The 144179-nt window shown below is 42.8% G+C and overlaps 1 protein-coding gene across 2 annotated transcripts; it reads left to right on the top strand.

Annotated features, from left to right (window-relative positions):
* Positions 1-51493: 51493 nt before the first annotated feature.
* Positions 51494-132929, top strand: LGI1 (leucine rich glioma inactivated 1). Of its 2 annotated transcripts, XM_077455185.1 has the most exons (8): positions 51494-52013; positions 52623-52694; positions 99191-99262; positions 104503-104574; positions 116391-116462; positions 122423-122592; positions 130825-130989; positions 131704-132929. In XM_077455185.1, exons 1-8 carry the CDS (start codon positions 51814-51816, stop codon positions 132525-132527), a joined length of 1647 nt encoding a protein of 548 aa, XP_077311311.1. In that variant the 5' UTR covers positions 51494-51813; the 3' UTR covers positions 132528-132929. The 2 variants fall into 2 exon arrangements, with proteins under 2 accessions (XP_077311311.1, XP_077311313.1); XM_077455187.1 differs by lacking the exon at positions 99191-99262.
* The last annotated feature ends 11250 nt before the right edge of the window (positions 132930-144179 follow it).

Genomic DNA, 144179 nt, shown 5'->3' with positions numbered 1-144179 from the left:
TGCTATCTTATAATAGATTCTTCATTGAGGTTTTTAGGAAGAAAGTATACATTTTAAACGTATTTTACAAAATCACTTTAAAGTGTATCTAAAGCCAGGATCCTTTGTGATGAAGCCCATCGGGTGAAACATGTCAGAGAGGAGTGGTCCTGTGGGCAGGACCTTTTTCTACAGCTGATTTTACCTGTGAAGACCTCATCTTTCTGTGACTTGACCTTTGCATAATACTCAGCATCTGTTTCCAACCTATGAAGGAAACTGTCACATACCTAGTAGGAGACTGAATTGACAAGGTTGGCCTCTCTTGTATTTTCAGCCCAGGCCCCACTGAAGCTGGAGTGCCCTTAGAATAAGGGAGGACAGAGGGATTATATCCCAACAAGGTGGAAAAAAATTGGGATACTTACTACACAACCTCAAGGCCAGGTCCGGTATCCTCCAAGGAAGACGGGGTAAGAGGCATGATGTCTCCCCTGGGGTTGAGATGAGAGAACCCTCCAAGGATGGAGAACAGCACCCGGAGCCCAACACAATGGCTTTTACAGCCACAATTACTGTAGGCTCAATGTACATGGGACATTGTTCAACCTCTCCTGAACGATTTAACTTGACAGCTAGAAATCGGCGTCTAAAAACGGCCGGTCAGCCGCGTTGACATGCCCCCTTTAGCCACATTTGCATCTAGAAACGTTTATAAACAATACGGCAAACAGCACAGAGACAAGCCTCAAACCTTCTGGCACAAAGTCATTTGGTGTGATGAGACCAAAATTTAGCTTTTTGGCCACAACCATAAATGCTACATTTGGAGAGAAGTCACAAAGGCCTATGATGAAAGGTACACCATTCCTACTGTGAAACACGGAGGTGGATTGCTGATGTTTTGGGGATATGTGAGCTAAAAGGCACAGGAAATTTGGTCAAAATTGATGGCAAGATGAATACAGTATGTTATCAGAAAATACTGGAGGAACATTTAAAATTCATCAGCTAGAAAGCATGGGACGTACTTGGATATTCCAACATGATAATCATCCAAAACACAAGTCCCGCTCGACCTGTCATTGGCTAAAGAAGAATAACGTGAAGGTTCTAGAGTGGCCATCTCAGTCTCCTGACCTCAATATCATTGAGCCACTCTGGGGAGATCTCAAAACGTGCAGTTCATGCAAGACAGACCAAGACTTTACAGGAACTGGAGGTTTTTTGCTAAGAGGAATGGGCAGCTTTACCATCTGAAAAGATAAATAGCCTCATCCACAAATACCACAAAAGACATCAAGCTGTCATTAATGTGAAAGGGGGCAATCAGGGTAATTTGGGTAGTTTCTGTTGTCATTAAGATTTAAAAAGTGTAAATACAGTTGATTGATAATAAATGGCTTCAACCAAACACTGACCACGAGTAAAAGAAACGTTTTTGTGTCATTCATATTCTCATAAAAATGGCCAAAAAATCATAAATTCTGCCAGGGTGTGTAAACTTACGAGCACAACTGTAGAACAACTGCGTAATAAGCTTCATGTTCACCTCCTTTTTTATGCTGCTGTTAATACTTCCATTTTTCTTGTTCTCTCTTTTTTTTTTTTTCTGCTCCCATAGCTATCAGAATACCTCTTATGTAGGCCTTATAAGCCTCCCACAACGTAGCTTCTGGTATTTCTCTGGTATCATTTATTCTGAAGTATTGTTCTAGTTTTTTTTTTTCTATCCTGTCCTCAGCTTCTTTATCCTGGATTAGTTCTTCATTTAATCTCCATATATTTGACCTACTTTGGACCCCGGATTTCTTCCTTTTCATAGTCACTGGGACATGGTCTGAAAATGTTGTTACTTCAATGTTTGTACTTATCACTGACTCCAATATCCTATGTTCGGTCATTAAATAGTCAATACTTGAGTACGCCCTGTGTACAGGGGAGTGGATTATATAATCTTGTATTTTAGAGTGTTGTATTCTCCATACATCTATGATTTGATTCTGATCTAACTTATTTTTTTTCATCTTCAGTTGTACATTTCCAGTCCCCTGTACTCGGGACATAGTCTATTTTAGGTTCCATACAGAAGTTAAAGTCTTCTGCCATGCCTACTGCTCCCTTCTTAAACTCCATTAGTTTCTCCAAAACTACTTTTAGATATTTTATTGGGTTTTTGTTGGGTCAATAGATATTTGCCAGAGTACAATCCATATCACATAATCTTCCCCTCAGGAACAGATAGCGACCCTTGGGGTCTACAATTCTTTCCTTCAGGGAAAACTTCACTCCTCAGGCAAACCCAATGGCTACTTACTCCCTTTCCTGCTTTTTGGGAACTCTTTTGAATTTAGTTTTATATTTGTTTCATGGGAGATATGTGTCTCTTGCAAGAAGACTACCTCTGCAGCATATCGTTTAATCTCCCTTAGTATATTATGTCTCTTTATAGGTATTTTATAGGCACATTATGCCTTAATAAATTTAATGATGTAATCTTTGCTCCTTGTACTTCCTTCTCCTGTTTCCGCCCTCTTAGTTCAGCCCTGCTATTGGGAGGGGGTGACTATACACGATTACAAGGGGTATTTGCCTTAATGGGTGCATTGTGAGCAAAGAGGAGTCACCAGGTTCACGGTAGCTCTTTGTTAATTTGTAAGAGGCATTCTTCCTTGTTCTCCAGCATTTGTTTTTTCCTGTGCTTCCAACCAACCTGGGATCTCTAGAGCTGGCATGTCCATTTTTTTGCAAAATCATTCTGTTTCTTCTGGGAACCTTAATGTTGCTGAGTGACCCTCCTTTCTCCCTATCAAACATGATGGAAAGCTCCAGGAGTACTGGATCTTTTGAGTTTTCATTTGTTCCAATAATGGTTTAAGCACTCTTATCCTTGCCAAAGTTTCTGATGACAGGTCTGGAAATATCTGTAATGCAGTTTATTCATATTTTACAGGGTGTTTGGCTTTTAGACATTCCCATATCTGTTTGTCTTCGTAATTGTGAAATATCGCAATCACATCTCTCTGAATTTCTCTAGCCATATCTATGGGTTTTCTGATCCTATGTATTCTTTCAAACTTAATTTTTTTATGTTGTTGATCTTCCCAGCAATGGGCATAATACTTTATCCATTTTATCTTGTAGGTCCTCGTCTTGTGTTTCTGGTAGGCTCTGAATAGGGATGAGCCGAACACCCCCCGGTTCGGTTCGCACCAGAACTTTCGAACGGACCCCAAATTCGTACGAACGTTAGAACCCCATTGAAGTCTATGGGACTCGAACGTTCGAAATTAAAAGTGTTAATTTTAACGGCTAATATGCAAGATACTGTCCTAAAAAGGGTTTGGGGACCTGACTCCTGCCCCAGGGGACATGGGTCAATGCAAAAAAAACTTTTAAAAACGGCCGTTTTGGCGGGAGCACTGATTTTAATGACGATTAAAATGAAAAAAAAAAAAAGTGAAATATTCCTTCAAATATGGTGCCTGGTGGGTGTCTGTAGTATGCCTGTGAAGTGCCACATGTTTCCCGTGTTTAGAACAGTCCCTGCACAAAATGACATTTAACGGAAATAACGTCATTTAAAGCTGCTTGCGGTTTTAATGTTATATCTGGTTCCTGCAATATGGTTGAAAATCATTGAGAAAAATGGCATGGGTAGCCCTCCTTGCCCATTACCAGCCCCTTTGGGTCTTGTACGCATATTAAGGGGAATCCCGTACCCATATTAAAAAAAGGAAATACGTGTGGCCCCCAGGCCCTATATACTCAGAACAGCAGTATACAGGCGGTGCAAACAAGACAGGGACTGTGTAGGTTTGTTGTGTTAAGTTGAATCGGTTTGTAATTTTCAACTGGTAAATTTTTAAAGTGTAGCTCCAGTCAAAAAAACTATTTTTAAGCTTTTTGGAAAACATAGGGAAGGGTTATCACCCCTGTATAATTTGTTTTGCCGTCCGTCTTTTTCAGAGCACGCAGACAGCACGCACAATCTCCTACCTCTGACTGTAAGCTCTATTTAAAACGAGCAAGATAGTTAGCTATATAGGTGGATATAGCGGTGTATACTGCGTTCAGAGCACGCAGACAACATGCACAATCTCCTAACACTGACTGAAAGCTCTATTTAAAACGAGCAAGATATTTAGCTATATAGGTGGATATAGCGGTGTATACTGCGTTCAGAGCACGCAGACAGCACGCACAATCTCCTAACACTGACTGAAAGCTCTATTTAAAATGAGCAAGATATTTAGCTATATAGGTGGATATAGCGGTGTATACTGCGTTCAGAGCACGCAGACCGCACGCACAATCTCCTAACACTGACTGATAGCTCTATTATAAAAGATAGATATATCGCTAGATATATAGGTGAATATAGCGGTGTATACTGCGGTCAGGGCATGCAAACAACAACCACTACAGAAGAGCAAGAACGAAAAATCGGCCGATAACGATCGGTGTATACTGTGTTGAAGGTACACAGAACACCCATTAACTGCTACAGATGCCAACACACTACACAAGGCCGCCGCGCTGGCGGCCTTATATAGTGTGGGGCGTGTACTACACAGCCTGAGCTATGATTGGCCACAGGCATCCTGCCTGTGGCCAATCATGGCTCTCCTCGCTGCCTGCGCTGTGATTGGCCAAGCATGCGGGGTCACAGTGCATGCTTGGCCAATCATGAGCCAGCAATGCACTGCGCCATCGCAGTGCATTGTGGGCCATGAGCGCCACACGAATTTGGTGCGAACGGCCCATAACGTTCGGAATTCGCCGAACGGGCGAACAGCTGATGTTCGAGTCGAACGTATGTTCGACTCGAACACGAAGCTCATCCCTAGCTCTGAACTCTTAAGTTTTTCCTTCTGTTGCGGTTTTCCTGGGCCTCAACTTTATACAGCATGTTCCTCTTTTCCATTTGTACCCTCTTCAGCTGTTCCTTAAGTTCTTTTATTTCTACTGCTTGTCTATCCAGTTTTTCTTTGGTCTCTTCAACCCGTTTTAATATTTGGCTCAGATCTCCATGTAAGGTTGCCATTTCTACTTTTAAGGATTGCTCCAGTCTTGAAAAAATATCTGCCATTTTGCTTTTAGTTGGAAGTTGGCTTTTTATTCTTTGTTGTTCTTCTTCGTGCTCTTCCTCTTGCTCTTCATTTACATACATTGACCTATTTTCTCTTGCAGATTGTCTGTTTTGCGCATTTTTAATAGTTCCATCTGTTTGTTTACTCTTTGCCCCCAATTGTTTTCCAGGACCATCCTTGCCCCCTTCTTGTGTCATGTATTTCTTGATTGTACCTGGGCAAACCAGCTACTCTAGCTGGTTTGCCTCCCATTTTGTTTTACGTTGCTGACGCTATGTATATACTGTCCTCAATATTGTGTTTTACCGCTCCCCAGTCCTCTGCTAGTTTCTATAGCGTGATGTTGATTTACCAGGGATGTTCTGTTTATTTTTCCAATAGGGGATTTCTCGATCACCAAACTATAGCTGTTATATATAGTACCATTTTTCAATTGCTTTCAGTTGGTAGCCAGGCAGAATCCAGGATCAGGTCAGTAACGAGCTGGGTCATCAACGGAAATCAGATACAGGATATACTAAGGTTGCAGGGAAAGCTGAAGAGTAGTCAGCACTGACAGTGTGCAAGAGCATCTCTTAAATAGCCCATCTAGTGCCAAAAACTGTGAGCATGCTGCCGCGTGAGTGCATAAGTGTTCCTACATACACAAGCATTTGCTCATTCATATTAGTGATGCACCTATACTAATTTCTATGAGATCCTATACCCATGTGCATAGCTATGCGCCAATTGCTGTGCTCAAATTCCAAACAGAAATGCTTTAAGGGTTGGAGTGCTGCACCTTTCTTTGACACTACATTATTTTTTTGTTAGAGTGAGAAAGCATTAGAACCCTTCTCAGGTTTTTATTACTGCCTGTGTCCCTACTAGGGAAATAGACCCTGCTGTTTATCCTGGGAATCGGAGCTGCTGGGACTGAAAGTGAGCAGAAACATAACATTTTGAGATATCACGTGAACAGGAAAATAGAGAGGAAGTCTTATGGACAAACTTGTTTTATTGACAAATGTCTAGGAGAGGATTTCCCTTACATTGGAGGGAGCTCCTTTCATGTCCTATTGTGTTTAAAGGCAAATGATTAAAAATCTCCCCAATGATACACAAACAGCCCAAAAAAAAAACATACAAGGCATGATAATATTGCCGCACCAATGGTTTACAGAGTTTTTAATTAGTTGATAATACGGTGAAGTTAAAACAGATAAGAAATTTCAGGGATTCTTGCTTTCCCCCTCCATCAGGGCTAAAAGAAAAATAAGAGAACACAGTGTTTGAATAATGGAATCAATAATGTCTGATGTCACTATTGAATAAAAAAAAAAAAACAAGTCAATCACATTCCTCCTACCATAAAATGTACATGTACTAGATCAGTACTTTCTTTATTAATAAAGAGCACTATGGGTAACAGGCATTTAACACCTGACCAGGGTCCTAACCCTTTATAACTCTATCCAAAAAAAAAACAAAAAAAAAAAAAACAGGTTATAATAGCTGGAGTAAATGGTATAATGAAGCACCCTGTGAGCTGTCCATGGTGCTTATGGCATGGGATAGGTTTTATCTTTTCTACCATTAGATAACTTTTTTACACTGGGTGCCCTAACCCCAGCCAGGCAAACACACTGGGAGTGTAGGATCTCTTTTCCTCATACCCTAACTGGGGAGAGACTTTACTCCCTGCATTGTGTGTGTGTTTACCCAGAACAATGATGGGCGGCTATTTAATAATGTACGTTTGTTTTTGTATTTAATTAACTTTTTTATTTTTTTATTTATTATAGTACAGGAACAATCAGGCAAGTGAACTGTTTATAGAAGAAAATAAAAGCCAAGGTGATCCTAACACTTCAAATTAGTTTATTCACCTTGTAAAGAATAATGTCTTGAAATCAGAGAAGATCGTTGTCATAATTTAAAATAAACCTGTGGATGTCAGAGTGATGCTAGGGGTACATAACATGCACATAGTAGTACCTTTTATTTCTCCTTCAGTCTCCTAATCTGCCATTGCATGCCCAATCAGCAGTGAACATCACTATACCAAGGGCTGGGATGGTGTTACTAGCCATATGCAGATAGTTTTAAAAATCATCTCTGGAAGATGGAGAAGTGGATGCAGGAGAACTAAAGAAGCTATTTTGTACGTTAATGTTCCAGCTATACAAATTAATCAAGTTTATTCTTTTACCCTGTAACTAGTTTAAAGGATAAGTTCACCTTTTGGAGGATGTTACACCTGTATTAAATTTAGTTGTTGGATCCACTGTAGTGAGTGGAGTGGCAATTATTTTGGTGTGATCGGGGTTTCCTAAGCTGAGAGTTTGATTTCGTGTCCCTAGTACAAGCTTCCAAAGCATAGGGAGTGAGATTCAAATGATCAAATCCCTGGGAAGGTGTATCCAGAAGCTGGCTGAGTAGTTGATAAATGTTCAGGTGGCCTGAACAAATTGTTCATTCCTCCTCAGGAAGGTTCCAAGTCTTAGGGGGGCTGTTGCCCCTAGGGACAGCCAAAGTGAGTTAAGGATTACAGCCTGAGCCTCAGCAAAAGCTGGACTGAGAGCCTGGGGAAAAATTACCTACAGATTATATTTGTTGGAGGGCACTATCCTGAAGCCCTGGTCTGGAGAAGGAATCTTTTATATCCCTCACTGAGGATCTACTGTCCCTGTGGATGCAGGGTTGCAGCAGCTCGTGGGACATTGTGAGTAAAGACCCTACTGTGGGACTTCACTCTATGGGATCTGGTCTAGCGAAGGATTGTCCCCCTTACTGGGAAGTGGAAGGTGTGAAGCTGTCCTGGAACTTGTGAATACAGACCCTGAAAACAGTGATCCTGAGTGATTGTGTTTTTGGATGTAAGTGCCAGAGATATCTATGGACTGAGACGGCTCTCATAGGTTTTCAGAGTACTAATCATTCCCCTGTGTACTCAGCAGAATCTGTGTATGAGAGAAATGTACCCTCCTGTTAATGTGCAAGCATTCTGGAATATCCAATGTCCTAACCCCTCTCCCATTTAACCTCTTGCTCGACATATAGACAAACGACAGCCGGTGGGAACCCCTCTCGTTCTGGGACGATGTCCTATGAAGTTGCCTAGTCTCACCACGATCTCGGGCGTGCTGTGTCATTGGGACATGGCAGGACCCCAATCACGGTAAAGAGCCAATGACGTGGCTCATGTGTCCAATCACACCTGATCACATGTAAAACAAGCGGCATCTCCTCACAGGGGAGATCTGTACTGATCATCAGGGCACCGATGATCAGTGCAGCCCCAACAGTGCCCAGCAGTGACACCAATCTGTGCTCATCAGTGATACCATTCTGTGCTAATGAGTGGTGCCCATCAGTGCCGCCTATCTATGCCACTTATCAGTGCCCATTTGTGTCACCTATTAATGCCGCCTATCAGTGCTCATCAGTGCCGTCTATAAGTGTCCATCAGTGCTGCATATTAGTGCCTCCTCATCAGTGCAGCCTCATAAGCACACATCAGTGAAGGAGAAAAACAAACGACCTTTTTTTTTTTTTTTTTGGTCTTTGGCAAAAAATCAAAAAACCCAGCGGTGATTAAATACCACCAAAAGAAAGCTCTATTTGTGGGAAAAAAATGATAACAAATTTATGCATGACCGTGCAATTTGTCATTCAAATTGTGACAGTGCTAAAAACTGAAAATTGGAAAGGGGTAAAAGTGCCCCGTAGGCAAGTGGTTAAAGTTGTTTAAGCAATAAATAATACAATATCATTGTCATTCCTCCAGATGAAGCCACAAGGTAGGTGGCATAATTAGTAGAGGTGGAGCCAGGCGGTGAAACCCAGTTTGTTACAAGTGAGACCTTCATGGAATTTTGTACTAATGCTTTTATCTTTTTAATAAATGTGAGTGTATTTTAAGCTGGGGTGGTGAGGTTCTGTCATTTTAATACCTTGGATACTGCACTGTTGGAGGCAATTTTGCTTTTTCATGTTACTTTGGAACTGCTCGAAACTAATGTGGAGCCAATCCTGAAGTAGCCACATTGGGAGTATACTGCACCTGGTGCAGAGCGTATTACCTTTACCAGGCTTGCCAGGAACCATAGAGGTTTAGTGTGGATCCAACTTTAAAGGAGAATTTCACTCTGTGCAAGGCCTATTTGACCACCTGCAGGGTCTAACAAGGAGGTGAGCGTGAAATTGATTTACGTTTTCTACACATAGGAAGATTTGTCACCTTGATGTCACTTGGAGACTTTTTATTCAAATCTATGCAGTTTATAAACTAATATTGTTGTATTTCACGTATTGATTCATCAGCAGCGCTGTCACATTTTTATTCTTTAATAAATAATACAAGACATCCCCTAGACTGATTTATTGGAGTCGGTGTGCGTGGCATGGGCATAGCATAAGGGGTTGCAGGGGTCACTAGCGTAACCCTGCCTCTAGCTCCAAGGGGCCCCTGCAGACTCCCTGTTATATTATCATATCCTCCACAAAGTCCAGCTTTGATATACCCTAGGGCCCCACAGCCACACTCCAGTACTGGGCTTCTTTTTTGCCTTCCACAGTCCACACCCTCTGTCCTCATTGGCTGAGGAGAAGCTGTGAGCCATTTCCTGAATGGAGAGGAGTATGGGGTGAGAACAGCCCAGGATGGGGAAGTGTCTGTGCTGTGTGCTGGCAACATGGAATGGTAACCAAGCTCAACGAGACAAAAGGAGGAGAGTGCCGCCCTGTAGCCATGATAGGACCGATGTCACTGGTGAGGTAAGACACCGCTCAGTGTTCTTCTAGTCTCTAGCTGGGATTCTCTGTACACCCCACCTGGGGATGTCTGCTTACCCCACTTCCCTGACAACTGGGGAAAAGACATGCACCTCTGGAAGGTGACCCTCCCCCAACACCTGCCAACACTGAATTTCTGAGAGAAACCTTCAGAAATTGCTAAAACAAATCCCTTAACACCTCCTGAGGGGCTGCAGGCTCCAGATTTCGATTCCTCCCCCACAGCCCACTGACCACCCCCTCTGCCCTGGATGCTATGCCCTGCTGCTGAGCTTATTTCCCATTACAGCACTCTATACTGCTCCTCCTCCGCAGGGCTGAAATCACATTCCTTTACAACACAGCCAGTCAGCCATGATCTGCATAGGTTGTATCTGCCTACTGCAACTACACTGCCGTTCCAACCAGAGAATTTCACAGGTCAGAAGGGCAACATAAAAGCCAGATACACCCTGTGAAGGTTGATAGACTGTGTGTAAAGGAATGTGATTTCAGCCAGGTGTATTGTGGGGGGGGGGGGGGAGCAATTTACAGTGCTGGAATGGGAAAGGAGCTCTGCCAATTAACCTGCCAGGGGTCCCTGTCCTCTGATTCTTCAGCAGTGATCCCTGTCCTCTGATTCTCCAGCGGTGATCCCTGTCCTCTGATTCTCCAGCGGTGATCCCTGTCCTCTGATTCTCCAGCGGTGATCCCTGTCCTCTGATTCTCCAGCGGTGATCCCTGTCCTCTGATTCTCTAGGGGTGATCCCTGTCCTCTAATGTAGGGAGGAACTCTGGGAACTCTAAACTCTTAAGCCACTTTGAGCATCTTGGCGTGAGGTGGGTGTATCTGCACATGCAATGGGAGTGGTGGGGGGGGGGGGGGGGGGCAGGTCAACTTTTGCATCGGGGGCCCACAAGCTTCAAGTTATGCCTCTGGTGCATGGACTTCTGCTTGTGGGGACAAGATGCCTCTGAACTAATTAGGAAGAACCAGCTTTTACCAGCAGCCCCTAAAGGGGCAACGCTACACGTGGGACATGCTCCACACACACACACACACAGCCATGTCATTTATTTACAGCAATCTGTGAATGACTGAACTACAAGTTCCGTCCGCCAACATGGCAGATGGCACGTAGTTCTTAATAAACTGCAAGGGTGCTGGTGAGCGCTCTCATAGTTCATTAACACTTCCTCCAGCTTTGTAATTGTCTGCCCATATGGAGGTACGGTACGGGCAGGCAGGCTACAGGCAGTACAAAGAACAAACAAGGCCTAAGGCTGTATCTCTTTGTCGAGGATTTATTCTCAATATCCTTTAACAGAATTTTGGTTAGGAGGTTTTTATCTTGTCAAGCCAATAGGCAGGGTCTGCAGGATCCTTACATTGCACCTGCCATCTACCATTGCACCTGCCAGCCGTGGGTGCAATGCTCTGCAGGCTTATCAGAAAAAATAATAAATGTAAATTTTTTTCCTGCAAAAATATGTGCATTTATTATTTTTTACCTATAGGTAAACTTAGACTATTGATACCTGAAACATTTTCCAATATAGATAGATATACTTTATTGTCATTGTATACATACAACAAAATGTATCTGGATACTCTTTACAGAAAAAATAACACTTCTCAACAAAACCACACATGCATGCTCCTAGCACATGCCCATATATCTATTTAAATATAACAAAATATAAAATGTTATTTAACCACTTCAGCCCGGAAGGTTTTACCCCATTAATGACCAGAGCAGTTTTTGTGTCGCTTTAACTGACAATTGCGCGGTCGTGCGACGTTGTACTCAAACAAAGTGACGTCCTTTTTTCCCCACAAATAGAGCTTTCTTTTGGTTGTATTTTATCACCTCTGCGGTTTTTATTTTTTCCACTATAAACAAAAAGAGAGCGACAATTTTGAAAAAATAAACAATATTTTTTACTTTTTACTATAGTAAATACCCCACATTTATTTTTTTTAAAACAAATTTCTTCTTCAGTTTAGGCCAATGTGTATTCTTCTGCAAAAAAATTGCAATGAGCATTTATTGATTGGTTTGCGCAAAAATGATAGCGTCTACAAAATAGGGAATAGATTTATGGCATTTTATTATTATTATTTTTTTTTACTAGTAATGGCGGTGATCAGTGATTTTTAGCAGGACTACAACATTTTGGTAGACAGATCGGACACTTTTAACACTTTTTTGGGACCACGGATATTTATACATCGATCAGAGCTAAAAAAATAGCCACTGATTACTGTATAAATGTCACGGGCATTGAAGGGGTTAACACTAGGGGGCGATCAAGGGGTTAAATGTGTTCCCTAGGTATGTTTCTAACTGTGGGGGTGGGCTTACTGGGACATGTCAGAGATCACTGTTCCCGACCACTGGGAACAGTGGATCCCTGTCATGTCACCTGTCAGAACAAGGAAATGCCTTGTTTACATAGGCATCTCCCCGCTCTGCTGTGTACAAGGCAATCGCGGGCCGCCAGAGGACAACGAGTCCTCCCGACTCGCGGGCACTCTCTCGAAGCAGGAGCGAGCGTGTGCCGCCCGCAACTGAGCCTGCGCAAACCACCTTACACCTATGGCAATTCGTGCAGAAGAGCCATTGTGCTGCCATCAAATGAGAGCAACCAGTCCTAAAGTGGTTAAAAAACTAAAATGCCACATAAAATTCCTAAAACACTGTACCTGATGGGGTTATGGACAATACAGCCCTAGGGGGAAAAAAATAACTATAAGCGATTAGTGTGCATTTTAAGTGCCCTATATCTTTTCCCTGATGGCAATGGGACAAATACACTGTAACCTAGTTGGGTTGGATCAATACTAATAGCTTTTGCACGTCTTTTTATTCGGCTGGCATATGCTGTGTCCAAATTCAGTAGCTCTGTTCCTATGATCCGCCTTGCTGTTTTTACCACATGAGACAGGCACTTCTTATCCTCTGCCCTGCAGCTGGCATACCACACTACAGCACAGTGGAGAAAAATCCTCTCAATGGTACAATGATAGAAATTGACCAGAAGCCCTGAGGGCAATCCAGCCTGCTTCAGTCTCCGAAGGAAAAAACAATCTATGCTGCGCTTTTTTCACTAGGAAAAAAGTATTTTGAGACCATGACAACTCCCTTGTAATATGCACTCCCAAAAATTCTATAGTGTCCACCCTTTTCACCTCCTCACCACCTATATATACACCGAGCAATGATTGATCTCCTATAATCCACCATTATTTCTTTAGTTTTGGCAGTATTGAGTATTAAATCATTTTCTCTACACCATTCAACCAAATATTGAATTTCTCTCATTATCTCGTATACTAGCTATGTGAAGTGGTGTGGTGGTGACACACCAAAAGTGACACTAAAGTGGTGTCACCTGCAAACTTCACTATGGTGTTAGACGCATGTATAGTAATACAGTCGTGCGTAAACAATGTAAACAGGGCTGGACTTAACACATCCCTGTGGTATCCCTGTATTCAATATAATAGTGTTAGATACCTGATCTCCTATTCTCACGATTTGTGGTCTGTTTGTTAGGAAATCCATAAGCCATGAGTGCACCAGTGGACATAGGTCCAAATATCATCACTTGGGGCTTGATATTCCACTTTCAGCATGGTTTGTCATATACCATAACCTGATCATATAAGCTCACATCAGGTTATAGAAACTTTCAAAGAAATTAATATGATATAAACTTATTTTATTCCAATTATGATGTACTAGATTTTTTTCTTGTTTTTAATATGAGATAAACCAGATTTATTTGAGCTTTTTTAATTTTAGCTTAACATTTTATGAAATGACTCTGAATCTGGTAGTGTTTTTTTTACAGTGGTGTATTATCTTTAACTGACAAATTGCATCTCCTTTTTTTTATTTTTATTTTTATATAATAGTGAATTTAGACCTAATTCGTTCTAGTATTTGAGCCCTGTGTCCTCTTACTGATGAATCCTATCCTTGTGCTTGACTTTGGTGCATCTCTCATTGCTGTCGTTTTTATCCTTGCTTTACTACTTAATGTCACTTACCTGGAATAAACATTTGCATATCAGGCATTTGAACATCTTATAAGCACATGATTGTTGCAGGTCAATGACTTAACATAATACAAAGGAAGATTAAGGCCTCATGCACACTGCTGCTCTTAAAGGGGTTGTAAACCTTTGTGTTTAAGTTACCTGAGCCCTGTAATTCTGTTGGCAGTGACACGCTCTCTCCACGAGGTCCCGGCTCTTGATTAGATAGATTGATAGCAGCGCAGCCATTGGCTCCCGCTGCTGTCAATCAATTTCAATGACGTGGGCGCTGGGGGGACAGGGCCAAGTCCAGCATTCAGTGGCTATGGACGCAACTGCTGGACTCGGGAGCACTGCGTTAAAATTATGGCCAATTGAATAAATAAACGCCCAAACGCTGCTAAACTGGTTTGAAAAAAAAAAAGGCAGCTTAGGTTGAGTTTTTAAAGCCAATTTTCACCTGTCAGGAAAAACTGTGTTTTCCATAAACCAGTGTGCATGAGGTCTAAGCCCTTGTACACACGGTCGGAGAATCTGTCGGAATGAGTCTTATCGGACTGTGTCGTCAGATAATCCGACTGTGTGTGGTATGCATCGGACTGATTCCGTCCGAATCTCCGTCCGACCCAATTTTCCAACATGTTGGAAATATTTCCCGACCAACTGGGCCGAACGGACCTAATCCGATCATGTGTAGAGCATTTTGATCGGACCAAGTGCCACGCATGCTCAGATCAAATTCCTACATCAAAGCTATTGGCTACTAGCTTGAATGTAGTCCCATCGTAACGAAATTACGTCATCACGTTCTGAAAGATCGGATTTTTCGCCAACTTGGCCCGACCGTGTGTATGCAACAGTTTCCGACACAATCCGTCGGACTAAATCCGACGGGCAAAATCTGACGGATTTGGTTGCCAAAATCTCCGACCGTGTGTACGTGGGCTAAGAATGATCACCCCGACACTTCCTCTTTTAAAAAACAAGTCAGGACACAATGCCGAATGGCAGGCAAACATAGAAGCACATAAATTGTAAATGTTATCAGTTATACTATTCCATGTTGTACATATGTGGCAATGCTGGGGTTAGGCACATTGGGGCCTCCATTGTTCCATAGTAAGGGATATTTTAGCTGAACCCTGCATGTTTCAGGGATGAACAACACTCTGTCAGGGCTATAATATAAAAGTGTGCTAAACTGCAAATTACTTTTGCAATGTTCACATAATTAACAGAAAGGAAAACATTGTCAGAGGATCTATAAAGTGAAACTGATCTCTGCATAATTGCATATTACGAGAAGGGCTTTTTTGGGTTCCATTTCTGTCTGCTTTTAACACAGATCAATGGTGCACCTAATGCTGTTAGATAAATACGCCTAGCATAATAAATAGTTAAAGTAGACGTCCACCCTAAAACTAAAATCCCTATATCTACAGACATCAACAATCTAACACTAACCTGTGACTAAGCCCTGTAAAGACAAAATCAGTATAGATACTTTTTCTGCAGGCGATCCGACCCGATCCCACGCTGAGCTGTCAGCCACAGATTCTCTGTGGAGACGGGTGCAGAAGACACGTCTGACAACGGAAGCCCCGTAGTAACTCTATGTTTGAGGTTACTTCCCATTCATTTCACAGGTGTTGTTGGCTGCGTCCTCTGCAAAGCTTCCACTGCTGGAGATGGGGTCGGATCAGCTTCAGAAAAGGTATGTATACTCATTTTTTTCTTTACAGGGCTAGATGGGTTAGTGTTAGAATGTGCATGTCTGTAGATGCAGGGATTTTAGTTTTAGTTTTAGGGTGGACTTCCCCTTTAAAGGAAAAGTGTGGGAATAGAAAAATAGTAAATTGATGGCACTATATAAGTAACTGAAATAAATAATAAATATATATATATGTATCATATTGGCACTATAGACACAGATTCCTGAGGAGCTATCATGTATTAAAATGCTTTCAGGAAAGCACATACATGTAACAAGGCTGAATACATACCTTTTCTGCTGCCTGCACCACTCAATGATGCTCCACTGCAGAGAACTGGTTCCCCAATGTCCACGGAGAAACCAGAACTTCCAGAAGTGTTGATGACCTTGGTCTTCTGTAACCCTCACTGGCTCTTCTTCTTGACCACTTGTCACTACTGTGTCCTACAATGATGTGGGCACTGTCAAGTAGTGTTGGAGCTTTGAGTTTGTTCCCACTATTCTGCCATAACAAGGAGGTTTTGGGAGGTGCAGCAGCAATTTGATGCCACCTTCTCTTTAAAGTAACCCTGCTAATAAGCCACCATTAATTTTAAAAGCTAAGAGTTCAGCTTTTGTAAAACAAAATAATAATAATTATTAATAAATGCATATGATTTTGCATGTAAACAAATGTGCATTTATAATTTTTTTTACCATGAAGTCTGTAAAGCTTTGCACCCGCACTCCTGACATCTGTCTATCTGTCTGCCCATACCTTCATATTTAGCTGAGGAAGTGTCAATGAACTACAAGTTCATTGAGAATTACAAGCTGTCTGCCACAGTGGTAGGTGGGACTTGTAGCTTATTCATTCACAGACCACTGCTGATGAATGACGCGGCTGTGTGGAAGGAGCCCCGCACATCTGTGTTTTTAAATTGTGCCAGTGAGGAGAGGATCCCCTGCCCAATGGCTTGAGGCCGCAGCATTATTAATATGTTATACCATGATTACAGGTGTGACATGTTACTAAAGGTAAACTTATCCTTTTTTTTATTTTTGTCCCTTGCAGATGTTTTGAGTATTGTTTGAAAAGTGAAATTTCACTATATTCGCTAAGCTCTGGAGAAAATTCCCTTGGTTAGTGCAACTTCCTCTGAAAAGTGAGCAGTCTATTTGTCTTTAGTATATCAGCCCCAATGACAGCCCCATCACCAATCTTGTCTCCAAATATCACCCAAACCGTCCCCTCCGTTCTTCTCAAGACCTCCTACTCTCAAGCTCTCTCGTCTCCTCCTCCCACACTCGTCTCCAGGATTTCTCCAGAGCCTCTCCAATCCTCTGGAACTCGCTACCTCCACCGGTCCGGCTATCCCCTACTCTTGCTACCTTCAGACGATCCCTGAAAACTCATCTATTCAGGGAAGCCTATCACGTCTCAAACTAATCTCCTACCACTTCCATAAACTCATTCCCAACAGTTATAACCTTCTGTACCACCTGCCCCACCCTTTTAGATTGTAAGCTCTTCTGAGCAGGGTCCTCTTAATCCTCTTGTATTTAATTGTATTGTAACTGTATTGTCTCCCTTTTATATTGTAAAGCGCTGCTTAAATTGCTGGCGCTATATAAATCCTGAATAATAATAATAATAATAACATGCATCTATAGACGCATAACGGTTGATTTACTTCGGACAAATAGACTGTTTACTTTGCAAGGGAAGTTGCACTTTGCAAGGGAATTTGCCCCAACACTTAGTGAATGAGGTGAAACGCTGCTAACTTCCACCATCCAATCATGTGCAAGCAAAATGTTTTTTTTTTTTTTTTTTCCTTGTACGTCATTATTCTTTGCATAGTAAAACTTCCCAACACATTCACTAAGCACTGGGACAACTTCCCTGGCAAAGTCAACAGCCTACTTGCCTTTAGTAAATCAATCACCATAATATTTACCCAAATACATACTGTACATATACAAATAACTTTCAAAGTGTGTCTTTCACTAGTAGACAATATCCTGATCCTTTTTCCACTTAATATTTATTTGTCCTGATGATTCTGTTTTGAGATGTTAATTTTTATTTTATTTATTTTTTGCTGATTTTGTACATCTGAAAGCCATTGGGCACGTTTTGGTGACTATGCAGTGTCAGCAGCTATGGAAATGTAAAATCAATTTAATTTCAGTGTGGTGGATATTCTTAATTACCATTTTCAACATACACTGGTCAATAAGAAGGGCTAGTTACAAAATCTCAACAATAAACCATTTTATATTGACATGTCAGCCTAAAGTGGGCTCATACTTGAGATGCTTATGTTGGTTGTGCATTTTCCTATTTTTTTAAGTTACTGCAAATGCAGTTTGAGGCGCTGACACAGCTCAGTCTGTCTTCTAGGTAGTGGAAGTGGTTGTAAAGGTTGTTGTTTGTTATTGTAATAAACAAAAAAAAACAAAAAAATGTTATACTTGTCTGCTTTATATAATGGTTTTGCACAGAGCAGCCCAGATCTTCCTCTTCTCGGGTCTCCCACAGGCGCTTCTGGCCCCTCCTCTCTGCGAGAGTTCCCACAGCAAACTGCTTGCTCAGGGGGCATTAAGGCGTGCTCGCTCCCGGGCCTTCTCTGTATCTCCACACTGATTAACAGCAGCAGGAGCCAATGGCTGCACACAAAGATTTTTACCTTTGTGCATAAAATTCATGAAGCCTTTAGAACCACTTTAAAGAAGAAAAGGTACATTTTATGCTCTGATAGGCATCAGTGCCTTAGCAAATATTTTTTTGTCGGTACTTAAGTATTATGTTTGTCATACTGTAACTCTGGTCTGCCTTTAGTTCACCTGTCATGTGCAGATCCTGTGTGCCATTTGCCCTGAACCCTGAATGTTTTTCAGTTTGAGCTTCAGCTGCCTTGACCTCCTCAAAGACCATATTATCATTAAAGAAACCTTCAAAAAGCAGCCAGTTCCTTTAATATAGGACACTATAGCACAGGGGTGAACAGAGGTCTCCAAACTGGGGCCTGGGGTCAGATGCGGCCTGCTTTTATCCAGCCCTTGGGGCACAGTTTCATCCACTGATACCAACAATGGGGCATAATTCACCCACACTGACAGCAATGAAGGGACATAATTCCTCCCAATGACACGATTTATGGGGCACAATTCCTCTCGGTGACTACAACGATGGACCACAATTCCAACCACTGACACCAATGATGGGGCCGAAACACTGAAACAAAAGATGCGGCATTATTTTTCCCACTGAACTTTTCTACTCTTATGGCCACAGTCCAGCCCCCCTAAAACCTGAAAGACAGTAAACTTTGCTTACAAAGTTTGGAGACCCCTTCTCTAACAGAAGCAGTGCTCATTTGTGTCACATCATATCATATTATAAATGTTTGTGCCTGAGGAGCAGAATCAGAATGTAAAGATCCAATGATAACCAGTTTCAAGCCTGGTGCTTCCACCTGCTTTCAAGGTATATCCAACTCTCGTCCCTTGTCCTATTCATGCTTAGTACCAAAATGTTGTGTTTTTTCCCTCAAAGTCACATTTTCTGTACTGTTTCCATGAGCACAAATCTCTCTTGCTTTATTAATAAAAGAAGCACACTAATAATTTCACCTTTGATTCCATTAAGAGTTTTGCAAGACAGACACTGCTGGTTACTTATCAGGAATGGAGTTCAGAAACATTGAGTGAGGCTTATGGCTATGGCTGAAATGTGATTAAAATCAGACTCTTATTTCCAGCACTGATTAAAATTGCAGCACTCTTAATGGTTGATGCAAAGCTTTCATCTAGCCCAACAAAGTAATATAACTAATGCTCTATTCAGCTCAACGAATATTTGGCATCTTGCTTGAAATCTGGTATGTATGACGATATATAGTAACTGTAGCCAAATAAATATTTCACAGTAGGCATGAGCTTGGCCATGTTAACATCTTATTTCAAATCACAGTGAAGGAGCCCATCAGAAAGCTGTCACCTGTACTGGGCAGATCATCTGCCACTGGGGCACCCCCCTCCCCCCCCCCCACAGCTGCACATATACAAGGGGCATGTATACTGGTGGTTGTGGGGAAAGAAATGCCTTTGCTGCAGATAAATAACAGGTTCCTGGTGGGTTTACATACATGGGCCTGAACACTCCTGAGCTCATCCCTGTTTCACAAACTGCCTTTCCATGGATATTTCAAATGTGGTGTTTTAAGTAGCTGTGAACCCTATCTTAGAGAGACAAAACATGGGGGGGGGGGGGAATTAGGACTCTTGCCCAGCCAAACGGGGCTCTTCTTTGTAGTAGAGCTGTGTAAATCGCTAAGCAGGATAAACACAAACACAACTACTTTGGTAAGTTTAACAACCCCTTTATACTGTATGTATTTCATCCATATAATTTGGTGTTTGCCTGGAGTTCACCTTTGAGTATCATAATTTACATGTTATGCTAGATGTAGATTGCAGCTCAAGATCCCTGCATTGGGTTTCACATGGCAGTTTAGTCAGACATATACCTTGTAACATGCTTTATATCGTGTTCAGCCAAGCAGCCAAGAGCATGTGTACACAGCAGGGCGACTGCTCCTAGGGATTGATTTAACAATATACATGCAGAGCTGCAAATAGGGAAATATTAGATGCTATAGCTGGCTTGTTTTTAAAAGTGCCACCCCTGGGGCTCCCGTCTTGATCCTGGCTTTACTACTTTACTGGCCTGGTAAAAAAAAGGGCAAGCAGCAAATTCTGAAAAGTGTTTCCCACTCTCCCTTTTATATAATTAAAAAATAACTAAATCAAGTCCATATATCACATGTGAATATAAACTGTGATGCTTGCTCCCGTGATGCTAGTATGTGAATTAAATCACTCACCAGTCCTAAATGCCCTCTTTCTTGTAAAATAAGGTCAACATGTCCATTAGGATATACCTGTAGATCCTTGATTGTTGAGGTAAATTGTGGAGGATCTTAAAGAAGTTTTATGGTGGCGTAAAGGAGATCATTGGGATATAAACACCAGACTAAAAAAATACACCAGAAAAAGCTGTGAAGGAGTAAAACAAGGAGGTGTTTCGTAGAGCGCATGTTGACCTTCTTTTAAAAAAAAAAAAAAAAAAGAGGGGGCCAGAGGGGCCAGGATTGCGGGCGAGGGACCAGAGAGGAGAGGGTTTCTTTTCAATTCAATTGCACAGAGCAGGTAAGTATAGGCATGTTTGTTGTTTAAAAAAATAAAAATAAAATACTTTTACAATTGCTTCAAGGTTAAGATTCTACCCTTTGCTAGATCGATAAGTGCTTTTTGAGTTCCTCTGCATTAGGCATCCATTTTTTTGAAATTGGAAAGCTGCCACCTGGTCTTCTGTTCACACATTCTCTATGTTATTTTAGGTAGATGTTCAGGCCTCATCTGATGTCAGCTTGAGAATGTGAGGTCCCTCAGGTGTCTCTTATGCAGGCAGTGACCTAAATGGCGTTTATGTTGCATCAAGCGGGTTTTCTACCAAAATTGTGCTGCCCCTCAAAGCGTAGCTGTGGGTTTTTTTTTTCTGCCTCTAAACACCCCTGCCTTTAAACTCCTCTAAACACCTACAGTATGTATGCATGGACACTTGGGCTAACATGAAGGGGTGTTTAGAGACACAAAAAAAGCCCCCCTAACAGCCACATTAAAAACGCTCAGCGTGCATGGGGCCTACAGGAGTTTGTGATAACAATGATACTGTTTCAATATTTTTGACTCATTCTACAAGAAAGCAGCATATGATCAGAGTCAGAAAGACCCAAGCAGATATGTTTTCTTTTCTTACAATGACTTACAGGGTAGGAAACTATTGAGAAATTTGTTCCAAAGTGTCAAGGTCATTGTGTGGTAAAGAAATAAGAAACCTGGCCACTGCAGGGATGGTTATGGGAATAGCAATGACCACCCTGAGTGAGTGGCCCTCTAAAATCCCCAGCTGCTTAGACATCTGTTACTGTGGTCTTGAACTTGGTCATTTTTAAAAATACAAGTTCTAAAGTTTCTGGCGCCTGAAGGGATTTCCTCCTAACACCTCACATATGTATCTACTATTTACATTTATATGTGGATCTCACCACAGCCCCCAACCTGCCTTCCCAGAAGGTCTATGTTCCCAGTAGTAATCCTTCCATCCGATTAATTCTAGCAGATTATTATCATTATATACAGTATTGCTTTATATTCTGTAGCACTTTACAGTAAACACACTTGGTTAAATATACAGAATATACGGTAACAAAAAATACAATGTAAAATGAAAAAGAGTGACCTTGTCATCCATTAAAAAAAGAAATGGAGGTAAAAGTTTAGAAAAATAAACTATTTTAAAAGCTTATTTGCAGTGTTTGTTTTTTTTCTGTCCTTTAAATGTATTATTTTTGTTCACTTGCAACATGCCTCTTTGCGTGTTACAGCCCTCTTCCCTTCTGGGAGTGTCTAATTACTCTGTGCTGACCCAGCTCCCCTGTTCCCACCTTATCAACTTCTGCTGGGGGAGGTTCGAAGGGGAATACTATAGAGTGTCACTTGGGATTTTGGATGACACAATGAGGGTATTTACAGATAAATTACATGCATAAAATACACTAAATACACATTTAAGTTTATTAGAATTTTTTTCTCTGGAAAGAAAATCCATCACACCCCTGCTAACAGAACAGAGCTCTACATAGGCAGAGCTCTGTTCTGTGTCTCTCCTCGCCGATCAGCAGGTGCCAGCAGACATCCATTGGCCGACACCCGCTGATCGGCTTGCGTTTTGTCCAATCACAACACCGCCGCGGCACTTCCTTGCCCGGATGTGCCAAATCACATACTAGGCGATCACTAATAGTGATATATTGGAGAAAGTATCACAACTTTTGATTTTACCAGAAAAACTCAGAATCTGAATATACCCTCAGGGTGTCTAAAATTTATTATAGGTACTCTTATATAAACATCCAATATACCTATGTGGATGCCTGTTCATCCAAGACTGCTGGGTCATATCACAGATGTCATGTGAAAATTAGCCATTCATTCAACTTTTAAACAGTTGTTTTAAGCTTGTTAGACATTGTCAGTGCAAGACACAGATATTACGGCCATTAAAAAATTTAACAACCTCACTATCCCGGACAGGTGGACCAGAAGAAACCAAAAAGCCTGCCACTAAAAAACTATGAATCGCTGCATTGCTTTCATATAATATAAATTAGTTATGGGTTTCTTCTCAAATTAGAAAAAACAAAGGAGTTTACTCCTTTATATAATATAGAAGCAAAATCTTACTATATTCAAGCTGTATCTGTACTAAAGGCAGGAGATCAGAATGCAAGGTTAGCCTCAGAAACATAAAAACATAAAAAGCACCCAGGTTTTGCTTTGTTTTTTAAAGATGGTCTACAATCATAAGGACCAAACTCCTTGTTTTAGTTTTGAATCGTTGTAATGATACATAGTAAAACATAGTATACCCTCAGGAATTTTCCTGTTACACCAGGAGGGCATATGATTTCAATGTACAAATACCGTACTGGTGACCCCACAATAGGGGGAAAAAAACTCTTCCGTGAAAGGGAATTTAAAAAGACACATGGCCATTCACTAAAAAGAAGCAGTTTAACCTTAAACTGCGTAGAGGGTTCTTTACTGCAAGAGCAGTAAGGATGTGGAATTCTCTTCCAGAGGCGGTGGTTTCAACAGGGAGCATCGATAGTTTAAAAAAACTATTAAATAAGCACATGAACGACAACAGCATACAGGGATATACAATGTAATAATAACATAAAAGCACACACACAGGTTGGACTTGATTGACTTGTCTTTTTTCAACCTCACCAATTATGTAATATAAGAAAGACAAAGTATAATATAGTATATTAATATAATAAAGTATAGCGACCTAACAAAATTAATCAAAATGCAAGCATACGCCTGTTTTATTGCCATAACCAACACTAAACCTTTCCTTTTGTTATATATACTGTATATCTAGTTAATTATATAAATGGGAATGTGTAATCCCTGCCTTTACTGAGTATGTAGACCCTAACAAACTGTTACTTGCTCCCTTTTGGCCTGTTAAATATACCCTATAAGCATTTTGTTATACATGTTATCCAGTAGGTATATCAAAATACCCATCGTCTCCTGCCAGGGATCTTAGGGTCTGATATCATTCTGTACACTTTGCCTATGCTGGCTGGTATCAACATTGTTCACTGCTATTACAAAAGGTCTACACAACCTCTTCTTCTATGCTATGAAGAATAAAAGAGACAGAGGTGCTCTGTAGTCTTATTATTAAAATACTGCCACTATATACCTTTTTTTGCTGACTTGTATACCACGATCACATGAGAAACTGTACAGTATGTCCAGTGCTGAGTTTTCAGGTAGGAGGAGATTTCCACTACAGCCTGTATAAAGCCCACATGTGTGATGTCAATATCATGTGACCTGAACAGTTCAACTGAAACAGGAAATGTTCTCTCCAGCAATAGAGACTAAACTGAGCATATGCAGAATGGTTACCCTCACTGTATTATATGGCCTTACCAAGATAGATGGGGCAGGAGGGAAGGATCTGTCCATATAGTGTCAAAGAGCCTTTTTAGCCCTTGTACACACGGTCGGAGATTCCGACGGAATGTGTCCTATCGGACCATTTTGTCAGATATTCCGACTGTGTGTGGTCTCCATCGGACTGTTTCCGTCGGAGTATCCGACGGACCAAGTTTTCTAACTTGCCGGTAAAAATTTCCGCCAAAATGCTCCGATCGGACATATTCCGATCATGTGTAGCCTACTCCGACGGACAAGGTGCCACGCATGCTCACAATCAAATTCGGACACGGAAGCGCTCGCTCAGGTAAAACTACTGCTCGTAATCGATATAGCACATTCGTCACGCTGCAATGTTAAAAATTCTTACATGAAGCGCATTCTCTTGTTTTTTACAATGCTGCAAGAATGAACTTCTTTTGATGCTCATAGTCACACACACTTCTCCCGAATGTATTTCTTGAGTCTTTTTTATTAATTTCAGCAATACAATATTTTAAATCGTCACATCTACACAATTTTTTTTTTTGGGGGGAATTTTTTCATCAACATCTCCTTTTTGATTGCCAGTTTGCTCATCTTTGCATTTTTTGGGGTGTGTTTTGTGTATCAACTTACCACAACACCATTATTATCTTTTTTGTATTTTATTTTTATTTTTTAATCTACAGGAGGTTGTTTAGTGTTGGTGCCCCTTGTTATTAATTTCACTTTGTATTTTTGGAATGTACCTGCCTGCTCACAAATAAACTGTCCTTTTTGAAGTCAAACAAAATTGGTGGCCTGAGGAGTACATGTCTAAGGGAGAGAAGTCTGGTCCTGAAGTCCAAGAAACCAGGAACAGCAGCAGATGACATCTATGTTCCCAGGCTGTGGTACTACAAGAGGCTGCATCTTCTGTCAGACCAGACTGAATCCAGGTTCTCACACTCTGGTCTTCCTTCCACGCTTCCTTCCAGGCTGTGGCTGTGGTGCTGGAGGTGTGGCAGAAGGAGGAGGAGGAGAGGCATGGGCCAAATCACACAAGTGTGTTGCTTGTGTCATTTGGCCCAACAGACCCTTGTTGAGGGTGTGGAGAATTAGCTCCTTGCACAAGATCTTTTGCCCCTCCTCCATTTGCTCGAGTTTGCACGCAGCCAAGGCAGCAAAGGCATCTTGTTAGGTGGGGGTGGCTTTGAGGGCCGCAGAAGCCTCCCCGATGAGCCTCAGAGCCGACTCCTCCACATTCCCCTCCTTTCTCGCCCTTTTGTGTGGAAGGCGGAGGGGAGCGACCTTGGATTCTGTCAGGCTCCTCCACCCGCCCACCGCCTGGCTGCCGCTTACCCCTGCCTCCTCCTGGCTGCCAATTTCCACAACCACCTCCTGGCTGCTGCATTCCACACCCTCCTCCTGGCTGATGTCTTCCTGTGTATGAAAAAGGGACATAGTTTTAGTTTTTGGTTCATCAAACAGACACACACAATTTTCACATCAAGACTGTTGCAAATTGTTAACCAATAGAAAAGACTATCATTCTGAGCCCAGCATTTTTCATTCTTGGCCCAAAGGTTTTGGCCACTACTGTGTATTGATATGTGAAACACTTTCTAAAATCAGCAATTAGTGAGCAAAAATCAAGTTAACATCATTCATTTTTACTCCCAAAATATGTACAACAATACTATACCTGGCTCAAGCTGGGCTGCTCCAGTTCTTTCTGAGTGGAAGGCCCAGGTTGGGCGTCAGAAGACTCAGTGGGTGTGGATTGTAGCATAGAAGGACGGGTGGAAGGAAGGGTAGAGAGTGATTCCCTCACATCAGCCTGGTCTGACAGAAAATGCATCCTGTCATAATACTACAGCCTGGGGACATAAACGTCATCTGCTGCAGCTCCAGATTGCATGGACTGCAGCACCTTCTTCCTCTCCTTCAGATATGTACTCCTGAGGCCACCAATTTTCACTTTTAAATAGTTGACGTCTGCCCTGGGGACCACTGGCTTCACAAACTCAACCAGTTTCTCCAGCACTGCATGCCTCTTTAGTTTGTTTTTGTAATGAGGGTGGGTGCGTCGATTGCCACAGGCAGGGCAGCTCCCTGTATTGATCGATGAACAGAGGGAGGAAACTATGGTCATTGAAACCGTCCATAATCTCTGCAAGACAAACCCTAATGTCAGGCTAAACTCCACTAATTTAGGCCTCAATCTAGAAGCAGTATAGGCTAGTGATGTACCAAGTTCAAAATGTTACCTTTGTTTGCACGATCGTCGCGTCAGCTTCTCCCTCTGTTCACAGATCGTACGTACGACACACGTGTGTTGCGTTTTATATACAGTGTGCATGCGTGAAACTCCGCCCGCCCCTGACATTCTTTCTAGACTTTTCCCTGCCCCTTCTCTTTTGGCGCAGTGGGAAGAGTACATGGCGGAGAGAACGCAGGTGCGCAATCAGAGTTCCACTAACCAGGAGGAGGGTGAGGAAAGCCCGGAGCCTGAAACGTCCCGATCCAGGAAGAGAAGATTTAAGGCCTCAAATATGTCTTTTGGAGAGATGTTGGAGATGGTGGACATATTGAAGAGGACCGACTATGATGGGAAGTATGGACCTTACCCAAACCCAAATATCAGAAAGGCCAAGATCATGACTAAAGTTGTGAAGAGTCTTCAGAAGAATTTTGGGGTACAACGATCCAAGGATCAACTGAGAAAACGCTGGTCAGACCTGAAACTGAGGAAGCACGATCAGTACAGAAGGATCAAGCATGTTCTTCAAAAAAGTAAGTAGTTGTCGTGTGTTCATATGATTATTCTTACTTGCATACTGCTCCATGTGCTTTGATTTCATGTGGTACAGTTTAAAATGGCCACTTTCAAGTTCATGGGTTCAATCGTTCATAAGAAACATCGTTCTGCAGGTAAGTATTCCAGCTTAACAAAGTGTCCACAATAATGTTCTCACCTTTGAACTCGGCCAAAAAACACAATTGTACCACACTTCCAAGCAATCTTTCATATTCCTATTTCTGCCCTCTGTGTGCTAAGTATTCCTTTTTAAGTCTGAGGACACCAGGGACCCCACACCTCCCAAAGAAGGTGAAATTCCAACACCAGAAGCAGAGGAGCAGGAGGAGGAGGAAGGAGAGATCAGTGAAGTTGGACAAATTGTCACCACAACAGGTGAGTGTCGGAGACCACAGCTTCCGGTAAGCTAATCAATGTATGTCGTCATATTTATAATACATGGTGTGTTTTTTTGCTTTTTTTGTAGGTGATGTGGAAGAAGAATCACATTTTACCAGTGAAAGTGCCCAGATCCTGATTGGGGAGATAATGGGGTGCAATCGGGATTTAGAAGATATACAGAAAAACATCAATGAAGTTCAAAATAAAATGAAGAACCTCATTGATGTTTTGGGGAGAGTCTGAAACACCCCAAACTAGCTAGGGTTTTAGTTTTGTGTTTTTACTAAACAACTTTTGTATTTTACAAAAAGCCAAATTTGGAAGATGCACACAGTGTGTCAACATGCCCTATCTCCCATCAAATGTCCGATGTGCCATAATGTCACAGTCACAATAAAAATCGCTGATCGCCGCCATTACTAGTAAAAAAAATAATAATAAAAATGCCATAAAACTATCCCCTATTTTGTAAATGCTATAAATTTTGCACAAACCAATCAATAATCGCTTATTGAATTTTTTTTTACCAAAAATATGTAGAAGAATACGCATCGGCCTAAACTGAGGAAAAAATGTTTTTTTATATATTTTTGGGGGATATTTATTATAGCAAAAAGTAAAAAATAATGTTTTTTTTCAAAATTGTCGCACTTTTTTGTTTATAGCGCAAAAAATAAAAACCGCAGAGGTGATCAAATACCACCAAAAGAACGCTCTATTTGTGGGAGCCACTTCGCAGGACCGCGCAATTGTCAGTTAAAGCGACACAGTGCCGAATCCCAAAAAGTGGTCTGGGCATTGGCCTGCAAAATGGTCCGGTCTGAAAGTGGTTAAAGAGATATTAAAATGGGACTTTTGCTTTAAAGTGACCCTAAAGGTAATCATTTACAAAAAAAAAAACATGTTATACAGTACTTACCTGCTCTGTGCACAGAGCAGCCCCAATCCTCTCTTTATGGGTCCCTCACCGGCGGCTCTGTCTCCTCCCCCTGCCAAATGCCCCCAATAGCAAACCTCTTGCTGTGGGGGCACTAGAGCCGGCTCGCTCCTGAGCCGCATTATTGTGAATGGACATTGTCCATTCACACACAGAACACAGCTCAGCCCCACCTCCACCGCTCCTTCCTTAATGGCTCACTGGCTATGATTGACAGCAACGGGAGCCAATGGGGAAAGAAAGACCCCAGGAGACCCGCTGCTCTCATCGCTGGGTTGAGATGGGGCTCAGGTAAGTGTAAGGGGAGGATGGGGGGATCTGCACACAGCAGGTTTTTTACCTTTCTGCATAGAAAGCAGAAAGGTAAAAAACCTTATGCCATCAGAACCACTTTAAGTGATAAGGCAATCCTGCTTTGACACAAGCTGCCATTGCTGACCTCTGCATAAATGCTTACCTGACTAAAAATTGCCACGCTTATCCAGTGGCTTTAATGTTTTCTGATTGAGCCCTGGTTCACACTGACTGCAGAAATAAACGCGTGCGAGTTCAGCTGAACTCACACAATTTCATTCCCACGTCAGTCCCGATTTCGGAGGTGATTTCAGCAACATCTGTGCGGGCTTCTGCACCAATGTCAATGTAAATCGCACCCCGAAATCGCCAAAAGTTGTAAAGAAACGACGTTTGGTGCATGTCAAATTGCCTGCCAAATCGGCGCCAATTGCCAGCAATTGTACCGTCCTAATCGATTAGGACGGTGCAATTGGCGCTGATTTGGCATGCGATTTGACATGCCAAATCGCACCAATGTGAACCTGGGCTCAATGACCATAAGCAACTATGACAATCAGGAGTCATGGTGTCACTGGTGTCATACTTGTTCTACGTTTGAGATTCAGAAGGCATGGACTAGCCAGGCAGCTAGCATTTTGAGAAAAAAAAACTGGTAGCCCATATTTCCCTCCATATAGGTATTAGGCTTGCTCAGTAAAATAGTTTAGCATGCAGTGATGATATACAAAGTGTATAGCAACTAAAAAGATCAGTTGCTTCCTAAATGACACCACCCTTTCCAGGATATCTCTGATCTCTGCACTGCCTTACTGACTAAACCAGTGATTCTCAACCAGGGTTCCCCCAAAGGTTGCTAGGGGTTCCTTCAGCATTGGGCAATTTCTACCTCTCAGATAAGTTCCCACTGACTCCATTGATATTTTTAGCTATCTGTAAGGAAGTAATTCTTCCCAATGACCACAAGTGTAAGGACCATTCTTCCCACTGACCATCATACTATTATGAGTTGTAGATTTCTAATTTTTATAAGGGGTTCCCTGAGACCGGAGAACTATTTCAAGGCTTCCTCTGTGTTGAAAAGATTGAGAAAGGCTGGACTAAACCCTAGAAATACAATGTTCTCGATCTGTGATTCACTTAGCTGTGTGTTCCTATAAAGGAGAATAATATAAATGTAAACCAGGAAAGCTGAAAATGAATTACAGCTAAATTCTGATGAGTGATTTACTAAAAGCATTTACTAGTATACAGTCAATAATGGTATTCCCTTGTCTCCAGGTACTAGCGTGCATAGTGATGACAGTCCAGTTACATATAGATTATGGCTCTGGCTGTAATATCCATAATGAATGCATTGGGGACTGGGGAGCTTTGAATTGCTTTCTATTTTTAAAGCCGAACATCAGACAGTTATAAGAACATTTTTTTTCACATTTACACCAGTTATGGATTCATAAAACATATGACATATGTTTTAAAGTAGGACCAAAAAATGTCATATCTAAACACATAAACCTAAATGTTATATATTTCAGCTTGCAAGCCCTAAATGTGGCAGCAGCATTGGTTTTTGCTTTTATTTTTTCAAGAACATTTTCAGCAAGGACAGAAAATATCTCAAATTGCCAGAAATGTCCTTTTTATCTTTTGTGAGCTGAAAAGAAAGCGAAATCTGGTTAGGACCTCAGTACATGCAGAGGTTCCTGAGTGTGGCACTGTGGCTTACACACACATTTGTAAATGTGTTCAAACAAAAACCCTCTGTTTTTAACATAAACTGTTATGCACACGACCGTTTTTTCCGATGGAGTTCCACTGGACTCCGTGCCTACACGCGATCACACCAAAGTCCGGCCGTCAAGAACGCGGTGACGTACAACACATACGACGGGACTAGAAAAAGGAAGGTCAATAGCCAGTAGCCAATAGCTTCCGTCTCGTACTTGCTTCAGAGCATGCATGGTTTTTGGCCTGTCAGAACAGCATACAGACAAACGGTTTTCCCGATAGGAATTGATTCCTTCGGAAATATTTAAAAGATGTTCTATTTCTAGGTCCATCAGAATTTTCAAAAAAAAAAAAAGTCCAATGAGGCATACACATGATCAGAATATACGATGAAAAGATTCCGTCTGACTTTTTCTGCCAGAAAGTCCGACCATGTGTACGCGGCATTAGACATGGCTAATTAGTTTTTTTGCAGGCTGGCTGGTAAGTGTGCTCGAAAATCTTTTGTCTGTTTGTGATGTGCATTGTCCTTCCATGTGCGCCTTACTGCAAAGGCTAGTTATAGGTTGGGGTAGTTGCCACTTTTTTTGTACAGTTGGATGAATTGGGTGCAGGGATGCATTGGATGCCTTTGCTGACGTTGTGTACTTGGTGCGCATCGCATGCGCCCCTGTGCCTTTAAGGAGGGGTGGGCTCCCTCCAGGCATACCTGCCCTTAATCTATCTATTATTATATGTGCTCCTACTATGGAGGCTCTGGAAATTTAGAGTTGGGACCACAGTATATGCAGAGGTCCCTTGGCATAGCACTATTGCTTACGCATATATTTGTGAATGTGTGCAAACAAAACCCTCTAGTTTTAACATAAACTGTTAGCCCTTGTACACACGGTCGGAGAATCCGTCGGAATGTGTCCTATCGGACCGTGTTGTCGGATAATCCAACTGTGTGTGGTATGCATCGGACTGATCCGACCGTGTGTATGCAACAGTTTCAGACAAGATCCGACGGACAAAATCCGACGGGCAAAATCCGACGGATTTGGTTGTGGAAATCTCCGACCGTGTGTACAGGGGCTTAGACAGGGTAAATTTGGTTGTTTTGTAGGCTGGCTGGTTAATGTGCTGGGAAATCTTTTGTTTGTTTGTGAAGACAGCAAAATCAATATTTTGTTAATCTACTAATCTCATCAACTACCAAACACAGACCTTGCACAGGTGTACGCTGTAGTACACCCGTGTGAACGAGATTTAGCAACCATGGCTTCCTCTATAGGTACACTGGGAAGGAAGTGTAGCTATTAAGGGACAGGAAATACACTATTTACAAGATTATCAGGTGAATATAAAAGGAAAAAGAAAATGCATGGAACCAGAGGGTACTTTTGAAACAATGTGAAATTGACCATTAAATCTACTCTCTGGTTTGTCCTGCAAACAAACTTACTATACAATACACCCCTCCCCATCAAATAGTATCATTTCCTACTTATACATCTCATAAACACCATTAATACATGTATACCTGCCCTGTGGGGGAAAAAACAGAACCACCCACTAAGGAGCACTGGTTAACTAAAGTGCAAAAGATTTGTCAAATGGAAAATCTCATTTTGACATTGAGAAACCAGTCCAAGAAATGTTTTCTAATATGGAACCCTCGGCACCCTCATAAGAAATAGACATGTTCCCTAAGGAGACCAATTTAACCACTTGCCTACCGGGCACTTATACCCCCTTTCTGCCTAGGCCATTTTTCAGCTTTCAGAGCTGTCGCACTTTGAATGGCAATTGTGCGGTCATGCTACACTGTACCCAAACAATTTTTTTTATCATTTTCTTCACACAAATATAGCTTTCTTTTGGTGGTATTTAATCACTGCTGGTTTTTTTATGAAAAAAAAAAGACCAAAAATTTGGGGAAAAAAAATAATGATTTTTACTTTTTTTGTCAGTAAATTTTGTAAGTAATTTTTTCCTCTTCACTGATGTGCACTGATGAGACGGCACTGATGGGCACTGATAGGCTGAACTGGTGGGCATTGATAAGGTGGTACTTATGGGCACTGATAAGACGGCACTAAAGTGCTGCACTTATGGGCACTGATGGGTGGCACTGGTATGTAGCACTGATGGGCACTAATAGGCGGCACTGGTGGGCACTGATAGGTGGCACTGATGAGCATTGATGGGTGGCAGTGATGGGCAACACTGATGGGCATTGATCAACAGCAGTGATGGGCAGCACTGATTGGTGGCACTTGTGGGCACTGATTGGCGGCACAGTGGTGTAGTGGTTAGCACTATCGCCTAGCAGTAAAAGGGGTTGCTGGTTCGAATCCCAACCACAACACTACCTGCCTGGAGTTTGCATGTTCTCCCTGTGCCTGTGTGGGTTTCCTCCGAGTACTCCGGTTTCCTCCCACACTCCAAAGACATGCAGGTAGGTTATTTGGCTTCTGTCCAAAATTGGCCCTAGTATATGAATAGGGACCTTGGATTGTGGGCTCCTTGAGGGTAGGGACCGATGTGAGTGTGCAATGTACAGGGATAGGGACAATTGTAGACACTCACTCAGGTTAAACTGGATGGACTGGTGTCTTTATTCAACCTTACTACTAACTAACTATATTGCTATCAATGTGACCTTATTACATTCCTGGATGTTGCTGATCGACACAGCCAATCACATGGTTAAAGAGCCGCGGACATGGCTCTTTACAGAGATCGGGGCTGCGTCATGTCCTAGCAACACGATGTGCCCGCGCGAGAACCGCCGTCCTGGGACGCTGTCATATGATGTCATCCCAGAACGAGAGCCGCGGGCGGCAAGCAGTTAAAGCCTCCTATTTATGACAAATGCAATGAGGCCCTTTTCACACTGGTGCACTTTTCACACAGTTTTCCAGAGCAACAAAAGCTCATAAAAAATTATTCTTCATTACATTATATGTAACTATTCATACTAGGTGCACTTTGAAAAAGCCCTACATGGTGCATCTTTGGTGCACCAAAAAGGCACCTTCCATTGTAACTCAATGGAAATGCATCAAAAGCACATCAGTGTGAATGGGTCCTAAGGATTTGGATTTTTTAAACCACTTGCCCAGGTAGCAAGCAGTTGTGCTGCAAGTTTGAAAATGACTTGCTAAGCTATTTCTAGACTTGCCAGGCTTCACAAATTTGTTGCTGCAGCAAGTTAACATTGCATGACTCCAGATCGACTTTCTTTGCAAACATTCTGCAAGTCTGCTGAGAATTCTGGTTCAGTTATGTTGTGCAATAGTCATCCCACCACAGGGGGCACTGTGGCTGAATTTTCATGCTATAGCTGTAGACTCACAACTGCAACTTTTCTCTCGCTAGAGACTTGCCATGCACATTTGCTACAAATTGGAAAATTGACAACCAGAACTTGTGCTTCAAGTACTCTGGAAGTGTACAACTTGCCAGTAAAAATGTGCAGCAAGTTAACAAACTTAAAATTCAACACTGCCACAAATGTGTGGCAAGTTAGCCTTGCTATCTGGGTGATTCATTTTCTAATCTGGACAGGGAAATCAGAAAAAGGGTATTTCTCCTGGTGCACCAGTTCATACAGACTGCACATTAAACTGGAGTGGTTGGCAACTGTGAGTTTCGGCTTCAATGAGTCGCATTGAGGGGGTGGTGTGAGCGCATTTCAGTCCATCCCACAGATTCTTTTTCTTCTCAACTTTATTTGAAGTGCACAAAGTGACAATATATTGCAGCTCAAAGCAAAAGAGAAATACCTGGTACTTTCAGGTATAGAGGAGGATGTGACACACTCCCCCTTCTTCTCATGTGCCAGCACTGGTGAATGGTCCAGATAGTCCTCCCCCGAGGACTCAGAATACAGTGACCCGCAGCTTACACACAGCTTTGTTCTATTGCTTCTGCCACCTGCAGGGAAGGTGAAAGGAAGATACAGTATGTACAGTATGTGCCGTGAACCTGTTGATTTTCCTTGTATGGACAATGCATAGGCTCATATAATTAATTATTAGTGTCCTAAGGCATTTACATCAGTTAAACTAATTGCCCTGCACATCTGACTCATGAGTGTGTAATGACAAATGATGCTTCCAAAAAAATAAAATAAATCAGTGCTTACGGAGAAGGCAGAGTTTAATAAAAAAAAAAAAAAAAAATTCAAACAGCCATGGAAAGGTTGTGCCAATAGCTGACATAATATATAATATTCTTGATCACAATACTCAGCTTTTATTTATGTGGTTAAAAAAAAAAACTTCTTGCTGCAACTGCTCTTGCACCTATGGCAGTGTTCGGCCCCATACACACTGGGTGTTTAGCCCCAGAGCAGGAGACGCCATTGTTTAAATATGGACAAAAGGGGCTGCTTCACTGTCGGCAACCTGTAAAACTCCACAAGAGGTTGAAATATTGTGTGGCTGCACAGTGCTACTATCGTTTAGGGCAGGATGTGGCCAAGGATGGATGCCCAGGGCGCAGATCCTGGCATTAACCCATGGGCGCATACTGCCCTTAACATTAGTCCTGCTTCATGCACAATCCTGCCACAGCAGCTTTTAGATTCCAATAGAGTTTAACAGACTGCTGGCAGCATGGCTGGATGGTGCAACTGTGCTTCCTGCCCACACCTAAATGCCGGAGTCTCATGCATAGTGGATAAACACCCAGTGTATGTGTGTGTGTGTATGTGTGTGTGTTTGTGAGGCCCTATAGTTTGCCTCCAGTCCTGTCACCGCCTCTACTGGTGGACAGCTTGGTCTGCATATAAATGTGGGTAAAAATAAAAATCTAGATATAGATATTCTGAATGTCACCAATCCATGTATTAACCATACAGTTATCATTGAAGTGGATGAAACCATCTACATTTAATTGGATGTTAACCGTAATGAATAACATTTAGTTTGCTAAAGCACTGTGTATATAAATAATTGCCATTTTGTAAAATGCAATACAGTAAAACCTTGGATTGAGAGTAACTTGGTTTGAGAGCGTTTTGCAAGACAAGCAAAATTTTCTAATAAATGTTGATTTGATATACAAGCAATGTCTTGATATACAAGTAGCGTCATATCACAACTGGGTATAAAAGAGAAGAGATGCGCCTCTAAGTGTAGCAATACGGTTACATTTAATGAAGGTATAAAATTTAGCAACTCACATAACTGATGATTAACCACTTTCAGACCGGACCATTTTGCTGGTCAATGACCAGAGGTCTTTTTACAATTTGGCACTGCGCTGCTTTAACTGGTAATTGCGCGGTCATGCAATGTTGTACCCAAACAAAATTTGCGTCCTTTTCTTCCCACAAATAGAGCTTTCTTTTGATGGTATTTGATTGCCTCTGCGATTTTTATTTTTTGCGATATAAACGTAAAAAGACCGCAAATTTTGAAAAAAAATGATATTTTCTACTTTTTTGTTATTAGAAAAATCCAATAAACTCAATTTTAGTCATACATTTAGGCCAAAATGTATTCAGCCACATGTCTTTGGTAAAAAAAAAGTCAATAATTGTATATTTATTGGTTTGCGCAAAAGTTGTCACATCTACAAACTAAGGTACGTTTTCTGGAATTTACGCAGCTTTTAGTTTACGACTGGCTATCTCATTTCTTGAGGTGCTAAAATGGCAGGGCAGTACAAAACCCCCCCAAATGACCCCATTTTGGAAAGTAGACCCCCTAAGGAAATTGATAAGTGGCATGTTGAGCCCATTGAATATTTAATTTTTTTGCCTCAAGCGATTGAATAATGACAAAAAAAATTTTTTTTATTTTTTTTTACACAAAGTTGTCACTAAATGATATATTGCTCACGCATGCCATGGGCATATGTGAAATGACACCCCAAAATAAATTCTGCTGCTTCTCCTGAGTACGGGGATACCACATATGTGGGACTTTTTGGGAGCCTAGCCGCGTACGGGGCCCCGAAAACCAAGCACCGCCTTCAGGCTTTCTAAGGGCGTTACAGTTTTGAAGGCCATAAAATGCCAAGATGGCACAAACCCCCCCAAATGACAACATTTTGGAAAGTAGACACCCCTAAATTTAGGGGTACACTAGTGAGACTAGGTAATAAATGGCGGGTGCCCTGAAACTATAAAAAAATAACTAACCAACCAGCGTCACCTGTAACAGTTATATGGTGATCACTGGTGAAAGGGTTAACTAGGGGGCAATCAGGGGGCTTTATGCGGTAGTATATGGGGGTCCCTGGCGCTATAAAAAGCTGCGGCGAACCTAAATACCTACCTGCCTAACTAGCATCACCTGTGACACTAATACAGCGATCAGAAAAACGATCGCTTATTAGGCTGGGTTCACACTGGAGCAATGCGGGAACGCCACGAATCCGCGGCGGGTTCCCGCATCGCATGCCTCCCGGCGGCAGTTCACACTGCCCTATGCGAACTGCTGGGAGTGTCAGTGAAATGTTAATGACACCCCCAGATCATTTCGCATATCGCAGTGCGATCTGCAAACTTGGATCGCATGGTGTGAACACCCATGCGATCCGATTCTGCTGCGGACCAAAAAAAGGGTCCCGTGCGAGTTTGCGGGGGGTGCGACGCGAATTCAGCCATACTATCTGTATGGCTGAACTCGAATCGCACAGAGATCGGATGTGATTTGCACTGCAGTGCGGTGCAAATCACATCCGTTCTCATAAACCGCTGCAATGTGAACCCAGCCTTAGTGACACTGGCGACGGGGGGTGATCACGGGGTTAAACCTTTATTGGGGGGGTTAGGGGGGTACCTTAGAAGTAAAGGGGGCTAACCCTAACTGCCCTAACAGTTATTACAGTCACAAATGACACCCGCCGGGTGATCAGGGGGTTAAACCTTTATTAGGTAATAAATGGCGGTTGCCCTGAAACTATAAAAAAATAACTAACCAACCAGCGTCACCTGTAACAGTTATATGGTGATCACTGGTGAAAGGGTTAACTAGGGGGCAATCAGGGGGCTTTATGCGGTAGTATATGGGGGTCCCTGGCGCTATAAAAAGCTGCGGCGAACCTAAATACCTACCTGCCTAACTAGCATCACCTGTGACACTAATACAGCGATCAGAAAAACGATCGCTTATTAGGCTGGGTTCACACTGGAGCAATGCGGGAACGCCACGAATCCGCGGCGGGTTCCCGCATCGCATGCCTCCCGGCGGCAGTTCACACTGCCCTATGCGAACTGCTGGGAGTGTCAGTGAAATGTTAATGACACCCCCAGATCAGTTCGCATATCGCAGTGCGATCTGCAAACTTGGATCGCATGGTGTGAACACCCATGGGATCCGATTCTGCTGCGGACCAAAAAAGGGTCCCGTGCGTGTTTGCGGCGGGTGCGACGCGAATTCAGCCATACTATCTGTATGGCTGAACTCGAATCGCACAGAGATCGGATGTGATTTGCACTGCAGTGCGGTGCGAATCACATCCGTTCTCATAAACCGCTGCAATGTGAACCCAGCCTTAGTGACACTGGCGACGGGGGCTGATCACGGGGTTAAACCTTTATTGGGGGGGTTAGGGGGGTACCTTAGAACTAAAGGGGGCTAACCCTAACTGCCCTAACAGTTATTACAGTCACAAATGACACCCGCCGGGTGATCAGGGGGTTAAACCTTTATTAGGTAATAAATGGCGGGTGCCCTGAAACTATAAAAAAATAACTAACCAACCAGCGTCACCTGTAACAGTTATATGGTGATCACTGGTGAAAGGGTTAACTAGGGGGCAATCAGGGGGCTTTATGCGGTAGTATATGGGGGTCCCTGGCGCTATAAAAAGCTGCGGCGAACCTAAATACCTACCTGCCTAACTAGCGTCACCTGTGACACTAATACAGCGATCAGAAAAATGATCGCTTATTAGGCTGGTTTCACACTGGAGCGATGCGGGAACGCCACGAATCCGCGGCGGGTTCCCGCATCGCATGCCTCCCGGCGGCAGTTCACACTGCCCTATGCGAACTGCTGGGAGTGTCAGTGAAATGTTAATGACACCCCCAGATCAGTTTGCATATCGCAGTGCGATCTGCAAACTCGGATCGCATGGTGTGAACACCCATGCGATCCGATTCTGCTGCGGGCCAAAAAAAGGGTCCCGTGCGAATTTGCGGCAGGTGCGGCGGGTGCGGCGGGTGCGATGCGAATTCAGCCATACTATCTGTATGGCTGAACTCGAATCGCACAGAGATCGGATGTGATTTGCACTGCAGTGCGGTGCGAATCACATTCGTTCTCATAAACCGCTGCAATGTGAACCCAGCCTTAGTGACACTGGCGACGGGGGGGTGATCACGGGGTTAAACCTTTATTGGGGGGGTTAGGGGGGTACATTAGAACTAAAGGGGGCTAACCCTAACTGCCCTAACAGTTATTACAGTCACAAATGACACCAATGCAAAAAAAATAAAAATAAAAATAAATGACATTAGTGTCACTGTGACTGGGGGGCAGAGGTAATTGGGGGGGTGATCGGGGGGGTGTGAGTGTGCCTGGCATGTTCTACTGTGTAGTGACGTGTTGGTGCAACTCACCGATCCTCTCTCGGAACGAAAAATACCGACACGGAGGAGAGAATACATCACTTCCTCTCCTGTGTTTACATTACAGGAGAGGAAGTGATGTCACGAACGATTTCTATTCGTCGGGAGCGATCGCGAGGGGGTGGCCATGAATGAATGGCCGCCCCCTCGTCCGGGATCGCTCCCGAACTAATACCGACCGCCGCAGGCACCGGGGGGGGGGGGGCCCGATTGGGCCCCCGACCCGCGGGAAGGCAGGGACGTACATGTACGCCCTTATGCCTGCACGTGCCATTCTGTTGACGTACATCGTCGTGCGGCGGTCGGGAAGTGGTTAAAACAGGCACATCAAATTATGCAGGCACCCGGGTAACATTGTCCACATAAACCATCCTCCGCAACACCATATTCCACGTTGCGCTCCACGAGCGATTCAAGCCTCGCTTTCAGATCGCTGTACTGCAGGGTAGTCTTCCCGGTCATGATTGCAGACTGACAGCGGTAAGAGCCGGCGGTGCGGAGGATGGTCTATGTGGACAGCTTTACACCAGATGCTTGCATATGTAGATGTGCCTCTTTTAATCATCATCCATGTGAGTTGCTAAATGTTGGACCATCATTAAATGTAACCATATCGCTACACTTAGAGGCGGCGCCTCTCTTCTCTTTCATACGCTGTAGTTCCTGCTGGATTTTGCTTCCAATCCCCTCCTAGAGGCTGCTGTTTGTGGATGGACACAATCTATCACATGGCTATAATCTTTTTATATAGACTATAAACAGAAGGACTTATGAATAAATGGTTGTGGAACGAATCATCTGAGATTCCATTATTTCCTATGGGGAAATTTGCTTTGATATAAGAGTGCTTTGGATTACAAGCATGTTTCCGGAACAAATTATGCTCACAATCCAAAGGTTTTACTGTACTTATTTTTAAAAAAATTTCACCCATTTTTGCATCTCTGATGATCTGTCTCCTATAGCCACATATAGTGATGGCCGAACGGTTCGCCCGGCGGTCGTTTCGCGGCGAATTTCCGACTTTCGCCGTCCGCGGGTTCGAACGCCTTTTTCCGTCGTTCGCCCCGGCGGACTTACGTGTTTAATGTATACAAGAACTTTAACCTTTCGTGACACGTTTATCATGTGTTACAGGACAACCAATTGAGACATGACAGCTCATGGACACTTGGACATTCCCCCTAACCTATAAATACACCCGATCCGGTGGCCATTTTACATTCTTTCTTCTGTCACTGTAGGGAAAGGATCCTGTGTGGAGTAGGGACAGAGAAAACGCTAGCTATTTGGTACACAAAAGTTCTTTTCAGGACTGGTATAGGTGTTAGGTCAGCAGCCTGAGTTTCTTTTGTCAGTTTAGATAAAGGGACAGAGCGCTGTATGCTGCTATTTTAGGGACAGCTCAGCCAGATTAGTCTTTCTTCATCATCATCATCATCATCATCATTAGCTGTTACTATCAGGTCCACAAAAGAGCTGTTCCAGCTAATCGTTCCAGCCTACTCTTTTTTGCCAATTTGTATAGGGACAGGCAGGAAGCAGTGTGTCAGGCAGTGAGGATAATTTTAAAGACTTGCTGTTACTATTAGTTCCACAAAGGTTCTTTTCAGGACTGGTATCAGTGGTACGGTAATAGGCTTGTACACGTATAATATTCTTTCTTCCAAATATAGAAAGAATATTATACTTGACTGCTGCCCTTCTGCTGCAGTCTGCTAATCATTCACAACTCACTTGTTCCACAAAGCTCTTTATCAGGACTGGTAACTTGGTCTGTCTAGGGTGCTACGGTACATAGGCTTGGGTGCGGTACAGTCTGCTGTTCTGTAAGGACCGCTATCGGTCCACAATACATAGGGTTGCCGTGCACTACTGCTGACCGCTGCCCTATACTGCAGCAGTCCTTCAGCGGTATAGGGACTGACGCACAGTCTGCTAAACACTAATACACAACCTGCTTGGTCCACAAAAGTTCTTATAAGGACTGGTAACTTGGTATAGGGTGCTACGGTACATAGGCCTGAGTGCAGTACAGTCTGCTGTTCTGTAAGGACCGCTATCGGTCCACAATACATAGGGTTGCCGTGCACTACTGCTGACCGCTGCCCTATACTGCAGCAGTCCTTCATTGGTATAGGGACTGACGTACAGTCTGCTAATCACTAACACACAACCTGCTTGGTCCACAAAAGTTCTTATAAGGACTGGTAACTTGGTATAGGGTGCTACGGTACATAGGCCTGAGTGCGTTACAGTCTGCTGTTCTGTAAGGACCGCTATCGGTCCACAATACATAGGGTTGCCGTGCACTACTGCTGACCGCTGCCCTATACTGCAGCAGTCCTTCATTGGTATAGGGACTGACGTACAGTCTGCTAATCACTAACACACAACCTGCTTGGTCCACAAAAGTTCTTATAAGGACTGGTAACTTGGTATAGGGTGCTACGGTACATAGGCCTGAGTGCGTTACAGTCTGCTGTTCTGTAAGGACCGCTATCGGTCCACAATACATAGGGTTGCCGTGCACTACTGCTGACCGCTGCCCTATACTGCAGCAGTCCTTCAGCGGTATAGGGACTGACGTACAGTCTGCTAAACACTAATACACAACCTGCTTGGTCCACAAAAGTTCTTATAAGGACTGGTAACTTGGTATAGGGTGCTACGGTACATAGGCTTGAGTGCGGTACAGTCTGCTGTTCTGTAAGGACCACTATCGGTCCACAATAGATAGGGTTGACGTGCACCACTGCTGACCGCTCACCTATACTGCAGCAGTCCTTCAGCGGTATAGGGACTGACGTACAGTCTGCTAATCACTAACACACAACCTGCTTGGTCCACAAAAGTTCTTATAAGGACTGGTAACTTGGTATAGGGTGCTACGGTACATAGGCCTGAGTGCGTTACAGTCTGCTGTTCTGTAAGGACCGCTATCGGTCCACAATACATAGGGTTGCCGTGCACTACTGCTGACCGCTGCCCTATACTGCAGCAGTCCTTCATTGGTATAGGGACTGACGTACAGTCTGCTAATCACTAACACACAACCTGCTTGGTCCACAAAAGTTCTTATAAGGACTGGTAACTTGGTATAGGGTGCTACGGTACATAGGCCTGAGTGCGTTACAGTCTGCTGTTCTGTAAGGACCGCTATCGGTCCACAATACATAGGGTTGCCGTGCACTACTGCTGACCGCTGCCCTATACTGCAGCAGTCCTTCATTGGTATAGGGACTGACGTACAGTCTGCTAATCACTAACACACAACCTGCTTGGTCCACAAAAGTTCTTATAAGGACTGGTAACTTGGTATAGGGTGCTACGGTACATAGGCCTGAGTGCAGTACAGTCTGCTGTTCTGTAAGGACCGCTATCGGTCCACAATACATAGGGTTGCCGTGCACTACTGCTGACCGCTGCCCTATACTGCAGCAGTCCTTCATTGGTATAGGGACTGACGTACAGTCTGCTAATCACTAACACACAACCTGCTTGGTCCACAAAAGTTCTTATAAGGACTGGTAACTTGGTATAGGGTGCTACGGTACATAGGCCTGAGTGCGTTACAGTCTGCTGTTCTGTAAGGACCGCTATCGGTCCACAATAGATAGGGTTGACGTGCACCACTGCTGACCGCTCACCTATACTGCAGCAGTCCTTCAGCGGTATAGGGACTGACGTACAGTCTGCTAATCACTAACACACAACCTGCTTGTTCCACAAAAGTTCTTATAAGGACTGGTAACTTGGTATAGGGTGCTACGGTACATAGGCCTGAGTGCAGTACAGTCTGCTGTTCTGTAAGGACCGCTATCGGTCCACAATACATAGGGTTGCCGTGCACTACTGCTGACCGCTGCCCTATACTGCAGCAGTCCTTCATTGGTATAGGGACTGACGTACAGTCTGCTAATCACTAACACACAACCTGCTTGGTCCACAAAAGTTCTTATAAGGACTGGTAACTTGGTATAGGGTGCTACGGTACATAGGCCTGAGTGCGTTACAGTCTGCTGTTCTGTAAGGACCGCTATCGGTCCACAATAGATAGGGTTGACGTGCACCACTGCTGACCGCTCACCTATACTGCAGCAGTCCTTCAGCGGTATAGGGACTGACGTACAGTCTGCTAATCACTAACACACAACCTGCTTGTTCCACAAAAGTTCTTATAAGGACTGGTAACTTGGTATAGGGTGCTACGGTACATAGGCCTGAGTGCAGTACAGTCTGCTGTTCTGTAAGGACCGCTATCGGTCCACAATACATAGGGTTGCCGTGCACTACTGCTGACCGCTGCCCTATACTGCAGCAGTCCTTCATTGGTATAGGGACTGACGTACAGTCTGCTAATCACTAACACACAACCTGCTTGGTCCACAAAAGTTCTTATAAGGACTGGTAACTTGGTATAGGGTGCTACGGTACATAGGCCTGAGTGCGTTACAGTCTGCTGTTCTGTAAGGACCGCTATCGGTCCACAATACATAGGGTTGCCGTGCACTACTGCTGACCGCTGCCCTATACTGCAGCAGTCCTTCAGCGGTATAGGGACTGACGTACAGTCTGCTAAACACTAATACACAACCTGCTTGGTCCACAAAAGTTTTTATAAGGACTGGTAACTTGGTATAGGGTGCTACGGTACATAGGCCTGAGTGCAGTACAGTCTGCTGTTCTGTAAGGACCGCTATCGGTCCACAATACATAGGGTTGCCGTGCACTACTGCTGACCGCTGCCCTATACTGCAGCAGTCCTTCATTGGTATAGGGACTGACGTACAGTCTGCTAATCACTAACACACAACCTGCTTGGTCCACAAAAGTTCTTATAAGGACTGGTAACTTGGTATAGGGTGCTACGGTACATAGGCCTGAGTGCGTTACAGTCTGCTGTTCTGTAAGGACCGCTATCGGTCCACAATACATAGGGTTGCCGTGCACTACTGCTGACCGCTGCCCTATACTGCAGCAGTCCTTCAGCGGTATAGGGACTGACGTACAGTCTGCTAAACACTAATACACAACCTGCTTGGTCCACAAAAGTTTTTATAAGGACTGGTAACTTGGTATAGGGTGCTACGGTACATAGGCCTGAGTGCGTTACAGTCTGCTGTTCTGTAAGGACCGCTATCGGTCCACAATACATAGGGTTGCCGTGCACTACTGCTGACCGCTGCCCTATACTGCAGCAGTCCTTCAGCGGTATAGGGACTGACGTACAGTCTGCTAAACACTAATACACAACCTGCTTGGTCCACAAAAGTTCTTATAAGGACTGGTAACTTGGTATAGGGTGCTACGGTACATAGGCTTGAGTGCGGTACAGTCTGCTGTTCTGTAAGGACCGCTATCGGTCCACAATACATAGGGTTGCCGTGCACTACTGCTGACCGCTGCCCTATACTGCAGCAGTCCTTCATTGGTATAGGGACTGACGTACAGTCTGCTAATCACTAACACACAACCTGCTTGGTCCACAAAAGTTCTTATAAGGACTGGTAACTTGGTATAGGGTGCTACGGTACATAGGCTTGAGTGCGGTACAGTCTGCTGTTCTGTAAGGACCGCTATAGGTCCACAATAGATAGGGTTGACGTGCACCACTGCTGACCGCTCACCTATACTGCAGCAGTCCTTCAGCGGTATAGGGACTAAGAGTTTTGTCACAGGGTCATTTAAAAAATGACATGCAGAGGAAGAGGCAGGCCCTTCCGCAGGGGTGGTAGGGGTAGGGCAGGAGCAACAGGCTTGAGCCAAAGTGGGAAGTTGCAGAAGGTGCGTTCAATTACTTTAAAGGATGCACCAGACTTGGTTGAGTGGCTCGCTCAGCCTTACTCTTCTGCACCCTCCTCATCCTCTCGATCTGCACCCTCTTCTTCACTCTCTGCTATGTGCACCCCCAAAGACACTACCACCAACAACACGACCACCACCACCACCACCACATACCTTCCGCTTGAGTCACTGGAATTATTTTCCGATCCATATCAAGAGGACATTTCTGATGCGCAGCCACTCTTGGTATTGGATCAGGAAGAGGAGGTAGCAACAAGCGCTACTCAGCAGTCTGACGCCAGTACCCAGATCAGCCCAAGGAGGAGGTTGGTCCCCGGTGTTGCTGCCTACTCTACTTATAGCGGTGGGGAAGGTGACGTTGATGATGACGTGTCTAGTGATGTCACGTGGGTGCCCACAAGAGAGGAAGAGGAGGGGAGTTCAGAGGGAGATATGGACCAGCAGATAGGGAGGAGAAGCAGCAATGACTTACATTGCACAGCAGGGACAAAGCAGACTGCAAATGTATCAGGAGCGAGTCATCGACCATGTACGGTCACATCTGGCGCTCCCAGGACACCGGCACATGGCTCCGCAGTGTGGGCTTTTTTTAACGTGTCCGCTGCTGACAATAGCGTTGCCATCTGCAATCTTTGCAGTCAACGCGTTAGTCGCGGTAAGCCCAATACTCACCTAGGGACGACCGCCTTAAGAAGGCACATGAGCAGCCATCACCGAGCCCAGTGGGAGCAACGGAACACACAAAGCCACACTGCAGGCTCTCACCGTCCAGCCTCGTCTTCTACTTCTCCTTCTCCTCTCTCCTCACAATTGTCCTCCACTCCACCTTCCATCACGCCAAGCTCACATTTTTCTGCAAAAAGGCAGGCTTCCGTGGGCCTAATGTTTGAGCGTAAAAAAATGATGACGCCGGATAACCCTCTTGCCCAACGGTTGGCGGCTGGCTTGTCAGAACTCATAGCCCGCCAACTACTGCCATATAAACTGGTGGACTCGGAGGCCTTTCGCAAATTTGTGGCCATTGGAACACCACAATGGAAGGTCCCAGGAAGGAAGTATTTCTCAGAGAAGGGCATCCCAGAGCTATATGGCCATGTTCAGCGGCAAGTGAATGTATCTCTGGCACACAGTGTCGGTGCCAAGATACATCTGACCACAGACACGTGGTCTAGCAAACACGGGCAGGGAAGGTATATCAGTTTTACTGCCCACTGGGTGAACCTTCTGACGGCCGTCAAGCATGTAACCCGTGGCACCCGTGTAGATTTGGTTTTACCGCCACGGATTGCATGCAGGCCTGACTCTTCTTCTCCTCCTCCTACTCCATCCTCCTCCCTCTCCTCCTCAGCTGCCTCCTCCTTTTCCGCTGCTAGCGTCTCTTCCACTGCACCGCCCAAGCTCCCCAGAACCTATTCCACATGCCAGGTGAGACGTTGCCATGCCGTGCTGCGTCTGTTGTGCCTGGAAGCAAAGAGCCACACTGGCCCGGCACTCCTTTCAGCTTTGCGTTCACAGGCAGATGAGTGGCTAACACCGCTCAATTTGACAGTTGGTAAAGTGGTGTGTGACAACGGTGCCAATCTGCTTAGCGCATTGAAACAGGGCAAAATCACGCACGTGCCGTGCATGGCACACGTCTTAAACTTGGTCGTGCAGCGATTCCTTGTCAAATACCCTGGGGTCCAGGACATCTTGCGGCAGGCAAGGAAAATCTCGGCCCATTTCAGAAGATCTTACACGGCCATGGCTCGCCTTGCTGACATTCAGCGGCGACACCATCTGCCGGTCAGACGTCTTATTTGCGATTGCCCGACGCGATGGAACTCAACCTTCTATATGCTTGATAGGCTGCTCCAGCAGAAACGTGCAGTTAACGTCTACCTGTATGAACTCTGCGAAAGAAACGGTTCTGGGGAGCTGGGTTTTTTTTCACCGCGCCAGTGGCTGCTCATGCGCGACACATGCAGACTTCTGCGGCCATTTGAGGAGATCACCAAACTGGTCAGTCGCAGCCATGGCGCCATCAGTGACATGGTACCTTATGCCTTCTTTCTGGAGCGTGCATTGCGTCGTGTCATTGATCAGGCTGTGGAGGAGCAGGAGCGGGAAGATGAGGAAGTCGCAATGCTGGATGAATTCCCAGGGGGGGCTACTCTATCTGAGACAAGTCAACAACAGGAGTCTGATGAGGAGTCAGAGGAGGATGGTGCCGGGGCGGATGAGCAGGAGCAAGAAGAGCATGCTTTAAACCTTTCTGGGATCCCTGTTGTGCGAGGATGGGGAGAGGAGAATGAAGAGGACGACATTATCCTGGATGATGAGCAGGAGCCAGGCCACCACACCGCTTCCACTTTAGTGCAAATGGGGGCCTTCATGCTCCAGTGTTTTAATAGGGACCCCCGTATAAAAAGCATGAGGGTCAAGGACCAGTACTGGGTGGCAACGTACTTAGACCCCCGGTACAAACACAAAATGGCGGAAATGTTACCGCCGTCGCAGAGGGCTGTCAGAATGCAGCACTTCCAGGCCTTGCTTCGAGAAATGCTGCATTCTGCTTTTGCGTGCGCTGGCAGAGGAGCAATTCCCACTCCCAGAGAAGGATTTGCGGGTACCAATCCAACAGCGCCTGCAAGAAGAGGCCGGTTTGAAGATGTGTTGGTGACTTCGGATATGAGGTCATTCTTTCAGCCGACCCATCGACAGGTGTCATCCGGATCCAGCATCAGGGAACGCCTAGACCGTCAGGTGTCCGACTACATTGGGTTAACGGCCGATGTGGACGCTCTGAGGAGTGATGAACCCCTAGACTACTGGGTGGGCAGGCTTGACCTCTGGCCAGAGCTTGCCCAATTTGCAATCGAACTGTTGGCTTGCCCCTCATCCAGTGTCCTGTCCGAAAGGACGTTCAGCGCAGCAGGGGGGATTGTGACCGATAAGCGTACTCGCCTAGCTCACCACAGTGTTAACTACCTCACATTTCTAAAAATGAATGAGGCATGGATCTCGGAGGAATTCAACACATGTGATCAGTAGACCATGTATATGTCTATAAACAATTTTTGGAATCAAGCACACAGACCTTCTTAATTCATTTGGCTCACTTCCCTGACCCAAAAAAGCACACCGTACTATATGCCCCTACCCTCCTCTTTGAAGAGGTTGAGCGGTGTCATATTTCTACTGGGGCTGCTTATTATGAGGGGTTCCCACCATCCCTGTGCTGTGCTGACTTCCTCCTGGGTGTTCTTATTATGAGGGGATCACACCATCCCTGTGCTGTGCTGACTTCCTCCTGGGGGTTCTTATTATGAGGGGATCACACCATCCCTGTGCTGTGCTGACTTCCTCCTGGGGCTGCTTACGGTGCTGCTGTCAGCGCTGTATGTCACGGAGCTGCTGTCAGCGCTGTATGTCACGGAGCTGCTGTCAGCGCTGTATGTCACGGAGCTGCTGTCAGCGCTGTATGTCACGGAGCTGCTGTCAGCGCTGTATGTCACGGAGCTGCTGTCAGCGCTGTATGTCACGGAGCTGCTGTCAGCGCTGTATGTCACGGAGCTGCTGTCAGCGCTGTATGTCACGGAGCTGCTGTCAGCGCTGTATGTCACGGAGCTGCTGTCAGCGCTGTATGTCACGGAGCTGCTGTCAGCGCTGTATGTCACGGAGCTGCTGTCAGCGCTGTATGTCACGGAGCTGCTGTCAGCGCTGTATGTCACGGTGCTGCTGTCAGCGCTGTATGTCACGGAGCTGCTGTCAGCGCTGTATGTCACGGAGCTGCTGTCAGTGCTGTATGTCACGGAGCTGCTGTCAGCGCTGTATGTCACGGAGCTGCTGTCAGCGCTGTATGTCACGGAGCTGCTGTCAGCGCTGTATGTCACGGAGCTGCTGTCAGCGCTGTATGTCACGGTGCTGATGTCAGTGCTCTGTATTACGGTGCTGCTGTCAGTGCTCTGTATCTCCTGCACCCTCTTGTTTGCCTACCCTGGTCCCTGACCTTCCCTCTCCTCCATTGCCTTCATTAGCTCCATAGTCCTGAATTGTCAGAACAATTTCCCAAATAAAAAAAAAATGCTTGTAGTTATCGATCCCAAATTCACCTCATACATGTATTATGCTATTGTCCAGGTGGTGGGACTACGTGCTACCCCCTAATAATTACCCCGTGGCCGCAAATTCGACCTAAAGGTTTGCGAAATTCGCCTCCCATTGAAGTCAATGGAGCCCGCGGCGAACGGTCGTTTTCGCGAACGTTTGTGCCCGTTCGCGTTTCGCGTTCGCGAAACGTCCCGTCGGAAGTTCGTCCATCACTAGCCACATACTGTTTATTGGCAATCACTTCAGCAATAGCTGCGTGGCATTGCTCAGAGTGGGTTTCCTGATGGTGACAAAAGTGGACCATGTCTGCAGTGGAAGCCCATGTGATGGTGACAACATTGGAGAACAATTAGTAGACAAGGACAGAGAGTTGTCACTCTATAAAAGAAATTGCCTGGATAAGGACCTTTACGACGGTTGTTATTTTATTGAAAGCTGCAGTTTAAAAATATTGAAAATGCCTTTCGAATTTGAATGAACACACAAAAACTTATATGAGATTTTAGTGATGACGTTTACATATACTTTATGCAAACTGCCTAAACAGTATTTTTTTGCAGGTAGACCCTGAACCTCTTATGATACATTTCACAAATATTTTTTACTACATTTCTTTGGCAGGTGTATTTGTGTATTTCATTCTTTTTAATGTGCTTAAAAGATAATGGGTAATTATCCATAGCACTGTTGGGTGAGCTTGTAATAAAATCAAATACCTGGGCATCTACCTTAACCCGTCCCTCTCAAAGAAATTTAGAGAAAATATTCTTCCTTGGTTAGCAACGAGGAGACTGCATATAAAATGCTGGCACCAACGGTCTTTTATTTGGTTTGGGAGGAATGCTCTATCGAGACCGTTGTATAATTTACAGACTCTCCCGGTGGCCATACCACCCTAGATCCTTTGAGCTGAAGGAGAAATTCTTGAACTTCTTATGATTTTGTAAAGCTAAAAGAATATCATACTATCTTCTGACCTTGCCAAAAAAGAGTGAGAGTATTGTATTCCTGGATTTGATCAAATACTATTATGCTGTACACCTGACGAGAACCCTGGATTTCATGGAAGAACTCAGCCCTGCCACCCAATAATAAATTCCACTCCTTGATAGCCACTTCACTCTCAGTCTTGGCCAAAGCAGGTTGTCTTATGCCCTCCGCTCACCTCTGATGGGTGCTCAAGAGTTCCTCTCGAGTTTGATAGATGGTAGGTTTAAGGCGTTTCTTCTGACCAATAAATTCAGAATTCACCATTTTATCTGTAGTAGCTGATGGTGCACAATAGAGGAAATTAGGGGCATGCTGTCGCCCCCCCCCCCCCCCCCCAACTAGACATTTGGCAAGCTATTTAAATAAGATGCTACTTGACCTCAATTCAGTTTGGCAGAACACCTCAGGGGCCCAAAAAGCCTTTTTTAGGAACATTGTTTAAATCCTTCCCCTCTATGACACATTCTATCGATTTCTTACTCTTTGCTGAATATGCCCCATTTAGGGCCTTATACCGCCCTTCATACAGAAATGGGAACAAGATTTGGACTGGACGTTTACCAGTAAGCAGAAAGAATGTATATTTTTTTTGCTTATCGCTCCTCCATCTCAAGAGATACCAAGAGGCAGGCTATACATTTATTATGCTCTGGTACAGGGTACCCCCACCCTCATTACATAAGCTCTTTCTTGTAGTTTGTCCCATGTGTTGGCTTTGCCAACGAGAAAACAGCTTCCTGTTGCATATTTTCGGACAGGTCCTCCTATACATCCATTCTAGGATATAATTCAGAGTTTGATCTTTAAACTGACAGATATGTTTTTAAAGGACGCACCAGAGACACATGCCAACTTCATCTTACACCACTCTGGAGGCACAGGTACACGAGATCTCTCCTGATCCACCTGCCGGATGTTGCCAAAGTCTGTATCCCACAAAAATTGAATAGTCAGAACCCCCCAACAGTGAATAGCTGTAGTAGATGAGTTCAATAAAATGGAATGCCTGACAGTGTCTTTGAAAGGGAAAGAAGAACAATTTCACAAAACACGGTATTACTGGCACTATTTCAATACTCCCAGGACTGCAATACATTCATACCCTCCTTGGTCACTCAAACGGTACTTTCTGTGTAAAAGGTGGTATTCCTTATTAGTTTTCTTTCTTCTTCTTGCTCATCCTGGAGGATTTACTTCATTTTCTGGGAAAATAAGTACTTCAGCAAGACGTCATGTATGGAGGCACTGGTTCACTATCTGAATTCCATAAATTGAGAGAACTCTACATACAATTAAGTTAATTTCCCGATATATCTGATTTGATATCTCTCAAAAGGGATCAATACTTTTAGGCATATCTGTGTATTTCTTTGTTTATGTTGATGTACCCGTTTTGGCTCGAAAACTGCCCTATTGTACTTTGGTGCTTTATGCTATGCTGCAGAATGAAATTAACATTTATTAATGAAAAGCATTCTTGGGTGACATAAATGGTAGATGCTGTATGCCCCATTGATGGGCATTTATTCTGTATCTTTGGGTACCTTTAAGCAGAGACTACCTCTGTCTTCTCTTCTCAATGTCCTGCAATATATAAGAAAAGGTTCCCATAGGATTACACCGTGAAGGGATTCAGTGAAAATGATGAATTCCCTCCCCTCCTCTCAGCCCCGGCAAGACATAATGCTGTACTATTTTTGGTTCACAAGGAAAGGGCCTCCCTTTGAAATCAGCAGGCTGTGCATTTTCTAAATGACATCACTTGGCATTCTGCTGCTGTGTGAGCTTGATATTTACATGGCAATGCATGTGTCCCTTGTTCTTGCTCCTATTGCAAGGCAGTGGGATATTCCCCATCACACAGCACAGCTCTAGTCTTCCCACTGCCCCCTGTGCGCACATACACACACTGCTTTCTGATAAAGCTGCAGGTCTTTCGCAGCAAGCCAGTAGCTAAGGAGAGGAAGACGGCAAATGAAGAAGGAGATCCTTGCATTGGCCTTAGAATAGTTGCTGTTCATGGTTTGGGCTATCCATCTTACTGGCTGCAGTCACCGAACACCTGGAGGATGGGGAATGGTAGAAGACCACCTAGAAGGATTGCCATCTTCCTTTGCATCTTCTTTGCTCTTTTGCTAATAAACAAGACTGAAGGGAGAAAGCCAATCAAGTCAAAATGCCCAACCTGGTGTACTTGTACCAAAGACAATGCCTTATGTGAAAATGCCAAGACTATCCCTCGCACCTTCCTTCCTGACGTTATCTCACTGTAAGGGGCTGTAAGCATTTACTACTTCACTGTATGATTTTATGTACTACTGTCAAGCCTTGACTTACAGGTTAATATTACATGCATGATGTGTTAGTGCATTGCTCGAGAAAACATTTTCTATGTGGCTTTAGTAGCAATATGTTTTATTTTACTAGCTTTATGTGTAATTTTTTTACAAAATATAAGAGTTGGAATTTCACCATCGGCATTATCCTTCATTGTTTGTGCCATAACAGAGCTTCGGTCAAGTTGGAAAGGGTAGTTGTGATAGATGCCAATGGTGGGTGATCTAGAACTGGACAGGTCTCTCACTACCTGTCATTTTTGTAAATGATTTGCTCAGCTATAAGCATCCTAGAAAATTCTTTGTTAGGTAATAAAGAAGAACTCAGCAAAAGAAAAAGGCAAAGAGCATTGGTGGTGTCCAAAGTAGTGTAACCCCAAGCAACTAGATCTCATCACGTCGATTGTTGCTTACTGCACATCGTTCTTTACTGAATAAGCTTGTATAAGCCTGACACTTCATTATTTGAAAAAAACAAAATGATACATTTTACTTTTTGATTTTTTTTTTTTTATGCATTTCTATATTTCTTTATTTTGCAGGTCCTTTGTGAGATCTGAATTTACAGAAATCCCAGAGGGAAGTTTTTTGCACATCCCGTCTCTGCAGCTGCTGTAAGCAAGCAAGCTTTATTGTTTAACATATGTGTCTTCAAGCAGAAGATATTAGAGTGTATTGTCTGAATGAAGTCACCTGTGTAATATGCACTCTTGTCCTTCTATAAAATGGCACTGCTGCAAAGTGCCTGAGACCCTGACCGCTTGTATAATCAGAGGCACATATAATTAAATTGAGTGCATCAGCTACACAAGGCTCTGCAGCTCCCTAGGCTGGTGAAGGAGGTGCTCTGACATTCAGTGTATTAGCTGTTAGTAGCAGAATAGGCTGAGAAATGCAGCACTCAGATTTATATAACTCTTGAAGCACAGCTCACTGCATGCTAATATGTCTAGTAAAAACTGACATAGGGTACATTTGTTAATGACTTTGGGTTTATTTAATTAGGCAAAGTGTGACAAATCACAGAAACCGAAGAGCAGTTATTTTTTTATCATTTTCAATGTTTCTTGCAAGCTTATTGCTTTTCGCTGTGTACTTATATGGATGGTCAATTATGCCCTGTACACATGGTCGGACATTCCGACGACAAAATCCGTCAGATTTTTGCAGACAGATTTTGGCCCAAACTTGTCTTGCATACACACGGTTGCACAAAGTTGTCGGAAAATCCTATCGTTCAGAACGAGGGGACGTATAACACGTATGACAAGACTATAAAGAGGCCAGTAGCCAATAGCTTCCATCTCGTAATTTATTCTGAGCATGCGTGGCACTTTGTGCGTCGGAATTGTCCACACACGATCGGAATTGAAACAATCGGATTTTGTTGTCGGAAAATTTGAGATCCAGATCTCAAACTTTGTGTCGGAAATTCAGACGGAAAAAGTCCGCTGGAGCCCACACACGATTGGAATTTCCGACAACACAGTCCGATCGCACATTTTTTGTCGGAAAACCTAACCGTGTGTACAGGGCATTAGAGTGGACAAAGCCAATCTCATACCTGCATGTGATGAGACTATTGGTCAGTGTGGGGTTGACTATAAGAGCTCTTGACCATCAAAAGTTTTTTTTTTTTTTTACACATAGAGATTTCTCAACACATTGTAAAAATATCTGTGTGACCTGATGCAAACATTGCCTTTAGGCTGGATTCACACCTATGCATTTTTAGTGCTTTTTGTATTTTGCAGATTTGCACTACAGAACATGTTCCATAGGAAACCATTTTAAATGGACTATAGTGCAAATTTGCAAAATGCAAAAAGCACTAAAACTGCATAGGTGTGAATCCAGCCTAAAGCTGGCCATACACCATACAATTTTCTTATTTAATTTCCTTTAGATTTACCTTCAACTGTGTGGTACATGGGCCTGTCTGATTGCACACAAATTGAAAGTGTTTAGATTTGACCTCATTTTATATGGTTTTGGTAAATCTAAAGGATATCTATAGAAGAAAATTGTATAATGTATGGCCAGCATTACTGTGTAGGAAACATAATAAATCTCTCATGAGGCCTGGTTCACACCTATGCTGGTTGCAGTTTTCATATTCCAGGTGTATTTTGCGTTTTTCAATACACGTTTTGATCCATTGAAATCTATGGAACCAAAAACAATAAAATGCATAGATGTGAACTGCATCCATATGTAACCATGTTAAATGGACTGTAGTGTGTTTTTGCAAAACTGAAAATGCACAGGTGAGAACCAGGCCTTATAACTATTATTATTATACAGGATTTTAAGCTGGATTCACACCTATGCAGTTTTAGTGCTTTTTGCATTTTGCAGATTTGCACTACAGTCCATTTAACATGGTTTGCTATGGAACATGTTCTGTAGTGCAAATCTGCAAAATGCAAAAAGCACTAAAACTGCATAGATGTGAATCCAGCCTTATATAGCACCAACAGTTTACACAGAGCTTTACAACTTGAGGGTAGACAGTACAAATACAATACACTTTAATACTGGATGAGATGGGGGAAGCTTGTGAAAGGGCTCAGTAATACAAACCAGTACAACGTCAGGCCTGTGTATATAAGATTGTCATGTGGTCCTTCTGGTTGTTTGCTTAGTAGGTATGTATGGCTTTCCATGGTTTGCAGTTTGCACTTTTGACTTATAAATCATATGGGAGGAGAAGCCTCTGAATTGATTTTTTCCCTGTCATGGCATTTGGGGAGTTTGCAGTGCACATAAACCTGCACTTTTGTTCACTACAGTCATACATAGCAATGTGCCTGATAGCTTGGCAAGCCATAACGTATTGGTTGCATTGGTGAAGTGCCAATAGATGTGGTGTGTGTGTGTGATCTTCTTCATTGGGAGCATGCATGCCCTAAATTAGGTGGTAAGTGTGTACATTTCCAGACAAAGTGTTAAAGTTTTGTAGCAAGACAGGATTGATAAAAAACTGAACTGTATCTGGATTTTTCATAATAAATTGTCTAATTCCTCATAATTTCTGTTCATCTGTTTCATACCCAAATAATCAAATTTGTACATACTTATGTTCTGCACATACGTATCTCGTAATATGGCTAGTGTAATGAAGTTCAGTAAAACTTGTACCCTGCCCAAAACCTTTAAACTGATGTTGTGCCCCCCTATTAACCTCAATGCCATATCCTACTGAAAAACTTCAATTATCAGGTATAGGCAACTAGGCCTACCAGCTTACCAGCATTACCGCCAGGTAAGGCAAGTGTATATTTGCATAGGTACAGCAAAGAGGGGGAGGTACCTACAGACAACCTAAGGGGCTTAGTTTCAAAGTTTTGGGCAGAATAAAGTTTTAATTGTTTACCATTATTCAAATTTTGTACACAGCCATACGCCACAACCAAACCTGGCTTCATTTTATAAAATGCTGCAAATTCAGATAACTGCTACTAAGATGTAAGCTTAAAGTATGGAAGATCACTTTTTTTTTTTACAGTATTTGGTTTCTGATGGGATAAGGTACAGGTAGTACTCCTTTGTCCCATCTTACTAGGTGTCTGCAAATTTGGACAGGGCACCTCCACCTTGGCAAATAGCTGTCCAACACCAGGGGTAGCAAGCGATTAGCGATTGTCTCTGGCTCCCAGCACTTGCCTGTGGGAAGCCGTGGTAAGAGGAATTCATGTCAGCCTTACCTCCTTATGCATTCATTGTGGCAGTTTTTCCTTCAGACAAGTGCTGGTTACCTAAATCCTCGTACACACGATCAGATTTTTGGATGACCATTTGTCCGTTTTTTGTTGCATGCTAGTCTCATGTCGAAAGTGAAGAGGTTACTCACCATATGAAAATTCTCGTAAGACAGAATACAACTTCAGAAGGGACATCGTGTGTTGAATTGTTTTATATGTGTTCTTTAGTTTTTGGACATGCATAGTCTTGTTTTTTTTCGCATGAAAACCATACAAATTAAACGAAAATTGGACGTTGAGCTCACGTACGACAAAAATTTTATAGTCTGCACATTTTGTTTTTTGTTGGACGAAAAATCGGAACCGGCTGTTGAAAGCATCATACTAATGATCCGAAAATCGTCAGATCGTTCATCGGACGAAATTTTACTTCCGATTTTCGCATCGTGTGTATGGGCCTTAAAGCCTCATACACACTATCAGATTTTCTGCTGATTTTTGTCTTCAGATTTACCAAAACCATGTAGTGCAAGGGAATGTCTGATTGCATACAAATTGAAACTCCTAAGGTTTGACCTCATATTATATGGTTTTGGTAAATCTGAAGGAAAAAAATCAACAGAAAATCTGATAGTGTGTATGGGGCTTTAGACTTGCTACCAAAAATCTCCCTGCTAGCTGTGGTGTTCGCTGTGAGCCAACAGTCAGCTCTCTATAGCCTCATACACGCGATCAGACTTTGTACAAACTTTCCCGTGGACTTTTGTACAAAGAGCGTTGACCGTAAGTTTGTATTGCATACACACGATCAGACTTTTTAGGCAACAAACACGAACGTAGTGACGTTTCAACGTACTGACGACGCTTCAAAAGAGGACGTTCAATTACTCCAGCGCCACCTTTGGTCAACTTCTGTATTGTTGTCTGATCTTTTGCATTGGTTCTGAGCATGCGTGTTTTTAAAGTCACGATTGGACTTTGCTCCATCGGACTTATGTTGTCAAAAAGGTTGTTTGTTTTCACAGCCAACAAAAGTCCGATGAAAATCGAAAAAGTTTGTCCGACGGAGCATAAATACGGTCGGATGTTGCTCCAAAACAGCTAATTTGTATGTTTGTTGTCAAAAAGTCAGATCGTGTGTACGGCCTTATCAGATATCGCAGCTACCATTACAGGGCACTCAGGAAGATGGGACAAAGTAGTAGTACATTTTGTCCCATCAGAAACTAAATACTGTGGAAAAAAATAATTATTTTTTTAATTAACCTTCCCTAGGCTGCTGAGAGCTGATGTTTTAATTGTTTCTATTAGTTATTGCATGATTACTCTTTCTACTGTGGTATTTAAAACCATAAAATGTGCTTAAACCAGTGACACCAGCTATCTTTTGTTTGTTTTCTATAATCCTTAAAGTATACCTAAGGCCAAAACTTTTTTTTGATTTTTGAAATAGTAGGGGAGCCAATTCTTTTCCCATTTGTGTTTCATTAGAGAGATTTCCCTTTACTTCCTGTTCCGTGGACTCAGCAGGACATGAGAAATTTCCAACTTTCCAGGGACATCTCATCTAAAGTGTGCTTTAATGCCCACCAAAGAAGTTAATGGTCTCTTATTCTTCCAAAAGGCAGATGCTTGAGGGATGTTTTCAAAATGACAAAATATACACATCGATTAATTATTCACTGCAAAACCACAAACCACAGAATGTGTTACATGTCTTTATGAAAGGAGGCCAATAGTTTTATTTAAATAGAATTCTGTTTTAAATAGAATCTTTGCTACAACACCCCCCCCCCCCCCTTCTTTCTCAAAAACTCAATGGTACTCTATGTAAGGAATGTAGCATGCATGCAGCATTCAACAGGTCTCTGTTTAGGTAGGTGTCCATATCCATATTTAGACTAAATCTAAAAAACAAACAAAAAAACAACAACTTTTTTTCTTTTTTTTTATACAGTGGTGAGGGGTTAGATTGCCTGCCAGGTTTTGTCATGCTGTCTGTGTCCCTGCTAGGAAAATGTACCATCTGTTTGTCCTGGTGATCATTGTCACTACAGTTGAAACTGAGGAAAAATTTAAAATTCTGAGCTGTCACCAGAACAGGAAGAGTGGCGGGAATCTGCCAATGGGCACACTTTAGAAAGACGTAGAGAGATTGCCTCTCGCCCTCTGCGTGTCTGCAAGACAGGAAGTTAAGGAAAACCTCCTGAATGGGACACAGATAGCAAATAAAAAAATAAAAACTGAGAGGGGTTCTAAAATATATATATAAAAAAAAATCAAATATGCTATTAATTTAGCACTGGTGCAAATGCGTTGAATGATGGACCTGCAGTGTCCAGGCACAGAGCCTGATACAGCGTTGGAGTTTTATTATTAGGCATCAAAACACCTGATTTTTCTCTGCTGATTGGCAATGGCACGTAACATGTAAAAAAGTGTGTTTTCTGTATTCCTTTTCTGCTTAGGCCTGGTACACACAAGGAGATAATTGGACGAATGACCGTCTGTTTTTTTTTTTTTTGCATGTTCATCTCAACGAAAATTAAGCGATTACTAAAGTTATAAAAATTCTCATACGGTTCGATATACGATAGTATAAAAATTCATAATGTATTTTTCGCAAGAAAACTGTACTGATTAAATGACAATCATACAATCTGGTATCATACGAGAAAACTTTCTATGGTTATCCCATCAGATAATTTTGCATGCCTTATCCTGATCGGCTCTCGAAAGCTGTGTACTAACGATCAGAACGAACGGTTGCTTTGAAAGCGGTATTTTTCTGTGTACGGATCTTGAGTGCTAAAACACAAGTATCACACCCACAAGAACGATCGTGAACAGGGGTCTCAAACTGGTGGCCCTCCAGCTGTTGCGAATCTACAAGTCCCATGAGGAATTGCAAGGCTGACAGTTACAAGGATGACTCCCACAGGCTGAGGCATGATGGGACTTGTAGATTGGCAACAGCTGGAGGGCCGCCAGTTTGAGACCCCTGATAGACAGTCCTCACACCTCCTACAGAAATCGCCACCCATGGCCATTCAGTCGGTCTGCCCTGGGATGAGGGTACTGCGACATTTCTATTGAATCAATTTGAGTTCCAAGAGTATGCAATACCTACTTATTTGTTCACTTTACTATTCAGCTTGTTCTACAGCACTCTGGTCTTGTTTTCTATTTACTAAAATTACTTTTAAAAAGTCCGTCTGTAATCAGGCAGCACATTAGTCCCTGTACACAAGTAATGCTCAAATATGCACGTATTGGTGTGCAGACGCTGCATATTTCAGCCATTCATTTTGACAGACTGCTGGCAGTGGGCTGTGTGCTGCACCAGTGATTCCTGGGCAGACAAACTCCTGATTAATGCTGAAAGGTCCCGTTGTAGCCCTGTGCATGAGACTTAAGGGCTCATTTACAATATCATTGCCCTCTGAAAATTGATATGTCCTTATTGGTGTGGTGGATCACTTTTCAGAGGGTATTTGCCAGGTGGCTGGGAGACCTTATGTAGACTCCTCACTGCCTGTTTTAACCTCCGGAAGCAACACCACCGCGCAGCAACTGTGCATTGCATGTGGTTGTAGGGTAGTTATGGCATGGCTTGCCAAACGTTGCAGGGGGTATAATTTTTGACTTGCCATAGAGCTAGGGTTGCCACCTTTTGTTCAAGTCAAACCCGAACACTTTAGCGGAGCATGCCAATTTTTTTTATAGTAAAAACTATACATATATTTTGCTATTAAATTACATTTCTAATCATATGAAGTTAATAACAAGAGTTCTCCTTTACATCAGAGCCCACAGAGTTCCACTTTTTACATCTGAACTCGCTGAGTTCCCTTTCACTGTAAGGGTGGACTCTGCAGACTCTGATGTAAGGGAGAACTCTGGGGACTCTAACATAAGGGATGCTCTGGGAACCCTGATGTAAGGGGGGAACACTGAGAACTCTGATGTACGGAGAGGACTCTAATGTAAGGGGGAACACTGTGGCCTCTGGTTTAAAGGGGAAATCTGATGTAAGGGGTGCTCTGAGAACCCTGATTTACCTTAGTGTACTCACTCAGAGGCAGGAGAGAGAAGGGGGGAGACTTCAGTCACAGACAGGGATGGATGGTGAGCTCACTCACCCCTTGGCAGTCAGCGTCTCTCATCCAGGTGAATCTGAGGCTGTTGAACTCTTTCCTTTCCAACTTTCCTTTTCTGAGGCACAGCGCCAGGGATTGGAGTGTGGGCAGACCCAGAGGGGTAGGGGTGGGGGAAGAGGTGCTGATCGAGCCCTCTCTTCTCTCCCATCTGTGTGTGTGGTTCGGGGGGGGGGGGGGGAGGTTAGTGCTGCCTTTGAGCAGTGTGAAAGAGTGTAACAGACACTTTCAGCTTAGACAACTGCAGCCAGCAACCCTGCTGGGAAGCCATAGTCCAGTCTAACTAATGTGTCCGGGTTTCAGGCAGTCTAAATCCCGGACGCATGATTCCAAACCCGAACTGTCCGGGTGAATCCTGGACAGGTGGCAACCCTACATAGAGCAAAGCATCACAGCTTCAGCTTGTATGCAACCCCGTCTGACTGTTTTTGCAGCTTAAGGGCGCAGGTAAGAGGGGGCTGCACTAAAAACACAGCTCAACTGCCTTTTTTTTTTTTAAACTGCCCCAAACACAAGTGCAAACTTGGCCTATGAGTAGATATACCAATGTCTCTCAACTCCAGTCCTCAAGGCACCCCAACAGGTCATGTTTTCAGGCTCTCCATTATTTTGAACAGGTGATTTGATCAGTTTTGCTGCCTTAGTAATTACCACAGCTGTTTTATCTGAAGGGAATCCTTAAAACATGACCTGTCGGGGCGCCTTGAGGACTGGAGTTTATACCGTCTGTATTTGCTCAGGGATAAGCAATATAAACATTGCATGTTAGTCATTTTATTCCATCAGCAAAAGGAAAAAAAATGCACCTGGAAGCAATTGCAATGATCTAATCCACAGAAATTAGAAGAGTAAATTGCAGGGAAGATAAATCACAGAGATACTGGAACATCACATGACAACCATAGCGGATTGATGTTTGATGGCCTGCTGCATTACTGAGTACAGCTGGACAAAAGTTTTTTTTAAAGAGAAAGCATGGTCTATTTTCAAAGAGCATATATTCCTAGTTGTATGTGCAATGTTTAACTTATTATTGATATCACTTTCATATGTTTTTCAAGCCTTCTGTCCCATATGGCCCCTTTCACACTGGGACGGGAGTTGCGTCGGTGGTAAAGCAGCTTTGGAGACAAAGCAGCGGTTGTTTCAGGGGGCTTTGCAGGCGCTATTTTTAGCACTGTAGCGCCTGCAAAGCACCCCGGTGTGAAAGGGGTCTTCTTTCCCTTATTTAGCTGCGGTTCACACTATTGCAATGGCAGACATCGCATGTAATGCGCAGTGCACTGCTTTTCACATTACATGCGATGTCTGTGCAGTGCGATGTCAGCCATACAGATAGTATGGCTGATATCACACCGTATTCAGTGAAAACACGCAGAGGAGCCTTTTTTCTGTTCGGACCAGAATCGGATCGCCTGTGTGTTCACACATATGCGATCCTATTCATGTCCGATGTGTCAGTTCGCAGTGCGATATGCAAGCTGAAATGGGGGTGTCGTTAACATATAATGGCACTCCCCAGCAGTTCGCATATGGCAGTGTGAACTGCCGTGTGTGTCGGGTGCGATGTGGGAACCCGTAGTTGATTCGCAGGGTTCTCGCATCACAATAGTGTGAACCAGCACTTAAAGCTGAACTCCATGGCACTGAACAATCTACTCTTGCAGTGGAGCTCCACCAGTACTGCAAAGAATAAATGCAAATTTTTGCCTAAGGTGCTCATAAAAAGGACTTTTACTCACCTGATAACTTGCTTCTTTTATGTGGTGCTCTGGCCAGTGGTTACAGCAGTGAAGTCACTGGGGCCAACAGTCCTGCTGTGTAAGTTGTCAGTGGTTACTTCGTAGCTCCCAACTGTCCCTGATTTGGCGCAATGTCCCTCATTCCTCCTCATTTGTCCCTCATTTTCGTCTGATCTATATAGTTGTATATAAAATGCAGTTTTTATCTTTCAAAAAGTGTTTCCCAGCGCAAAACCTTTCATCCAATTTCTAAATTGATGAATTTGTACATTTTAAAAGGCAATATAAAGGAATAATAGTGGTAAAAAAAGCCCTTGTGGATTTAATTAACCTTTTTTTGGGTTAATTCTCCTTTAAGGGGGTGTGACAGGGGGGCATGTCCTTTGCCTAAATATATGTGCTAGTAGGTGTTTCTCATTCCCATCTCAAAATGTTGGGAGTAGGGATGAGCTCAGGTGTGTTTGCATGGAACACGCACAGAGCCCACCAGAAAGTCGGTGCAGTGCTGCACTAATCACAGGCAATGAGACATTGCCCAATCTCTACAGCTGCACATCGGGGCAATGTCTCACCGCCTGTGATTAGTGCAGCGCCCTGCCGACTGCCTGGTGGGCTCTGCACGTGTTCCATGCGAACACGCCTGAGCTCATCCCTAGTTGGGAGGTATGGTTACTTATTTGGGAGTCAGAAATTGCGCATTGCACAAGCGACGCCTAGCATCCTCTTGAGGAATCCTAGGATTCCACAGCCCTGGTCAGGAAAGGCAGGACTAGGAGGATCTGTGCAAAAATTCTGTCCTTTTAACATAAGATGCTAGACACACAGTATTGTATTTGAGGCCTGCTTTACACCTATGCATTTTTTTTTTTTTTTGTGCATTTCAGTTTTGTAGAAACACACTACAGTCCATTTAACATGGTTTCCTATGGATGTAGTTCACATCTGTGCATTTTATAGAAAGGGCCAGGGAGTTTTTTTTTGGTTCCATAGACTTCAATGGATCAAAAATCTGTATTAAAAAAACACAAAATACACCTGGAATATGCAAAGCGTTAGGCTGGATTCACACCTATGCATTTTTGGCACTTTTTGCATTTTGCAGATTTGCACTACAGTCCATTTAACGTGGCTTCCTATGGAACACATTCTGTAGTGAAAATCTGCAAAATGCAAAAAGCACTAAAAATGCATAGGTGTGAATCCAGCCTAAGGTTTGATTCACACTAATGTGTTTTTTGATGCATTTTGCAGCAATGCAGGGACATTTTAACATGGGTTCCTATAGAACATGTTCACATCAATGCATTTTTGTGCCTCTGCGTTTTTGGAAAGGGTCGGGGACTTTTTTTCATGCAAAATGCAGCGTTTTGCATGTAATAGAAGTCAATGGACCTGCACCAAAAACGCAACTACCGCGTTTTTGCTGCGGTTTGCGGGGTTTTTTTTTCCAGTTTTTTTCACTGTATATAGCTGGTTGCTAAGCAACCACAGTGTATAAAAAAATATAAAAGCGCAAAACGTGGCAAAAACGCGTGTCCAAAAACACAACCAGCACCTCAAAAAGCACTGCAAAAACGCTCAAAAGCAACATGCATATATGTGAATCGAGCCTAACTCATTGAGTCAGATGACTCAAAAGCTAGCTATACACTGATCATACACAGTGTGTGGCTGCCCCCGATCAACAGAAGTCAATTGTTTGATCAAATTATGTTGAGTGAACATGTTGGTAAATTATTCTTGATCGGCTGCTGCAGGTGGGTCCCACTGTCAGAATACAACATCCCTGTTGTGGGATTCCTTCCTCCGCCTTGTTTGTGTGTGTGGAGGAATCTGGCTGAGGCTGGGTTCTCACTTGGTGTGGCCGCAGCTCACAGCATGGGGTCCGGTGCATCCCTGTACACCAATTCGGGTGCAAATCGGGTCCAAATTTCTGCCTGAATTTGCACCTGAATCGGAAACCAAAGACGCACAGGATCCTTTCTGCAATCCAGGCTGCGGCCACCTCGGAGGTGTGTGAACCAACTCCATTGTGAGCTGGGCACACTCTCCTGTAATGCAAACTGAATGCCTTGAAACACGCATCCAATTTGCATAAAGGATATGTAAAGATTTTTTTTTTATAAACAAACACATCATACTCCTCTGTGAAGTTGGTTTTGCACAGAGTGGCCCCGATCCTCCTTTTCTACAATGCTGTATCCTGGCCTAGGCCGACAAGGCCCAGGCCTAGGGCAGCACAGAAAGAGTCCCAGACGGCTTGCTCTACAATGTTAGTGTAGCACCAGTCTTATGGGGCGGACTGGGCCGAGAGGCAAATTAGTCTAGCACCCCCATAAAGCAGTGGCACTGCTTCCAGTATGTGGGCAGCTGGCATTCCGCAACTGTGGGGGGCCGTCACTTTTAATTTTGACTGTCCTCTCATCCTGGACCACAAAACGTCCTCAATGTTTTCTGATGCACCATTGGCATGGTTATAGCTTCTTAGATCAGAAATTTGTGCTTAAGGCTAGGTTCACACCGTAGCGATGCTGGAACGCCGCAAATCCGCGGCGTTTTCCTGCATTGCATGCCTCCCGCCGGCAGTTCACACTGCCCTATGCGGACTGCTGGGAGTGTCAATGAAATCTTAATGACACCCCCAGATCCGTCCGCATATCGCAGTGCGATCTGCACACTCGGACAGGAATCGGATCGCATGGTGTGAACACCCAGGCGATCCGATTCTGCTGCGGACCAAAAAAAGGGTCCCGTGCGAGTTTACGGCGGGTGCGATGCGAATTCAGCCATACTATCTGTATGGCTGAACTCGCATCGCTACAGAGATTGGATGTGATTTGCACTGCAGTGCGGTGCGAATCACATCCGGATCTCCCACCCGCAGCAGTGTGAACCCAGCCTTAAGTAGAACTATAAGCAACCCTTTTTTTTCATTTTGGAGTAAGGAAGGGTTATAACCCCTGTCAGTTTATTTTTTACCATCCCTGTCCCATTGCAGAGATTTCCCTTCACTTCCTGCCCCTTAGCCAAACAGGAAGTGAGAGGAAATCTATGCAAATGAAGGGAATCCATTGCCCCTCAGAACTAGTATCCCCACAGCAAGGGGTGTGGTCTTGACAGGAAGGGGTGGGTCATATTTAAATTAGGGAGTGTACAAAACCTAAATACACTACTGCTCTTCTGGGGTAGGGATGAGCTTGGACGTGTTCACTTGCACCACGTGCAGAGCCTGCCAGGAAATCGGCGCAGCACTGCGCTAATCACAGGCAGTGAGACATTGCCTCGATGTGCGGCTGCTGAGATCGGGCAATGTCTCATTGCCTGTGATTAGCGCAGCGCTGCGCCGACTTCCTGGCAGGCTCAGCACGTGGTCCATGCGAACACGCCTGAGCTCATCCCTATTCTGGGGTCCCTCAGTGGCGCTCCTGGCTCCTCCTCTTCACGAGTGCCCCGTTGGAGAGGCCCTCTCCCTCGGGGGAACTCGTGCGGGTGCACTCCCGTGTCCTGCTGCATCCATTGACACAGACAGCAGGACAGCCTCATTGGATTTGATTGAAAGCAGTGGGAGCCAATGGCTGCGCTGCTATCAAGCTATCCAATCAGGACCCGAGAAGCCGGCTGGAGCTGGTGTGCTCATCCCCATAACTGGAAAGACCGGGGTCAGGTAAGTAAAAGGGAGGGGCTCTGGGGGGCAGCTGCATCACAGGAGGTTTGCATTAAGGTGAAAAACCTCAAGGGTTTACAACCTGCTAAGTGTGAACCAAGCCTGAATGAACAAACTTGCCATCTATGGCTAACTACTTTGTAAGGAGGAAAAATAAAACACTGAGCAGAAGTATGAAGCAGAACCGGCATTTGTAATCCGCAAATATGGCTGCTCAATGCACATATATATCTACTAATTATGCAGTGCCAAGGGTAGTGACCGCACACTATGTGAGATAAATGCCCAGGTGTTCACCCACAAAGAAATCCAAACCGGGAATAGAGGCACTCCCATGTCTTGCAGGGGAGACAAATGAAAACAGCAGCGTTTTATTGTCGATGATTCAATGAAGCCCAGTCCATCTTTCTCCTGCTGTTTTCATTTATCTCCGCTGCAAGAGCCATCAGTGCCTCCATATATGTTCCGGATTTGTATCTGCTAATTATGCATAGATAAATATTTTAACCATGAACATGTTGCTACAATTATTTACATCAAGCTAATGACTTTTATAGGATACTATTAAACTGTTTTGAAAATACTTTATATTATTTTGGGACTTTGACTCCTACTCCATTTAATTTATTTAAAAGTTCTATCCAATAATAGGTCTATTCTACATTCTAAGTCTACCCATACTTAAATAATGTACTAAAAGCAGTAGAATCTTGCATGGACAGGTTGAACTTTAAGCCTCGCTCACACTGAATGCGACTTTGAAATCACGCAACTTCATCTGAAATTGCACAATGTCAATGATTTCGGGTGCGACTTGGAAGACATCTGTGCGGCTTCATGCACAGATGTCTATGCAAGTCGCACCCAAAATCACCTCAATTAGTGTAGAAACAACTTTTTCAAATCATTTCAGCACCGCAAAGTCGGTGTCGCACCCATTTGAACACTGCCATTAGCGACAATAGGGCGTGACTTGTCATGTGATTTGAATTGTCAAATCGCATGACAAGTCACTCTGGCGTGAACAGGGGTTTAATTTCAATACTAGGAGAACCCCATTACCATGTGTCCCTTGTTACCCAATATAAATGTGCATTTAAGACTCCTTTCTCACTGGGGCTGCGGCCGCGTCAGTGCTAAAGCACCACTCGTTTTAGCGACGCTTTTCGGGACGCTTTTATCCCCAAAGAAGGGGTTAAAAACTCCCGAGTTGTGGCGCTTCGGAAGCACTGCCCATTCATTCCAATGGGCAGGGCATTTTGGAAACGCTAAATACAGCGATCCCAAACCTTCGTAAAAAAATGTCGCTTGCAGGACCTTTTGGAACATCCCGCAAACGCACCGCCCCAGTGTGAAAAGTCACCCTGGAATGAATGAGAAGCAGTTTTCAGGCGCTTAGCAGCGGATATTTTCAGCGCTAAAGCACCTGAAACCCCCCCCCCCCCCCCAGTGTGAAAGGGGTCTTAAAGCGGTAGTAAACCCTCTGAGTTTTTTTTTTTTTTCTGACCTGCAAGGGAAAAGGCATAATGAGCTAGTATGCACCGCACACTAGCTCATTATGAAATACTAACCTTAGAACGAGGCCCCGACATCTAGCCTGATCCAGGCCGAGGGAGCTGACATGTTCCCTCGGCGTGTCTTCCGGGTATCCGATATCATCACTCCCACGCATGCGCATGGGAGATTTCTTTCCGGCAGGGTCCGACGTCTGCCGGACTTTCAGCCAAGAATCCCCTGTGTGCATGTGCCGCTGCAGTCAGTGGCGCATTGCGAGGGGAATACAGTTTAGGAGATATTTTTTTTTTACAAGTAAAAGTTGTAAAAAAGACAACCGATTTAAGTGTCCTAATGTGTTGACTGTTTCTACACAAACATTTAGACGTTATCATGACTGTATGCTTGGAAGAAGCCTTACTAAGCAATATAGTTAATACATTGATAGTAACATAGTCAGGTTGGAAAAGGACCATCAAATTCAACAGATAATGGAAATCCTCCATAAACAGAACCTTACATTTGATCAAGAGGAAAAGAAAAAAGCCCTTATAAATCATTGTCCAATTACCTCCAACAGTGGGAAAATATTCCTTCTCAATATTACATAGTCCCTGGTTCTTCTGTTTCTGATGCTCAGATATACACACTGGGGGTTATTTAAAGTGGAGGGCCACCCTAAAAAAAACAGCATTAATATTTGTAAAAGATTAAAAAAATAAAAATTTTAAAAAATAAAAATGTTTTTACCTTACCAGAAACCCCTGTTGCTAGGCAGTCTTCCTAATCTGCCTCTTCCTACTCCGCGGTGATCTTCGGTCTTTCTCTCCTCCTCACGTTGTTCTGAGGAATGGGGAACACTGTGTTCTGGGAACTGTGTGTTTCCTAACACAGCACGTCTCATTCACAAAGCGCCGTGCGACCCGCGCATGCGCAGTAGGAAAAGGGCAGTGAAGCCGCAAGGCTCCACTGCCCATTTCCCTTAGTGAGGATGGCGACCCTGGGACCCGAAAGCCGAGGGACGGGTTGGCCTCAGGCACCCTGGAAAGGTAAGTGTCCTTATTAAAAGTCAGCAGCTACTTTTTTTTTAGCTGCTGACTTTATAAAAAAAATTCCCCGCTGGAACACCGCTTTAAGAAAGGCAAATCCACTTTGCACTGAAAGTGTACTTGGAAGTGATGTCACTGTAGATCCGAGGGGGACATGCAAGGAAAATAAAAAAATAGTATTTTAGCTTGCACATGATTGGATAAAATCAGCAGAGCTTCCCCTCATTTCAGATCTAATCCACAGATTTATAGCGATTGCATTTCCAAGTGCACTTTGCACTTGTAGTGTAAAGTGGATTTGCCTTTAGTAAATAACCTCCCCCCAGTTTTATGACCGCAATGACTGCTGTCAGAGTAGGAGCCAGCAGTAAAGATGCAACTCTCATCACCTTTAAATTGCTGACTCAACCACCAAATATCAGTCTAAAATAGGGGTCCCAGTTATGGCTAGTGTTGAATCATGCTGTTTCATATTTAAGTTTCTATACCTATACAGATTTCGGCGAATATGAGGGAGCAGGTTTTAATAAGTGGTTTGATACCTTTAGGATGGTAAAGGATTCTGTGTATGGCTGGCCATACACTATACAATTTTCTTATTAAAGAGGGATTCCACCTAAAAAAAAAAAATATTAAAAGCCAGCAGCTGTAGTATTTATAGACTTTTAATAAATGGACACTCACCTGTCCCGGGTTCCAGCGATGCCGAGGCCGATCGATCGCTCGGCTCTCGGCTGCTGCCGCCACCATTCTAGGTGAGGGAATCAGGAAGTGAAGCGAATCGGCTTCACTTCCCGGTTCCCTACTGCGCATGCGCGAGTCGCGCCGCGCAATAGGAATTGTCCACGCTGTCACTGGGACCCGTGTGTGTCCCAGCAGACAGCGCGGCAGGAAAGGAAATGACATAGACTCCCATGGGAGTCTATGCCCGGAAGTGGGTGTAAATACCTGTCTTTGACAGGTATCTCCACCCCCCTCCCCCCTGTAAGGTGGCAATTGTGACACCGGAGGGGGGGAGGGTTCTGATCAGCGGAAGTTCCACTTTAGGGTGGAACCCCGCTTTAAATTTCATTTAGATTTACCTTCAACTATGTAGTGCAAGGGCCTGCCTGATTGCATACACATGGAAAGTGTTTAGGCTTGACCTCATATTTGGTTTTGGTAAATCTAGGAAATTTGTATGGTGTATGGCTAGCCTATGGCTTGTATGTGGCGGTTGATGGATTACAATTCAAAAGTCTTGGAAAGCCTGGCAGATGGCTGTAGCAAAACAGCTCACAATGCTTTTAAATGCATTTATACTGACTGCCAAACCAGAGACTGAATATCTGAGATTGGGAATATTTAATAAAATAATGATTGGTTGCCGTGGATTAAGGCACACTATACTCTACTCTTTACATTATTAAAGAATTATTTGCTGGCAAGCTGTGTTTGTAAAACTCCTTTCTGATGGAAACCATGAAAAAGAAAAGTACAGTAATTTTAAAGAAAATAATAATATACTTTTGCTGTTTTAGCAAAGGAATGCTTAGACAATTAAACTCTTAATGCATTAGTAAAGCCAGGTAGAGACTTTGGAGGGTGGTCAGATTCTCAGGTAATAAGGTTTTATTACGGGGGGTTTATCACCAACTTATCAACAAGTGAAACTGTAGTGATTATTCCAACAGGAAAAACAGTTAAATTATATATACAAAAATATGTGGATTTTGAGTTCAGGAATTTCCAGTAAAGTGTGACAACAAACTGGTTTAGAAGAAAAACTGTTCATTAGGGTTGCACCGATGTGGGTATCAGTGCTGTTACAGTAAGGTGAACAGATTTTTTAAATTAAATCCGGGGTCATTTTTTTTTTTTTTTTTTACTAGTAATGGTGGCAATTAACGACTCCCTGCCCATTGCCGCCCGCCTCACAGCCTGCCAAGCCTTACTCTCCGGGTCCCAGCTACTACTGGGTGGGAAGCGGAGGAAGATCACTCCGCCAGGGAAGGCAAGGCGATGGGCAGGTGGCTAGCCAGGACTTGCGCTAAGGCAGAAGAACATACGAGCAGGAGCAGAACGGGCATGCACCCGAAACTGAAGAAATATTCTCTCCACTCCAACCAGCACATGATCATCAGAAAGGGGCACAGATAATGAAAAAAATTCACCACCACCCCCTAAGCTAGTAGGAATGGCACAGCGGGGGGGGGGGGGGGGGTGTAAATCAGATTTTTTTTTAAATTCTGCACTGACTGTCTTTGAAATTGCAAATTGCCCCTGTACAAATCAAATCCGGGGACAGACTTGGTTCGGGGACAGTGTCCTCAATCCGGGGATGTCTGGTCACCCTATGTTACAGAGTACTCCTACTCGCACAAATTCTCCCCGTACTCCCAATACCTGAAACCAATACCCTTTGTGGTGCAATTTAAGCCCATACAATATTAATAAGCTCAAATCGCACTGCAAAGAACCTCATACTATTTGAACAGGAATGCGGTGTGATTCCTGTCCAAGTCACATACAGTTTTCCTCACTGCTCCTGTGTGAACCCAGTATAAAAAGACAGGAAAGCACCATCTAATGCAGCAATTGGCAATTTATTAAAAAATGTTTTAACAATTAACATTAAAGTACATATCTCCTCAAATCAAAATCTGCCTAGTGTCCCCTCCAATGATAGAAAACGACGGCCACTTGCGGTGCACACAAGGCTGAAGGAGATGTATAGGTTTCTGCCTCCAAGCTGACATCACTTCCACCCTATACCCACGTGTGCGCTCCAAGCTGGTTTACCAGGGTCCCAGAATTTCCTAAATCTCCTCCAGCCTCATAAGCACCGCAAGGGGCCATGGTTTTTTATCATTGGCGAGTAGTTGAGTAAAGAAAGTATCAGTACACACACACACACATATATATATTATATATATGTTTAGTAGAGAATCTAGGGAATAAAATGGCGATTGTTGTAATATTTTATGTCATATGGTATTTGTGCAGCGGTGTTATAAGCGCAACTTTTTGGGAAAAGGGACACTTTCATGGATTTTAAAATAATGAAACAGTAAAGTTAGCCCAATTTTTTTGTATAATGTGAAAGATAATGTTACGCCAAGTATATTTTTTTACGATTACCAGGTTAGAGTTACAGAGGAGGTCTAGTGCTAGAATTATTGCTCTCACTCTGACAATCGCGACGATACCTCACATATGTGATTTGAAGACCATTTACATATGCGTGCGCGACTTGCGTATGCATTTTCTTTGCTGCGCGGGGATGGGGGCGCTTTAAAAAAAAATTCTTATTTATTTTTATATTATTAAGTTGTGTTTAAAAAAAAAAAAAAAATGTGATCACTTTTATTGCTGTCACAAGGAATGTAAACATCCCTTGTGACAGTAATAGGTGGTGACAGGTACTCTTTATGGAGGATTCGGGGATCGGGGATACCTCCTTTGCACTTCAAAGTATTCAGATCGCCATTTTCGGTGTATCTGAATACTGTATATTTTTTTAAAACCAGCGCCATTGGCAGCCGAATAAACAGGAAGTGACGTTGTGTGTTTACAATCAGGTGGCTGGAACAAAGCCGTTTCTGGCTTTAGTCTGTCCCTAGGTGCCAGAAGCACCAGATGTACGATCGGGTCTCCCCTCCAGCTCCTCTGGGATAACAACCAAACGGCTTTTAGCTGCGTCGGTTGTTATCCCTGGATAGCCGATCTTCGGCTCTAAACAATGGTACCGGGATGATGCCTGCAGCTCCGGGCATCATGCCAGTGTAACCCCCAAAAGTCGAGTACGCACATCTGTGTACGCTCGGCGGGAACTTGCTGGTAAAAAAACAATATCAGTGCAACCCTACTATTCAAGCACTGTCCCAGATAGCAAGCATGCTGCAAGTTTGAAAATGACTTGCTAAGCTATTGCTAGACCTGCCAGGCTTCACAAGTTTGTTGCAAAATTGTAGCAAGTCCGAATTGCATGACTCCAGATTAACTTTCTTTGCAAACATTCTGCAAGTCTGCTGCAAGTTCTTGTTCAGTTATATTGTCATCCCGCCACAAGGGGCACTGTGGCTGAATTTTCCTGTAGTAGACTTTCAGAGCTCTTGCTGTAGACTCACCACTGCAGCTTTGCTCTTGCTAGAGACTTGCCACACAAATTTGCTACAAATTGGAAAACTGTCAACTAGAACTTGTCCTTCAAGTGCTCTGCAAGTGTACAAACATGTCAAATGAAAATGTGCAGCAAGTTAACAAACTTAAAATTTAAAGGGGATGTAAAGGTTCGTTTTTTATTTTCTACATAGGTTCCTCTGAGCTAGTGCATTGTTGGTTCACTTACCTTTTCCTTCGATTTCCCTTCTAAATGTTTTTTTTCTTTGTCTGAATATCTCACTTCCTGTTTCTCCTCAGTAAACTTCTCACCATCATCCGAGTGGTGTTTAGTCAGCCAGAACAGCTTACTGAACAGCTTACTGAGGAGGAACAGGAAGTGAGAAATTCAGACAAAGAAAACAAAGAAAAAAAAACATTTATAAGGGAAATCGAAGGAAAAGGTAAGTGAACCAACAATGCACTAGCTTATAGGAACCTATTTAGAAAATAAAAAACGAACCTTTACAACCCCTTTAACATTGCCACAAACTTGTGGCAAGTTATCCTTGCTATCTGGGAAATAGCATTGACTGGATTCCTCTGAAAGCATTAAAGAGGAGTTCTGGGCACCCACGAAAAAAAAATTAACAATCAGCAGCTACAAATACTGTAGCTGCTGACTTTTAATATTAGGACACTTACCTTTCCAGGGTTCTCGTGATGTCAGCACCCCAGCCAATTTCTGGAGCAGCTCTTGCGTGCTGCCGCCGCCACTCGTAGTAAGGGAACATGGCAGTGATGCCTTCCGGCTTCACAGCCGGTTCCCTAGTGTGCGTGCATGAAGCGCACTGCGCTTTCTAATTGGCCCGGTGGCGGGGGAAGGAGGCAGGGAGGCCGAACTTCTGAGGAATGGCGCTGCGGCACCATCTCCCGGAAGTGAGGACAGGTACATATTCCCACTGAAAGGTGCCAAATGTGGCACTGGAGGAGAGTGGGGGGAGGAGACAGTTAAGCAAAGGTCCCACTTTTGGGTGGAACTCCGTTTAAAGCCAATGTCATTAGTTCAGCTGGCCATAGACATAAAAGGGAAAATGCATTTAAAAATACTATAATTTTCTGGAAAATCTGCTTTGTCTGTGGTTATTGGTGCAATGAAACACAGATGTTAGCTTGTGCTTTGATTTAGATATTCAGTAATACATAAAATGAGAAGGAAAGGTCTTTCGTTTAGAATTTGTTGCCAGAAAAGGACCCTGACTAGGAAAGAGTTAACCACAGCCATGTATTCATTAAATCATGCTCATGCGGTGCAGTAATAACTTTAACGACCCTAATATCTGTCATTGCCCATGTGTTTATCTCTTAAATGGAAGCCATGCTATTAATATATTGAAAGGTATAAATTCCGTACAAATCATTGTGTCCTGTATATAGCGACTTTAGGATAACATCTCCGTTGTGCTGTAAATGTCCTAACATTTATAGACTGTTGCTAGGCAGCTGCGGGAGTGATAGGAAAACACCATCTGTAAGCACACTGCACGGGCAGGAATCCTAGAAAAGGAATACTGAATGTGACCTGTTTTACAAAGGAGAGATTTAACCATGGAAACCTTCAAACTTTTCCCCAATCGTCTTTCAGGACAGCCACCTTAGAGAGACACCGGCTCCTCCCCTCTGAGGAAACACCGCCTTCAATTTCATAATTTAAGCCTCCTCCTCCCTTCGTTCCTCAGTTATGGTGTTTCCTCCGGCGGGGAGACACCGCCAAGGAACCTTAAGGCTAAATTCGGTTGGTGAAACTGAAGCCATCCGAGCGGAGCCCTGGCCCCGTTCGGCTATCCGACCGTTCATCGGTCGGTCCAGGACAGTCCTATCAGCGGGGAGCTGAAGTGTTCGTACTGTCCATATACCCTAAACTCCGCTTGGGGAAAGCAGGAAGTTTATGGGGTCGTCCGTTCGTTCACCCACGGGTGTTTCAACGGAACAAACAGTCCAGTCGGCTGGGGAAGCTGAATACTCGACTGACCTTTACACGCACTCCAATCTTCGCTTGGGGAAAGCAGGAAGTCTTTGGAGAGGTTCATCCCTGCGTTTCGCCCAGTGGGGTGCTGAACGAAGGCGTCCAGGGCCCCCCTGTGTACGCAGCCGGCTGGAAGCCGGACCGGTAGGCGGGCGACGTCAGTTCCGGTGGGGGCGGACCCCTTCGTTCGATCTGCGTCTTCCGGTTCCGGACGCGGCACGTGAAGGGGAACCTAGCGTTCGGCTGGTGCAGCCTCTCTTTTCACAGTTGCACAGGTAGCTGTTAGAGGCGCGTTCGTACCACGCTTCCTCAACGGGAGAATGTCCGAGGCAGAGGCTTCAAAAACTTCTGGAGATAACAGCACCAGCCACTCGAAGGTAAGAGGAAACCTGGGGAGGTGTTCCCTTACTTGTATCCAGTAGCTCCACTGGTGTTCCTCCTTGGTGGTCGGGGGGAAGGGTAGTGTGTCTGGGATCCTGGTGATGGTTGATCCTAGGGGGGGCACTCCCGGTGGTCCTCTATGTAGCGCTGGTGTTGCTGTTTTTTAGGCTCATGCTGCCCCTTCCTGTGTTTTGTGTCTTTCAGAAAGCCACGAGCAAGTCCCCCCATGGTTCTAAGAAGAAGTGCCCTTCATGTAGAACGTCTATGGGAGACTCTTGGTCTAAAGCTATTTGCAAACAATGTATTGAGGATTTACTTAAGGAACAGGCAGTAGAGCAGGGTGCAGATCTGGTAGCTTCTATGAAGGAACTCTCTGGTACCTTTCAGTCCTTCCAAAACTTTTTTTCCAGTTTTCAGTGGCCCCAACCTCCGAGCACTCCTACACCAGCGCAGCAGAGTGTACCATCCAGCCCTGTGGATGTTCCTCCTGCAAGGGGAGAGAATTCAGAGGGTCCCAGGGAGGAAGCTGAGGAGGAAATTGACAGTGTCGTTTCAGACTCCCAGGGGGAGTCTGACGCCGAGGTGTTGGATGGGGAATCCAGCAGAATCTCGCGGTATAAGCTTTCCCTGGAGGATGTGGATGAGCTCTTGGGAGCGATTCATACCACTTTAGGCATTCAAGAAGAAACTAAGACATTGTCACTCCATGATCGGATGTACAAGGGCATGGGGGAACAAAAGAAGCGGGTGTTCCCAGTGCATAACGTCTTGATCGATACCATCAAGAAGGAATGGCGGGATCCCGAAAGGAAACCTTTCTTTTCTGGGGCATTAAGACGTAGGTTTCCTTTTTCGGAGGAAGAGACTCTCGTCTGGAATAAATCTCCCAGACTAGACGCTGCTTTTTCCCAGGTGTCCAGACACACTGATCTATCCTTTGAGGATATGGGGGTACTTTCTAACCCTATGGATCGAAGGATGGATTACCTTCTTAAGAAGGCCTGGGATTCATCACAGGGAAATCTTAAGCCAGCCATGGCAACCACGGTGGTGGCCCGCAACATGGAGTATTGGCTCACCCAGATTAGCGCACACATTGAAGCAGGGACAGCAAAGGAGACTATTCTATCCTCCTTTCCCATGCTTCTTAAAGGGATAGCCTACATAGCGGACGCTTCGGCGGAATCCGTGAGAATGTCGGCAAGGTCCTTGGCCCTGACCAACTCTGCCAGGAGAGCCTTATGGCTGAAGACCTGGCCTGGAGACAATGCATCCAAACTTAAACTTTGTGGAATCCCCTTTACAGGAGATCTACTGTTTGGACCCGGTCTTGAAACAGTGCTAGATCGCACAGCAGACAAAAGAAAGGCCTTTCCTGTTAAAAGGAAATTTGGGGAACAAGCCAAAAGAAAGACTCGTCCCCAGAAAAGGGTTGTACCACCCCGTACGGTTCAGCAGAAGAAAAGTTGGGGACTCAAAAGCAAGGGCCCCGGGGGAGCAATTTTTCGCCCTCCTGAACAGCCCAAAAAATCTCAGTGACAGGGTCACGGTGGGAGGAAGATTGGGGGCCTTCCTCCCACAGTGGGAAATGATTTCCTCCAATCAGTTTGTCTTGGGGATCGTCAGAGGAGGTTACCATTTGGAGTTTTCGGAACTCCCTCCTCTGAGGTTCCTTGTCACCGAGCTGCCAAAATGCGCAGAAAAATCATCTGCCCTTCTTTCCTCTCTTCAGGAGTTGGAAGAACAGGAGGTGGTAGTACGGGTTCCAGTAGGAGAGACAAGCAGAGGCTTCTACTCTCACGTCTTCGTGATTCGCAAGCCTTCGGGAAAGTTCAGGCTCATCCTGAACCTGAAGCCCCTGAATGTCTCAGTTACCTACAGAAGGTTTCGGATGGATTCGGTTTACTCAGTAAAAGCACTCCTACCTCCGAACTGCTTCATGGCATCAATAGATCTGAAAGATGCATACCTGCATATTCCAATCGCAGAGTCCCACCAGCGTTTTCTCAGACTGGCAGTGAGAACTCCAATGGAAGTACTACACCTTCAGTTCAGAGCGCTTCCTTTCGGACTATCCTCTTCCCCCCGAATCTTCACCAAAGTGATGGCAGAAGTTCTGGCATTTCTGCGTCTCAGGGGAATCTCAGTGATCGCATATCTCGACGATCTCCTTCTGTTTGCCCCTTCCCCAGCACAGTTAATTCAGGATTTACAGGTCACAAGAAACCTGTTAGTAAGCCTGGGTTGGCTCCTGAACCTGGAGAAATCCAACTTAATCCCTTCCCAGAGGGTCACTTTCCTAGGGTACGAGTTGGACTCAACAGTACAAAGGGTCTTTCTTCCTTTGGAAAAAATTCAAAAGATAGACAGGGCTCTGTTGTTTCTTCAGGGCAACCACCAGATCTCCATAAGGAAGATCATGTCAGCGCTAGGGTTGCTGACATCCGCTCTTCCAGCGGTTCAGTGGGCAGGGTTACATTACCGCCCTCTACAATTATTTGTGCTGAAGGTTTGGGATCACAGCCAGGAATCTTTGGATTCTCTGGTTTCGATTCCAGATCAGGTAAAGAGGTCCCTCTGGTGGTGGAGGAAGGGAGCAAATTTGTCCCAAGGTCTAGAGTGGGTCATGCCAACCTCCAGGGTGGTCACGACCGATGCAAGCAGCTCAGGTTGGGGGGCACACCTAGACTCCCGATTAATACAGGGTATTTGGGAAAAGAGGGACTCGAGGAGATCCTCGAATTGGAGGGAGCTGAGGGCAGTAGATCTAGCTCTCAGAACCTTTCAGAAGGAGCTCCGGGGGAATCACGTAAGGGTAAGGTCGGACAACTCCTCGGTGGTAGATTACATCAACAGACAGGGGGGCACCAGGAGCAAGTCCTTATGGGCCCTAGCGGAAGCCATCCTCAGATGGGCCGAAGCAAATATCCTGTCCCTTTCAGCAATCCACTTGAAGGGAGAACAAAATCAGGTGGCAGATTTTCTCAGCAGGAGAACTCTGAGAGAAGGCAATTGGGTTCTCAAGCAGGAAATATTCGAAATGATCACCCGGAGATGGGGGATTCCTGCAATAGATCTCTTTGCCGCAAGGGAAAACGCGAAGGTAGCAACGTTCTTCTCCATAAACAGGGGGGACGGGGCATTGGCGGTGGACGCACTAGCACAGAGTTGGGGTTTCTCCAGGTGCTATGCTTTCCCCCCTCCAGTGCTCATTCCAGCAGTATTAAGGAAATTTCAAGTGGAGAACACTACCCTCATTCTAATTGCACCTCACTGGCCCAGGAGGCCGTGGTTCTCGATCCTGAAGGGCCTGTCTGTAGAACCCCCCTGGATTCTCCCAGTGCAGGAGGATCTCCTGTCTCAAGGTCCGGTGTTCTGCCCTCAGGTAGGACGATGGAACCTGGCAGCGTGGCTTCTGAGGAAGAATTGCTGAAAACCAAGGGCTTCTCAGACCGGTTGGTAGCCACTCTTCTAAACTGTAGGAAAAAGGAAACCCAGTCCATTTACTTAAAGGTATGGAAACGGTTTAACAGCTGGTGTTCAGAGGGTTCCTTCAACGTGCATAGCCCTGTAGCCGTTCTAGAGTTCCTACAGGCAGGGGCGGATAAGGGGTTAGCGCTTGGAACACTAAAAGCTCAGGTTTCCGCTTTGAGCGTGTTTTTAGAGAAACATCTGGCGTCAGATCCTTGGGTCGTAAGGTTCTTCAGGGCCCTAGGGGCCAGGAAGGGTTCCAAAGCCTCTAGACGTACCATAGCTAGATGGTTAAGGTTAGCCATTGGGCAGGCATACGTGGCAGGGGGATTAGATCCTCCAGCTGGCATTAGAGCACACTCAACCAGGGCCGTGGCAACTTCTCAGGCAGAGTGGGCTGGTGCATCTCCGGAACAGATCTGTAGAGCTGCAACGTGGTCCAGTTTTTCTACGTTTGTGAGACACTATAGACTGGATCTTCTGTCAGCCAAAGACCAAGCCTTTGGTCGTAAGGTGCTACAGTCCCACCCTAAGGTAATATACTCGCTTATCCTCTCTAAGGTGGCTGTCCTGAAAGACGATTGGGGAAAAATGGAATTACGTACCGGTAATGTCCTTTTCCAGGAGTCTTTCAGGACAGCACCGGTTCCCACCCAAATTGTTGCAGATCATCGGGAACTCATTACATGAGACCGTCAGGTAAGACTTAAAAAGTTTATTTGTTTGACGTGTTCTTGTGTCTCCCCAGTTTGGCCGGAGGTACTCTGGAAGAACTGAGGAACGAAGGGAGGAGGAGGCTTAAATTATGAAATTGAAGGCGGTGTTTCCTCAGAGGGGAGGAGCCGGTGTCTCTCTAAGGTGGCTGTCCTGAAAGACTCCTGGAAAAGGACATTACCGGTACGTAATTCCATTTTTTTTACATTTTTTTTTTTTTATCATTTGGACACATTGGAAAAACAGATTGTCATATTTACAATGCAAGGTCACATTCGTACTTACTAATGGTAAACGCATATTTAAATGGAATGCTAAATTTGGGAGGAACTCATATATGCATTGCTGCCATAGGCCCAGCCTCAGTTGTGCACATTGGTTGGCATGAATGATGAAGGGACAGTGGTCTCAGAGATTGAGAGCTTGATTGGCTAGGAAAAGGCCCACTTTGAGTATAGTGATGAAGCCTTAAGCCTCGTACACACGATTGGACTTTCCAACAGGAAATGTTCGATGTCAGGCTGTTAGTGGAAAATCCAACCATGTGTTCTCTCCATCGCACAATTGTTGTCTGATTTTCAGGCCAACAAATGTTGGCTAGCAGGTTTTCAAATTTTCCGGACAAATGTCGTCAGATTTTCCGAGTGTGTGTACACACAAAACTACAAACACGCATGCTCGGAAGCAAGGACGAGCCAGAAGCGGTCGGTCTTGTAAACTAGCGTTCATAATGGAGAATTTACATTCGTGACGTGGCATATGAAATCTCGAAATGCAGTGCCCAATTCTCTTCTCTTCTTTAACGGGATAATAATGAAGCTTCTTTGCTGGTGATACTGATAGAGTTATGGTATATATAATACCTCTGCGCCAGCCAATCAAACAAAGAAATGGAAAAAACTGCTGCATGAACTGAAAGAGGGTTTTCCTATCCCAAACAACTGGCTAATTGTAAATGATAGTGCCGCGCAGTATATTAAAAGAGAAAGGAGAGAGAAGGTGAAGAAAAATAAAATAAACAGGAGAGTAATATATTCAGAGTAAAGGTAGAAACGGTGAGGTAAGGGTGTATAAATGGATAAAGACTAAATTTGCTTAGTGTCAAAAGTCACCTTTTGAGCTTAACATATATGCTCCACAGTGAGCATGGTGTACATCATAAATAATGTATCAGTGATCCTAACTAAGATGTATCTATTCTAGATACTAATATAATAAACCCAATATATATATGAACGATACCTGATAACGAAACCTTAGTCCACTGATACCTGAGTGTTTCCCACACCGCATTACAGTCACACTACATTCATGTGAACCGCAGTGGGCGTCAATGTTAGAGTGGCTGTAGACCCGATTCGTGAAATTTGAGCTGGGTACATATATCTGCAGTGTTTTGTTATCTCTCTTCAAAGCACTATGTCCTGTAGCTGTCTCCTGCTCCATTCATCTGTTATTAACCTGGCAAGTTCTCCGTCAACCACAAAAGCAGCTGGAGTTTTGTGTTGGGGAGAATGCTATAAATCAGGGATATGCAATTAGCGGACCTCCAGCTGTTGCAGAACTACAAGACCCATGAGGCATAGCAAGGCTCGGACAGCCACAAGCATGACACCCAGAGGCAGAGGCATGATGGGATTTGTAGTTTTGCAACAGCTGGAGGTCCACTAATTGCCTATCCCTGCTATAAATAGATTAGCACAGAGCTGAACTATTCAATGATCAGCTCTGAAAGTCTCTACCTATGAGGAGAGGGGGTGTGTGCCTTTCCTCCAATCAGCTGTCTTGGCTGTATGCCCAGGCTTCACTGCAGTGCTAACCAGAAAGACACAATTTCCTAACGCAATGGGAGTTATTTACAAAAGGCAAATCCACTTTGCAGTGCAAGTGCACTTGAAAGTGCAGTCGCTCTAAATCGAATGCTGCGTACACATGGTCGGAATTCCGGCCAGAAAAAGACCGATGAGAGCTTTTCATCGGAAAATGCGGCCGTGTGTATGCTCCATCGGAATTTAGCTGTCCGAATTTCCGCCAGCCAAACATTGATAGCATGTTCTCAATTTTCCCGATGGAAAAACTTTCTATCGGTAATTCCGATCGTGTGTATGCAATTCCGACATGCCAAAAATCACGCATGCTCAGATTCAACTACAAGACAGAAGCTATTGGCTACTGACTATTGAACTTCCTTCTTCTAGTCACGTCATACGTGTTGTACGTCACGGCATTATAAATGATCGTAATTTGATGTGATCATGTGTAGGCAAGACAGCTTGAGCTGAATTCCGTCAGAATTCCGTTGGGAAAACCATCAGAGCTTTTTCCGACGAGAATTCCGATCGTGTGTACGCAGCATAAGGGGTAGATCTGAAATGAGTGGAAGCTCTGCTGATTTTATCATCCAATCACGTGCAAGCAAAATGCATTTTTTTTATTTTCCTTGCATGTCCCCCTTGGATCTACAGCAACTGCACTTCCTTTAGTAAATAACCCCCAAAGTGAACTTTCCAAACAGTATATAAAGATGAAGAGAGCAGATATACATGTAAAACGTATGTAGGGAGATTTGTTTCATCTCTGTGTATCATCTGTAGATATTCACTTCACTGGGTATAATTTGAGGGTTTACATCCACTTTAAGTTAACGACACCCCAAAAACTGTTTGTAAAAAGCAGTGCAATTAGCTGAATCGGATCACATGGGTGTGAAAACCCATAGAATCCAATTCCAACGAGGAAAAAAAAAATGTGCCTGCACCTTTCCTGGGGATGTTATGTGATCTGTAGTGCAATTTGAGCTATAGAAAAGGAATGGCTCAAATCGCACTGCAAAAAAATCACATATGTTGTTAACAGGATTGCGGTGAAATTCCTGTCCAAATAACAGGCAGTTTCCTGCACTGCAATAGTGTGAACTGTGACTAGAACAAGTCTGCTTAGTTAATATGGTAAAGCCAAAGTAATGCCACTCTAGGTGAGTGACAGACTATCTGTGAACCGAAACCCAGGGTGCTGCACAGCTCACCCGTGAGATTCAGCAAGATGCACAAATCCAGAATATTGCTGCACTCCTTTATCTTTATTGAAGTATTAAAATCACATCACAGGTATGACAGGAACAGATAAAGGGTTTCATGCTGAAGTCAGCACTTACTCAAACCTCCTTATTTAATATGGTGCATGCATCTCGAGACAGTTTCCTGTACCTGTTTTCTGGCCCAGGAAGCTTAGGCCGCGTACACACGGGCGGATTGTCTGTCCAACTTAGTCCGCTGAACCGTGTTTCAGCGGACAATCCGCTCGTGTGTGGGCTTCAGCGGACTTTTTCAGCGGACTGTCTGGCGAACAAAGTCTTACGGAATTTCCGAAATTTTGTCCGTTCAAACTTGGTTTTGTCCGTCCAAACTTGGTTTCAGCGGACAGTCCGCTCGTGTGTAGGCAAGTTGGACGAACTAAGTATGGCGCATGCTCAGAAAGGATTTACACGGCCGAAGGTTGCATTGCAGTGTATAGGACGTCGTTTTTCTAGTCCCGTCGTACGTGCTGTACACGCCATCGCGCACGCTTTCAGCGGACTGTCTGCTCATCGTGTGTGGTCAAGTCCGTTCATGCAAATTTTGAACGGACTGTCTGTCGGATTGTCTGACGAACTTAGTTGGGCAGACAATCCGCCCGTGTGTACGCGGCCTAAGTTAATTCCCAGATTATGGGGTTGATTTATCAAAGGCAAATAGACTGTGCACTTTGCAAAGTGCAGTTGCTTCAGAGGTTAGTAAATGAGGTTAGGCTTCACTTTGCAATGAATAGCCAATCACATTCAAGGGGGAAAAAAAAGTCTTCATTTTTGCTTGCACATGATTGGATGATGGAAGTCAGCAGAGCTTCTGCTCATTTAGTAAGCTCTAGAGCAGTGATGGCGAACCTTGGCACCCCAGATGTTTTGGAACTACATTTCCCATGATGCTCAGCTACACTGCAGAGTGCATGAGCATCATGGGAGATGTAGTTCCAAAACATCTGGGGTGCCAAGGTTCGCCATCACTGCTCTAGAGCAACTAGAGCAACTCCACAGTCTATTTTCCTTTAGTAAAGCAATTACAAGAGCTATATGCATCCTTGCAGGAATCTTTTGTCCTTTGTAGTTGAGGAACACATTTTTATAAAATGTTACCATAGTAAAGAACTCAATCATTTATAAAGTGCACACTCTCTAATCAGTGTGAAATAATTGATAGTCCCGATGCTTAAAAGATGTTACAAATAGACTTAAGCCTTGTACACATGATCGGATTTTCGGCAGACAAAGCATCAGACTTTTGTCCAAAAAGAGTGTGCTGTGAACTTGTCGGCCAACAAACACAAACTTAGTGATGTACTAAGTGGAATTTCAGCTCTTGAGCGCCACCCTTTGGGCACCTTCTCTAATGTCTAATATATGTTTGGTGAGCATTGATTCCGATCGTGCGTGTTTGTACTTTTGACTTTTGTGTGACGGACTTGTGCACACACAATACAAAAATCTGACAACAGACCGTTGTCGATCGAAAATTTACCAGCCTGCCATCCAACATTTGTTGGCGGAAAGTTTGACAACAATTGTCTGATGGAGCGTACCAACAGTCGGATTTTAGGCAATCTGTCATCACACAATTCCCAGACGAATCCGATCGTGTGTACAAGGCTTAATTCTTCCTGAGCTCTACTGCTTGCTTCCACCCATTTCTGGAGCATTTTTAGTGGCCAAAGGCATGCACCAGATGGGTAGCCCTTATTTAAACATTTTCCGCCCATACTATAGCCGAATGGTCTTCGTACTTGGCTGATCACAGAACAGGATAAAGGGCCAATCACAGCGGGCCTTTTACCATGTGATCAGCTGTCAGCCAATGACAGCTAATCAGGTAGTAAACAGAAGGTGGTTATCAGCTTTTTTTCTCCTCACGATCAGTGTGAGGAGACAAGAATAAAGCCGGTAACTGGATTCTGTTACAGGGACATCAGTCCCGATCTGTGCTACCCATCAGTGCCCACAAGTGCTGCTAATCAGTGCCCATAATTATCATATATCAGTGCCCACCAGTGACACCTTTCAGTGTCATCATCAGTGTCATCTACCAGTGTCCATCAGTGCCACCTATCAGTGCAACCTCTCAGTGCCCTTCAGTGCTGCCTATTAGTGCCACCTATTAGTGCTGCCTCATCATTGCCACCTCATCAGTGCCTATCAGTGCCCATCAGTGTAGTCTCATCTGCGCACATAGGTGAAGGAAAAAAATTGCCTGTTTGCAAAATTTTATAACAAACTATGAAGAAAATAAATTTTTCAACATTTTTGGTCTTTTTTGTTTCTTTGGCAAAAAAAATGTAAAAAACTCAGTGATGATTATATACCACAGAAAAAAGCTCTATTTAAAAAAAATGCTAAAAATGTAATTTGGGTACAGTGTTGCATGACCGCGCAATTGTCATTCAAAGTGCAACAGCGCTGAAAGCTGAGAATTGGCCTGGTCAGGTAGAAGTGCCCAGTAGGCAAGTGGTTAAAGGAGCGTACATAAAAGAAAGAGAAACTCATTGCGCAGAGGAGTTTCACTTTAATAAAACAAAAGTAAAGAGACTACCATATCTAGTGGTACATTAAAGAGGAGCTCCACCCAAAAGGGGACGTTTCGCTTTAAGCACTCCACCCCCCATCCTATGCCACATTTGGCATGTCATTTTTTTGGTAGGGGTGGCAGGTACCTAGTTTTGATAGGTACCCGCTCCCACTTCGGCTCAGACCACCTAGGCAATCCGAGTGAAAGTTCTCCTCTTCTCCCCCTCCCTCCCTGCAATCTTCTGGCACACATCACAGATCCCAGAAGATTGCTCAGCCATTCACAGTGCGCAGCACAACTCACGCATGCGCAGTACACACTCGGCTGTGAAGCCCACAGTTGTAATACTGGCCCCGGTGAGAGGAGAGGGAGAGAACCCAAGGGTTTGGGCAGCCACATTTCTAGATCCTGAGACAGGCGAGAGTGTTTATTAAAATTCAACAGCTACACTTTTTGTAGCTGCTGACTTTTAATAAACGAAAATGAGTGGAACTCCACTTTAAGGTGGAATGGGGAGACAGAGTAGCACTTCAACCTACATCCTTTTAAATAACAAAGATAAAGCCCATGATAGTCACAGAGCCCCACCTGCATTTGATGTCAGAGAGGAAGATGGTGGCATGGTACCTGGCCTGCAGAGCAGAAGAGCGAATCACAGCAGGACAACCCAGGATTTGCTGAGTGTGTCAACTCGTACACACAATCTGAATTTTCGTTGGAAAAAACTTGGGTGGTTTTTACGATGGATTTCCACTCAAGCTTGGCTTGCATAACACATGGTCACAAAAAAGTTCTCTGATTTTTCAACCATCAAGAATGTGGTGACTTACAACACTACAATGAGCCGAGAAAATAAAGTTCAGTTCTTCCGAGCATGCGTTGAATTGTTTCCGGTGCACGCGTAGGAATTTTGCGTGTCGGAATTGGTACAGATGATCGGAATTTCCGATAGGGACTTTTTCCGTTGTAAAAATAGAGAACCTGCTCTCAATCTTTTCCTGGCTGGAATTACACCAGCAAAAGTCAGATGGAGCATACACACGGTCGGAATATCCGACCAAAAGCTCCCATCATACTCTTTCTGATGGAAATTCCACTTGTGTGTACAGGGCTTAAGAGGGGACAAAAGTAAATTATTACAGGTAAGTGAAGTTCCTCCGTAAATACAGGTGCACAGCTTTAACCAAAAATACCCCTAGTTTACTACAGGAACATGACGGTTGTAGCTATGCCCGCTGCACATCCACCAGGCCCTGGGTTCCTACATAGGTTGCCTTGTGGATGATCCCACTCTGCTTACAACAATCACAGTCAAAGTACGTTGGGAGCTTTCCACAGAATGTTCAAAAACCAGCCGTAAATTAAAAATAATCGGAGAGGACTTTTCAACTTTAAGCATAGGCAACATTTCTGACAAAGTCTCCACTGATCCCTCTTCTTGGTAGTAGTCCCCCATTTATTTTAGCTAGCCATCAGGAATTATATAGACAGTTTTACTCCACATGCTTCCATACTGTCTGAGTTATAAGTGACCTTTGCGCAAATGTGTTGTATCTGCCAGTTGTACAGATGTCTTTTGCTTACAATCAGTAGCATATTACGTATCCTTGATTATTATGTCTTCTGGCTATTGTCATAGAAAGCTTAAACTGTCATCATGTATTCTGCAAATGATGGAACAGTAATATATGAGCATAAGTATATTGGAAGAAAATCTGGTTTGTTTTATCTCACTCAGATTTTATGTTCTGTGGTTAATGAGATGCTGGAAGTCACCTCAACAGCTAATAGAACTTTCAGTCACATCTGAACAGAGCCTATTCATAGTAATTATGAAGGTTTTTTCAAGTGTTTTACAAGCTGTGTGCAAATGTTTTTGCACATGTATCAAGCTCCAGGCATTTGTTTCCTGGGCTGGGCAAGTGGAGGACAGAAATTCTATTCTATTTGCCACCCTAAAGTGGAACTTCCGCTGATCGGAACCCTCCCCCCCTCCGGTGTCACAATTGGCACCTTTCAGGGGGGAGGGGGGTGCAGATACCTGTCAAAGACAGGTATTTACACCCACCTCCGGGCATAGACTCCCACGGGAGTCTATGCCTCTTCCTGTCCCTGCGCGCTGTCTGCTGGGACACACACGGGTCCCAGAGACACCGCGGACAATTCCTATTGCCCTGCGCGACTCGCGCATGCGCAGTAGGGAACCGGGAAATGAAGCCGCTTCGCTTCACTTCCTAAATCCCTCACCTAGAATGGTGGCGGCAGCAGCCGAGAGCCGAGCGATCGATCAGCCTCGCCTGCCGGCATCGCTGGACCCCGGGACAGGTGAGTGGCCATTTATTAAAAGTCAACAGCTGCAGTATTTGTAGCTGCTGGCTTTTAATATTTTTCCGCAGTGCAATCCCGCTTTTAAATATACAATATAGCACTGAAGGTATAATGCCAACAGTTAAATAGAATTAAAAATGTAAATGTGAACTTTTCACCTACACACACATATATATATATATATATATATATATATATATATATATATATATATACAGTATTTCACAAAAGTGAGTACACCTTCACATTTTTTTTTTATATTTTATTATACCTTTTCATGTGACAACACTTTGCTACAATGTAAAGTAGTGAGTGTACAGCTTCTATAACAGTGTAAATTTGCTGTCCCCTCGAAATAACTCAACACACAGCCATTAATGTCTAAACAGCTGGCAAAAAAAGTGGGTACAATTGGGCCCCATCAGCCATTTTCCCTCCTCAATGTCATGGGACCTGTTAGTGTAATGCCCCATACACATGAGTGGAATTTCTGTTGAAAAAATCTTGGAAGGTTTTTCTGACGGAATTCTTCTCAAGCTTGGCTTGCATACACACGGTCACACAGTTCGCTGAACTTTCGACCGCCAAGAACACAGTGACGTACAACACTAAGACGAACCAAGAAAATTAAGTTCAATGCTTCCGAGCATGCGTCAAATTGTTTGCGAGCATGCGTAGGAATTTTGCATGTCGGAATTGGTACAGGCGATCGGAATTTCCGATCTGAACTTTTTCTGCCTGAAAATTTGAGAACATGCTCTCATTCTTTTGCTGGCAGCAAAAGTCCGATGGAGCATACACACGGTTGCATTTTTCAACCAAAAGCTCTCATCTGTCTTTTGCTGGCTGAATTTCCAATCGTGTGTATGGGCTTTACGAAGTTTCAGGTGTGAATGGGGAGCAGGTGTGTTAAATTTGATGTTATCGCTCTCACTCTCTCATACTGGTCACTGGAAGTTCAAAATGGCACCTCATGGCAATGAACTCTGAGGGTCTGAAAGAAAGAATTGTTGCTCTACATAAAGCTGGCCTAGGCTATAAGAAGATTGGAAAGACCCTGAAACTGAGCTGCAGCATGGTGGCCAAGACCATACAGCGGTTTAACAGGACAGGTTCCACTCAGAACAGGCCTTGCCATGGTGGACCAAAGAAGTTGAGTGCACATGCTCAGCGTTATATCCAGAGGTTGTCTTTGGGAAATATACATATGAGTGCTGCAAGCATTGCTGCAGAGGTTGAAGGGGTGGGGGTCAGCCTGACAGTGCTCAGACTATACGCCGCACACTGCACCAAATTAGTCTGCATGACTGTCGTTCCAGAAGGAAGCCTCTTCTAAAGATGAGGCACAAGAAAACCCACACACAGTTTGCTGAAGACAAGCAGACTAAGGACATGGATTACTGGAACCATGTCCTGCGGTCTAATGAGACCAAGATAAACTTATTTGGGACAATTGGTCTCAAGCATGCCTGGCGAGGAGTAAAAAGACAAGTGTGTCTTGCTTACAGTCAAGCATGGTTGTGGGAGTGTCATGGTCTGGAGCTGCATGAGTGCTGCTGGCAATGGGGAGCTACAGTTTATTGAGGGAACCATGAATGTCAACATGTACTGGGACATACTAAAGCAGAGCATGATCCCCTCCCTTTGGAGACTGGGCCGCAGGGCAGTATTCCAACATTTTAACAAGCCCAAACACACCTCCAAGAAGATCACTGCCTTGCTAAAGAAGCTGAGGGTAAAGGTGATGACTGTCCAAGCATGTCTCCAGACCTAAACTCTATTGAGCATCTGTGGGGCATCCTCAAACCAAAAGTGGAGGAGCGCAAGGTCTCTAATGTCCACCAGCTCCATGATGTCATGGAAGAGTAGAAGAGGACTCCAGTGGCAACCTGTGAAGCTCTGGTGAACTCCATGCCAAAGAGGGTTGAGGCAGCGCTTGAAAATAATGATAGCCAAACAAAATATTGACACGTTGGGCCCAATTCGGACATTTTCACTTAGGGGTGTACTCACTTTTGTTGCCAGCGGTTTAGACATTATTGGGCTGTATGTTGAGTTATTTTGAGGGGACAGCAAATTTACACTGTTATAGAAGCTGTACACTCACTACTTTACATTGTAGCAAAGTATAATTTCTTCAATGTTGTCACATGAAAAAATATAATAAAATATTTACAAAAATGTGAGGGGTTTTTTTAAAAAACTTTTTTAGTTGCAAACGTTTACCAACACGTCTTGTGCCTCCTTGTTCGCTGGGATGTGTATCCTCGTCCTGCTGAGGTCCTCCCTGTGTTCTCCTTCTCTATGCTGCTAAACACTTCCCCTCTCCATCTTTCGATCTCTAAAGTTTTGCTGACAGCATTGTGCTATGAAACAGAGCCCTATTGTGGGAAGATAATATAAATACGGACTTTATAAAGTTAAATTAATAATACTTTTAATAGATGTAATGATTTTTCTTGTTTATATAAAGCCTGTGTTGTTATATTTGGGCCTTGGTTTTAAATTGACCCTAAGGACCTATCTTACCCACAAAATGTCTTTAATTTTCATCCTGGCATCCACCATATGCACCTGGCTGCCTTCCCTTGCTAAGTCCCTCTAGTTGCTGATATTTTTTTTTGTCTCCTTGGCCCTGAATCAGAACCTGCTAAACGTAAGCCAGTAATTCAATAAAAGGAATTGCTGTACGTCTTTCTGTACTGTGCTGCCTGTGCCATGAGATGTCCATAACAGAGTGTATTGCAGTGTATTCCTGCTCAGGTCTTAATGTAAAGAGAATGTTTATCCTTTGGTGGCACTGCCAGCAGTGGTGGCCGAAGGTTAGCTCTTATCTCCAGGACTAGAACTGTAAATGGAAAGCAGCAGAGCCATAGGTGTACCCAGCCTATTGCATTAGGGTGTGCACCCCAAAGCTCAAACACATATGCCTTTCTCTGCACCCTTAGCTGCACTGGACAGTGAGTGAACGGTATAGTGCTCTGTGCTGAGCGGCTTCCTGTTCATTCACAAACACAGTTTACTACGCTTCACTTATGAATGAACACTGTGATTGAGTGTATTCACTGTGTACATTTAGAAAAGGAAGGGGTCGGTAAATGACATACAGTGCCTTGAAAAAGTATTCACACCCTTTGACATTTTCCAAATTTTGCCACGTTGCAACCAAAAAAACATAAATGTATTATATTGTGATTTTATGTGATAGACCAGCACAAACTGGCATATAATTGAAGTGGAAAGAAAAATGATAAATGGTTTTCCCATTTTTTTTTCCAAATAAATATCTGAAAAGTGTGGCATGCATTTGTACTCAGCCCACTTTATTCTGATACCCCTAACTAAAATCTAGTGGAACTAATTGCCTTCAGAAGTGACCTAAATAGTAAATAGAGTCAACCTGTGTGTAATTTGGGCTAAGGAACACACCAGCCAGGTCAGGGATAACGTTGTGGAGAAGATTAGATCAGGGTTAGGTTATAAAAAAAATATCCCAAGCTTTGAACATCTCACAGAGCACTGTTCAATCCATCATCCGAAAATGGAATGAGTATGGCACAACTGCAAACCTACCAAGACATGGCCGTCCATCTAAACTGACAGGGAGGGCAAGGAGAGCATTAATCAGAGAAGCAGCCAAGAGGCCCATGGAAACTCTGGAGGAGCTGCAGAGATCCACAGCTGAGGTGGGAGAATCTGTCCACAGAACAACTATTAGTCACACACTCCACAAATCTGACCTTTATGGAAGAGTGGCAAGAAGAAAACCATTGCCGAAAGAAAGCCATAAGAAGTCCAGTTTGCAGTTTGCGAGAAGCCATGTGGGGGACACAGCAAACATGAGGAAGAAGGTGCTCTGGTCAGATGAGACCAAAATTGATCTATTTGGCCTAAAAGCAAAACCCTATGTGTGGTGGAAAATTAACAAAGCACATTACCCTAAACACACCATCCCCACCAGTGGGGGCCCATGTGTATGCTCCATCGGAATTCATCTGGCCGAATTCTCGCCAGCAAAAATTTGAGAGCATGTTCTCAGAAGTTCCGACACGCAAAAACTCACGCATGCTCAGATTCAACTACGAGATGGAAGCTATTGGCTACTGAGTATTGAACTTCCTTTTTCTAGTCCCATCGTACATGCTGTACGTCACCACGTTCTTGACGGAATTTGGTGTGACCGTGTGTATGTAAGACAGCTTGAGCGAAATCCCCTCAGAATTCCATCGGGAAAACCATGAGAGCTTTTTCCGACCAAAATTCTGATCGTGTGTACGCGCCATTAGAGTCTGCAAAAGACATGAGACTGGGGCGGAGGTTCACCTTCCAGCATGACAGCCACAGATACAATGGAATGGTTTAGATCAAAGCATATGTTAAAATGGCCCAGTCACAGTCAAAACCTAAATCCAAATCTGGAGCAAGACTTGAAAGTTTCTGTTCACAGACGCTCTCCATCCAATCTGACAGAGCTCAAACTTTTTTTCAAAGAAGAATGGGCAAAAATATCACTCTAGACATGCAAAGCTGGTAGAGACATCCCTAAAAAGACTTGTAGCTGTAATTGCAAAGAAAGGTGGCTCTAGAAAGTATTGACTACAGGGGGGCTGAACACAAATGCACGCCACACTTTTCACTTATTTATTTGTAAGAAAAAAAATTGAAAACCCCTTATCAATTGCCTTCCACTTCATAATTATGTGCCACTATCGCATAAAATCCTAATAAAATACATTTATGTTTTTGTTTGTAACATGACAAAATGTGGAAAATTGTAAGTGGTATGAATACTTTTTCAAGGCACTGTATATACTAGCCCCTTCCCCCACTCTCTATTCTGAGAGTGCAACATAGGGGGAAGCCCAGGCAATAGGGGAAAGCGGCACTGCACACAGTGATTAGGGTGTGCCCAGGCACACCCCCTGCACACGCCTATGAGCAGAACCAGAATATGTAAAGTCAAGATTTAGCTTTTTAGAATCATGTCATAAATAGGCAACATGTTTCAGGAGTTTAAAAGACTCCTCTTTTTTATGCCTTGACAGTATGGTTAAGGAAGGTGTACTGGACTATTAGTATGATCACACCAGATGCTGGTTGGGCAGCTGCAATAGCCCCCTCATTATCTGTCTTATTATACCAGTCCAATAAGTGGTGGCTGATGCTCAAATTCTTTTTGGGGGGGGCGCAAACAAACCGAAAAAAACAACAACAAAAAAAACAACACATCAATTGCAGTCACTGTGCCCATCAGACGCAGCCATTGTGCCCATCAATTGCTGCCTGTGTGCCCATGAATTGCCGCTACTGTGCCCCATCAATTGCTGCCAGTGTGCATCGCCCAGGAGTCGGGACTTACGTGTCTTGCAGCGGGTCACGGTGGCATCCTCCACATCCATGTTCCTCAATGTCTCCGGTCCTGTGAGGGCTTACCTAGATTGGAGTCCATGGCGCAGAGATGTAGGCTCACCCTTTCAAATAGACACAGCCCACGGTAACAAAGAGATAAGCTACCTGGGCTGTGAATCTGTCCAGGTAAAGCCATAGTCAGGGATTCCAGAAGTCAGAATACATGATATACAAGCCAGGGTCAGAAGCCAGGGTCAGAAGCCGGGGTCAGTCTTGGAACACTGTAACGTGAACACAGGAATACTTAGGCAAAACAAGAACCACAATCACCTTTGGCAACGATAGAGACAATGAACTGACAAAGCCCTTAGAGCTGGTTCACACAGGGGCAACACGACTTCCAACGCGACTTTTGTAGGCAACTTGGACATGACTTGTCAACACGACTTCCCCCACCCCCTTCCTGACCGGCCAGGCTTCGTGCTCGGATAAGGGTCTGGTATGGACCTGGGGGGAGACCCCACGCAGTTTTTTCGGCGTGGGGGGTTCCCCTTAAAAACCATACCAGGCCACGCCGGATTTTTTAAATAAATTTTGGCGTGGAGTTCCCTCTCAAGAGCTGATTATTCTGTGAGAGTCGCCTCAATATAGACGGAGATCCGACTTGGAGGCGACTTCCATTGAAATCAATGGGTACCAGTCGCCTAGAAGTCGGATAGAAGTAGTACAGGAACCTTTTCTGAAGTCGGAGCGACTTCAGTAGGGTGCATTAAGACGGCTCTCATTCACTTACATTGATTTTTACATGTAGCACAACTAGGGGCGACCTGAAGTTGCCCCTGTGTGAACGGGCTCTTAGAGTAAGACAGTGTTTTATACCCAGCTGATTGGATAAACTGCCTCAGCTGAACCAGGAGTGAAAGGTACTAATCGCAACAAGATCCAGAGTATGGTCCTAGTATTTTATGCAGAACTGTGCAAAGCTGGAAAGGAGGCTGAAAGGAATTGAAGTGTGGCTCAGAGGCAAGGTAACAGGAGCACTAAACATGCAGTCATAGGTTCAATACCTCTTTGAGCCACTTGGGGTGTGACCACGCATGGCACGATAGGGACTGTGACAGGTCCTCTCTATCAGGCGTCCGATCACAGCGCCTGTTGTTTCAGCCAATCTGGTGACAGGTACCAGACCCAAGCACCTGATTGGCTGAGAGGCGGGTCAGACACAAAACTGAGTAAACATTGTGCTCGCTGTTTACTATTTTGGAAGCCTGTTAAAGCCCACGGCTCTAATCAAGACGCATAGTAGAGCCCACGGCTCTAATCAGGCACTTCCAAAAAAAAGCCTTACTGCTGTAATTCGGGTGCCCGGCGCCCACCAAAGGGCCGGACACCTGAATAGGGGGCGGCAGCGGCGACCATATCTATGGTGAGAGAGAGGTGACAGGAGAGAGGGGGCGGCGTTCCTGCGCACTTTATGGATGCACCGCCACTGAGTCCAATACACCTTCCTAAAACACTATCAAGCCCTGATTAAGGGGGTCCTTTGAACCCCCAAAATGTGTTGGATTTTTATGATAAAAGAGTCAATATAAAATAAAATCTGCTCTTTACAAACTTTAGCTCTGGCACTTTTATCTTTTAACATCTAATACCAACAGCCAGTCATTTTCAAGTCACATTTTCCATCACACACAGGAAGCTGAATCTTCTTTATTTATATCCAGGGTATTTTATTTCTGGAAATAGGTGCAGCTACCCCCCGTTCCAAATCACCCTTTGTCTCTGCCTTCTACCCACTTTCAAGCACCGTCCTTTGGTTCCACCCCCTACCCACCACCCAGTACCATCTCTTTAAAGGAAAACAGAACCAACAAGAAAAGCAATAAGACAGATCCTCTGCAGCCAATAACAACAGACCCCCCATATCAACCATAGAACCCCCCCCCCCCCAGCAACAAAATATCTACCCAGCAACATTAGAACAGCCACAAACAACCACCCCCATCCCAGTGGCAATAGACCCCCACTAGCAACAATAGATCTCCCAGCAGCCAGCATCAATAGAGCCTCCAGCAGCCAGCAACAATAGACCCCATCCCTCAACAGTAGATTCCTCCCAGAAAAAATTGCCCCCCATCCCCTCCAGCAACAGTAGATCTTCCACCAGCAACAATAAACCTCCCCAGAAACACTAGACACCCCACAACAATAGATCCATCCATCGACCATCGATACCCCAGCAGCTAGCATCAATAGACCCTCCAGCACACTCTAGTAACCCTTGCTATTGCATATATTCTGTGCTGGAGGTGCCAGGACTGCGTTCCCGCTGAACAAAAGGTAGATTCATAATACAGAACTCTAAAATACCACTCGAGAAAGTGCTGAAGCAACATCAACATATGAGCCCATGAAGTCCTGCTGCTAATGGGTGACCGTGTTATATTTTTACACGGAATAATGCAGCATTTATCTTCCCCTTACAGCTATTTGATTATTCTGTTATCTGTTGTCTAAGCCGCTAATGGGCTATAATAATTTAAAAAAGGTGACATTCTAATCCATTGTATTAAAAAAGATACCACAAGTGCTGAATGAAATATTCATTTTTTTTATATATTTTTTTCAAATGAGATATAAAGGGTCCTCTGTTTAAAAAACATTGTGGCATAAAGTTACCCTTCTGAGCAAACCATGTGAATTTCTATGTTGACTTGCCATCTATCTACTTGTAATGTATTATATATTCCATTATATTTATTTTTAATGAGACCCTTACTTGTGGTTTTATTTATAGTTGCCAAATTGCCTTCTTGAGGCCATCAGGCTGGGTAATAGATGACTACATATCACAGCCGCATCATTTGACTAGTGGGACTGGTTTTAATTCTTATTTTGTATTGCTGAGTCTTGGGATGACGCTAATGCCCCGTACACATGACCAGACTTTTCAACATCAAAAGTCTGACGGAATGATTCCGGCAGACCATTCGAACGTGTGTGGGCTGCAGCGGACTTTTGATTTGCAAAAGTCTGAAAGACTTTAGAAATGGAACATGTTTCAATTTTTTCCGACAGAACTCCACCCAGACCCAGTTCCTACTGAGAAATCCGCTCGTGTGTGTGCTAGTCCGACGGACAAAAACCGACGCTAGGGCAGCTATTGGCTACTGGCTATGAACTTCCTTATTCTAGTCCAGTCATACGTCATCACGTTCGAATCCGTCGGACTTTGGTGTGATTGTGTGTGGCCAAGTCCGTTCATTCGGAAAGTCCGTCAGAACTCTGTCAGAACTCCGTCAGAACTCCGTCGAAAGTCTGTCAGACTTAGTCCCTCGAAAAGTCTGGTCGTGTGTACGCGGCACTTTTTTTTTTCACCCTCTTTTAAATATATTTTTTCTCCAACCACAATATTATGGGACTTTCACGGAGCTACAGCAAACAATTCAAAACATGCAAAACATTCAAGGCCAATTGCCCCTTCCATACAGGCTACATTGTTGTTTCCTCTGCATGTTTCGCTGACCACGGCTTCAGGAGGAGTGCCACCAAAATTTTGTAAGCTGTATATAAACAATACACATATATAAGATCATAACATTCAAACATTAAACACAGTCCTTTTCAGACAAAGTATCATCAGCAATCCATGCTTACCCTAGCCTTAACTATCAAAAAGTTTCTACTCGTAATCAATGACACTTCTAGTGGCGATTCCATCCACAGATGCCAAAGTGGCACTCAGGCAGCCATAGAAGGGGCAATATGGTCCCAGCTATAAATATAATAACATTCTTAGAAATAGCATTTCTCTACTGGAATTCCATATATCTGCATATTCAAATGAACATGTACAGTATGAGAATGTTACTTACTAGTACTGTTTATTAAAAAGAAGGAAAAGGAGAACGTCAAATTCACCCAGCTTATAGTGCTCAATGGGTGGATTCCCTTACATTAGGGCAGCTTTAATCTATAAACAGCATGAACATTTCTATTAATATACTGCACCAAGAGTTTAATATTACATTGGCTTTTTATTACTTTCCCCTGTATTTCTCACCGTTTGGCATATGTAGGCAGTCCTTTTGCCAACCCTATGGCTCTAGCAGGTGGAGGGCTGAGCCTCTGGCCATATATACCCATTCCGCCTGGCCGGCACCTGACATCTCCGTTAACACCCCAAAGGCAGATTGCAAAATGCAGTGCGTTTGCCTGAACCAGCTTGCATGGGTGTAAACCGCTATGTGATTTGGTTTGAGTGTGAACAAAAAAAAAGCTGCCGGCACCTTTTTCATGCAGATGTGCTGCAATTTGACAAGTTCAAAATGAATGGGCTTAAACCGTGCTGCACAGAATCACATGTAATTTGTACAGGAATGCGGTGCGATTCCTGTGCGTGAGCAGTGTCTCCTGTGAGAACAGGAAGAGAGAGGAGTGGTGCTGAGGCTGGGACAGTTCTGGAGCGTTGAGAGGAGTCAAGTAGGTGTTTAGATCCCATACACACTATTAGATTTTCTGCAGATTTTTGTCTTCAGATTTACCAAAACCATGTAGGGCCTGCCTGATTGCATACAAATTGAAACTCTTACTCTTATTATATGGTTTTCGTAAATCTGAAGACACAAATCTGCCGAAAATCGAATAGTGTGTATGGGGGTCTTAGGCAGTGTTGCCAACCATCAGTATTTTTACTGGCAGACAGTAAAAAACTGGCAATTTTCTTCTGCCAGTAAATGCCAGTAAAAGGTTGCCAGTAAAAAATATGACTGTGACACTCGGCTTGGTCCAGAGCCTGCTGAGACCATCCAAATTCCTTCTACAGGTGATGCAATGGAGCCAAGCAGAGCAGCCTTGTGTGGGTCTGCGGTATGGGAGCAAGACAGACTGGGACCATCAGTGTTGTTTAGACTGGAGTGGACTGAAGGGACCACTTGGCTTGGAGAGAGACTATCACTGTGACTCTGGAGTGTTGTGTTAGTTAGGTCTCATCCACATCTGTGCTGCTGCACACTGCTGTCAGTCAATTTCATGTGTGTGTGCTGCCCATTCTAATTTCTTACCCTCCTGAGTCCTGTCCCTGTGCTATTTACTTGCTATATCGAAAATAAAATAAGAAATATGTTTTTTGCCTTATTGTCTACCTTAAATCATATTGCTAATTGCATATTGTATATGTTTGTAGCCTAAATACTCTAATTTGCACTTAAAAATTTAATTTTGTAACTTTTGGAAATGCCAGTAAAAACATGTCCGTGCCAGTAAATTTTGGGTGTTGTGTCAGTAAATTTCAATCTGGTAGGTTGACAACACTGGTTTTAGAGAAGGGGGTTTAGGAAAGATAGTGGGGTGTTTTTTACTTTAATGCAGAGATTGCATTAAGGTAAAACAAACTTTGACTTTAGAACTACTTTAAGCCATATTTCTAGTGCAAGATAAAGTGAGAATGTAGATAATTGGCGACTGTGGGTAACTGTTTTGAATAGAGTGGAAGGAAGTTTGGAATCACTGTCAGGTTTTAATTGCTGTCTGCATCCTCACTAATGCCGTGTACATATGATTGGAAATTCGGCCAGCAAAAGACCGATGAGAGATTTTCATCGGAAAATGTGACCGTGTATTAGGCTCCATCAGACTTTTGCTGGCAGAATTTCGGCCAGCAAAAGATTGAGAGCATGTTCTCGATTGTTCCGATAGAAAATTGGAAATTCCGATCATCTATGGTAATTCCAACGCGCAAAATTTCCGACGCATGCTCGGAAACAATTTGACGCATGCTCGGAAGCATTGAACTTCATTTTCACAGCTTGTTGTAGTGTTGTACATCACCGCATTCTTGACGGTTGGAATTTGGTGTGACCGTGTGTAGGCAACACAAGCTTGAGCGGAATTCCTTCAGAAAAAACATCCAAGGCTTTTCCGATTAGAATTCCGATCGTGTGTACACGGCATAAGGAGATTTAATCCTCCCTATCTGGCCTGGTGCCCCCTGAATAAGAGAAAACAATTGAATTTAAAGTTGTCTGCCAACATAAAGTAGTTCTGAATCTGCCACACTGAGGCAGCAACATAGTATTGTACAGCTGATGAAACAAAGTATACTATATATATTTTGAAATGCGTTGCCATTGCCAAGCTACCAGCAGCGAAATATCATTGGTTTTGGAACCTTTTTATTTAAATCTGATGCCTTTGAAGAAATCTACATAGATCTAGAGCTCTGGGCATCGCTCTGTTTGGGGATGCTGCAGGTTTTCGGTCAGCTTAGCGCAATTGTGTCAGTGGTGTGTCCCTCCATTCTCTCTCATCACCATTTTTGCAAAATGTTCAGTCCACAGCCATAAATATACTATTTACTGCTGCCCATAAGAGACGCCTCAGTGAAACTCCCCCAGCCATCTGATCAAGCCCACCCCCCACCCCCCTAACAATTTTTTTTTTATTCTCTGTATTAATCCCTTTTTTGAAGGAGTCTTCTGGAAGTTCATATCTTAGAGTAATTTTTTTATATTCTGGCATTGGCTTGGGTGGTTCTCAGTACCACAGACCTTGAGATGTTAGCACCACTCTCGGCAGCGTTGTGCTGTAAGCACAGGCCGGCTCAAGGACAGCCTGGATTTGCAGAACCATGGTTAATAAACACCAGCCATTATTCAGTGTGAAAGAGCAAATGAGTTGAATTTCTATGGGGAACAGAGCTTGATTAAAGGTAAGTATTGCAGAAATAAATGCATTTTTTAATTCACATTCAAGGCAATTGATTAAAAAAAACAACTTGGAATTTTTATCTTTAATGCCATTCAGGAGCTAGAGATTTTGCAAGGTGCAATGTTTTTGTTTTTTTTTAAATCGTTTTAACGTGCAAAATATGGAAAAAATAAGTTGTATAACATGCATGTAGCACCTTGCAATAAAAACTTTAGAGAACTGAAAGCACATTTTTTGTCTTAAAGTAAATTTAGCAAACAAGCCACGGTAATGAAAATTCTGCATGCATTAACTTTAGTGAATTGACCCTGTAGTGTCTAATAGACTCAGGCAAAGCTGGGAACAGGTTCCTTTTATTGAATTGATGGTCCGTATTATGTGGCAGTTATAAACTTGTGATCCCAAAAGCTCTATTGACGTGACAAGAGCAAATGTGTTTATTGCCTCAGTGTGGTTAAGTTTGTCTATCCAAGATCCCCCATCATCAGAAATATAACATGTGCTCTAATTCTTGCTTTTAACATGGTCGCCCTACCCTCAATAACACTTTTTTTGATTATAAACTCCTATTAAATAGATTAATTTCTTCATTCATAAACCAGTCACTTTCTCTTCCTTGTCCTAATTGTTGTGTGTTATACTTATGCAGACTATTCACTTCAAACACTTTTGATGCAATCAGTGATGATGCATTTTCTGGTCTTCCTCACCTAGAGTACTTGTAAGTATGAGCACCGAGCCATTACCATTCTTATAACTCATATACACAGCACTCTGTATTTACCAAGAGAGCAGCCAGGCTGCTTCCACTGTTCATGTCTTATTCATGGCTGCTTTTTCATTCTTAATGCAGACGGCAGAGAATCTGCAGCTTGTAAATCGATCACAGTGGAGATTTAGAATGTTCAGTTAACAGTTGATATTGAAGATTTTGTTCTTATATGTCCAAATTCTTAACCAAATGGGGTCTCATGCATAAAAACTGCAGAAGGAACGTATTATGCACAGATCGTGTAGAAAATTACCTCATCATAGGTGCAGTTTAATGATGTCATCACACTGCTCCTCATCGGGAAGTTGGAGCTCTAGCTTTGCAATTCTTACATCAATATGTAATGGTGGGAAAGCATTTTGCACCTGCTGCAACATTACCTGAAAAGGCTTGGACAGGTTTCCCAGCCCAACCTGGGTTTAACACTGGTCAAAAACAGTCAAAATCACTTTCTAATGTGCACCAAAGATGGAAACTATTTGAAAAGTCACAACATGAATCAATCTACATAGTAGATTTTATATATATATATATATATATATATATATATATATATATATATATAATTATGTTGTATTTACATTTCTCGAAAAGCATTCCATGAAATATTTTCTACCGTATTAAATTAAAATGATCTCGTCAGATGTGTTTTTTACAATATTGTTTTATTTCGAAAACAAATGGCCAACTGCTTTTCAGAGTAGCCCAAATTGGAAATTAACCAACCTGCCAACCCTGGGTTAAGCTTAGTACAGATATATGGATTTTTGGTGCCACATCTTGGCACATGCTGGGCCTGTTACCAAAATCTCAGCATGTTTTATGTGCTGATATGTTGACTGTAGTAGCAGAGCAAACTAGTGAAGTACTGTCGCATAGTTTACAATACATTGACTATGAGATCTGTAAAACATTAAACGTTCAGACAGTTGTCCGTCAATTGCCTTTTTATATTTCTGGGAACCTGCGGCATCCATATATTATTTATGCCCTGTGGACTTAACCCCCACTATGATTCCAGAGTCATTGAAATCCTACCTAAAGACGTATAGAGGTTTGGCTTCCCTCTACCTTAACCAGGGCTCAGGCTAGCGTGCAACATTAAGAAAATGATTGTTACTATGGTTACTACCTTCTCTTTTATCTTACTACAGTTTCTATACATGAGGTCCATAATGTTCCATAATTCAGTGCTCTTATTTGAGTTATGTAGTTGATACTGGTGTGTCGTTAATGAAATGCATGCTGCCTTCTTTCCTGCTCCTTGCATGTTCCCCAAGCCTTTTAATGATTTTCTTGTCCCTTTTATACCCATTTAAACCAAAGCTTCTTTTGTATATAAAAAAAACAGAACAGGTCATCCAAACATAATGGAGACAGCCGAAATGCCGCATCCGTTCTCTAGGAGATACAAACATTACTTTGGTACTTAGTGCCTCACTGATAGTTCCATTCTCCGGGAACTGACAGGCTGACTACTGGTGCAGTTTACAAATTGGCCTCCTCCATTGTGTGGGCAAATGGTTCATTTTAATCATTGTAACTCATTTATCATCTCTGCAACACAAAGCATCTAAACCTTGATAAAATGTTAATATTTAAGCTCTGTCAATAAATTATTTTTTTAAGATTATAAAGAGATTAAAATGTCACTTGTAGGTGTTGGAAGAAGTAGACCGGACTAGGATTTCACTTTTGGGTTGTACAGAATGGGCGAAGGCTGCTGATTAGTCCTGAAGGGCATAGCCTTCCTGGAACCCTCATGATATGATCGATAAAGACTTACTGGTGGGATTGTCATTTTTTTGTGCACCCAACAAAACATTGACAGTACCTTTGACACCACATTTACTGGTCTCTATTTCCAAGGTGCATTTGGGGACCTTATAGCCTTTACTGTAACTTTCCTATGACCCTGAAAGTCTTCATTATGAGATGTAGTTATATAGGTCAGTGACTGTGATAACTTTATAAGCACAGTTTGCAGTCACAGCAAGGATTTGAAATATTTTCTTTATATTTAAACAGTTTTCATCGTGTGATCTTAAATGTATGTTCTTTGTAAAACTTTTGTATATTTTTGGAAGCTGTCATTAGAGCCGATATTTCCAAAAAATATATACACAATAAAGCAGATATGTACAATTTTAGACGTAAAGTGTAATTAAACCCTGACAAAAATACTTGGATCTGCAGAGCACTGTAAATAAATCAGAATCAAAGTTTGCTTTGTTTTGTTAATGTTTCCCTGTGTTGAGCACATCCTGAAACACTTTGCATGATTTTCTATGGAGGTGTGCATGCTCCATCAGTTGCTGTCACAATCGTTGTTCATTGAAGTGCAGTAAAGAGTGACAATGCCACAGTTTAACTGTATATCTACAATCTTTGTTAACCTAGAAGAGGATGTTCTTGTGGATATACAGTTCTTTGCTATTAAATGAAAACAGGAAGTACAAATTTTTAATTTTTTTTTTAACAATATAGGAATGAGTAACAACATATTTGGTTTAGGTGTTTGTTTCACTTTACGTCCAAGTTTGATATAAATGTGTGGAAAGACCTGGGTGTGCTAAAATTGCTTACCTGCAATTTGAGGAGAAAACATAGAAATTCCAAGTGTACCTAAACGTTTGAGTCTCAGTGTCATATCCTGAGGGTTCCTAAGTATGCTTTTCAGCTACCACATTTTAGTTTCCTTCTAAACCTCTAGGAAACAGAAGCAACCATGTAACCACGCTTATCTGAGATGACGGTCATGTTTGTTAATTATCAAGCTTATATAATATTTCAGTCCAAGGAGTAGTGATGTGCAAAGTGCAGTAGCCCATAGCATCCAATTAGGTTTCAAGATCAGTAATCGATAATTCCAGATTGTTTTCTATGGGTTATTGTACATATGTCATTTTCTGCTTTCCTAAATAAGCTTACACGTGTTCTTTCCCTTAACACACATGTGAAAAGATGCTACTTTGATGTAATAATAATATAAAATTATACATTGTAGTTCTTTACCCAGTATTGTCATTTTTTTCTATGGGAGAGGCATGGGTTTATAAATGCTTTAAAGTGACACTAAACTCTGGTTTAAAAAATAAATAAATCAGCCTCCTCAAAATTACTATTTTTGCTGCTATGATCTGACTTTCTGTTAGATGGTGGCTACGTGGGCTACATTCCTTCTCCATGGTCCCACTGTATGTAGGAAGGTAGCCCCACTCTTGGTCTTCCTGAGATGGACTATGTACCATGGGATGTGTAGTGTCCATAAAGCGGTGCACATGACCACAACTAATGTACACTGTTTGTTCCAAACCAAAGTGAAGGAGAAAAGGAGAGGTTCAGGAGGCACAGAGGACATTACAAGGGGGGCAGTAATACACAGTAAGAAATGATTTAATGAAAAATTATTTACAAGCCCATTAAGTAGTACAGTGGTGTGAAAAAGTGTTTGCCCCCTTCCTCATTTCCTGTTCCTTTGCATGTTTGTCACACTTAAGTGTTTCGGAACATCAAACCAATTTAAACAATAGTCAAGGACAACACAAGTAAACACAAAATGCAATTTGTAAATGAAGGTATTTATTATTAAAGGTGAAAAAAAATCAAAACCATCATGTCCCTGTGTGAAAAAGTGATTGCCCCCCTAGTTAAAACATACTATAACTGTGGTTGTCCACACCTGAGTTCAATTTCTCTAGCCACACCCAGGCCTGATTATTGCCACACCTGTTCACAATCAAGGCATCACTTAAATAGGAGCTGCTTGACACAGTAAGGTCCACCAGAAGATCCTTAAAAGCTACACATCATGCCGAGACCCAAAGAAATTCAGGAACAATTGAGAAAGAAAGTAATTGAGATCTATCAGTCTGGAAAGGGTTATAAAGCCATTCCAAAGCTTTGGGAATCCAGCGAACCACAGTGAGAGCCATTATCCACAAATGGCGAAGACATGGAACAGTGGTGAACCTTCCCAGGAGTGGCCGGCCGCCCAAAATTACCCCAAGAGCGCAGCGACGACTCATCCAAGAGGTCACAAAAGACCCCACAACAACGCCCAAGGAACTGCAGGCCTCACTTGACTCAGTTAAGGTCAGCGTTCATGCCTCCACCATCAGGAAAAGACTGGGCAAAAATGGCCTGCATGGCAGAGTTCCAAGGAGAAAACCACTGCTGAGCAAAAAGAACATCAAAGCTCGTCTCAATTTCTCCACAACACATCTTGATGATCCCCAAGACTTTTGGGACAACATTCTGTGGACCGATGAGACAAAAGTGGAACTCTTTGGAAGGTGTGTGTCCAAGTATATCTGGCGTAGAAGGAACACTGCATTTCATAAAAAGAACATTATACCAACAGTAAAATATGGTGGTGGTAGTGTGATGGTCTGGGGCTGTTTTGCTGCTTCAGGACCTGGAAGACTTGCCGTGATAAAAGGAACTATGAATTCTGCTGTCTACCAAGAGATCCTGAAGGAGAATGTCCGACCATCTGTTCGTGTACTCAAGCTGAAACGAACTTGGGTTCTGCAGCAGGACAATGATCCTAAACACACCAGCAAGTCCACCACCGAATGGCTGAAGAAAAACAAAATGAAGACTTTGGAGTGGCCTAGCCAAAGTCCTGACCTGAATCCTATTGAGATGTTGTGGTATGACCTTAGAAAGGCCGTTCATGCTCAAAAAACCCTCTAATGTAACTGAATTAGGACAATTCTGCAAAGATGAGTGGGCCAAAATTCCTCCAGGACGCTGTAAAAGCCTCATTGCACGTTATCGCAAACGCTTGGTTGCAGTTGTTGCTGCTAAGGGTGGCCCAACCAGTTATTAGGTTTAGGGGGCAATCACTTTTTCACACAGGGCCATGATGGTTTTGATTTTTTTTCACCTTTAATAATAAACACCTTCATTTACAAATTGCATTTTGTGTTTACTTGTGTTGTCCTTGACTATTGTTTAAATTGGTTTGATGTTCCGAAACACTTAAGTGTGACAAACATGCAAAGGAACAGGAAATGAGGAAGGGGGCAAACACTTTTTCACACCACTGTATACGTGTATGGCTTATTTGTGAAGAATAAGGATATTGTTTAGTGTCACTTTAACTTGTACCACAGGCTGAGCATTAACAACTTTCTGTCAGTGATGATCTTATCATCTAAACAATTTTCACATTTGTCTTTTAGGTTTATTGAGAACAACAAAATAAAGTCTATTTCAAGAAATGCTTTTCGTGGACTGAAGTCTTTGATTCACCTGTAAGTATAAAGTTAAATAACTGGTATATGGACGAAAAAAACCTTTACTCTGAAATGGTCAGTCCTCAGTCCATGGTATTTGCTGAAGGCTGGGTTCACACTTGAGAACGCAGTGGCTCTAGCAGGAGCCCAGTGCGTCTTCATTCACCGGGTCAGGTCCAGTTTCAGCCTGAATTATAGACTGAATTCGGACCTGAAATGGACCAAAAGACGCACAGGGCTCCTACCTATGCAATTCGCACCAGAGCTGCTGTGGAGATGTGTGAACTGGCTTTATAGAGAGACGGTCACAATCTCCTGCTATGCGAATTGGATGCAGGAAAAACCTGCATCTACTCCACAATAGTGTGAACTCATCCTTAGAGGTGACTGTATACAAACACAATCCTCTGCTTAAAGTGACTTTGTCATGAGGGAAGTAAACAATTTAGAACAGTGGTTCACAGTGCCTCCCAGCTCCAGAAGTGGCAGCCAACCTCCCATAGTGGCTCACATGGCCAACTGCAGAGCCTCCATAGTCCCGCCAACCTCCCACAGTGCTCCCCAGCCCCCACTAGAAACCTCATCCCCTTCAGGGCTACCAAGTCTGCTACAGATTCCCCTCATTTCCCTCCACAACCCCCCCCCCCCCCCCCTCCACAGTGACACCAGCACTATCCAGAGCCTTTCAGCATTGGCATGTTTTGTGTTACCATACTTTTATTGTGTGAGTATACATTTTTTTTAATTACTTTTGGGGCATGGAAGGTGTAGGAGGAATGCACTGGTTTCAAAAAAGTTGATAGCCACTGATTTAGACAATATACAAGAAAGAGAAGCTGCAATAATCCAATCAAAATGACCTAGTGTGGATATCCTCACCTTGTGTGGCAGCTGTTAAAACTGCAAACAGAACTGCGGCTCAGTGGACCCCAGGCTGCTCACTTACGGTTTTGTTTTAGATCACCAACACTTCTTCTTCTAAATGAGATACAAAAGCTAGTCCAGCAGATATTAAGCACACAGATGTTGACATTCAGAAGTGTTTATAAAGAACTATTATCTGCCTTTATTTCTTAAGTATAGTTGCTGGTGAACCTGAAATGGAACAATGAGCAAGCAATCTGGAGTCACCACACAAGGTGAGAATAGTCTCACTTTTATGCCATGTACACACGATCTGAATTTTGGTCGGAAAAAGCTCTAATGGTTTTTCTGACGGAATTCCGATGGGATTCTGCTCAAGCTGTCTTGTATACACACAGTGACACAAAAGTTCTCTTAAGAACGCGGTGACGTACAACACCTCGACGAGCCAAGAAAATTACATTCAATGCTTCCGAGCTTATGTTGAATTGTTTCCGAGCATGCGTAGCAAAAGTCCGATGGAGCATACACACAATCGCATTTTCCGACCAAAAGCTCTCATCGGACTTTTGCTGGTGGAATTTCTGATCGTGTGTACTAGAAGTGCTCACTCTTTCCTGTAAATCTTGTAGATTGTGTTCTTTCCATGCTTATGGATTGCCTTAGGTCAAGCACACTGACAAACACTCCAGATTGGCACATTAGAGCACCCTTTTGATTGTAAGGTTGATAGATAATTTGCACTGTCTAGAATCTTTATGAGGGGTTGCATATATTGTATTATTGTAGTATTGGCATCCTCCTGAAAATGCTAGTTGCCTTGTGGTGTATGACTAAAAGCAAAACCACTTACGGTACCTCTACTCACGCGATGCGATATCTGAGAGCTCTCTTGCCAGCGCCGACACCTTCTCCTGGTCTTTTTCCAGGTTTGACAGTTCTAGCCATCTTGATTGGCTGGGCTGGGATTACATAACTCCCACACATGCAAACAGATATTAATTAAATTAAATTCTCCCCAGACACCGAGGCATGTCGAGAATGTACATGAGCACAAATTCTACAGAAACTTCTGAACAATAAAGTAAAATGGCTTTATTACAGAAAATACTTAGTTTGTCTTCCTGCTCTTCTGCATTAAAAAAAATTCCTCACACATTATTTTTTTTTAAGCTAAAGTTCCTCATTAAGTATGTTTAAACCAGAGACCTGGAACAAGCATGCTGTCATTGTCAAAAATTGTCTGAATTGTCTAAGCCCATGTTAGCTCATCTGCATGCCTAATAATGTAGCAAGTGAACTTTTCTGGTGCAAACCACATCTAAGGTTTCTTCAACAAAGTGTACATACTTTTCGAAAGGCGTTCAACTATGCATGTGGGAGAAATCATATATACCCTGTACACAAGGCTGCCTTGTCTTACTTGCCTGTGGAGAGTTACAAGGGTGCATTTATAACAATAGAACTCTTATTATAGGTTTACAGTCCCAGAATAATACAGGATGAACACAAAAGATTGGACGGCCTCCAGTCTCCATAACCACAATGCTCTGGACCATCTGTGAGGGGCAGCAGAGTACTGCAAATAAAGGCCATGCCCAGATAGCAAGCAATTGTACTGCAAGTTTGAAAATTACTTGCTAAGCTATTGCTAGACTTGCCAGGCTTCACAAGTTTGTTGCACAAATGCAGCAAGTCTGCATTACATGACTCCAGATAAACTTTCTTTTCAAACATTCAGCAAGTCTGCTGCACATTCTGGTTCAGTTAAGTTGTGTAATAGTCATCCCACCACAGGGGTCACTGTGGCTGAATTTTCATGTTGTGGACTTGCGGAGCTCTTGCTGTAAACTCACAACTGCAACTTTGCTCTTGCTAGAGACTTGCCACACAAATTTGCTACAATTTGGAAAAGGGTCAACTCTAGAACTTGTGCTTCAAGTGCTCTGCAAATGTACAACTTACCAGTGGAAATGTGCAGCAAGTTAACAAACGTAAAATTCAACACTGCCACACATTTTGTGGCAAGTTATCCTTGCTATCTGGGTTCACACAAGACTGGGGCTGTTCAGTTTGATTCTGGTTCACACAATGATGGTGGCCGGATCAGTAGCTGATTTTATGATTTAGGTGAAAACAATGGCAGCAATCTAGATCTTGATGGAGAAAAACATACACAATGCCTGCATAGGTCTGCATTTGTCAATTGTTTACCATAATTTCAATTCCATTCGAAAAATATTAAAAAAATGCATACAGTGTGTGTGTGTGTGTGTGTGTGTGTGTGTATATGTATATATATATATATATATATATATATATATATATATATATATATATATATATATATACATACATTGCTAATTGTCCTAAAATAGTCCATCAGGCAGTGTTAAAAAAGCAGCAGCAATAATCACCTTCAATCTGGAAGATTGAGCATGTGCTGTGAGTGAAGAGTGTCATAACCCTGCCCCCTAAGCCCAGATAGTAAGGATATCTTGGCAGTGTTGAATTGTAAGTCTGTTATTTTGCTGCACATTTTCACTGGCAAGTTTTACACTTGCAGAGCACTTGAAGCACAAGTTTTAGTTGACACTTTTCAATTTGAACCAAATTTGCATGGCAAGTCCCTGGCAAGAGCAAAGTTGCAGTTGGTGAGTCTACAGCAAGAGCTCTGCAAGTCTACAGCATGAAAATTCAGCCACATTATCTATAGCACTATAGCACAACATAACTGAACATAACTGAACCAGAACTTGCAGCAGCCTTGCAGAATGTTTGCAAAGAATGGAGTCATGCAATGTAGACTTGCTGCAATTGTGCAAAACACTTCTGAAGCTTGGCAAGTCTAGCAAAAGCTTAACAGTAATTTTCAACCTTGCAGCACAATTGCTTGCTAACTGGGAGGGGGCTTTACTACATGACCCTTCATTCACAGTGTACTGGTGCAGAGAGTGGTGCTGACATCATCACAACAGAGCCACTAGAAAGACTTCATTAATTTTCTTATTTATATGCAAGCATTCAAGACCTTTACATACATTCATACAGGTAGGGTTATATTTAAAGTTAGGGTCACATGCTCAGCGCGGGCACCATTTTTCTCTATGAATGAAAAGCGTTCTCTAATTGGATGAGGTGGAGAGGCAGGGTGGTGACGTCACAGTCTTTCTCTTGTTAAATCAGAGAATGCCTTACATTCACCTAGAAAATGCATCGTTCTCTGGATTGTGTCTGTGCTGAGCAAGTGGACTCCTGTAGCAGGGCAGCTACTCGGCATAGGGCCCAGGAGCCAGTGCCAATCAGTGTAGTAGCTGTGACTGTTACAATGATTACCAGCTGCCACAGAGATTGGCCAGATATGGCACATGTCCAAGCTGGCCCAATGTAACTATGCAATACTAACCATATCTTAAATTCAGCTTTAATGTTATAAATATAACTTTTGATATATTCAGAAAACTCTGATCATATCCTGCTGCCGGACTTCACATTAGAAATGTAGTGAGGATTCCAACTGAGGTCACAAAAGCTTCCTTTTTTGCCATTCACCAGCTGTAGGAGCAGGGGTTCCAGGCAAGCAATAATTTTAGGGGCACAGGGGAGTTTCGAGAAGGGGGTCAGCTGCATGTTCCCTGTGACATCATTGGCACTAATACCATTGTGGGTATATTACAAAATACAGCAAATGATGACACTGCTGTTTGTCTAAAGGATGTTTTTATAAACATATTAACGCACTTAGGTGTCCATTTATGAAACAGAGATAAGTGGTGATAATGACTTTTGTAGCTTATCTCCGATGGGCAGCAGTTTCCAGTATGTAGCTGTGTATGATGAAGAGTGGAGATGCTCTTCTCATCATCCCATCACAGCGCAATGAGATATGGCCACTACATTCAATACAAATGGGCAGTTGTATACAATGTGATTAATGTACCTGACTGGTCATTTTGTATACATTATTTTCCTTCCTTCTCCACCCCAGAGGTGGCAATAGCAGGAAGAGAAGAGGACAAAGCTGTAATGTGATGAGGAAGTAGAAGAATTGTGTCTTCTGCTTCCTCTGTCACTACTTTGCGTCCCCAGTAAAAGTCACCCTCCACTTTACAGCAGGTTATTTTACAAATAAAACTATAAAATAATATATACTGTATATACATATAGCCATAAGCACACAGTCATTTTGGCGTGTGTTTGTATAAATATGTGTGTTTTGTATAAATACAGTATGTACAGTATATGTATATGTATTGCAAAATTGGGGTAACTAGCTTAGCAGTAGAATGTTTTTAGCGAGTTCATGCCAGTCTGAACTTGTGGGTTTTTGGTCCTGTTGGCCCACTTTTATTAAACAAATTGAAAGTTCAACAGAAACAGCACTGCTGCTTAGGGCCCAAACTTTGGCCTTTGGCTTCTTGTCCCTCAGACCATTTTACTCAGTACATCTATCTTCATTCAGCTTTCCCAGCTCTCCTGGTAATCTCAGCCTTTATGGATATAAAGGTGCATAGGTGCACTCCCTAGTTTCTCGATAAGCGATCTCTTGACACCCCAGACTCTCTCACTCCTCTGAGACCTCCAGATTTCCTCAGTCCCCCTGGACTTACCTAATCACCTCAGCTTTCTCAGTCCTCCAGACTTGCTTTGCCATCTCTAACCCCCTCAAACCTATGAACACGTAATCTCCCCTTACCAGCATGGAGCACTGTCTCCTGAGTAGAGCAAAGCTGTCTTCTAACAGGACCACTAAGCTATGCCCAAGCCTACTATTATAACGGCTGTGCACACATGTATACATTGGAGATGAGACATAAATAAATTGTCAGTACATCCCAATTAATGAAATTATGAAGCACAAAAAGAAAAATGAAAGAAAGGAACTTTGAACGTGCTAGATATAACCTCAAGAAAGTACTGACAAGTGTTTATAAAATCATAAAGGTTTTATTCCATACAAAATGTTAAGATCATATCCATTAAAAATAGCAAACAAACCTTATTTGTGTTGCCTCATTGAACCACTTCCCTGCTCTCAAACCTTCACCTCCTTAAAGAGGAAGTAAACTCTCCCACTCTAATGCTTCTTTTCATTTAGTCCATTATAATAAGTCATTATCAGACTATAGCCACTGTAATCCAGCCCAAAGCGCATATTACTTACTGTTTAAAGAAACTTTAAAAAACTTGTTTCCAGGGGTTAGGCAGCGCCATCTTAAGTATTGTTTTCTGAGTCCACAGTGGAGTGTATTTCCGCCCTTACATTGAGCACTTCCTGTACTGTTAACCAAGCCTCCTTCACAATCCAATTTTTCTATGGCAACCCTGATTCCCTGTTCATGGCTGACTTGTTTTATTTCATAATATTTACTGTTGATTGTCTGTTTGCCTATGTCAGTCTTATCAGCTTCAGCTGATAAGACTGTAGTAATGGCCAGGTTTACACTGCATGTGATGTCACATGGTCACACAGCCAGCCTGAAGTTTCACAAAAAGACACCTGAAGGACTCTCAGACCATAATAAACAAAATTCACTGGTCTGACAAAACAAAGATTGAACTCTTTTTCCTGAAAGGCAAGCATCATGTATGGAGGAAACCAGGCACCGCTCATCAGCTAGCCAATACCATCCCTACAGTGAAGCATGGTGGCGGTTGTATCATGCTGTGGGGATGTTTTTTAGCAACAGCAAGTAGGAGACTAGTCAGGGTCAAGGGAAAGATGAATGCAGCAATGTACAGAGACATCCTTGATGAGAACCTATTCCAGAGTGCTCTGGACCTCAGACTGGGGTGAAGGTTCATCTTCCAACAGGACAACGACCTTAAGCACACAGCCAAGATTACAAAGGAGTGGCTACTGGACAACTCTGTGAATGTCTTGAGTGGCCCAGCCAGAGCCAAAACTTCAACCAGATTGAACATCTCTGGAGAGATCTGAAAATGGCTGTGTAGCTTTAGAGGTCCTGCAAAAAAGAATGGGAGAAACTGCCCAAAAATAGGTGTGCCAAGCTTGTAGCATCATACTCAAATAGACTTGAGTCTGTAATTGGTGCCTAAGGTACTTCATCAAAGTATTGAGCAAAGGTTGTGATACTTATGTACATGTTACATAGTTAATCAGGTTGAAAAAATACATAATCCATCTAGTTCAACAATAAAAAATAAATAAATAAAAAATAATATCATACAATCCCATATACACAATCGTATACCCACAGTTGATCCAGAGGAAGGCGAAAACCCCCAGAAAAGAATGATCTAATTTGCTACAGCAGGGGAAAAAATTCCTTCCTCCTTCCTGATCCCTGAGAGGCAATCAGATTTTCCCTGGATCAACTTTACCTATAAATATTAGTACCCAGTTATATTATGTACATTTAGGAAAGTATCCAGGCCTTTCTTAACCACTTGGCGCCCATACTACGTCTATTGACGTCATGGGCTTTTGGTGGTTATATCTGAATGATGCCTGAGGCCACAGACATCATTCAGATATCTGCGTTTTCAGCCGGCAATTCCCTGCACCATAAGAACGATCATAGCGACTGTTCTGCCGCTTGATCATTCTTACGGGCGGTGAGAGGGGACTTCCCCCCTCCCGCCGCCCTCCGGTGCTTGTACGGACTCACCGCTTCCATCGGTGAGTCGGTCACAGGATCCGCCGTACCCCAGAAGTTACCATAGAGATTTCCGGTGGACCAGATCGTCCCCGGAGTCTCTATGATCGTTCGGAGGTGCGATGTTATGACGTCACGCTGGCCTCTGAATTCAAAATAACGGCGCAGATTTGGCTAGGAAGCCGTGATCGTTTTTTATTTTTTTATTTTAGTCTTCCCAGCCTAGAGGTGAGATATGGGGTCGTATTGACACCATATCTCACTGTAAATGTGTCCGATCGTGCCATATTCCTATTACAAGGGATGTTTACATTCCTTGTAATAGGAATAAAAGTAATCAAATTTTTTTTAAAGTGTCAAACTAAAAAAATAATAAAAATGTAAAGCGCCCCTGTCCCCGTGAGCAGAAGCGAACGCATACGTAAGACCCGCCCACATATGAAAACGGCGTTCAAACCACACGTGAGGTATCGCCGCGAACGTTAGAGCGAGAGCAATAATTCTAGCTCTAGACCTCCTCTGCAACCCAAAACATGTAACCAGTAAAAAAATGTAAAGCGTCGCCTATGTGGATTTTTAAATACCAAAGTTTGGTGCCATTCCACAAGCGCGTGCAATTTTGAAGCGTGACATGTTAGGTATCTATTTACTCAGCGTATCTTCCTCTTTCACATTCTGCAAAAACATTGCCCTAACTTTACTGTTTTTTTTTTTAAGCATGAAACTGTTTTTTTTTCTGAAAAAAAAACGTGTTAAAAAAATTGCTGCGCAAATACCGTGCGAGATAAAAAGTTGCAACGACTGTAGTCTCTAGGGTCTTTGCTAAAAAAACATATATAATGTTTGGGGGTTCTATGTAATTTTCTAGCAAAAAAATTATGAATTTTACATGCAGGAGAGAAATGTCAGAATTGGCCTGGGCGCGAAGTGGTTAAAGCACTCTACTGAGCTAGAAAGAACCACCTCTGCAGGGAGTCTATTCCACATTTTCACAGCTCTTACTGTGAAGAAACCTTTTCGTATTTGGAGATGAAATCTCTTTTCCTCTAGGCATAAAGAGTGTCCCCTTGTCCTCTGTGTTGACCGTAAAGTGAATAACTCAACGCCAAGTTCACTATATGGACCTCTTATATATTTGTACATGTTGATCATATCCCCCCTTAATCTCCTGTTATCAAGAGTGAATAAATTCAGTTCCTCTAATCTTTTATCATAGCTGAGCTCCTCCATGCTCTTATCAGTTTGGTTGCCCTTCTCTGCATTTTCTCCAGTTCCCAGATACCCTTTTTTGAGAACTGGTGCCCAAAACTGAACTGCATATTCCAGATGAGATCTTACTAATGATTTGTACAGAGCAAAATTATATCTCTCTCTCTGGAGTCCATACCTCTCTTAATGCAAGTAAGGACTTTGCTCGCTTTGGAAACCACAGCTTGGCATTGCTTGGGATTGTGTTATTATTGAGCTTCTGATCTACCAAAACCCCCAGATCCTTCTCCATTATGGATTCCCCCAGTTGTACTCCCCCTAGTATGTATGATGCATATATAGTCTTAGCCCCCAAGTGTATAACTTTACATTTATCAACATTAAACCTCATCTGCTAGCAGCTAAGACATGTATTCCAATGCATTGTTATCACCTATGTCCCCTTCTCAGGAGCAGCTCTTGAATGCTATTTCACAGATTCGCAGAATGGAGTATATGAAAGCTCTAGTTGGAGATGCTATAACCCAGTTCAATAAGATATGGGATATCTGGGATCATTCAGAATATAGATCCCCTCCCAAGTCTTAATTGAGTTTGCATAATATTATCTAAGGTTGACCTCCTATCCCTTCATATTTTCACTTCTGTGTATTTTGACCCTTGGTGTATGTCTTTTAGTTCCAGTTTCTGTAATATAATAATTTTAATAAAAATACAATTATAAAAAAAATTAAGTTAATATGTATTGTGCAGAGGAGTGTCCACCAGGCCCTGATGCATTTTGCTAAAAGCTTTTTCAGGGGAGCCCGATTCACTGGGAAATTAACATAAATGTGTAAATAAGTAACATAGTAATACAAAATAATATCATGCAGAGACACATACAATAACATTAATGGTGTACTCGCATCCAAATGTACAACGTATTGGAAATGTTGCTGAGCCCTAATCATCAATATACCTTTTCTTGTTATTAGGTTGGCGGACATTGGAGGTTCTCTTCTGCCACGCACAGTTGGCTTTTTCTCTATATGAATATATATATATATTTTTTATTTATTTAGTTATCAAAATAAAAGACCTATTGGAGGACTATACGCAAATGATTAGTGTTTTCATATATGTCAAGACATTTCTGTGACACTTGTAATAGAGTGTAATTGTATACTCAGGTGTCACAGAAATGTCTTGTTATAAATAAAAACGAAATTCTTAATGCATAGTCCTTCTTCAATAGATATTTTATTTGCTTTCGTTTTGTTTTTAAACTTAATTTTTCCTGCCTTTTTAATTCTTATTGAAGATCACAGGCATAAATCTTCCTTCTTACTTCCTCTACAAATCATACCCACTCCTCAATTACACTATTCACTTCTCAGTCAGAGAAAATAAATGTAATTATTAATACACATGCTTTCTTCTGAGAGTTTTATATGCAGTGAATAACCACGATGTGTAATACATGCTAGGTTGCGCCTTATTAAACGCACATCTTTCATAGTGGTATTTTCACAGTTAAAGATGCATTGCATCTACAGAAATCTGCAGTGAGTGTGTGTGCCCCCTCATGTGGTTATTCAGTGAAATAACAGGTCTGTGCCATTATTATTATTATTATTATTATTATTATTATTATTATTATTATTATTATACAGGATTTATATAGCGCCAACAGTTTACACAGCGCTTTACAATATAAAAAGGAGACAATACAGTTATAATACAATAAAATACAAGAGGATTAAGAGGGCCCTGCTCAGAAGAGCTTACAATCTACTCGGTGAAATAACATGTCTGTGTCATGGATACTTATTATAGAAAAGCACTCATTAATTGCCTTAGAAAAGCACTAGTTTTATTAATCGAATTACCTCTTTACATTTTCAAAGATGCCACTTCTTGTTTCAAAGCAACCACGCGCACCCCTAACTTACAGTACTTTGGTGGTGTTGTAACCCCACTGTGCAGACACACGCATGTCTGCAAATGTATTCAACTAATGGGGAGCTTAATATCAGGGTGTAAATAATGTGCTTACCACCACCTGCCGCTTCAACTAGGTAACTGAGAGGCACTGAGAGAACAGTCACATTACTTCTAACGAAACCAATGATTATTGGAACTTCTGTTCCATTCTGAAATGGAATTAAACAATTTATTTCATGGGAATGCCTTATACCCAATAAAACTCTTAAAACGTGTTCTCCATGGACTATCAAAAATGATCCAGAGTGCACCCTAAAATATTAATTTTATGATTAGCTAGATGCCATTTTGAGTTTCAGTTCCCCCAGCCAGGTCCTGCCTGTAATCAAGTTGTGCCCCGCCCCCCCATTCCACAATAACACTCTCCTCTCTACCCTCCCCCTCCTTTACACCACATCTCCTTCCATTTTGTCCATACTTTTCTGTCCATATCCATTGTTTTTCTGCTCTACACATTGTGACCCAAGCTTTGGGCACCTCTCTTTTCTCTATACTAACTGGGGCTTCTTGCGCTTTTCAACCCTTGGGCACCTCTCCTACTCCTATAAAACACACTCAAACAATGATAGGAAATCAGTGTACCGGTACATCTCCAAAATCCTCTCCCTACGAGTTCTCAAAACCTCCCTTTCTTTATGCAGCCCCCAATCCCCTCATCTACCATCTTATACACATGTATTAGATACCTGTGATAACCTGTACAATACAATTGTCTGGCAACTTAAAAACCCAATAAAAAACCCAATAAAAGAAAGAGAAACAAGGCCATTTCACATAACCTGATATTACGTAAGTTTGCTTGTTTGCTATTTCTTTAAAAAGGAAATCAATCTTGAACCTGTGGCAATTGATCTTTTGTCGAACTGGACAGAAGATCAGAAGAATGTATGATCTACTTATACTGTATATGCTATTTGTTGCCTCTAAACCACTCTAATTATAAGATGTCATTGCAGAAAACAACTATACAAGCAGTACAAATAACGCAAAGTGAAGCTTTTTAGGAGTAATCATTTTATCAGAGTAACTGATATCTGCTATCAAATTAAATGCATTTGTATACTCATCATCTCAAATTTTTCCATGGCAGTTGTGAGAACGATATTTGGGTTGATGTGACCTTTACATGATATTTTAATTTTGTTTGCTTTGCAGGAGCCTGGCCAATAACAATTTGCAGTCTCTTCCAAAAGATGTCTTCAAAGGCCTGGATTCACTGACCAATGTGTAAGAATGACACGTCTAAAAACATTGTTATGTTTGTGGTGCTAATCTCACGTTCTCTTTGAGTATTTTGCATCTCAGTTATGCAGAATAAATTAGTCTAGACCAAACTGATTGATTCCTAAAGGAAAACTGCACATTTTGGTCAAGCCTTATGTTACTGTTTATCTGATGTACCATTTATAGAGACTAAGAAATCTGGTGCGGGTGAATGTGGCATTATCTGGACTCATTATATACAAGCGTGACCTTCCACCAATGACTAAGACAGCCCCAGCTTGGCTTTACAGCACAGTGGTTAATGTCACCAACCTATGCATTCTGCATGTAGCTCTATAGTTACTAATAGAGTGCATGATACTATATTTGTGTTTACTTCGCCCTACAGTGGCATCTCCACACAGATACACTGCAAATTCAGTTGGCTGGATGACAAATCAGGGCTTAGCCTGTCAGAAGAGGTCCAGAGAGATCTCCCTACAGAGGTCCTAGACCACTGTGAAGGTGAACCAGTGTTAAACTCTCTCTGCCCCACTCCACCCAAAAATATATTTTTGTTTTATATATTCTTTTAAACTGATCTCCAGGAAGATATATAGAGATACTAGGTTAATGCAGGTATAGATTCACAAAATACATAATAAATACATCATTAAATATATTTACATGCAGCTAGTGTAAGCACCTGAAATTTACATGACACATCTTCTCTTCTAGTCCCCTGCACAGGAGGATTTAGACTTGGAGAGAGAGGGGTAGCACTAGGAACCAATTAGAAAACTGACCAGGCTGTATTGCTTAACTGCAGCAGAAATAAAGTCAGGTCCCAATGTGTCATAGTCAGGGGTCAGGCTCAGAGACCAGTAGCTATAGCAGTAGAAAGGTTCCCACTGACCAGGTGAATAAGTACACAAGCAGGTCATCCTGGCAGATGACACGGGCTCATCTGATGTGCGGGGTCTAAACACTAACTGATATTCTCCAGTTCTCCTGATGATGGACATGGGTTTTGCTGTGTGTTTGTACCAGGCCGTGGTCACCAGGATCTCCCCACCAAGAGGTGAGCAAGCCAGGGTCTAGTTGCAGATGTAGCAGATAGGGATCAAGAAGAAGCGTAGTCCGTAAACAAACCAAAGATTGGTAACAAGTGGCTGCAGGTTGGGATCAAGTGGAAGCATAGTCAAGGAACAGACCAAAGGTAGATAACGAGTGGTAGCAAAGATACAGACAGACAGACTTTGTGCATAAGACAGCCTATTCATTTCAGTGGACTGCCCTACACTTGACAAACACAGTAAAATGCTTGTGTATCTTTTTGAACTTTGTGTCTTTTAACCACATGTTTTGCCACAGTTTTTCAGACTTTTTGGCTCAAAAAACACGCATCTTGACAGCTGCACTTGGGGGGACTTTAACAATGAATGGCATAGCAAGTCCCACATGCATTTCTTGAACATTTCATGAAATCTTATGATTTTGTATGTGTCCACACGCTACACAAATGTACATGCAGCCTTAGTGTTAGTTGCGATATTGATATAAAAACATCTGGAGGTGAAATTTATGGTAAAAGGAGATCAGATGGGTTCTGTAAGTTATGCCACTTTACACATCTATAGCACTCTTTGTGTTGACTTATTAAATATGACTGTATAGTGTGGGAAGACTTGTGTCTGTGAGAAAGACGCAGTAAATATATCATATCATTGGTGCATTTAGTGGCTGGAAAATCCCATCTTCCTCTGACATTACCAATAATCCCCAGCTGATGCAGAATATTAAATTACATTTTTATATCATCCACAAACAGTTTTCTTTCAGACTTGTTTAACGGAAACCCTTAATTAATTTTGTGTCTGGAGATTTACTGGAAGAGGAATTCACATGAGAAGCTGTGATATGGGATAAATATGAGCAGTGAAGTGAAATGGACAAGTTGGTGGTTAGGATCCTGTTTTTTTCCAGTCTCTTGCTTCAACCTCAGTGCACATATAGTTCAATTACACTTGTACACACTATATGTAGGTTGTTCAGAAGGTGCTATTTTACAACAGCTTTTAAAGCCAATCAATATATTCTTCCATATTGAAGTAAGCTATACAAATTATTCCCTTTACCTCAAAAACAACCTGTACCAGGATAAATCTAAAACCTTTCATTCTAAAAATAATGCTGACCCAGAGGTTTCAATGCTTTTGGAATCACTGACCCAGATTAAGGATGCCAAGCATAGGCATCATTAAGGGGTGGAGCCCCGAATGTGGGGCCAATAGCCCAGAGTGTCTAAGCGGGTCCAGCAGTCACTGTAGAGAAAGGGAGAGAGGGGACGGATAGCAGCGGCTGCAGCCACATTTTACCTTCTGTGTGATTCGGCCATTGCGGCGCTGCTCACCCCACTTAGTGTTACCGCCGGAGTGATATGCTACTCGGCCTGAGGAAAGCATCAGGAGAACGGCGGTGGTGCTCAATTTCTCCTTGTATGGAGCCAGCATGGCAACGCCCCATTCTCCCTCCAGAGTCACGCTGTGTTAAGCAGCCAGCAGGAGAATAGAATAACAGCCATGGTGGTTGGGAGTGGGACAGAAGAGAAGATTAAAGGTACCAGGTCAGGTAGGTTAGTGTGTGTTCGTCTGGGTCAGTGTATGGCAGTTAGGTAGGTCAGTGTGTGTCGTGTAGATCAGTGCGTGTTAGGTAGGTAACACCCCCTCCACACAACCCCACCGCCCCCCCCCCCCCGACTTCGGGCTGAAGCCCCTGGTCTTTTTGCCACCTAGCAACACCCCTTGTGCCAAGTAGGAGTTCTGAACTTCTCTTTCTGCATACTAGCAAGTATTGAGATCAGACAGAGCCAAGCAGCAAGCATTTTTAGAAGGGGATCAGCTAAATCAGCCTACATAATGCTCTTAGTACAGGTTTCCTTGAATCTGATCTGCTATAAGTTATTAAGCCGATGCCCCCAACCCCAATGGGTTATACAGGCAAAAACAGCAGTCTTTCTCTGGCCATACACATAACTGTATGATCATTTAATATAAAAGCTGTTTGATCAATCATAAATCAGTGTCACTAGTGATGTGCCCAACGTTCAAATCGAATGTAAGTTTGACTCAAACATCGGGTGTTCTTTTGTTGAACATAATGAACATATGGGGTGCTCGCGGGACGTTTGCCCACCACTGTGCCCTATAATGCATAGCGAGAACGCAGTGCATTAAAGCATGCACCTGACCTGTATGCTTTGGTCAATCACAGTGCAATGTGCCTTTGGCCAAACATGGCTCAGGGGCTAAGTCCACGCCCCACACTATAGAAGGTCTCTTACACGGTGACCATGTATAGTCATAGCTCCCAACTGTCCCTGATTTAGAGGGACTGTCCCTAATTTGGAGCAATGTCCCACTGTCCCTCATTCCTTCTCATTTGTCCCTTATTTTGATCTGATCTATATAGTTGTATATAAAATGCACTTTTTATCTATCAAAAAGTGTTTCCCAGTGCTAAACCTTTCATCCAAATTCTAAATTGCTGCATTTGTAATGCCAATATAAAGGAATAATAGTGGTAAAAAAGCACTTTTGGGTTTAACCAATCATTCTGTTTTGTACAATTCTTCTTTATGGGGGTGAGGCAGGGTGTGTGTCCTATGCCTACATACTTTTGCTAATAGCTGTCCCTCATTCTCGTCTCAGAAATTTGGAAGGTATGTGTATAATGTTTATGAATGGAGAGAGATTAGGCAGGTTAGTTAGTGGATTGAGCGTGCAGTCGGTGTAATGTATATAATCATACAGTGTAGAATATATAGTGCAGTCAGTGTAATTTATATAACACAGTGCAGAGTATATAGTGCAGTCAGTGTAGTGTATACAACACAGTGCAGAGTATATAGTGCAGTCAGTATAGTGTATATAATGCAGAGTATATAGTGCAGTCAGTGTAGTGAATATAACACAGTGCAGAGTATATAGTGCAGTCACTGTAGTGTAAAGAATGCAGTGCAGAGTATATAATACAGTGTATTGAAGTGGTTAAAGAGAACCCTATGACAGAATTAAGGAAAAAAAACGGCATGCCCCCCCCCCAAAATCCATACCAGGCCCTTATCTGAGCAAGCAGCTTGGCAGGCCCAGAAAGGGGGGGGGGGTGAGCAAGTGCCCCCCTCCTGAACCATACCAGGCTGCTTGCCCTCAACAAAGAACCTTGTCCCCATGTTGATGGGGACAAGAGCCTCTTCCCGATAACCCTGGCCAGTGGTTGTCAGGTCTGCGGGATGGATATCGGGTACATCATACTCCTACCCATTCATCAAAAAAAGTGTCAAAAAGGGAAAAAACCACAAGAGAATTTTTGACAAATCCTTTATTAAAAAAGAAAAAAAAAAGTGTCCGGTAATGTCAATCATGCCGCCTGAGAAATTGCAAAAATGAAAAAACACTCCGCCTCCACGGGAGGCCTCCCGCCGACTGCTCTCTCTTTGCTCTTAAACAGGCAAGGTCGGGGGCACCCGGTGACATAACCAGTGACCTTGCCCCCTTCTGACGTCATGTTGAGGGTATGATGCCATGTTGAGGCAAGTGGTAAGGTTCAGGAGGAGGGGGGGCGCTCTCGCCCATGCCAATTATTTTTTTTAATTTTGAATCCATACCAGAACCGAAGGGACTGGGGGGGGGGAACCCCACAGCATTTTTTTAATTTATTTCATCTATATTGAGGGGGGCTGGCAATACATTACAGCCATGAGCAATTTTAGATTACATTTTTTCTTTTAGAAATGTCACTATTGCTATGACATATTCTATACATTGTACAGATGCGTCACTTTACAGGTAGACTGAGGGGGGACAACCCCCCCCCCCCCCCCCCCGGCATGATATTTAAAGGAATATTTAATTTGTGTTTTTTCACTTTAAGAATCATTAAAATCACCGCTCCACTAAAGATGATATATATATTTTTTTTTATTTGCATTGATACATGTCCCCTAGGGCAGTACCCAGGTCCCCATACACTATTTATGGCAATAACTTGCATATAAGCCTTTAAAATTAGGACTTTTGATTTTTCATGATCTTGAACCATAGACTTTAATAGGACTTGCATGTTCGCTAGAACTTTTTTCCTGTGTCAGGTGTTCTGGTGCAAACGGAATTGGGGGGGGGGGGGGGTTCGGCCCATCCCTAAATGTCACAATCGTTTATTATTATTAATATACAAGGCTTATAGAGCACCAACTGTTTATGCAGCGCTTTACAATTTAAAAGAAGACACTTCAGTTAAATTTCAACTCAAGACAAGGGTTAAAATGGCGCTAAACTATTATTTTCATCAACAGACTATAAAATGGATAAACTATTCTGTTAGAAACTCTTATCCCAATTTAGTCAACCAAATCGATATTTTCTTTGTAGCACTGAATGAAAAATATGCAACAACTGAGTTTATGATTAATCATTTATTTATGGTTATGCATATGGCCAGTGTTAGTATATCTATGTATTTTTCTCAACACTGTATCTAAAAAAATGTCATCACTTATCATGCATGTAGTGACAGTTACTGCAAAATAACCTTTCTCTGTTTTCCTAAGCCCTATGCATGTTGTCGTCTACATAAAATGTATTATTGATTTTTCAAAAACATATTTTATCTAGGTACCAGTGTTTTTCCTGAACTACCCTCGTATTAATTTGGCTCTATATTGTGTAATTTCCAAAAAATACAATCAAGGTCATTTATGAAAGGGAACAAATGAAAAAATAAAAATGCATTGTTCATAGCAAACAATTAGATGCTTGCTTTTTTGTCTAACTTGCACAGAATGATAATCAGAATGTGACTGGTTGCTATGGACTACACTTTCCCCCTATTAAATTATGTTTCTACAGAAGTTTTCCACTTTTGACTACATCTGATAGTTTGGTGGCCTCTGATTGTCTCCTCCTTATTGTATTTTTTTTTTTTAGAGACCTAAGGGGAAACGCCTTCCATTGTGACTGCAAATTGAAATGGCTGGTAGAATGGCTGGATAAAACCAATGCCACGGTGGAACAAATTTATTGTGAAAGCCCACCCGAATACAAGGGACGGAAGATCAACAGCCTGTCTGCTAAAGACTTTGACTGTATAACCACAGGTACATACAATATGTGCATTTAACACATAGGCATATTTAAAATTAAAATTGTAAAATCCTACCTTGTCTGGATATCCAAAAGCTCTTAGGCCGCCGCTATCTTGAATGTGATGGGAACAGCCCTAGCAGACTCAGAGATGTCAGTCATGTGACACTTTATAGACACTATAGTATTCCTCTTCACTCCTGCCCTGGCTGCTTCATAAAGGATTATGTAGGGAGGTGAAGGGAAGTACAGGAGGAGCTGGGCCAGCACAAAGAGTTATTACACACTCCCTGAAGAGAGAGGGATATGATGTGGAAGGAGAAACAGGGCTGTGCTAGAGGATTGACTAGTCCTCTTGTCTAGCCAGTTCAAAATACCAGCTGATCGTGTAAAAAAATCCTGAGCTTACTTGTGTTGTCTGAAGGATGAGTAATTAGCACTCCCAGTCATAATCATGGAACTACAGATTGATTAGGCTTTATGTTGCGGAGGTGGCAGAGTAGTTGGGTCTAAGTTTTTTTCCTGGGCAGGACTGATAACACTTATCCCACAAAAATTGGCAGCCCACAATGGCAAGTAGTATGTTTTATGTTGCCAAATTGAGCCTAATGCCGTGTACACACGATCAGACTTTTCAACGGGCTAGGTCCGGCAGACCGGAATCCGTCGTACAATTCAATCGTGTGTGGGCTCCAGCGGACTTTTCTTTCCCAAAAGTCAGACGGACCTAGAAATAAAACATGGTTCAAATCTTTCCGACGGACTCGAGTCTGGTCGATAAATCCGGTCGTCTGTGTGCTAGTCCAACGGACTAAAACCGACGCTAGGGCAGCTATTGGCTACTGGCTATGAACTTACTTATTCCAATCTGGTTGTACGTCATCACGTTCGAATCTGTCTGACTTTTGGAGTGATCTTGTGTAGGCAAGTCCGTTCGTTTGAAAGTCCAGCGGACCTCAGCTGCAAAGTCCGTCAAATAGTCCATTGGACCAAGTCCATCGAAAAGTCTGTTCGTTTGTACGCAGCATAAAAGTATGAGGGCCCCAAGGATAGGTCCATAGGCAATAGTAACAATATAAAAGCAACAAACTAGTGATCGTGCCCTTGTGATAATAACAATGCAACAATATCATCTCTCTCTGAGCAATCACAGGGCTTTTATAGAATAACCAAAACTAAAGCTCAGATATTGATATCTCCCAGTGTTCTTCATAAATACATAGAGTAACTCTATAACCACAGAGCAAAAAACCTTTATACCAGGAATTGTAGGTTTTAACTGGAATTCCAGTTAAAACCTAACTACCTAACTAAACCTACTCTTTGCCACATCCATTCCTAAGCCTAATCTATCAAACTCTGTAAAGCAAAAATCGCTATACTTGCCTGTTTTACAGCTGTTCTGGTCTGGTCTCCAGCAGCGTTTGCTGTGTGCAAGAGAAAGCCGACAACGGCTGGTAAATACCTGAGAAGTGACGTCATCCATAGACTTACTATGGGGCTTACATTGGAGAATTTGGAGTGTATTGGGGCAGCAGGATTTTCATGGTACCATCAAAGCCCCACACCTACACTACTCCTCGAGTGGTTTCTCAGCTAGTGGTGGCTCCCTTTGGTGGGGGTGTAGGTACTGTCTAGAGGGATTCGACCTCTCTCTTTTTTTCATGTATTGTATTTTCTTTATATAACTTACGGATTGTTTTTTTAAATCTGTACAAATGTTTGTATTAAAATCTTCTGTTTTTAATACCATCTAATTTGTCAATGTCCTTTGACGGTACCATGGAAAACCTGCTGCCCCGATACACTCTATTATATTTTGGGGTGAGGGTACCTATATATTAGTTTACATTTTTTTCTACTGAGCAGTAATTTTCAATGGGGCTTACATTGTCGGCTGCCTCTCCTACACACTTCTACCCACTGAAGCCGCCGCTGACAGCTCAGCACAGGACCGGACCAAAGCAGCTGCAGAACAGGCAAGTATGCAGTACCTTGAAAAAAGTATTCTTACTCCTTGAAATTTTTCACTATTTGTCATGTTACAACCAAAATATTTAAATTATTTTATTGGGATTTTACGTGATAGACCAACACAAAGTAGCACATAATTGTGAAGTGGAGGGAAAATGATAAATGTTTTTTAATATTTTTTACAACTAAATATGCGAGAAGTGTGGTGTGAAATTTTGTTCAGCCCCCCGAGTCAATATTTTGTAGAACCACCTTTCTCTACAATTACAGCTGCAAGTCTTTTTGGGGATGTCTCTACCAGCTTTGCACATCTAGAGAGTGATATTTTTGCCCATTCTTTTTTGCAAAATAGCTCAAGCTCTGTCAGATTGGACGGAGGGCGTCAGCGAACAGCAATTTTCAAGTCTTGCCACAGATTTTCAATTTGATTTAGGTCTGGATTTTGACTGACCCATTCTAACACATGAATATGCTTTGATCTAAACCATTTCATTGTAGCTCTGGCTGTATGTTTAGGGTTGTTGTCCTGCTGGAAGGTGAGCCTCCACCCCAGTCTCAAGTCTTTTGCAGCCTCTAACAGGCTTTCTTCTAAGATTTCCCTGTATTTGGGTTCATCCATCTTCCCATCAACTCTGACCAGATTCTCTGTCTCTGCTGAAGAAAAGCATCCCCACAACATGATGCTGCCACCACCATTTTTCACGGTGAGGATGGTGTGTTCAGGGTGATGTGCAGTGTTAGTTTTCCACCACACAAAGCATTCTGCTTATAGGACAAAAAGTTCAATTTTGTTCTCATCTGACCAGAGCACCTTCTTCCACATGTTTGCTGTGTCTCCCACATGGCTTCTCGCAAACTGCAAATGGGACTTCTTATGGCTTTCTTTCAACAATGGCTTTTTTTTTGCCACTCTTCCATAAAGGTCAGAGTTGTGGCGTGCATGACTAATAGTTGTCCAGTGGATAGATTCTCCCACCTGAGCTGTGGATCTATGCAACTCCTCCAGAGTTACCATGGGCCTCTTGGCTGCTTCTCTGATTAATGCTCTCCTTGCCCTCCCTGTCAGTTTAGGTGGACGGCCATGTCTTGGTAGGTTTGCAGTTGTGCCATACTCTTTCCATTTTCAGATGATGGATTAAACAGTGCTCCATGAGATGTTAAAAGCTTGGGATATTTTTTTTATGACCTAACCCTACTTTAAACTTCTCCACAACTTTATCCCTGACCTGTCTGGTGTGTTTCTTGGCCTTCATTATGCTGTTTGTTTACTAGGTTCTCTAACAAACCTTTGAGGGCTTCACAGAACAGCTGTATTTATACTGAGATTAACTCACACACTGGTGGACTCTATTTACTAATTAGGTGAAGGCAATTGGTTCCACTAAATATTAGTTAGGGGTATCAGAGTAAAGGGGAGCTTAATACAAATGCACGCCACACTTTTCAGATATTTATTTTGGAAACAAATTGGAAAACCATTTATCATTTTCCTTCCACTTCACAATTGTGTGCTACTTTGTGTTGGTCTGTCACATAAAATCCCAATAATATACAATTACGTTTTTGGTTGTAATATGACAAAATGTGGAAAATTTCAAGCGGTATGAATACTTTTTCAAGGCACTGTATCTCGCTTGACTTGTCTTGTTGGAAGGTGATGTCAGCTCCTCATTTGAGCCAGTGACTTCAGTGATCAACCAGTTCTCCCTCCTTCCTTCGTGGGGAATTCAATGCCACAGACAACAAGCCCCCTGACAGCTTCCAACAAGCTCTGAGGTGTACACTTGGGATTATCTATACAGAGCCACCACAGCTGAATGGTTCCAAGAGATTCCCAGAGAGCCACAAAAAGGCAGACCAAACTGAGGTCTGAACTCGCCATCCTGTCTCCATCTCCAAACTTTCCCATAAATAGGGCAGACTCTTCACACCATGCTTCCTTCTAGCTATACTGGGGGCAGGTCCATTTCATCCCTGATCCACTTAGCTTCTGCACAGCACCCCTCCCTCCTCTTCAGGTAGTCAATAAATGCATAGTGCAATGTGCATGACTCAGAGACATTACATCCCACATGCTACACTTTGTTTACATCTCTGGAATAGGAATTTCCGAGATTTCCTGTTTCCAGCAATGACCCACAACCGGATCAAAATTCCCATATTGCTGAGTTAATTTGACAAGTTCTCAGGTATGCCCATTACAGGTATAACCCCCAAACAATGTGGCGAAAGCCAACCCTTCCCTCAACTAGCACATTGCTATGATAACCTTCCTGATGCTAGAGGCCAGAGTCTCCTATCCTGGGGCCTCAGCTGGTGGCTGCCATTTTGGGTAGGACAAAGAAATCTAGTGGTATAAATGTCATTGTGTGGAGAAAATCATCTATGTTAGAACCTTTTAGTTGCTACAAAACATCAGATTATTTATACGGTAGGTATATAAGTAAGCAGTAATATTAATTTATTAACATATGTCTGTGGCAACTAAAGAGTTGTTACACAGAATGTTTTATCCTCATAGTGACCTCTCACTTATGTCTACACTTTTTTTCCTATCCTAAATGGCCCCCACTTGACTGGAGGCCCAGCATAGATGACTTTGGCAAAATCCACAGATGAAAATAAAGGAAAAGAAAACGAATGTAGCCCCCACATTTGAAAATTTATAATCGAGACAATATGTGTACAATATGTTACATTTGTGCTTTTGTTTAGATAACCATTAGCTTAACTTCTGAAACAAGTCCTTAACCCTAAGGCTGCATTCACACTTCAGCGTTTTGAATTGCGGGCAGATTTGCTGTGATTCTGCCTGCTATTTTAAAGCGCTGATGTGTGAATGACAAATCGCGGGACTCACATTTGGGATGCCATCTTTTTGAATGACACCTAATATCACGATGGGGGTCTGCCGCGATTGTCACACAATAAATCGCACTGCAATCACGGCAAAACCCGCATCGCGGGAAGCACGTCACTCAAAAAAAGTTCAGGAGCTACTTTTGGACAACATGCTTCACGAGATGCAGGTTGCCACGATTGCAGCGCAATTTATGGTGCGTCAATCGCGGCAGACGTGCATCACAATTTTAGGTGTCATTCAAAAGAATGGCATTTCAAATGCGAGTCCCGCAATTTGTCATTCACACATCAGCGATTTCAAATTGCGGGTAGAATCGTGGCAAATCTGCCCGTGATTCAAAATGCTGAAGTGTGAATGCAGCCTTAAGGTTCATTCACACCTGATGAAGTGGGACTGCGTTGGGTGGCTATTCCAACACAGTCTCACCGTATGACAAGGCAAAATGCCTTGTTTCCAGTAAGTCTGGTTTACACCTCTCCAATACGTTGGTGTGCGGGTGTTGTACACTGAATAAAGTACTTTGTGCAGTATTTTATTCCAGCATAGTGGTATGCAATCCACCGCCTTGCACCACACAACTGGCAATTGAACTTAAAGTGGTTGTAAAAGCAAAAGGTTTTTACCTTCATGCATTCAATGCATGAAGGTAAAAAACCTTTGGTGTACAGCAGCCCCCCCCCCCCCCCCAATACTTACCCTCTTGATCTAGCGATGTCCACGATAGCCTTGCCTCTCTGGGCACTCACACTCCTGATTGGCTTTTGGCAGCCAGTGAGCCAATCAGGAGATGAAGGGGGCAGGGCTGAGCCGTGGCTCCATGTTTGAATGGATACACAAAGCCATGGGACAGGAGCACACCTGCTTGGGTGCCCTAAGAGCAAGTTTTTTGCTGTGGGGGCACCCAGGAGGAGCCAGAAGCGACGCGAGACAAGGGACGCGAGACAAGGAGGATCTGGGCTGCTCTGTGCAAAACCACTGCAAAGAGCAGGTAAGTATAACATGTTTGTTATTTTAAAGAAAAAACACAAGGCTTTACTATCACTTTAAAGTGTCTGTGTCACACTTCAGTAAAGTTCATTTAAAAAAAGTGAACAGTGTGATGCAAGGAGAACGTTTCTCCAGCACTACGGTGATCCCGTCAAACCATACAGCACACCGATTTGTAACTCAGCGGCTGGTGTGAATTAGCCCTTAACTTTCCAACAGTAAGTTCTAGCCTTGGCCTTAACACATAAGCTTTGCCTAATCCCCACAAAGTTAGCCCTTAACATCTATGCCCTCATTCGTGTAGGCCTCCTGCATTTTTTTTTTATATGCAGTAAAAATTGATCTGGACTGTATAATCAAACTTTATACTCCTCGGATCAAGTTGTCCAGCGTTTAAATTTGTATTTAGACGTGTTCAGGCTATCAAATCTGACCCTGAATATTCTAAACACAGCTAAACCACATGCACCTTAACACTTCTATTAAAAGCATAGTGTGCATTATACTATTTAAAATCAGCACAAGCATTTAGTGTATATGCATTTAGGAATGACCGATAAATGACTATGAATGCAATCTCATGCCCTTGTGTAGGAGGCCTAACAATTAGGTTACCCCTAAAGTCTAAATCTAACCTAACTCTGTCTTCTGCATACTGACTTTTTCCTGAAGCCTTGGGACCAAATCCACACATGTCCTGTGCCCGTACTTCACAGTGCACAGATCACCCAACACACAAGAAAACAGTGTTCCCATAATCAGGTAGTCGATCTACAAGAAAGAATTACAACTTTCTAGAGGCACTGAAGTCTCTGACATTTGAACTGTTGGTGGATAATATAACCCAGCACTGGCTACCCAAAGCTGAAAGTAATTTAAAAGTCATCTTGTTTAATGGTGGAAGGCCATGATATTTTTGCAAAGTAAATCTGCAAATTCGATATAAGGGTATGCTGTATGTTTGAGATGATATTAAAGAAATCTTCTTGATGAACCAGCTGGAATTTGAGCTTTCAATGATCCCGTCAGCACCCTCCTGCTCAGTATCCTTTGCTCTTAAAATTGAAGAAGCCAGACAAAAAATTGTTGTCCGAACAGTGACTATAGCCAGTTAGCTGGCTGTCCAAATACAGTAGCCCCTCCCTCTGAGCTGTTTACCATTGATTGGGGAATTGATAGATACACTCTTCTGCCTAATACACACAATGAGAAAATAGGACAAAAAATACCAATTTTAGAGCGATCATCTGATAATCTGATCGTTAGTATACAGCCGATCACGACAGTTATGTCAGAAACCATAAAGCAGACTGAGACAGAAGTACAGTTAAATAACACTTGTTTAATAATAATAAAAAAGGTAAACAGAGTAAACGTAGTCAAAACATAGCCAGAGTTCAGGAACCGGAATGGATAGTCAGACAAGCCAAAAGGTCAGGGAGCCAGAGATGAGCGTAGAACAACAGCAAGCAGGATCTAGAGCCAGAAGGAATGTCAGCCAAGCAAATCTTTAACAGGAACACAGGAGAGCGTCTCTAGAGAAGTGGCCAAGGCAAAGGCAGAGAACATCTGGACTGGACAGCTTAAGTAGGCAGGACTGACGAGCAGGATATCATCAACAGGTGAGTCACTGTGGAGAGATAGAAGCTGGCAATTACCCGACAGCTGAACGGCCAGCTTTGAGAAGGAAGGGCTGAGCCCAGCCCTGACAAGTTAATGTGAAATTATCCGAAGGGACAAGCACAACATTTTTTTCTGGTACGATAACAGAACTATTTTCATTTATTCAGTACAGTATTCTTCCATAAAAAAATCAAGTGATCAAGGCCACGCATGCTCAGAAATAAAAGAATAAATTACAATACAATACATCATCGTGGGAAGTTGTATTATGTCTTATGAGAATTTTTGTAACTCTAGTAACCTATTCATTTTTTAATGAGACTAGCATGCAATAAAAACAAAATGGAGGATCATTTGTCTCATATACTTATTGTGTGTACCAGGCTTTGGAAATCTAAGAGTGTATGGGAGCCTTAATAAAAGCAGTGTTTACTCAGGCTAGGCAGTATTATAGCTAGTTTTCCATTAGTGTTCACCATCAATTAAACACTGATTGCCTCATTTCCTCGCCATTGCAATATCTAACTCTATATCTAACAATATCTCTTTGAATCACTTTACTCTACTTGTTTGTGTTCTAGAACTATTAATAACAGCACAATTCATAAACCACAGGTGTCAGGAATTATTATTTTAGAATATATTTTGCATTATGCACTTACCTGAAACATTCCAGATAATAGATACCTTATTTATCTTGAGCAAAAGCAAAGACAGGCCAGTAAATAAGAGTAATTAAAAGACAGTTATTTATAACATGTTTCCATGTATAGTAATCCATATTTTCCCTTTCTTACAGAGTTTGCAATGTACAAATCTCTGCCATATCAGTCTCTGTCTGTGGACACCTTCACTTATATGAATGATGAGTATGTTGTCATCGCTCAGCCCTTCACAGGGAAATGTGTTTTTTTGGAATGGGACCATGTTGAGATGTCATTCAGAAACTATGACAACATCACTGGTGAGAGCTTTGGGACCCTAGTGATCAGATATACTGCATGTGACTTGCTAAACACAGTTTTGACTAACTATAGTGATTATCATTAAGATAAAAGCAGCAGCTTATGCTCCATATGGTGTACAACTGACATGTATTACTTTGGGACAATGGTATACAGTCAGTTAGACATTGTACTAATAATCTGCATTTTTAAAGTCTTACCTCTCCTTTTCTGTTACAGTGGGTGTGCAGTGTGTCTAAATATGACTATATAATCTAAAATAAAACCATATAAGACCCAGTGTACTCAGCAAACAGAACTGGCCTGGCATGCCACTTTTCTTCCTTCTCTTCCTGTGCAATAATGTATATGTGAGGAAGCTTGTAATGAAGGGAGTCTCTGCTACACAGCTCTGCAAGCATAGAGCACTGGAGTGGAAGAGCAGGAAGAAGCATTGAGGAGATATGTACTTTAAGTAATTTTCGTTTAACTATCAATCACAAATCATATTATGCAGGGGTTCGTGACTTTTTTTTTCATAAGAAAAGGGGTTCGTGACTTTAAAGAAATAAAATGTTGTAGGACTTCTAAGCTACATCTTAAACATTTTATATTGTGATATGAGAGAGAGAATAACCAATATACATGTTTTATATGACACACCTATAAAACCTAGGTGAAAATATTTGAGCACAGCTAATCTAAAATAGTTGACATTATTTGTTTTCCACCAGGTACTTCAACTGTGGTGTGCAAGCCCATAGTGATTGAGAAGCAGCTCTACGTCATAGTAGCCCAGTTGTTTGGGGGCTCTCACATCTACAAAAGAGATATCTTTGCCAATAAATTTATCAAGATCCAAGACATTGAGGTCATCAAGATTCGGAAACCCAATGATATTGAAACATTCAGGATAGAAGAAAACTGGTATTTTGTGGTTGCCGATAGCTCAAAGGCTGGTTGTACAACCATCTACAAGTGGAATGGCAATGGATTTTACTCCCACCAATCTGTCCACATGTGGTATCGAGACACCGATGTGGAGTATGTAGAGATTGCCAACAAGCCCCACTTGATCCTGTCTAGTAGCTCCCAACGTCCTATTATATATCAGTGGAACAAGAAGTACAACAACTTCTCAAAGCAAGCAGAGATTCCAGATACAGAGGACGTCTATGCTGTCAAACACTTTTCCAACAAGGAAGATGTCTACCTTTGCCTAACAAGGTTCATTGGGGATTCACGGGTTATCAAATGGGAAGGAGGAGCTGTGATTACTGACATCCAAAGGATGCCCTCTCGTGGATCTATGGTTTTCCAGCCTTTACAAATTGGAGACCACAAATATGCCATATTAGGCAGTGATTATTCCTTCACCCAGGTATTCCACTGGGATAATGAGAAAGGGAAGTTTGTCAAATTCCAGGAGCTGAATATCCAGGCTCCTAGGTCCTTCACGCATGTGTCCATTGAAAAAAAACACAGTTTCCTGTTCGCGTCAAGTTTTAAGGGATCTACACAAATATATGAACATGTAATTATTGACTTGAGCGCATGACCTTCTGTTTTTGGTGACGCAAAAGACTTTATGACAGGACAGTATGAACTAAATGCATGATAACGCTATCTTTTGACAAACACCTGGATGACCGGCTTTAGAAGCTGGGAGCTCCAGACCTGGAGCATTGCTTGTTTCTTGTTCATTAATTCGTCATGTATAGTGATTTTAAGAATTGTACTTTTCTAAAAAAAAAAAAAAAACCTTGATAGTTGACTGGTCTTCTCATTAACAGTTTGTACATATTTGTTCATATTGCATTTGTCCTTCGGAAGAGAGATCTATAAATAATGTTACTTTTTCCATTTATTATTTATTCACCTGAAAACTGCCAAATAAAATGTTTACATTTTCTGTCTTCCACGTTACAAACATATTCATTAAAGGGATTCTATTCTGTAAGACATGACTCTCTGATTATGTCTGGACTAGGCATAAGGAATGGAAACAAATTAGAGGAATAAGTTATGTATAGGTAAGCTCATATGAATACAAAAAGAAAACGAAAAGCTGAGGTTTGATTTGATTCTTGCTTTTTAATGGTACATTGTTGGAAAAAAAAAATCAATACTGTTATAATTACTAAAGTAGCTGCTGATTTCACTTCCACCTACAAACAATATTATGTGCCAACAAACAGTCCTGCACTACTAAAATATCTTATAATATGACCAATCTGTAAGCAATACACTAAGCGAAAAACAATAATATCATACAAATTGATATTGCGCTATTAAATGTGTACAAAACTATTAATGTAAAAAATCTTATAACAAAAGTTCATGTGAATAATGCTTGATTGAAGTAAATCCTGCCATAAATCAATTTAACCAATCAATCACCAAACAGTGCAAACAAGGACGAGTGCTCTCCACCATCAGTTTCACAGGCTGCTCACCTCAGCAAATTCAGAAGTTATCCCCTCTGGGGAAATGATGACACCTGGCTAACTTATGGATCACAGATCTTAGATGAATGGCTCCTCAATAGGATTCCAAGAACCCAGATCATCTTGGCCAATGCATGTTATAGGTAAAAAAAAGTAAACATCTAGTGCTCTCTAACTTTTGTTATAAGATGTTTCACATTAATAGTTCTGTACACATTTAATAGTGCAATATCAATTTGTTTGATTTTAATGTTTTTCACTTAGTATATTCTTTAACGGTACATACTTGCGTTGCTTCCCTTCTTTCTTCTACTGCTCTCCTCAGCTATAGGAAGGGAAGAAAATTCAATTGTGTGAAAATTAAAGGGTAACTCCACTTTCGTGGGGGAAAAAAACAGCAAATAAAGAAAAAATAATATAGCATATACAATTGCGACAAATCATATTGTAATGGAACGTTATTAAAAATTGCCTTTCCTGTTCAATCTGCAGCTGCTGTAATTTTCTAAAAATACAATGCAATATGGCTACCTGGAGGTGTTCTATACACAGAATGTGTACTGAATGCCCCCCAGAAACATAATTTCTTGCTTGTGTGATTGGTTCACTGATTTTCCCAGAAGTCTGCACTAAAATGCAAGTCAGATTTCAGGCACCCCCTGCAACAAAAATGTCATTTTTGGTGAGATACTCCCAATAGGAACACGTCTAAATGGATGCAGGCCTAGCAGCTTTCCCCATTAGTGTCCTGCAGGTGCACAGCTGATTGATATATATGAAATCACTCCCATTAGACTCACTTTCCCACATGGATACAGAGAAACACACATGGATATCTTTAGAATAATAAAAGGTAGGAATCTGCAACAAAGTATAAAATCCTTGCAACAGATCCACTTTTGTTGAGAAAAAACATTCCCCTCTGGGTGATATATGTACACTGCAATTAGCAACAGGTGAGTTGGCTATATTGAGCATATGGTTTTACCACATCCAATAATAAAGAAAAATAATTGGTGGACTTTAAAGGCACAAAGGAATGTTAGCAAAGTGAATCTAGTATGAAAATGTATTCAATATAAAGAGTACAAAACATGTTAAAAAAAAAAAACATAAAAACGTAATAAAGCAGATTTACAGTGCTGTCATCATATCATAATATAAGTGGTGCACTAGTAATTCTTGCACCCAACACTTTTTGGAGTATATGTGTATCTCTCCTTCTCCAGGGGTATAATTGAGCAAGAATATTTAATATTCTAGAATGGAACATTTGAAAAAAAATAATAACATAAAGGTAAACAGATACAAGGCACTGTAGCAATGTACATGTATAGAGCGAGACTACAGACAACACAGAATGGGAAAATGAATGGGAAAAATTCACTTACATGAAATAACAACCCTTGCAGATTTAAAATCATGTCGATGCCAAAAGATACTCCCAATTTGCTTGAGCCGGAAATTTAATACAAATGGAGTGCCTCAAAGGAAGGGAGGTGCCTGGCCCAAAGTTGCTGACCCGGCTCCCCCCACACACACACACACACACACACAAACCGACACGAAAAGGGGGGAGGCCAGAGGACCCACTGAGGCCAAAGAGGAGGAAAAGACCCTAAAATCATGAGATGAGTCAGTAAGTATATGATTTTTTTTTTATATATTATTTTTAATTTTAATTGATATTTAATTATTTGATTTCCAAGAGATTAAAAAACCTCCATAGGTATGTATAAAATGAAAATTTAAATAAGAGCATTTAAGCCCCATACACACTATCAGTTTTTCTGCTGACTTTTTCCTTCAGATTTACCAAAACCATATAATATGAGGTCAAACCTTAGGAGTTTCCATTTGTATGCAATCAGGCAGGCCCTTGCACTACATGGTTTTGGTAAATCTGAAGGAAAAGCTCAGCAGAAAAACTGATAGTTTGTATGGGGCTTAAGAGTATATATGTATTATTTATAGTTTATATTTCTCAATTCAATACCTGCAGATGGTACAAAAAAACTTTGCTGTACAGGGAAGGTTTTAATTGTTGTAGAGAGCGCAGTCACCACAACTATAGAGAAAATAATAAACAAATATGTAAATGAATAATAAAAATAATTTAAAAAAATAGTATATAAATAAATATATAAATAATGAATAATACATTTAAAAAATGCAAAAAGTCTATGTGTGAACCAAATATGGATGATCAAAATGATGAACATAAGTGTAAATAAGAAGAACAAGTTCCTTCCCAGCAAATTGCAGGTAATAGAAGAATAGGGAAGAGGGAAGCATAGAAGCCAAAAAATCCTATCTATTGTGTTCTTGACCATTCACTCCAGCATCCAGTACAAGACTGACATGGATGCCGGAAAGAGTGGCCACGTAAATACAAATGTTCCTCCCATTCCAATCAGCCAGAATCAGCAACAGCTGATCCAGCTAGAGAGGAGATAGGGAGGAAAGGTTCTATTCCAAGTGAAGGGTTCTATTCCAGGTTCTATTCCAATGAAGGCCCCCTGAGCCGTGCGCACACAGCCAAGTCCACAATGCATGCGCAAAAGCATCGCGCGCTGGGACGAGGCCACACCCACACCACCCACCGACATGCAAAGCTTCCCCAGCGGACTGAGCATGTCCGCTGGAGGAGCAAGATGGAGGTCGGACACTGAAAGAGTAACGCCCTAAGCCTCACATGGTGCCGCCATGGATTGGCTAAACCAGGTGGCTTTGCAAGCCGGGCGGCCCCCCGGCACACCCACAAGATGGAAGGGGGGAGAGAAAAGCGGAGCAGCAAGGGCAAAAAAATGGAAGAGCATGTTAGATTACAAGCAAGCAAAAAACAAAAGGGAGAACATGCACAGCAGAAAGACTCAGTACAATAATGCATGCTAGAGATATACAATCAAGGTTAGTTTGATTGTATATCTCTGTCAGTGATTTTAAACCCATACAACCCTTTATGAAAGGTAATTGTAAAAGAATATCATGGCTGAATGGCATAAAATAAAATAAATGAAATAAGATCATACAGGAACTATGAGAACCAATGGGCAAGAAATCTACATCCTTCATGGCGGAGTGTGTATGTGACAGACTGCAGAAACGCAAAGAAATCAATTGACAATTTATGAAAAAGTGGCCTTACCGGGCAATTACTTCTCCATTCCTCCTGAGGAGAACCCCTCAAGGAACGGCTTAAAGCAGATGGCTTAGTTTAAGCCTGGAAAATTGGGTCGCTTTCAATTTGTATATCCATCGCAACTCCAGTTGGAGGAGAACTTTGTTCCAGTCTCCTCCCCTAAGGTTGGGATATACACGATTGAGAATAAGAAATTTAATCTTGGGGAATTTGCCGTGGTGTACAGTTTTGGTGTTGCGACCCAACGGGAGGTCTGGATTGCATACCTGCATGCTGCGTACGTGCCTGTAGGCTCTCCTCCAAAACTCAAGCTTGGTTTTGCCAATATAAATACAGCTGCCGTCACAAATTAGCATATACACAACTTCAAAAGTCCTACAATTTGCTAAATATTTTGGATGGAATAACCGGACCATTGGGCAGAGTGGGATTTTTTTGGGTAAGCATGAACCTGCAGTAATTGCAAGTTTTGCATAGAAAGGTCCCCTTATATTTACAATGATCCTTCTGATTTTCCCCTCTAAATTGAGTGCTGACAACTCTATCTCTCATGGAGGTTGCTCTTCTAAATGTAAACAAGGGCTTATTAGGGACAAGTGGTCCTAGAAGGGGATCAAGTGAAAGCATATGCCAATATTTCTCCACAATATGTTTTACTTTGTGTTGTTAGTTTGTAAATCTTGTAATTATTCTTCAGGAGTTAGCATTGCTTTTAGATGTTTTTGAATGTAGCAGGTCATGTCTCGATTGTTTGGATGCCTGTTGGTAGGATCTCTTCAGAGAGGCATGGGAATAGCCTCTCAGAAGTAGGCGGTCACGTAGTTTATCAGCCTCTACTTGAAAAACAGCATCATCTGTACAGTTACATCGGACCCTAAGGTACTGACCGTATGGTATAGAGTCAATGAGAGTTTTAGGGTGGAAACTTGTGGCATGCAATATTGCGTTTCCGGCAGTGTGTTTCTTGTATAATTTACTGAGAAGGGCCCCTCCCTCTCCTCTATAGACCTCCACATCCAGAAATGCAACACACTCCTTGTGATGGTACATGGTGAAACTAAGGTTGAAATCATTCTTATTCATCCTAGAGAGACATTTCAAGAGCATGTCTTGAGATCCATCCCAGATAATAAAAATATCGTCAATGTACCGGTACCACCCCAGGATGTGGTCCGCATACATAGACATCTCCTCATCAGCAAGGAACATGTTCTCCCACTCCCCCAGGTACAGGTTGGCATACGATGGGGCACAGCATGTCCCCATCGCAACCCCCTGCACCTGGAGGTAGTGGGAGCCATTGAACACAAACATGTGCTCAAGGATGAATTCCAGTAATGATATGATAAATTCACTGTACGCTGGATCTGTATCGCTATCCCTTTGCAGAACGTGCTTGATAGCTGCTATACCCTTGCTATGTGGGATAGAGCTATAAAGCGCTTTGACGTCCACTGTAACCAAAGTAATGTCATCTGTAGACTATCTAGGATCTGTAAGAAATGCGAGGTGTCCCTTACAAAGGAAATTAACGCCATCACAAAAGGTTTTAAACAGTCGTCAATCAGCCTACTAGCATTGTCTCTAATAGACCCTACCCCAGAAATGATGGGTCTACTTGGAGGATTTTCTTTGTTCTTATGGACTTTTGGCAGTGCATAAAATGTGGGCACTCGAGGAAACTCATTTCTAATATAGTTCCATAGTTGTTTAGAAATTTGTGTTACTGGAGAAGGCAGTGTCAAGAAGGATATAGAAGTCCCTATTAAACTTCTCAACAATATTGCTCGGCATTCGGCGGTACCAATTCGGATTTTTCAATATTTGATTACACATATCAATGTCTTTTTCATTGTCCAATATAACAAAGTTGCAGCCCTTATCAGAAGCTTTAATGGTAATTGAATTGTTATCTAATAGCTTTTTTAACGCAGGCATTTCATTTTTGCTTAGATTCATGGGGTTCTTGGTGTCAATCTTGAGTTTCTCTAAAGCCCTATTGACTAAATTGAAAAACGCCGCAGCACTGGGATGGGTACTCGGTGCCGGGCAGAGGTCAGATTTTTTCTTAAGGGTAGATTTACCTATTTTTGGGGGCTCACTCTGTCTTTCCACCGTCTCCAATATGCTTAAGAGATTGACCCGGTCGATAAGATCAGCCGGGTCATTCTCCTCCAGAAGGAAAAGAAATGTGGCAAAGTCAGTCTAATGGGAGTGATTTCATAATTATCAATCAGCTGTGCACCTGCAGGACACCAATGAGGAAAGCTGCTGGGCATGCATCCATTTAGAAATGTTCCTGCTGGGAGTACCTCACCAAAAATTACATTTTTGTTGCAGGGGATGCCTGGAATCTGACTTGTATCTTAGTGTAGACTTCTGGGAAAATCAGTGAGCCAATCACACAAGCAGGAAGTTATGTTTCTGGGGGCCATTCTGTGTACAGAATACCTTCAGGTAGCCATGTTGCCCTGCATTTTCAGAAAATTACAGCAGCTGCAGATTGAAAAGGAAAGTTAATTTTAATAACATTCATTTAAAATATGACATGTACACAATTGTATACGCTATATAATTTTTTCTTTATTTGCTTTTTTTTCCCCCCCATCGAAAGTGGAGTTACCCTTTAAACAGACCCCAGGCAAACACTAGATCTTTAACCAAACAGTGCCTACAGATAAAAGTGATATACTTGAATACAAACACAATAAAAATTTGCCTTTGCTATCTATTATTCAACAAAAATATGAATAGATACAATGGTGTACTGTGGAAAAAGTAAGCACATAGCAAAAAATATTTCCCCTTTAGCAGAAATTATTTTGTGTAGGCATTTTGTACATTTACTCTGTGAAATGTTTGACTACTGCATGCAAAATTCCTTCTGTTGCAAGACTCTTATGGGTTTCCTTGCATGAGCTGCCCATTTCAAAATCCTCTGACAACATTTTTAATTGGAATCAAATCAGGCCTTTGACTAGACCCTAGACCCATAGCCTTTTATTTCTTCTTTTTGAGACATTTCTTGGTGGATTCCAGATTCAACCTCAACTTTTGGACAGATGGAATTATAACATTTTTAAGTTCTCAGAGGTTTCTTTTAAGATCAAATGGACAGCTCTTTGATTGAAATTGCTGGGCTGACCAGTCTTGGAAAATTTAGCAGGTGTTTGAACTCAACACAATTTGTAGATTATTTTTGGAATAATTTAGTTCAGTGGAATAATTTAATTCAAATAAATTGGTAATCTTTTATAATCTCATAGACTTATTGACATACACATCCTTATTTCTTGCTCTCAATGATGCTATGTACTAGTGTAACTTCAGATGTTGTGAAGGGGGCCAGTGCTTAGTTAAAGGGTCTGATCACATGCAGGAGAAGCATGTGTTTTACTGTCCCACTGAGACCGTAGGCCACACACCCTCCCACCTTTACACCACCCGTAAACTACTAAATAATCACAGACATCTTTTGCTAATTGGCTGCGCAAATTTATTGGTTTAACATTTTAAACAACTTCTTTAATAAAATACCAAATAATTGCCCAGTTTTCAGAACTCGGCAGCTAGTAACCATTCTCTTTAATTAACCAAACAGTCCCCACCAACCAGCTTGCCTCAAGACCGGCCCACCCCCACCACCGCGGCCATTTCAATTACGAACTGTAAACCTAGATTTAATAAGTCCACACCTACATCTGAGAGGTGAACACTATCAGCTCTGTACAAACTGGTAATACCGCCCTCCAAGTCCACATGCCGATATGACAGAACGCCAATGCTGGGTATGTACTTCTCCATAGCCCTATTCACTCTCTTCCTCATCCTCTCCATCACTCTCCTCAGAGGTGAGGATAGCCATGAAAGGCACATAATTATCTCCGAAAATACGATAGTTGTATTTGGGGAAGTAATATGAAAGCGGTGAAGATCCCGTTTAATCATAAATAATAAATCTAAAGTCCAAATCATTACCTCCTAGGTGAACCACGAAAATGGAAGGTGGAGGCCATACCTGAAATAATTTTGATAAATGAAAATATAATTGAAACCATTGAAGGCCTCGCACACCCTTCCATAGCAACTTAAAGGATTCCGGTTGTAAAGATATGTTCAAAGAGTAAGGACATTGAGCCGCTCTCTTACACGCCCAGTGAACAAAGCAATGTCCCAGAATCCATACTGTTCATTGCAAGTCAAATTAAACAAACAAATTAGGTCTAATGTACAATCTAAAACAATCAGACCTCCACCTCCCCATTTTTTCAATGGCCGAATACTCCAGGCCCCTTCTGGCTGCTTCTGAAGCTGCCCCTACCCGAAAGGAGTGGGAAGAGAACCTAAAACCCTGAAAACCCGATAACCCAAGGCATTTGTGCAAGATAAAATTAAACTGATATTTTGATAGAGGTGCTAAGTTGACATGTACGAGGAAATGCTCACCGCTTTGTGGCCTAACTCCCAAAAACTGCCGTACCACCGGGCACACTCTTTCATACACCTGCGCCTGCAAGGTAATCCAAGCTCCATTACCACACTGGTCGGTCTTTGAACACTGCAGCCATATGTTGACCACAGATTGTTCCAACACCACTTGATTATAATGGATGCCCGTGCAGTCATATTTAGAGCACGGCAACAGCTCCAAGATACGGAATGCACCAAAAAATCCTAGCACGAAAGCTGTTTTGAACAATAAGGCCTCATAAGCTGAGTAACAAACTACTGCAGTCGCAGCGTAAAGACTGGCCAGTATTTCCAAGGAAATTGGCCTCCTGCTATCTGACACAGAGGTCCTTCTTTTGTACCCTTTAACTGCCTGTTTCACAGAGAAATATGACATGAAGTTAAACCCTTCAAATGACAGAAAAAAAGAGATGCCCGCCATAGACTTTCATATGACTACATGAAAAACCGTCCAGCATGAGGGATGCCGCAAAAGCCAAAGCCTGCCTTCCGTGGGCCTATTGCCATTGTAACCGGAACTGCTGGCAAACGACAACCAATTTCTTCAAGATGACGAATATCCTTCCCAAGTTCTGGGTGCCACCAAACCCATAATAACCTCAGCTGCCAACTTCATACCAGCATCCACGCGTGATCCGGACACCCGGCCCTGGCTCCCTCTTCGTCTGCCTCTGGCATCAAGCTCCAAAAACGATCCATCTGAAATTATGATAAACAGTCAGCAATATTGTTCAATTTACCAGGCGTATGTTTAGCTTTTAGCCAAATATTGTGTTTGAGGCATAAAAATACTATCTGTTGCAACACTTTAATAACCCACAAAGACCCGGAAGAAAAAAAGAACCCCTTTGTTATCTGTCTCCACCAATATCCGTTGGTTAGCAAAAGACTCTCCCCACAGCTCCAGTGCAACCAAAATAGGGAACAACTCCAAAAGTACTAAATTTTTGGTGGCATTCTGGTGTATCCAAGAATCTGGCCAAGCAGCGAACCTGCTGCATCAGTAAATAACCAAAAGTCCGGGGCAAATACAAACTCTTGCTGGAACAAAGACCGCCCCTTGTATGACTCCAAAAAACAAGCCCAAACCCGCAAATCCTCCTTCAAGCAGGACAACCTGATGTGTGCATACGGGGACTTCAGACCCGAAATGGCCAGTGAAAGCCAACGTGAAAAAAATGTGACCAACCAGCATAATCCGACAAGCAAAAGCTAAGAGTCCTAACAGTGACTGCATCTCCTTTAAAAGCACCTTCCTCTTCTGCAGAAAGCGTGCCAACAAAAATACCAGCTTCTTTACCTTCGCCTCAGGCAAACTGAATTCCATCCTGTGTCAATGTGAATCCTCAGGAACTCTAATGAAGAAGCCAGAGCACATGTCTTTTCTTCTGCCAGCGGCATGCCAAATGACTGCGACATTAGCCAAAAAGTGTGCAACAAGCCCTCACACCGCGTATCTTCCAAAAGCTGAACAAATAGAAAATCGTCCAGGTGGTGGACCACGCTGTATCCTTCCAAAGTTCTCCTGACTGAAAAAAAACCGCCTAATGAAGGAACGTAGAAAAGTCCTCAAATTAAGCACATGATAAAGAGCATCCCATTGGAAGACACTTGTCAACAAAGAAACAATCGAAAAAATGAGTTAAAAGCCGCAGGAGAAATTGGCAAAAGGCAAAATGCTGACTTTATATCGGCTTTAGCCATTAATGCCCCCTGACCACACAATCTAATTTTCTCAATTGCATCTTCAAATGATGCATATGAGACTGAACATAACGACATATTGATGTAATCATTCAATTATGTTCCTTTTTAGAAACCACCCCCAATGGGGACAATCGAAAATTCCTGAATGGGGGGGTCCCTAAAAGGGCCCTCCACTCGCCCCTCTGCAATCTCCTTCCATAACTTATCCCTCACAACCTGTGGAAAGGTGGCAACCGACTTGAGGTTGTTCACGACTGTACACCCTACCCCCTTAAAGGGGGGTAAGGGAAAGCCCTGTGAAAAACCCTCAATGAGAGCATGAGCCTTCTCCTTGTTTGGATATATGTCCAGCCATGGGCGTATTTTTCTCAGCCTCGCTGGAGTGCAGGCCCTTGGGAAAAATATCCCTTTGCTCAGGCATCGACACGGAAGCATTCTTCTTAAAGCATTTATACACCGGGTGTGCTCCTGCACAGAAAGAGCACGTGTGCATATATTTACAGGAATCGTTCCACCTGCATTGCTGCTCGTTGAACGCAAAACAGCAGCCCTTCCTAAATACCGCTGGCATTGGGACAGCGGCACTTTGTTTAGGAATGAACGACTTCTGGGGAAAAATTAAGTTGAGCCACACGCCCATGTCCTTCATGCCCCACTTTAGTGAAGGGTGAATAGCCAATTTTTCCCTAAATGATTAATCATAAAAGAACCAACCTAACCCTCAAATTTTTATAAGCTTCCAAAATATGGTCAAAATGCTGGAACAGGCCACTGCCTATTCCGGGGTGCTTCTCGACCATAACCCCAGCATAGATGAAAAAAGCCTGCAACCAATTGTGGAATGATCGGGGTACTTGCCTGCGCCTATCTTCCTCCTGCTTATCCTCCCCCCGTCTATTTGACTTAAAAGCAGAATCCTTAGCCCTTGTACACACGGTCGGAGATTCCGACAACCAAATCCGTCGGATTTTGTCCGACGGATTTTGTCCGAAACTGTTGTATACACACGGTCGGACAAAGTTGTCGGAAAATCCGACGTGATGACATTATTTCATTACGACGGGACTATGTTCACGCTAGTAGCCAATAACTTTGGTGTAGGAATTTGATCTGAGCATGCGTGGCACTTTGTCCGATCGGAATTCTCTATACATGATCGGAGTATGTCCGATCGGAGCATTTTGTCGGAAAATATTTCCGGCAAGTTGGAAAAGTTGGTCCGACGGATATTCCGACGGAAACAGTCCGATGCAGACCACACACAGTCGGAATATCCGACAAAACGCTCCGATCGGACACATTCCGACTGAATCTCCGACCGTGTGTACAAGGGCTTATGGAAAGGGAGCAGTGACAAAATATCAATAAATTCCCCCTGCCAAATTTGTTCCTTTACAGACATGCTTAAATGCTAATGTATCGTGGAAAAATCTGCGCTACACCC

Source organism: Lithobates pipiens, unplaced genomic scaffold, assembly GCF_037356315.1.
Source record: "Lithobates pipiens isolate NorthernLeopardFrog02 unplaced genomic scaffold, aLitPip1_a1.2 Scaffold_25, whole genome shotgun sequence".
NCBI lineage: Eukaryota > Metazoa > Chordata > Amphibia > Anura > Ranidae > Lithobates > Lithobates pipiens.
Note: the sequence above shows the minus strand (reverse complement) of the source record. Positions and strands in the feature narration are given on the sequence as shown.

Excerpts from the sequence above, each read along its gene's own strand:
- LGI1 (XM_077455185.1), top strand. The coding sequence starts at position 51,814 with ATGGGGAATGGTAGAAGACCACCTAGAAGGATTGCCATCTTCCTTTGC. Across the intron at positions 99,263-104,502 it reads CTTCCTCACCTAGAGTACTT|GTTTATTGAGAACAACAAAA; the intron begins GTAAGTATGAGC and ends TTTGTCTTTTAG. Across the intron at positions 130,990-131,703 it reads AAACTATGACAACATCACTG|GTACTTCAACTGTGGTGTGC; the intron begins GTGAGAGCTTTG and ends GTTTTCCACCAG.